General features: G+C 47.4%; 1 protein-coding gene, 3 long non-coding RNA genes and 1 pseudogene across 8 annotated transcripts; 3 read left to right on the top strand and 2 right to left on the bottom strand.

Annotated features, from left to right (window-relative positions):
• Window positions 1-10,062: 10,062 nt before the first annotated feature.
• Window positions 10,063-11,694, top strand: LOC123817677. The gene is made up of 3 exons (XR_006785475.1): window positions 10,063-10,179; window positions 10,626-10,856; window positions 11,338-11,694. It is a non-coding gene; the product is annotated as an uncharacterized LOC123817677 (long non-coding RNA).
• An 18,306-nt stretch (window positions 11,695-30,000) lies between these two features.
• LOC123817506 lies at window positions 30,001-34,173 on the bottom strand. Its single transcript, XR_006785436.1, has 3 exons — window positions 33,484-34,173; window positions 30,749-30,858; window positions 30,001-30,563 (listed from the first exon to the last, which is right to left on the bottom strand). It is a non-coding gene; the product is annotated as an uncharacterized LOC123817506 (long non-coding RNA).
• A 29,701-nt stretch (window positions 34,174-63,874) lies between these two features.
• LOC123817597 lies at window positions 63,875-67,906 on the bottom strand. Its single transcript, XR_006785458.1, has 2 exons — window positions 67,769-67,906; window positions 63,875-67,156 (listed from the first exon to the last, which is right to left on the bottom strand). It is a non-coding gene; the product is annotated as an uncharacterized LOC123817597 (long non-coding RNA).
• A 377-nt stretch (window positions 67,907-68,283) lies between these two features.
• HNF1B (HNF1 homeobox B) lies at window positions 68,284-120,111 on the top strand. 5 transcript variants are annotated; one of them, XM_045837352.1, is made up of 9 exons: window positions 68,284-68,639; window positions 73,141-73,340; window positions 78,019-78,205; window positions 79,484-79,719; window positions 98,731-98,891; window positions 103,653-103,785; window positions 107,826-108,020; window positions 110,419-110,537; window positions 119,162-120,111. In XM_045837352.1, exons 1-9 carry the CDS (start codon window positions 68,296-68,298, stop codon window positions 119,180-119,182), a joined length of 1,596 nt encoding a protein of 531 aa, XP_045693308.1. In that variant the 5' UTR covers window positions 68,284-68,295; the 3' UTR covers window positions 119,183-120,111. The 5 variants fall into 5 exon arrangements, with proteins under 5 accessions (XP_045693308.1, XP_045693307.1, XP_045693306.1 ...); XM_045837351.1 differs by having other exon boundaries at window positions 103,650-103,785; XM_045837350.1 differs by having other exon boundaries at window positions 77,941-78,205.
• Window positions 120,112-132,961: 12,850 nt separating this feature from the next.
• Window positions 132,962-142,699, top strand: LOC123816877 (annotated as a pseudogene).
• Window positions 142,700-143,081: the final 382 nt, after the last annotated feature.

Raw genomic sequence — 143,081 nt, 5'->3', positions numbered from 1 at the left:
AACAAGAACATGTAAGTAACAAAGGCCAGCGACCTGAGCACTTACGAGACCGTACCTGAGTGCGCTGTGCCACAGTGACACTCTTTTGAGTTCACAGAGCTGTTGGAATAATCATCACCGGCATCTCTCTTTCCAATGAACAACTGGAAACCTCCTTTTGCTCATTCCCATATTTCAAACAACAAAAATGAATCTACGACATATCAAAATGTATAGGTGCAGCTAAAGCAGGGATTGGAAGGAAATTTATAACATTTGATTGTTTTAGGGAAAGAAATGGGTCTCAAATCAACCATTTACACTTCTAACTGAAGAAACTAGACAAATAAAACAAACTAAAGCAGGCAGAAAGAAGAAAGTTATGGGGAGTGAAAGAAGCCACTTCCAAAAGATTCCATATTGTATGATTCCCTTTACATGACATTCTGGAAAAGGCAAAATTGTAGTAATAAAAACAAATCACTGGTTGCTATGAATCGAGGTGGGGGAAGGATTCGACACAGGGAAGCATGAGAGAGTTTGGGGGGACAATGGAACTGCTTGGAATCCTGATTGCGGCGGTGGTTGCCTAAATCGATGCATGACAGAACCCAAGGACAAGGCTATTCCCCCGAAGTCTGTTCTGAATTATTTATTCAGAATCACTCACTGGTACTCAAAAGATGGGCTCTACCTTACGTGTAACTATGGCAGTAAGAACTAGCATCTATTGGCTGCTTTCTATTTAACAAGCATGGAAAAGATTCTAGTTGCATTATCCTAATATGGTTATAACTCTTAGACAATCCTATTAAATGCAAGAATATATTTTGTAGCTATTTTTATTACTCACAAATTTCATCTCTTTTTGGTTTTCTTTGATTCTTTTGGCAAATGTTCTTTAAAAATCCAAGCAACAAGCATGTCTGGGAAACCCCAGCTGTAAAGGTAAATTATAGCAATGCAGTGTGTAGCCAGCAGGTGGAGACAGAGAACACAAAATCTTCAGACTCAGGTCTACCAAAGCTGTTTCTCAGTCTCAGAGGCTGCAGCACCTGGATGTCAGGTTGCATTCATTGTAACACTGGTTCTCAAAACTGGCTGCGCGTTGGAATTACTGGGGGAGCTTTAAAAAATACAGATTCTGAGGTTAGTGGTCAGGGGAGCAATCTGGGAATGGGGCATTTAAAATCTGCACAATGATTGTAACTGCTGCAAAGTTGGAGGCCTGGAGGACCTGTGGAAAACAGAGACGCAGGCTGTCACAGTTTTCATCCTTTCGAGAACCCGTGCATACTCAAGTGGAGAGGTATTAAACTTAAGTTAGTTAAATATGCCATCAGGACTAAGTTGGATACGGCCTCATATTAGATTCTAATGAATCAGAGTAACTCCAGGCATCAAATGTTTAAGAAGATCTTATACAAGAAAAATTTTAATGAATAAAATGCTAACCATAAGCTTAAATCTCACCCCTGGAAATAAAAAGCAGGTCAGCCGGCTACCCCTGCACTATCCTGGGGAACGCAGGAGGGTTCCCAGTGCTGGCCCAGCAGGTTTCCTCCCCGAGGAGTGGAGCGCTGAGAGCAGCCTGCACGAGGTGTCTGGGTCCGGAAGGTCGCGGTCGTGTGGGGTCATTCCTGCCGGGAGGCATTAGGAAAATGCAGCTCAGGCGCCTGGCTTCCCAGCCTTGCTGGGGTATGCTCCCCGAGTTTATTTTCACTTTCATTCCCCAAAATCTTTCAATTATTCTAATATCAGAGTCATCATAGATTAATTTCCATAAATAACATTTATTGATTTTCCATATTATAAAGGTATTGAATCTTCATTGTGGAACTTTTGGAAAAAAACGAAATGATAAATATGTGTAAGTAAAAATGAGATAATCACTGTTATTCTGGTATGTTTCATTTAAGATTTTTTCACTATCCATGTACATGTGAGTGTGAGTATACATTATACACACTCCATGTGTGTGTGCGGTGCACATGAGCGCTCTTCCATACATGACTGCGGGAAATGTGTCTACAAAACTGGGATCGTAACCTACATTTGTAGCCTGCTGTTTTACTTAATAATATACCACAAGTTCTAAATATTCTTCTAAAACACGACTTTAATGACTTGATAATAGTCATGGTATCAAAATACCATAATTTAACCAGTTCTTTATTGTTGACCATTGATTTCCATGAAACTTATTAATAGGCGTTAGAATTTTATTTAGATGTGTGATTTGAGGTAAAGATGTAACTTTTTGTCTTTTCAAGCAGTTAGCCGATTGTCTCTGCTCCACTGATTCCATAATCGAGCCACCCTTTCTCCCCAGGAGACATCCTTGACCCGTCTCCTTGACACGGCTCCTGCTACATTCTCATATTCCCACAGGACTACGTGGGCTCCCTGTCCTGTGATCCCACACTACGCTATCCTTGTGCGAGTCTTTAACGCCTGAGCTTCACAACAGAAAATTCAGTAGCCAGATGACCAACCAGACAAGACGGGTTCCTTGATGGACAGGGCTTGACTCCACCTTTTGCTTGGGGGTCTCAGAGGCAGTTAATTGTTACTGAACAGGTGGTACTGACATTGAAAACAAGCACTTTCTATGTAAGAGAAATGAATGTAAGCTATAAGAGAAAGAAAATAGTTTTTTTTCCATTTTACAAGTGTCCATAAAGTATTTTTTTATAAAGCCATAGAACTACCATCTGGCCACCTTTATTCCAAGTGGTCCTTGCTGGGATGTCTCTGAGACGGGCAAGTGGAAAGGTCCACTGAGCAGCCAGACAGGTGGGGCCGGGGCTCCCAGAAAAACCTGCTGGCTCTACCAGCTTCTGAGTTGTTAGAATGAATGTCACAGAAAAAAAAATGAGCAATCCCCAGAGGGTCTGCTCAATATAATTGGCTTTTCTGAGAAGTACTGAGGAAAGGTGCTGAGATGACTACAAGGAGCTTCTGACCCTGCCTCACAAACACAGAGACCTCTGCATCAAGCGGGGCACAGGACGCTCTGGAACTGTGCAAAAGGGAGAGCGAATCCATCTGGTCTGGGAGGGAAATCTCATCAATAATCAAAATGTTTCTTGACTATCTCCCACATACTAGGCAGTTTCACTCACATTCTCTCATTTAATTTAAAACAACAACAACAACAACAACTATATTATCCTCCTGTTCTGTTTTCCTTCCTTCCTTCCTTCCTTCCTTCCTTCCTTCCTTCCTTCCTTCCTTCCTTCCTTTCTTCCTTCCTTCCTCTCTCTTTCTCTCTCTCCCTTCCTTCCTCCTTCTCTCTCTTTTTCTTTCTCTCCCTCCCTCCCCTTCCCTCCCTCCCTCCCTCCCTTCCTTTCTTCCTTCCTTCCTTTTTTCTCTCTTCCTTTCTTTTTCCAGATTAGGAAATGAAGCTCAAAAAGACTGAGTAATATACTCACGGTTACCCTGTGGGTGACAGGGCTGGGGTTAGAACACAAATTGCTTGATGCCAAAGTCCAATGCTGGCTTCTGGAAACTTCTAGGAGGGGAGGCTTGAGCTCAGCATTGAAGACTTTGTCGGCCAGCGAGGAGGTGAAGTGGGACAGCAAACGATAGCTGGCAGAGGTAACTGCTTGGGCCAGGCTTGGGAAGGGGGCTGGGTGCAGGGATTTGAGGTCTGGAAGTGTTTCTCAGACACTGAGCCATTTTTTCGTGGGAGGGGTCCCAGAACAGAGCTCAGGGACGCTAGGACATGGCCAACAGAAAGGGAAGGGCTCTGATGATGTGGTGAGCAGTGTTTTTACATTTTATTCTGCTGGCACTGAATTGAGGGAAAAAATGAGAATGCTGACTTAGGAAAAAGGTTAAAGACCAATTTATCTCAAATGAGTCTTGATCGTCAGTGTGAGGACTGCTCTGTCCCCTGCGACCTGCATGGCACGAACACACCTCCCCGACTCAGGCACCCAGGCCCCAGGAAGAGTTACCTGACGTCAGCAAATGCATCCCCACAGGTGACGGATGCCACAGTAGAATCTGGGCACCATTTCAAGTTTCGTTTCCCTAACAGTGTCACCAGACACATTCACTATGTAGTGACAATCATCCGGCCTAAACCCACCGTCAGGAAAGCAGCTGAGTGTAATCCTGAGGTACTCCCAGTGCATTCATAAAAATCTAGAAAACAAATCTAGGTCTTCATGGAAGCCAGACCTTGAATCCTATCTGAATTTTCATAATAACTCATGAGCTGCTGATTGTGCTTATTTCTGAGGTTCTGCAACGGCGCGACTGCTGTCGTTTCCCCAGGCAAACTGCAGCGTGTGTGTGTGTGTGTGTGTGTGTGTGTGTGTGTGTGTGTGTGGGGGCAGCCCTGGCACAGGGCGTTTCTTTCGTTTAATTTTTATTTTTTTTATTTTTAGAGAGAGGGGAAGGGAGGGAGAAAGAGAGGGAGAGAAACATCAATGCATGGTTGTCTCTTGCACGCCCCCTACTGGGGACCTGGCCCGCAACCCAGGAATGTACCCTGACTGGGAATTGAAGGGCAACCCATTGGTTCGAAGGCCGGAACTCAATCCACTGAGCCACACTGGCCAGGGCTGCCCAGGGCATTTCTTAGCCCTCTTGACAGCTCAGGAGCCACCTCCTCCTGGGAGCCTTCCTTAACCTGCCTTGTGCCCTGCCTGTTGAGGTCCATATGGCACCTGGGCCTGGAATAGCTCTGTCATTGCAGGTTTGTCCCCGCATCTCACCCTGCGCACATGCACATACACATGCAACAGTGTGACCCTTCCCCAGAAGACACTAGGGAGGTTTACTCACCTTTGTATCCCCAGTACCTGGTGCAATGTCAGACACATGGCAGGAGATCAATGAACAATTACTAAGTTGAACTGAACCTTGTAAAAGCCTCTGTGTGTTAGAATTATCGGGAGCTGAAGGCTTTGTTTATTCTTGCAAATTCCTTCTCAAGTGGATCACAAACAGCATCCACCCTGCCAGCTCTTCTCTCTGCAACTGGGGAAGATAAACAGAAACACCCCCCTGACACACACCTGTCCACTGCACTCCCTCCCAAAGGAGCTGCTGCTGAGCTAAGCACCTGCAGGCCTCCCTGGCTCTGCCCACCCTGTCCACCCTGTCCTGCGATTCTGACTGACATGGACCCTCCCATCCCTCCCCAGGCTGGCTGGATGCACTGTGCGCCCACCCTGCCTCGTGGCGGGGTGGGAGGAGCCACCAGTGCCCACTGGGATGTGCCTTACAAAGGAGGCAATCGGCTCAGCGCTTCTCAGACCTGAATGTGCTCGGGATCCTCTGGGGCCCTGTTAGGACAATGCACACTCTGATCCTGTGGGGCCGGGAGGGGCGGGGATTCGGCCTCACTGGCGAGATGATGTCCTATTGTGACCTCTGGCCCATCCCACGACCAGTAAGGGGTGAGGATGCTACCACCAGTCCCGTCCCAGTTGTCCAAGATGGTGAAGCAGTGCCACTACGGCAAATGACTGCGTTTAGTCACTGTCCCTTCGCGGTAAGTCAGCTTCTATAATTTCACACGTAGGCATTCTCAACAAGCCCCTGAGTCTTCTTTTTTTTTTTTCTGTACCCCGCAAGGTACAAAGAACAGTGCCTGTGTGCATTACCCCGGACAGTGTATTGAAGTGCAAAGGAACCTGGGATAGGCACGAGGTTACGCTCCTTCCAGCCCCGGCTCCGCAGGCCCCTGGGGCTCTCTGGACTCTGTTTCCTGTCCGGTAAAGTGGGGCGACGGTGCCTGGCCTGGCGGACTGTTTCGCGGAGGGAGTGCGTCAAACCGGTTTCTCACTCTGCCTCTTCCAGACTCGGGCTGAGTGACCTAGGAAAAATGATTAGGCTTCTCTGAGCCTCCCTCATCTCTAAGTTAGAAAAGAAAAAAAATAGGGGTATAGAAATACGCGATGCCCGGCATCTACTAGACGCACAACAAACGGAGGATCCCTTCTCTCTTCGAAGGGCTGGTGCTGTGGGACCTCAGCGCCCCGTCTCTGTGAGGCCTCCCTGGGCGCCCCGATGCAACCTCGGAGCCCCCGACATTTCAGCCCCGCCTTGTCCAGGTCCCACCTTCTTCCCTGATTGATGACCACCATCTAACATTTCATTCACTCATCCAGTCTACTGTCTTCTTCCCCCACCAGAATGACTGGGCTGTGGACAGCGGGAGCAGAGGAAAGTGGGACCGAGCGCAGGCTCAAGGCCAGGGGCTCTGGGTGCACACCCGGAGCTCAGGAACGACTTAGTCAAGCGACTCGAGTCAGCGTATCTTAGCCTCGGTTTCCCCGTTTGTAAATTACCAGGATAAACATTACCTTGCACGGTTGCCGTCACCAGTGACTCTCAAGGTACGCTCTTTGGAACATCCGTCCCAGGAGCTGTGTCGGGAAGGGTTTCACTGTCAAGTGAGCTTGGCAAATGCAGAGTATCACCTCTGCGGCTTGGTGATTCTCATATAAATTAGGCTAAACAAACTGAGAAAACTGAAAAATAATTCATTTAACTCTGATTAACATCAGAGTGTTTTTTCAAGCGACAGAACCCTCTTCACGAGGAACACCCATTAGCACCGGGAGGAGGCCTTTGCGAGGATTCGGTGAGACGCTGAGCACCGCCCTCCGCGCGCGTGCGCAGTGGACACCCAGCGCGAGCTAGTGAGCGCCTTCTGCACTCCTTCCCTAAAGGCAGCAATGTTTATTCAAACCTGTCCTTGCTCGGCTTCAAAGAACAGAAAAACAAAAAAACAAAGAAACAAAAAAATTTTAGCCTATTGGGGCAAGAAATTTCCCATAGAACCATTGTTGATTCCTTTACACGAAAGGAGAATCACATCAGGTTAAATTAAAGAGGTGTGTACTTTGGAAGCTGAAATATGCCACTCGTGAGCCTAGATTTGCAGAACGCTCGCCCTGGGACTCCTGCGGGGTGACTGGTCACTGCTGCACCGGCAGGAGGTGGCGAAGGCCGGTAACTTGCCTGAAATGACGGAGTCTGAGCTCCTTCCAGTGACAACCCCACCTGCATACAGAAACCAGAGTGGGTCCCATCACGTGGGTTTCTAAATGGCATTCCAGGCACTCTGGTGGTGTCGGAGAAGCCGCCCCTGCCCGCACAGGCTGCGCTGGGGAATGCCGCTCACCTGTGCCCGCCAGACCCTGGGAACCATCTGCCCTGTGTTGCCACATCATGTAGAGAACATGCACTCTTATTTAATATTTTTATAGAAATCAACTCAGTCTTTTCAACTTAAGTACACATATTTTAAAGAAATGGAAAAAAGTAATACCACTTTTCCTCAATGGAAAGTAACCACAAAAATATTGTTTTGCAATAAAGCAAAACAATATTATCAAATTCTAGGCTGGTAAAGCTTCTGCCTCGGAGCCCTGTCCTGTCTCTGTCCAGTAAAGAGCCGGGGCCAGGGAAGGCTCTTGTTGGGGAGGAAGGGACAGGTCACTCAGGGTTAGAGGTTATCAGGGCGTTCTAGCACAGCAACAGGCCCCTTAAAGGAATCGGAAAAACCGAAAGATAATTGAAAAATTTCTCACTAGAGACTTTGTTTTTAATGATTTGCCCACGTAGCCCCAAACTGCCTACATACCACACACCTGGGCAGGCGCCATGCCGTCTTCCTAGCTCCTGTGGGTGTCCTGCAGGCTGTGGTCACTTGTGCAGCTGGTTTTAAACTCAAGGACAGATGTTTCTACTGTACGCATCTTTCTATTCTTCTTATAATTCCAAAGTCTCACTTTTTCCCCAAGGTCCACTGCTTCCAGGCAGTATCCCTAATGCCTGTATCATTTATTTACAAAGCATGTTTCAGGGCTTGTAAAACCATCAGCTTGCCAAAGCTGTGCCTGTTTTGATCTGAAATAGGACAGGCAGGTTAAAAATGGCAAAAAAAAAAAGCCATCAGTGATAGGGAAGGATGGAAGCCAGGCAAAGGCTTAGTGAATTCAAACTCACTCATTTATACAGATGAGGAAACTGAGGCCCAAGAGGAGGGAAGGACTGATGATCAGTGACAGAGTTGGGTTGGACTCCAGGTCCCCAAATCCCAGTTCAACGGCATCTCTCCACTATGCTCCATCTGAAGTTTGCTCAGAATCCAAGCCACCATTTGCTTTTTTAGTGTGTGAGGTTTGCCTACTTTGGAATCTGTTTCTAGCTGCAGAACCAGAAAGGAAAATCAGAGACCAATGAAGAAAAGGTTGTCTGACAAATGTTTCTCTTCATGTATGACCTCACTTCTCTCTCTCCTGATTGGTTGGCTCAAGAAGAATTGCAGATCGATGAGCTTCAGCAGAAGGTAGGGACCTCATATCAGCCATTCAACCAATATCTAGAGAGACTCCCCATCTGCTAGTGCACCTGGTCCAGCCACCTCACTTTATAAAAGACAGTGAGTCCCCAAGAGCAAGTGCAACCCACTAGGCACGGCCCAGCTAGTAAGCAGCAGCACTGGGACTGCTAGGTCACTGCTAGGAGGTCCAAGGCCAGTGCTCATTTAACAAAAAGGTTTTTAAAATAAAATTCACTTCCTAACTTGGGCAAGCACCAATGGGACCCTACTTAAAATCCATTTATTCCATCCATTCATTCAACAAATACTTGACTGAGTGGGATATGTCCACGCATATTGACAAGGGACGTGTGGTATGATCCCTGGCAGCACTAAGGAGCCACCTGAGGTTCGAGGCTGTGAACTGAAAGTGTGGGCCAGCAGCATGGCTGGGCGTTTTTCTCTAACCTCACACAGCTACCCAGGGTCAGGTGCTAGGTGAGTGGGAAGTCAGATCTAACTGGTTGTGGTTTTGCCAAAGGAGCATGATGAAGGGGGGGAGTTGAAGGTCTGCAAGAAAGTGATTAAGATGAATCAGAGGATTTAAAAGTGAATTTTATTTTCAAACATTTTTTAACACTTCACAAAATGAATTTTGAAACCATGCGTATTCAGGTTGAAATGATAATGTCATCTTTCTTCAGAAGCTGTCTTAAGAGCCTTTGCCTCAGCTGGTTCAACTTGTAGATGGAGGAGGTTCGACTTGATTTAAATTGTTTGAGTCAGTCCTCAACCTGAGAGCCTCAGGACTTTCCTTCCTCTGGAAGAGCCTTTTGAGACAAATCTCGGGGTCAGTCCAAAGCTCAGGAGCTGCAACTCAACTTGTAAAGCCCTTTAACAGCATTACTTGCGTAAGTAAATAGTTGGCTTCCTATTTCAGCGAAGGACGCATTTGTTCTCAGGGCTGCCCTGTGTCCTGGGCACCCACCCCGGGGCGGGAAAACAACGACTCCCCTCCTGACATCCGATTTGAAATAGCCAGGGCAGTTTGGACGCTTCAGCCACAAAGAAGCAATAGCACGCTGAAGCTGAAGCACAACCTCATTGCTTCCCCTCTCAGTTTTGTGGTCTGTCTGCCCCCTACCTCATCATAACACTCACTAAGACCCCGGCCTGCTTTCCACTCATCGTAGGTGCCCATGCGGACCATGCACACTGCCTGGATTTCACTGATGTCAGCTGTGGTAATGATTAAGTGAAAACACCCCACCCCAGTCAAATGTCTCCCTTTTCCCTGCAGATCCCCATTGTAAGTGAAAGTGCAATGTGCCTTCCAGTGTTTCTCCCAGAACTCGTGGCTACAGTGTAGGTGAGGCGAAAGGATAGGAAGGAAACCCTTCTGACATGAGTCATGCCACCGCCCTTCCAGCACCTCAGAAGTCAGTCTCCGCCCCACGTGGGTGCAGCAGTCCTTGGAAAAACCCGTAACAGATATTTCACTGCCAAATGAAGGTATACTACATATCGATCAAGATGTACACTTCAAATGTGTACTCTTTACTGTACATAAGTTATAATCTAATAGGAATATTTTTAACGAAGCAGAATTCTAGATCATGTCCTAAGTAGCATGGGGTTTTAGGGTGGGGGCTAGCGAGAATGCTGTTACTCACTTTAAGATCCCAGGATCCTGGGTTGCCTTTGATAAGCGGACATCAAAACAGTGAGGAATGATGGCTCATCCTTGTTTCCCACAGAGAACAAACAATAAAAGGTAAGGGACCCGACCCCCGATTCTCCTCCTCACATTCACAGAGCCTCCAAGAGATTTACAAGAAAAGCCCAGGAAATTCCAAGCATGAATACCTCCCCAGATAAGACAGAAGTGGAAGAAAACCAAACTTTTAAAAGTAAGCATTCTGATCTTCATGCAAACATGGAGTTAATCTCAGGACAGCTAAGCACAATTACACAGATGAATTCATTGTGTGAAATGGTCACTGAGCATAGAGAATGTTAGTGCCAGTTCAGAGTCCAGGCTCTGCTGGGGTCATACCTGAATCTGCTGAGTCGAGCACATGGAAACCTCGGTGCGCATTCAGCCTTGACCGTTGTTTTTTAATTTATTTCAGAGCTGCTCACTGGGGTGGCTTCAGAAAATGCAAATAGAATGTCTGTGGAGGTGTTTAAAGACCTGTCGGGTTTTGATGCATGTTAAATTGAAAATAAATGGAATAAACATCTGAATTTAAAATAATTGAAAATAAATTGAATAAATATCTTTGGGACTGTGTTTACATGTGTTCATGTTTTTCTTAAGATAATGGTATAATTTTTATAATCCTTTGCCCTTCAGATCAGCTTCTATTCGTACACAGATGATACAAGCATTACATGGAGCATGGTGCAACCGGGCCTCACTCCTGCCCCGTCTCCAGCCCTCCACGAGTCCTGCGTTGCTTCCATCCTTGAGTCCAGGCCTCCCCACTGTGCACTGAGGGGTGTGGGCCGTGTGGTCCAGCTCTCTAGTCCTGAGGCTGCAACTCAGGGGAGTTTGGAGACACCACTTCCCCTCATGGATTTCATTGTAAGCAAATGGAAAATATTTTTACAGTGTAAAATTCGCATGACTCTACAGTCTGTTCAGCCTACCAAACCCACAAACTTAGGGCCACAGTTGGAAAGAACCGAAGTCTTTGTTTTAAATAGCTGTTCCTGTTCCAACCAAGAGAAATATTTAAATTCATCAAGCTATCACTGGCCATGGTGACCCTGCGAAATTCAGCACTCCACAGAGAAATCGCTCTGTGTTCATAACCATAAAATATTTGCACTGAAAGAGTCCTTCGCAAACATGTAGGCCCAGAGAGGTCAAGCAACTTGCCCAAGATCACACAGGCAGCAGGAGGGAATCAGGGACCAAGGGGTAGGTCTCTCACTCCCAGAGTGCTGGTCAGGAGCTGCTGCTTGTGCCCTGAAGAGTTAGAAAAACTCACCTGTTGGATTTGTCCTTCCATGTCTACCTACACCCTCCACAGGAAATAAACATGTTGCATTTTACTTTTTAGATTTAGAAGTTGTTGAAATTCACCAGAGAAATGATGAAGCGTCTTTGTTCAGAGCTGCCCCTGCCTCTTCACCAGAGCTGAGTGACCCAGGACAAGAGAAGGAAGTGGGGTGCCCGGACCCCTCAGGAGCAGGAGCAGGAGCAGCCTCCACCAGAGACGTCTGTGTTGACTTTCGGAGTTTGAATCAGAACAGGGTCCTGGCACGTTGATGGAGCTCGGGCCTAAGGAAAACAAGTTGGTATTGAAGTAAAACTAAACAGATCTCAATATGTCCCAGTGTCCCCAGACCTTGCATCTTCGGGAAAAGCACTTCCATTTCCAGCTTTCTCCAGTGCTTGAGTTGCCACACGCATGAGGTGCCACGCTTCTGCTCAGATGCACTTGGATTCGGGGGCCATGTCTGCTACATGTCTTCTAGAGCAGGGGTCCCCGACCTCTGGCCTGCAGACCGGAACTGGGCCAGACCTGTTAGGAACTGGGCCACACAGCAGGAGGTGAGCTTGAATGTAACGTGCTTAAATCATCCCCAAACCATCCCCCCCAGCCCCCAGCCCCCAGCCCCCAGCCCCCTTCTGTGGAAAAACTGTCTTCCATGAAACCTGCCCCTAGTGCCAAAAATGTTGGGGACCGCTATTCCAGAGACAGACGGCAGGGCCTAGAGGCAAGGGACTGTCACCTGAAGCTGAGAGAAGCTAGCATGGCACGGTGGAAATGACAAGGGGCCATGAGAGCCAAGTTCCCCTGCTATCGAGCTGTATGACCTTGGGCAGGAAACTTACATTCTCATCTGTGAGATGGGGAGAATCCCATCTCCTGCTGAGGGGATTCAAGGAGAAAAGGCCTCTGTAGTTCCCCTTCTCTGCCCCTCTCCTTAGCAGGACCTGTATGGAGGAATGCTACCATTTACTAGGTGCCAGGCACCTCTTAGCTCATCGTATCACCACAGCTGAAAGTGTTTTCACACATGTCAGAAGTGGAAAGATATGGTACCTGAGGTAGGATGTCATTTTGGCATCCAATTCCCACCCACCTCCAGCCAATCGTTACCATCATTTGTGGAACCTGGACGTGGCGTGAGCTTCCCTTGTGCGTCCTGGAGCACGTTCCGCTGGAGGTGGGAGCGCTTCCATCTTCCCTTTCTCCATCCCTGTCCCCACTCTGCGCCTAAGTGTCATCCCCTGTGGTTGATGCTTATCCCCAACCCTCTTCAGCAAGAAAAGCAGCTTCCTATACATGAAAGAGGAGGGGCCACACTGGCCTTGGTGAGACACCGTGTCCCCTTCTCAGCTCCCCCCTGTACAGTCATCCGTAGTCTCCCACCGTCCTCCTGCTGGACGCTGCTGGCCACCAGCAAGGTTCTGGTACCAAAGAAGGTGCCCATGAGCATCACCGTGACTCCGCCTCTCACTCAGCGACCTCAGCCAGCCTCAGTTTCCCCACTGGTAAAAAAAGGGCCCTGGATGAGGTGCCTCTCAGGGGCCCTTCTGGCTAGTGTGTGATGGGAGTTACCGTCCATCAGAAAATGCTTCTTTTTCTGGCTCCCAAATGGAACTGGGACTCCTCCGCCCTATCTAGGCAGTTCAGACTTTCTTTAAAGAGAGCTAGTTTTACCAGGTTTTTGAGGCCCATTTCTACTCACAGGCCAAAAGTATCCCAATGTCAGCAGCTAAAAGCAACAGATCAAAAAGCATCACCTGAACCCAGTCTCTGCTTTGAACCTGATGCCAAGTCTAGGGCTTATCAGCCAGAGAGTGTGTGTGAATTACCATATGAAAGAACTCTCTTGGATCATAGTTAAAAGAATCCTCTTTTAATTTAGATAAGAAAAACACCCAGTTCTCCAGAAAATACAAATAAATTCTTCCTGAATGTCCGGACAGATTTATGCCCACAGAAGATGTAATTATCTCCTTCTAGAATAAAGGAATCTTCCAGCTATGAGGAAGAGCCAAGAAGCCAGAATGTTCTACTTGAGACTGCAGCCGGACCACCACAGAAGGTTGCCCAAGTCATTCACTGCACAGGGTGCTCGGTTTGTTGGGGGTGGAGGGGTTGGAAAGCGAGGTGGGGGGCTGGCTTAAATCCAGCTCGTGCTCCACCAGCTGAGCCACGTTCTCAGTGATGGATTCCGTGGGATCAACAGGAGGTGCACCTTTTGTAACTCAGCAAAGGTGTCCAGAAGCTGATCTAACTGCCTCCAGCAAGAGAAATAGGTCTTTCCTCTACTTACAAATACATCATCTTCCAAAGGCTCATGGCAAGAGCGGATTGCAGAAAAGCAGAAGTGAAGGCTGGGCCTTGGGGGGGAGTGACTATCTGGGTGTCTGGAGGGGTGATGCCCCCAGTGCCTCCCAGCTGGCTTCCAACAGAGCACAGATTTGAGAGGAACCCAGAAGAGACTGCTCCCCGCTCTCCCCTGTCCTTCACGACCCCTCCTTACGGCTCGGCTCAGCCTTCCCTGACCAGCCAGCCCAGGCCAGCATCCCTGCTACTGTTTCTCAGAGCAGTTTTGTTTTTTCTTTACAACTGTCCTGTTACTTTGCAAAATACGTGTGTAGGTAATGTGATTCCCTTCCACCTCCCCTACTAGACTGCACGCTGTGTGAGGGGAGATGGTGTTGGGTGTTGCTCTTGTATCCCCAGCACAGCAGCTGAGGTACAAAGTATAGACTGCATGCTGTGTGAGTGGAGGGACATGGTATGAATGAAAGGACCTGGGTCTTGAACTTGGCATCCCTTCCTGTCAGGCCTATTTGGGCACAGCGAGTGATGCGTGATCTCCAGGACCTAAGCCCTGTGCCCAGGCCCAGGGGACATAGGCTAGAAAAGACATACCCAGCCCTGGTCTGGCATCCAAAATACACTAATAACACAGCTTCTTGCCCTGGCTGGTGTGGCTCAGGTGGTCGGAGTGTCACCCTGTAACCAAAAGGTTCCTGGTTCGATTCCCAGTTGGGGTGCATACAAGAGGCAACCAATCAGTGCTTCTCTCTTGCATTGATGTTTCTCTCTCTCCCTTCCTTTCTCTCTAAAAGCAAAATGTCCTTGAGTGAGAATAAAACACACACACACCCCTTCCCAATTCACCCCAGGAGGTTTGGGCATCTAGGATTTGTATGTTTAATAAGGTTCCCTGGGTGATGCTAAACTACCTGTCAGGGTTGAGAAACCACAGATACTGTAGCAGCAAACATAAGGAGCCTTAGATGCTAAACAGAGAGAGCCCGAGGTCCAACCTGGACTTTCATGGAAGGCTTTCTAGTGGAGATGGTGCCTCTGCCAGGCCTTGGTGGTTGACAAAAGTTAGTGATGTGAAGAAAGGAAAGAACATTCTGCGTCAAATGAACGAAAACAGAGAAATGGGCCGTTGCATGGGGTGCCTCCATGGAACAGGGCAGCGGGACTGCATAAAAATGACAACCGTCAGGCTCCTAGCAGTATACGTCAAGCACAAGCCACTTGCCATTCAGCTGGGCTCCCAGAACCCCTCGGGGTAGGCAACTCACATTTCAGCAGCCCACACAGGAGTTTCTCTACACAGCACTTGTGGTGCAGGCCTCACAGTTCTATTTTTGTTTTCATTTACCCCCCTCCCCCACCACCTCTCTCATATTCTCTCTCTAACGAAAGTGTGGCCTCACCAACAGCCTTCTAGCCCAGTGCCCTGAGGGCAGGATTGCCCTCCAGGCACCCAGATGGTCTCCAGAGGAGCTTCTGTTCACACCCACCCACGGCCCAGCTTCCACTTCTGCTTTTCTGCTATCTGCTGTAGCCATGAGCCTCTGGGAGATTTGTATTTGTAAGCAGAGGAAAGACTTATTTCTCTTTGTGAGGGGCTGCCTGCTAGCATATACAGTGTCTTGCTAAATAGGCTTGACTTAAGAGTCCCAAACTGTCCTAGCTGGCAAAGTGGTGGCAGCATCCAAGGCCAATGTGCGTGGCTGTGCTCACCAACGTGCCAGGAACCGGTCATTTTATTCCACCTAGAAGCAATGTCTGGGGCAAAAAGGTCAGGCCCCCCAAGGGGCCTGCACATCATGTTTCACTTTCATCTTTACTGGGCCCAGAATGGGGTTTTGGGGGGTGCAGGCTGCGGTTGGGAGTGACACAGGGGATACGTGTGGATGGGAGGGCAAATCCTCACAGACCTGCCTTTGCTAGAGTGGGAGCAATCCACAGCTGGGTGCTGCAGGCTGCAGGAAGACCTCTCACCCCCACCCCCAGCTCCTGCCCGTCCTTCTCCATCTTTCTGCCTCCTTTGTCCCTGCTCCTGTTCTCCTCCCCTCCTGCACAGCGGGCCGTGGGTCCCCCGCTAGACTGGCAGGCTGATGCTTGCTCTTAACTGGACTTTTTAAACTGGATTTCTCTTCTGAGCCCAACTGCTGCCTGGATGCGCTTTCCCAAACCAGCAAACATGCTGCAGAGAGGGAGGGAGAGTGCTCAGTGCATTCTTTCCTCTCTTTGGACCAGGGGCCTCAGGAACCAACGTGGGTCTGAGGTTCTCAGCCTCGGCTCCGAGCTGCAGACCCAGGCCTCTTCGGAGCAGTGCCCCGTGCCACAGTTCAGTGCCACCCCACCAAAGCCTGAACTATCTTGTCTGCTGTCCAGTTATAAATTAATCTCTTGTCATCAGTGATTAACTTATTCGGGCCACAGGAGCTGCTGAACCAAAACAGCCCCTTGGGGTGAAAGAGTCTCCAGCTTCGTGCGATGTGTGGCTCTGCCTGTGACCCTCATCACTCTGGCCCCTGTGCTGTGTCAGCAAAGGAGCGGAGACTGGCCGGGACAGGGGTCCTGCTCTGGGCGCTGCTGCTCTGGAATGCTCCCCGGGCTCCTCGAGGTGGAGATCCACAAAGCAAAGGTCTAGGGTTTGTTTTCTTAGTGTGTTTGTCTGCAAGGACGGTTTTAGAAATGGGATTAGGGTGGGTGTATTCTTGGGAGACATATGTCACCTGAGTAAAACAGCCTGGGGCTGATATGGGAGAATGGGGAGCCAAACATTGGGACCTGCCGGATGTCGAGGGGACTTAGGGTCATCTCGTGGAGCATCAGCCACCACAGGGAAGAGGCCTGGGAGGTCACCAGTTCCAGCTTTCTTTGGACACCAGGGAGGCGGGACTGACTCACTCCAGGTCACACTCTAGAGCCCCTGGGAGGAGGAAGACTGAGTGTCAGGTTGTGTTCTGTGTCGGGTAAAGTCTCGCTTCCTCGCCACCAAGGAGATGGGCAACATACAACTCTCCCGGAAGAAAAGATTCAGCAAATCCTTCCATACACCGCATCTACCATTTGAAGTTCTTAAAAACAAAATTTCTCTGATTTTTCTGAAAAAAAAAATAATAATAATAATAATAATAATAATAATAATGCTGGCAGATTTGGTCTCACTTCTTAGTCCTAGGGCTCCTCATGGCAATTTTAAAGTGATGTCTTTATTTACCTCTGTGGCTATCCCCCCCAAAACCCTTAACCCCAGTCTCACCATGAGAAAAACATCAGATAACCTCTAGCTGAGGGACATTCTGCAAAGGACCTGACCAGTACTGCTCAAAACTGCCGAGGTCATCAAAAGCAAGGGGATTCTGAGAAACTGTCACAGATCAGAGGAGATGAAGGAGACTGATGATTAAATGCAACGTGTCCTGGACGGGATTCTGGAATAGGAAAAGACCATTGAGGAAAAACTAGTGAAATCTGAACAAGATGTGGAGTCTAGTTAATGGTGACACAACAGTGCTGGTTCCTGAGCTGGAAGAAATGCACCGTGCATGGCGTGCAAGGTCCAAGCAGCAGGGGAAACTGGGGGACGGGTGTACTGGACTTCTGGACTATCTTTGACACTTCTCTGTAAATTTAAAACTATTTTAAAATAAAGCATTTATTGAACAAATTTTTAAATGTTGTCTTCCAATTTCCTTGGACCGGAACCTTTATCAGATGTTTAATTACGGTGTCCATGGCATGCTAGGTGTGGAATAAAAGTGTGTGAGGGGAGGAGGAAGTCAGGGAAGACACTGAGGTATGAAATACAAAAGTGAATATAACTATCCAGCAACCAACGACTACATACACCAAACGTGGTGTACACACATGCAGTAGAATACCACCGTCCACACACAGCGATGAATCGCTGGCACATGCTACAGTGCGATGGACCTGGGGAATAATACACTAAGCGGAAGGAGTCAGACACAGAAAGCCACATACTGCATGATTCCATTTACATGAAATGTCTAGAAAAGACAAACCCACAGAACAGAAAGCAGATGAGTGGTTACCAGGGACTGGGGCAGGGGGTGGTGAGGAGCTGCCAGTGGGCACAAGGCTTCATTTCGGGGAGAGAGAAATGTTCTGCTGTTGGAGAGTGGTGATGGCTTCACAGCCTTGACTAAAACCACCGAATTGTCCACTTTACAAAGGTGCATTTTATGGTGTGAACTGCTTACTAGACTAAAAAAAATACAATAAAATGAAAATGTTAAAAAGTAAACACAACCTAATCTGTACCTTCAAGGAGCTCACCATGTGCTGGGGAAACCAGGTGAGTGTAAGCCTTTCTCCGTGTCTGTGGCCCTGGGGTCAGGAGCCCTGATGCTCTTGTTCACCGTTGATTCCCAAGCACCTGGCACAGGGCTTGGCTCATCACAGCCTCTCAAGAAGTACTTGATGAATGGAAGAATGAGTGTGCTAAGTCCAATGACAGCTATGGGGTCATGGAAGAGAGGAAAAGGTGTTCAGAAAAACCACAGGCTGTGACGTGGACAAGAGTTACTGTACCACGACACCATAAAGATTTTGAAAGCCCTGCCAAGAGACTAATCCGTGCAATCTCAAGCCCCCAGACAAAACCCTGCAAAGTCTCCTCTTTCCAGCCCACTGCCCACCCCACATGCCCTGGAACCCCTTTCTTTTGAACACCCACAAACTCAGAGCTCTGCTCCTCCTGGGAGCCCAGAGTCTAGAGCACAGGTGGCAAACACAAGGCCCACAGGCCAAATCCGGCCCTCCACCTTGTTTTATCTGATCCAGCACCTCATTTATACCCGGTGGCAGCACCGAGCTCCTTGCCCCTAGTTAAGGAGTCATTACATTTATACAGTCCTAAAATTACATTCGGCCCTTTGAAGGCAACCGTGAGGCTGATGTGGCCCCCAGTGAAGGTGAGAGTGACACCCCTGCTCTAGAGAAAGGGGAGTGTGTGCACACGCACCCCATCGCTTCTGACACAGCGTGCTGAGGGCCAGAACAGAGGCATGCAAAGGAAGTGAGGGCCTGGAAGGAGCAGCTCCCGGGCCTGGGCAGAGGCAGGTCACCAAAGGTTTCCTAGAGGAGGGGACATCATTGCAGCATGAGGGAACTCAAAGCACGAGGCGTGGACTGATTCTGAAACACAGTTTCTGGGTTTGTATACTTCCACCTATTCGTTTCACACTTTGTTTTCTTGTTCCTCCTTCCAAACTGGGGAGGGGTGATGGGGTCCACAAAGCCTTAGAAACAGGGATGCGCCACTTATGGCACTTTGCTTTATTGCACTTCACAGATGTTGCTTTTTTTTTTACAAATCGCCAGCAAGATTACCACCTGCTTAACTGTGACAGTGGTCGGGAAACAAGCCCACACTGCCTCTGGGGTGTGACTGCACAGCTTTTAATGTTGTCACTGAGGCCCCTGTAAGGCCCCCCGCCCCCCACCCACTGGTGACTCAGTTGCTCAGAGGTAAGGGAGGTGAAAAACTGAAAACTAGCTTTGGCTTCCAGAACCAGCCAGAAGGAAGTGAACTTTTTAAAAATCTGGTTTCATGGACCTCAACACACCGGTGGCTGTGACTGGAAACCGAGTGTCATTGACCTGCAAGGGCCTTGGCAGAGCTCTCCGTCACCAGCAGCAGCGTGGAGGGGAAAGAAATGTGCAGAACTAGGCACTGCAGTCTTGGCAGGAAGTCAGAGGAGGAAGAGCAGAGGATTTGGGGTCAGACCAAGTTGGGTGTGAAGAATAGCCCAGCAGCTCGCCAGCCATGTCATCTCAGGACATACTTGTACAAAATCTGGGCCTTGGTTTTCTTGTGGGGACATAGTCCTTAGCCTGCTGGATTGCTCTGAGAGTTTTAAAATATAATGCGTGTGAAGCATTCTGGTCAATGCCCAGCAAATAAGAGACTCTTAATAAGTGGCAGCTATTATTTTTCATTATTATTGTAATTACTGTTATAATGATAGTGACACCTTGTTGATTTGGAGGGTATTTGAAAATAAATTTCTGTCCCCAAATTCTCACTTTCCACTGTAACCCAAAAACCTATTCAAAGAACAAACTGAGTTCCGGGTTTTTATCCTGGCTAAATTGTGAATGGGGTTTCTATACCATTTCCTGAGGAGTATTTGTGATGAAATCACAGAACCACTGAAACTGGAGACCAGAGGTTCCTGTGCCTTTGAGCCTTGTCTAAAAAAGAAAACAAAGAAAGAGCCTACAAAAATAAAACCAAGAGCCTATGCACCTCAGTGGATATGCTGAAGATGAGAGGTTTCGTTCCTAAAATATTTCAAACTTTCAAGTGAAATCTGATTTCGTTGTCCATCTCCGATTTAGTCTTCAGCACTGCATAATGCACTACTTTAAAGTAACACCACACAGATGTATCCCATGGTTTAAACAGAAGAAGAAAAAGAAGGTGTGGGAGGGGGAGAAGGAGGAAGGACGAGCGGGGAGGGGGAAGGCACGGGCATTGGTATTTAAAAAACACCCAGGTGATTCCAGGGTGCAGCCAGAGGCCCACTGGATGGTGCAAACTCCCTCTGGCACTTAATCCTATACACACCTTTGGTAAAACAGTGAATAGGAAATACCTGCTTTCTTGTGTCTCCTTACAGGTCATCTGGGTTTAATACAATTGCACCAGCCTGACACTGTATTTGATAAATACTGCTGGGTGCCACGTGCTCCTTGTAAGACAATCACTAGGAATGCTGGGGACCACACTCATCAAGGACAAGGTTGTGCATTCGCACACACCTGTTAACAGGGGAGCCCAAGGCTGCAGCTCGGTGAGCGTTACTCTTACACACTGGATGACTCGCAAGGGATTTCAGAGATTTGCTGGGCTCTCTAAGCTATTGATCTGATCACAGACACCACATCCAAAGAAATAAGTTAAAAAAAATTTGAAGACTTTTTGAACATCAAAGCATAGTTGCTTCTCTTCAGTGTTTCCCCGCAATGCTGTTTGCACATCGCGTCTCAGGTTGTCGGTTCTCGGTTTCCTCCTTGCTCGTGTGGCCACTAGATGGCGCGCGTTACAAAACCTTGGCCCTGAAGTGGGGCTGCATCCCTCACTTGCATTGACTAGAGGGAATCAGAGGTAGGGCTGACAAATTTGGCAAATAAGAAGGGAAGACCCCCAGTTAAATTTGAGTTCCAGATAAGCAGATATTGCATGGGACACACTTGTACTAAAAAATTACCTGTTGTTTGTCTGAAATTCAAATTTAGCTGGTCATCCTGTATTTTGCCCCGGGCCCCAAAGTAGCACCATGTTTAGACAGTCTCATACGAATAGTCAGACAATGACATATTTTGGAAATGTTTGCTCGGTGAGATATCCTGAATTCCTCAGGTCAACACATGGACACACAGAAAAAAAGAAAGAGCCTGCATTGTTCAGATTTTCCTCACGACCTCCAAGGCATAACGGTCCTAGAGAGGAAGCCGAACCCTGCTCCTCAGGGAGGGAGGGGAAGAACCGGGAACGATTGAAGTGAGTCATCCTCACTCCCCTGCCGAGAGGTTCCCGTCCTGGGAACTCTGCCCATCTGCTGGGATTCATTCCACACACCTTACTGAGCAATTTCCGTGTGCCAGGTGCTGCAGATAAAAATACCACACCGTTTTGCAAGCGAGGAACTCAGACTTTGAGTTCCCAAGATAACACAGCAAGTGATGCAGCTGAGATTTTAATCTAAGTGGTCTGACTACAGAGAAGCCATTATAGAAACTTGATTAAAACATGGTCCCTACTCTCAAGATTATTATCTAGCGAGGAGAACAGATCACACATACATACATACATACATACATACATACATGCATGCATACATACAGAATGGTACTAGAGGTAAGTAACAGAGAAATCATGGGGTAAGATCATGGGGACTTAAACCAGTGATGGGCAGGAAGAGAGCACAGGGTTGCCCAGGAAGGTTTCCCCAAGATAACGAAGCCTGAAACACAAGGAAGACTCTACCAGGAAAGGAGGGGAAGCAGAGTTTCTGCGGTGAGAGAGAGCGGCAGGCGGGCTCCCGCGTGGCCCATGGATGTAAGAAGTCTGGAAGATGGTTGGAAGGGAGGTCCCATGCCCATCCAGAGTGGTGAGGGATGGGCTCGGGCACTGACAAAAGGCCTTTGCTATCACAATGAGAGTTAGATTTTATTCTGAAACTTATAGTCACTTAAAGGATTTTAAATGTGGGGGGTAATCTACAACTTGTTCAAGTTTACTTGAGCAACATCGTGGAAAATGGATTGAGGTGGCACAAGGAGAAGCCCTAAAAACACTCACAGCATCTCCTAAACCTGCTCCAGTCCGGCCCAGGTGTCCCCACGGAACATGACACCCTCAGAGTGGCTGGCGCCTGCCTTGTCTTCCCGCAGTCTCCTAGCTTCCTCTTCTTGTCCTCACCTTGTTGGAGCAGGCTGCCATGCAGAAATGCTAAGGAAAGTCACTTTACAGGTAAAATGTCTGAGTCCTTATAAGCTTGGACTGTCTTTATTCTGCCCTCACTTTCTTGGTCAAGAGAATTCTGGGTTGAAAATGTTTTCTCTGAGAGCTTTGCAGGCATCGCTCCACCGTCTGGTGATGCCCGGCTGACCGTCTTCCCTGTGACCTCAGGTTTGAAGGGGTTATGTCGTGCTCCGCACCTTCTTGAGCACGGCCCTTCAGGGCCCTGGCCTTCTCGTTGTTTCTGGAACGAGTGGAGCTTTTGTCCACCTACTCGCCTCCTCTCCCTGGAACTGTCTTGCCCAGCTCCACTCACAGCTGTTTCCTGCCCAGCTCTGAGCTCGAATGCCAGCTCTCAGAGAGGACTCCCCTTACTTACCCCTTAGCCAACTAGCACACACTAAACATGCCCCAAAATGCTGTCTGACTTCCTTTAAATAATGACTAGTTCACTCTCTGTAGGATTCTGTGGGACTATTTCAGAAAGGAGTTGGTGTGTCTCACACTCACAGTCTTACTCGTTTTCAGTTGGTCACCCCTACAGAGGGCGGGGCGGGGGGGAGTGAACCTCCAATCCCTAGCTCATCCAATATATAAAAATTTATTCAGGTGCCTTATAAGTCTAAATGTGAGAACAAAACTAATAAATATTCTAGGATAAAACAAAATGTCTTCATGACTGTGGAGGATGGCAGATTCTTTTTTTAAATTATTGTGTGTTTCCCATGACCATTTGTCCTCCTTGTCCTCCCTGCACCTCCACACTCACCGCCCTGTTGTCTGTGCCCACGAGTCCTTTTTCCTTTTTGTTCAGTCCCGCCACCCCCAACTTCTCCCCGACAGCAGATTCTTAAACAGAACACAAAAAGTATTAACCATTAAAATAAAACAGTAAACTGGACTAGATTAAAATTTACAACTTCTATTCATCAAAAGACACCATGAAAAGAGTGAAAAGGCAAGTGAGAAAAGACATTTGTAATATACAATACGCAAAGGACTCATTTTTGGAACATTTAAAGAAATTTCACATTTAATAATAAAAAAAGGAAAGCAACCCCGTAGAAATACAGGCAAAAGACTCGAACAGGCACTGCACATGAGAAGATAGCCAAGTGGCTGGCAAACATGAAAATAGCGCTCAATTTCACTATTTATCAAAGAAACACAAAGTGAAACTCAATGCAGTGCAAATACACACTCATCATCTCAGTGTGTTTATGCTGCTATAACAAAATACTGTTGACTGAGTGGCTCATAAACAACACAGTCTAAACACAGATTTGGTATCTGGTGAGGACTGAACCAGATTTGATATTCCGGTTTATAGACTGTGCTTTCTGGCGGTAACCTCACATGGTGGAAAGGCTCTCTTTGAGGCCTTTTATCAGGCCACTAAACCCATTCCTAAGGCTCTGCCCTCATAACCTAAACCCTAATCTTTTTTACGTTATAATAGGCAGTTCATTAACCTATTGCCTATTTAGCCTTGAAATTCAGACTCTGTCCTTCCTGAGGCTTTAACATTAAAAGATATTGTAAGAAAATCTCACAGTGTCAAGTGTGCAGATAACTTCTTCAGCAAGGTCTTCCAAGAAAGATACGATTAAAGTGAACATGATCAAGCCCTGGCTGGCGTAGCTCAGTGGATTGAGAGCAGGCTTCAAACCAAAGTGTTACAGGTTCGATTCCTAGTCAGGGTACATGCCTGGGTTGCAGGCCATGACCCCCAGCAACCGCACATTGATGTTTCCATCTTTCTCTCTTTCTCCCTCCCTTCCCTCTCTAAAAATAAATAAATAAAATCTTTAAAAAAAAGTGAACATGATCTATTCAAAAGTGAGCAGGAAGAAAATTCGGATTTGCTGAGAGTTGTCCTTTAGTTACAGTTGTCTAAGGGTCCAGGAGAATCTCAATAATCTTCCCTCAAGTCAAAGTTAGCAGAAGAAAGGTAGGAACACAGGAACCAGCAGGAAATAAGATTAAGGACTGGGAAAGACTCCTCCCAAGCACCCCCCACCCCTGTTATGCCTGGAACAACAAAGTCAACACTGCCCTTAGAAAGATGCAGCAGGATGCAGTCTGTGAGCAGCATGGGACAGTGGTTAGAGCTCCCTTAGGACTGTGGAGCCAGGCTGCCTGGGTTTGAATCCCTGCTCTACCACCTAAGAGCAACTTCTTTACTGTGCTCCTTGACTAGTTTTTGCAGAAGGGCAATGATAACAGGTCCCGTCTCGTAGGTTTGCTCTAAGGACTAAGCAAGTTAATACACACACAACTTTAGAACAGTGTCTGCCCCACAGTAAGCAATCACTGAACGTTACTCATAATATGTTCGTTGTTACTGTGAAGAAGGGGTAGTTTTGTGAGTCATTCGCACCTGGCCTGTTGCTTTAGGTTGTTCTCAGGTAGAGGCCAAGAGAGAAGTGTTAAACTGAGGGCTAAAGGGATGGCCAGGCAGCCGGGCCTATGGCTACGCGATAGCTCTTCCTGGGCAAGGTCTGGTTTCAGAGGTTACAACATGGCAAGATCTGACTCTTGTTACTATCCATGGTGTTGGCCAGAGGCAAATAAACCAGAATCCCATAAACTTTTTTTAAAATTGAATTTATTGGGGTAACATTGGTTAATAGCATAGCATTTAGGTACACAACTCTATAATACGGCATCTGTGTAGTTCATCGTGTGATCACCACTCAATGTCCAGTTTCCTTCCATCGCCGTGTATTTCACCCCCCTCACTCTCTTCATCTGCCCCCACCCTCCCTCCCCTCTGACAACCATGGTGCCGTTGTCTGTGCTATGAGTTTATTTGTTTATTGCTTTTTGCTTTATGTCCCACATACGAGTGAAATCATTTGTTTCTTGTCCTCCGTCTGACTTCACTTAGTATGATACTCTAAGATCCATCCATGTTGTCACAACCCATTAACTACTTAAGGGCATCATTTTCCCAAAGAAACCTCAAAGCTGGCTCACCATGCTCTACGACAGCGATTTCCAGACCCCCAAACTCACATCAGCGGGAAGAGAGCTGCTGAAATTGTGGTGCCCCCAGAAGGGCCCTCTCCTCCGGCGCACACGTCATTTGATCCATGCAGGACAACGGGCAGGAGAGATTCTCCTGAAGAGACAAGCACGAGTCACAGAGGGCAAAGGGCAAAGGGAGCCTTCCAGAGGTCAGAACGGGGGAGGACTTGTACTCGCTGCCAGGGCAGGGTGTCCGAGTGACTTCTGGTAAAACAGGACATTGGCCTGGGACTGGTGACCATTGCGAGTTGTTTCCTGTTCTTTCCTTTTCCAAAGGAGAGTTTTTACTGCAGCTCCTCTGTTGTTTCTCCATTCCTGTTTGCTGAGTGCATCAGTGTGATTAAATGTACTACTTGGCCATGATTAAAATGACTACTACACAGGACCCCAAGAGCTCCATAGCCAAGGGCTAAATATCACCCAGAGAACCAGACTGGATGCAACTGGGGCTTGTCTCTTTTGGGAAAAAGAGGTTGACTGTATTTGTGCAGAGAGTTGGTATTTTTGAAGTTATCCTCATATTTATGGAGATACAGGTGAGTGTGGGTGTTGGACAATTAAAGGGGGTGGACTGCACTGAACAGGTGTTTTTGCAACTCAGTATCCACTCACTGTCCTTCTGATAAAATAACTCCGCCACACGTGGTTTGGTTGGCATCATGGTTCTGCCCCAGATCTAGGGATGGGTCTTGATTTTCTTCAGCCAATCCCCACGTCTTATCCCCTGGAAACCTAAGCAGAGCCATCGAAATCTGGCATAAGTGCTAAGCCTGGGGAAAAAAGAGTTCCTCACACCTCCCTCTTCATCTCGCTTTGACAGAAGTTACTGGAAAGCAGGCCACCCTTCCTCTGGATGGCATCTTGTTAGGATGTGAGACTGGCGGTCACCGTGGGATCTGGGGAGGCACTGGCCCTTGGTGACACTGACTCTAGTCCTCACCTGCGTCAGTCCCACCTCAGCCCTTCGCAGTTCCCTTGGCCAAACTGTCCCCCTGGGGTTTAAGCCAGTTTGAGTTAGGTTCTCTCACAGCATAAGATGTTCTAACGGGTACCTTAGCAAGGATTGGTGCTTTCGTCTTTTAACAATGAAGCTCGTTATTTATCGAGAGCTTTGGGTTTACAAAGTATTTGCCTGCACACAGCGGGCCATCGTGCCCCCTCCCTGCAGGCCCGTGGCCTCGCTTCACCACCCTCCCCTTCCCGCAGGAGGAGCCTGGGACGAGGAGATCCCCCTTTTCCTAGACAACCAACCGGCTTGAGCCCAGAGGTGGCTCCAGGAAAAAGCCTCACGTGGCGGTAGGAGCCGCACAGAAGCTGCCACAAAACGTGGCGAGGAACACAAGGCAGACACGCACCCACCCCACGCGCTGCGGTCTTGGCCTCAGACTGGCATCCGCGGGCCTGGAGCCTGGGCAGCAAATCCTGAGCCCCACGCCGCTGCTTCTACGACGTAGGGGGCGGGGGGACGTGTCCGCTGGAGATGTCTCTGGGGCAGTCAAGCGGCAGGTCACTTTGCCTTGTGGTTTCATTGATTTTATGATGCGGGAGTCTGTGATCTTAGTTGGAAATATTTCTACTTTAAAGTGAAAAACTCGGGGGACTCAGTCGTGTCCGTAGGCCAGTCACTCCCAGGGACCTTCTTAATTTAGCGGTTCCTCCCCTGCAGCACCCCGCCCCCCCCCCCGGCCATCTGTCAGCCTTCCTTGCCCCAGGCGGGGCTGCGCAGGTGGGGGCGGGGGGAGGGATGGATTTATGAGCCTGGAGCTCCAGAGCCCACGTGGAGGAGTAAATTACAAACGACTGTACCTCCAGGACGGGGCAGCCTCCCTCGTCGTGGTGGCACTTCAAAGCGTCCAGAAACCCCCTCAGGAACAGCCAGGCTCCGCAGGGCTCTGGGCAGCCCTCTGGGGGCTCCCTCACACGTCTTTCCAAGTGTCCCCGCAGGTCACACGTCTGTCCAAGTGTCCTCCCAGGTCTGCAGGATTCCCTCCGCTCGCTCTGCGCTCCCCCATGTGGGTGGCCACGCCCCTCGGCCAGAGGAGACACTGAGGCACAGGGAGGCGGAGCTAGCAGGCTAGGGCGCGAACCGCCCTCCTGATGTCAGTCTGGAGATGCGTCTTCCCGCCTTACAAACCCGAAGGGCCCGGACTGTGCTTGTCTTCCTTTGAATGCCTATTTCCAGCACCAAGTATGGCGATATAGCTGGACCTGAATACCTTTTTGCAGAAAGGGTGGACAATTTTGCTGTCCTATTCTTGCTGCCAAATTTGATTCAAGTCCACTTTGAATTTCCAGTCCTTTAGGCCACAACAGGCAAGGAAGTTGAGATGTTCACAGATGTTGGATAGTGACTCACAGGCCCCAGAATAAAAACCCTTGAGTAAAATTGCTGGGCACTTTACAAAGCTCCTTTGCTGACATCCTGCTGTTCATCTCTGTAACCCAGGAGGCTGGCGTAACTATGCCAGTCTCAGAGATCATTAGGAAACAGACACAGAGAGGTTGGATGATTTGCCAAAGTTACACAGCTGATAAGTGAGGAAGCCGGAGCTCCAACCTGGGGCCTTTTGTTCTGAGTCTAGCATTCTTTCTGCTGCTTTGTCACTAGAGGTATATTTTTGTACCCGACTGCTGAGGGGCCCTGGAGGGACTACTGAAGACGGAGGAAGCTAAAATCCAGGATGGGAAATCCCCAACTTTGCCTGGGGCAATGGGTCGGGGAGGTGAGGGTCGTCTCCGTGTGTCTCTCATTTCCTGACCTGTGCCACGCACCGCGCCACGCACACACTTGCTTCCACGAGGGAGCTGGAGCTTCGAGCTCTCCCTCCTGCAGACCCTCCAATAGCCCTGGAGAGGGGGTGCCCTCAGTTCATCACACAGGAAAGCCTGAAATGCCCTGAGTTCACGTGTAATAGAAACCTGAGAGAGGTTTTCTAGATTTGACAACTTTTAAAGAGTGCCTAACATTGTAAATAATGACTTGTGAAGCTGAATAATAAGCTCTCAATAGTAAACTCTAAATTGTAATCGGTCATGATAAGGAAAGAGTGAATTATTGTTCTCTTCTGACTGTGGAAACTATTACACAGTCTTTGTCATGCTGATGTCCCAGTGACCCTCTTTTGACTTCTTCGCTTCTCCTAGGAAGAGGCGGACCTTCATGCGGCTGTGTGCACCGGCTGTGTGCACCGTGCTGGCCAGAGGGAAGCTTTGTGGGACTAAGACCCCCTCTACTGCCAGCTGCTCTAGAACCCAGGGTGGGTTTGCTCTCTCACCGTGTCAGCACTCAGGGATCAGCTCACCAGGGCCAGGTCCGGTGTCTCTAACATGCACCCCAGCCGTTCTGGTTCTGGGGGGTCTGATCCCTAGGACTCTCTGGACATCGAGCTCAAATGGGGAGCAGGGTGTTGTGCTGCATTTCTCAGGGGTCTCTGCATGCCTCTTTCCCCTCTCCCTGTCGCTGGGGGCAGGGAAACTGACTCTCACTCACCAGGTTTGTTTATGTCCTGAGTTACTTCACAGCCGTGGGTTTTGAGTTTCAAAGTTCTAACACCTTCTCTGCTATTGACAGAAAATCCCTTCCCTCCAGCTGGATGTGCGTGGCTGATCTTAAATGGCAGGAGGGTCAAGCAAGGAGTAACAGAAATATCAGGGGAACAAAACGGCCAGTTAACATTGCACAATATTACCTTACTTCCAGCATCGCCATCATTGATTCTACATCTCAGGCTCCATGAATAAACACTTTTCATACGTTATTAACATTCACAATACCTCTTTGACATACATCCATAATAGTAATGACATTAGTACCAACCTCACAGATGATTGGGAAGATTAAAAAGAGTTAAAATGTTTCAAATGCTCGGAAAAATTTCTGGCAAAGAGCAAGTGTCATGTAAAATGTTAGCCATTATTATTATTGTAATAATTTCTTGCAATATTTGTCTTTCCCTTTACACGTGTTACAAGGTAAGGACAATATTTTAAAAGTTTATTTCTGTAGCCCTGGCTGGTGTGGCTCAGTGGGTTGTGTGTCATCCTGCAAACTGAAAGGTCACAGGTTTGATTCCCAGTCAGGGCACATGCCTGGGTTGTGAGCCCCCGGATTGTGAGCCCCCCTACCCCACCCCGATGGAGGCAACCAATTGATGTTTCTCTTCCTCTCTCCTTCTCCCTTCCTTTCCCTCTCTCTAAAAATAAATAAAATCTTTTTTAAAAATAAAAGCTTATTCCTGTATTTTCAACACATGCCAGGGTCTGGCACATAGTAGGTATTCAGTGTATGTTGAATTTAACTGAATGAACAAACTGTTGTGTTTTGTTCTCTGTCTCTGAACAAAAAAAATCGGATTTGGAGAACAGGCTGACAGGGATGGCGGGGCAGGGGATTATAGGGGGAAAGGGTGCAGGGTTTTCAGGAACAATTATAAAGGACACATGGACAACAACAAGGGGGGTGGAAACAGGGGAGGGAGGTGGGGAGGGCTGGGGTGCTGGGGAGGGGTGAGGGGAAGGCAGAACACTGTACTTGAACAACAATAAAAACAATATTTTAAAAAATCAAAGCCCTGGCTGGTGTAGCTCAGTGGATTGAATGAGGGCTGCAAACCAAAGTGTCGCAGGTTCAATTCCCAGTCAGGATACATGCCTGGGTTGCAGGCCATCACCCCCAGCAACTGTACATTGATGTTTCTCTCTCTCTTTCTCCCTCCCTTCCCTCTCTAAAAAATAAATAAATAAAATCTTAAAAAAAAATCAGATTTGGTGCAGTGAAGTCACTTGACTTCTCCCCACCTTCTACTCTTGCCCATCTCTTGCAGAAGATTATATTCCTTTTAATGTCAGACCTGGGAGCTCATCTGGTGTAACCTCAGTTTACAGAGGAGGGTTATGAGCCCCAGGAAGAGGAAGTGAAGTACCTGTGGCCACTTGGCTACTAGCAAAGGAAGGATTTATAATCCAGTAGACTGGGCAGGGGGTGGGGGTTAATTGCTTCTGTTGAACAGCCTGTATCTAAGAACTAGAGCTTGTCGCTTCCCTGTTCTCATTACTCACTGACAACACGAATACTCACTCCTTGCTCCAGAGTGGGACCAGTGTCGCCTACAATGCTAATAGGTCAGGGTTGAAACCTCAGGCCCACCAGTTGGCAGTTGTGCGCCCGTGGATGAATTCAGCCTCACTTCCCTGTTTATAAACTGGGGACAATAACGCAGAGTCTGCAGTTTTGTGAGGATTGGATGAACGGATATGTTAATGTTTACAGCACATAACAGAAATGTTTGTTTCCTCCCCACCCCATGCTCCGACAGCAAACCAAAGAATAGAAGTCAGGACTCTTATTCTCCAGGAGATTATAATCAAAGATATAACCGTAAGCTTTCCAAGAACGAAGGAGCTTGAGCAGAGGTGAGCGACAGGCAGCATCCGTGGAGGGCAAGTTGACTGGGGGTGTGCTGCGGGAGAGGCAATCCCAGTTCTGAGGGAGAGAGAAGAGAGATGGTCAGCGTGGAGCACAGAGCTTTTCCAGTGCGCTTCTCAGAGAGACCACCCTTGTAAAGCAGCCCTCCCTCCCTCTCTACCCCCTCACCCAGCGTTGTTGATTCCCAGCAGTTACAGTGCTGACACGCTCATTTGTCTTTCTAGAGCTGTCTGTGTCCCCACCTGGAATGTCTGTTCCGTGAGAGCAGCGGCTTCATCTGTGTTGTGTTCAGTGCTCTCGCTCCTGTTCCTAGAACAATGCCTAGCACGTAATAGTTGTTCAAAAAAAATATCTGTGAACGAATAAGGAGTGACAAGTTACAAAGGTAAGAACTGAGTTCTCCTGGGAAGAAAGGAATGATCCGACTGGGAAGAGTCTATGTTTAAAATACGGAGAAATACAGCGGAAGGTACTAAGGTACGAAAAACTGAGATGTGATCATTTCCAATGGCAGACAGAGGGCTTCTGCTTGGAGCTGGCGGGCTGGCTTCCCTCTCTAGAAGGCCCACACTCCTGACCTTTGGGCCATTCTCATACCAGCTGGTGAGTCCAGGGAGACAACCTCCACCCACTCAAGACTTCAGGTGCCTTTAGGTCAGCCCTTTACATGGGGATCATCTGTCATCACAAGTAGTTCTCAACTGCATTTGACTTCTCTGAGTATTGTCAGAAAAGTGAGAGCGAAGTGTTAGAAAGACTAATACTCAGAGCCCACAAAGAACATGGTTGAATTACCAAGCATCTTGTTTATGTTGGAGGGCGAGGCAAACTCTAGGAGCCTTCACCCATAAAACTGTCTGCAGTATTGAAAACATGCTTTATAAAAACTCCCTGGTGACCAGGAATGTACCCTTCTAACGTGGGATGTGTCTGAAAACATTTTGAAAACCTGAATTACCACTGGTTGCCCAGTTTCTCTGGTGTACAGTAGGGGGCGCCATTGATACAAAATGTATCAGTTATATATTGACATCCTGATTACAGTCTCCTTCTGTTTACAGCTTTGCACAGACATTTGGCCCTGGTTCTTAACACTGGATAGGTAATGGATGTGCCAGGAGAACATGGCTTATGCAAATGGGCTGAAGGGAAACATTTTCCTGGTTGGCAGCATATTCACTGTAACTAGTTCCCTTTTTACTAAAACTTTTTCATCTTTCCCATTTCTCACCATGCAAGATGGGCTCTTCTCCTGAAGAGGTTATTTATGTTATACACCCCAAGGATCCATGTTTGGCATCCTGAGGATCCCTGTGTTAGAAGAATGTGAAAGTGTCGAAAATGGGGGAACCCAAATCCCACCCACTGGCTCGAAGAAAATCTAGATGATTCTTCTGGGTCAAGCCCAAGTCTCCCGAGAGATGAAGTTACTAGGAATGTAAGGGTAGTTGCTTAGAAAACTGCTCTCAGGGTTCCCTCGGGAACAACTCACAGTCATTTGAAAAAGAAAACCACATCCTGGAAATTCCAAAAAGCGGGTGCCTGAGAGCTTCTGGGTGCCAGATACTGCAGGGATGTTCACCCACTTGGGGGTGGGCAGTGGATTTGCATTTCTAAAAGCTCTGACCTTTTCAGAAACCTCCAACCCTTCACCCTCTCCTAAGCAACAAGCCTTCCAGACTAGCTCAGCTCCACCAGATCCTTCCTGGAGCGCCTGGGGACACCCAAGTCACCACATAGGTCAGGATAGTACCAAGATTGTTGGGGACATGAAGATACGTGGATCTTCACTGGAGTCTTGGACCTCTGAGGTCCTCGACAAGCTTGCTTCTAGATCTTCTAGCAAAGGAGGGCAGGGGATTCCCAAGCAGTTCTGGTGCTCCTCGTGGCTCAGGGACTCGAGACTGGGCAGCTGGGCTGACTCGGTATCTTAGGACCAAGCCAAGAGAGCATCCAGGAAGTCCATTTGGGTCCCTCAACACCCTCCCCCTCCCTCTACACAACTCCAGCAGCTGGAGGTGCCAGGAAGAAGCTGGGAAACAAAGGTGGCTTTCAACCCAGAGCCAGCTGAGAGGGGACGACTGTGGCAGGGTCTGCAGCCCTGAAGCAGGGAGCTGTCCTGTGACTTGGAGCTCAAAAATGTGTGAAATTTCTTTTTGCTGGGTATTTTACATCAAGCGGAACCTGTTCTCAGAGAAACATTCCATTTCACAGACCCTAATGGCTTTCCTCTGTGCTGATGCATTAATGAGACTCCGGCTCATTCTAATCAGAATGAAGCCATGCAGATAATTGCCTGAATTTTTAATTCAGGGTTATGATAGGGGAATCAAAGTCACACTGCAGTTGCTGAGGCTGCCTCTAGTTCCAGGCCATTGACTTTTGCAATTTTCTTTGATTTCCCCCCTCCGTCTCTCTCTCCCCACCCCCACTTCTCTCTGTCTCTCTGGGGCTTAGTGCAGACTGACAGTTTCGGGTTGGGGCAGAGTGGAGGAATAGGGACAGCCCTTGGGGTCTTCTGCAGTCTTTCTTCTTCCTCCTCCTCCTCTTTTTAAATCCCCACTCCCCCCCCCCATGAAAAAGTGGACGCTGCCTGCCCCTGTCACCCAGCGCTGGTTCTGGGAGAGTGCTCTGCAACTGGCCTCCCCACTCAGGGTCTCCGTGGCCATAAGCAGAGACAGGAAATTTGCCTCAGGAGAGGATCTCCCTTGGCCATTTACTTCTCATTTCATCTCAGTTGTTTGGGCCAGGGGACAAAAATGGAAAGGCCAAGGGTAAAGAAATCAGGTGACCAGAGCAGCTCCGTGTCTTCTAACCCCCTGCAAAGGTGCTTTGCTCTAGGTTAGTGCTGGGGCCTAGGCCCGGTGGGAAGCTGCAGGAATCCAGGCCTGGGGTCTTTCCTGAATTAACTTAATCTCCTGGCATAACAATCAGTGAGTGCTAGAATTTTAAAGAATTTACAGAACTCAGAACTTACAGGAGGTAGAGAGAGGTGAATTCCAACTGGTTGTATTATATGCCACCAACCAGCAAATGAACCAGAACCCAGAGGCTGGTGCGGAAGAGAGCTCTCTGACGTTGGCCAGTTCTCCCAGAGTATCCAGGACGCTGGAGTGATATAGAACTTGCTACGGTGAGAGTCAGCCTTTCTGGCTCAGCTCCAACCAGGTAAGCTGGCTTTTCCAGGAGAGGGACTGTTTCCGCCAGGGAAATTGCTCCCAGCATCCTCCAGTGCTGGCTATAGTAACACTGTAGCGAATGTTTACACTTTAAAGCCTGTAGAATCGGCAGCACGATTCTTTTCCTCCCAGACTGGAACTCCGAATCTCTGGGCACCCGCCACATGGCCTCTGAGAGCAGAATTTATTTCCACATCTCTGGTTCTAGATAGGTTCAGGATTCTTACTTTCGAGAGAGAAGATATTTGCGCCATGATTGAGCATCTTCTAGGTAACCAATGACTTTATGCCATTATTTCAATGAATTCTGACAAATGCCTCGTGGAGAAGAGATGACTGCCTCTACTTTTCAGATCAGGATAACCGGGTTCACTGGAAAGAAACAGAAATTGTGCCACCTGCACCTCACCTGCCAGCGAAGTTCTCGTCTGTGAAATCTAGAAGTCCCTTTAAAGTTGCATGCTCAGGGCTTGGTCATGCCGCGGCTAATGCAGTCTTTCCAATGGCAGGCTGTAGCTTTCAGAACCGATAAGGAGCAGTTACTTTTATTATGCTGGTGGAATTTGCCCTCCATGGGGCTTTTGTTTCCTCAATAAAATGCCACCTCATGCTTGAATAGCACCCCTCTCCTGAGAATGCCAAAGCAACCTTAAACATGCTCTGCAGTCATCCAAACAGTAAGGGATAAAGGGAGAAGACTAGAACATTCCATCTCTTTTAGATCAGCGGACCTCGTCTTGGTGCTACGATAGTTTAAGATATCACAGAGTATTTCAAGAGATGATTGTGGATCTCTGTTGAATTTCTTACACAAAATCACTCTCCTATTTCTTTTAATGAAAAAGAAAGGGAAAAAAAGCATGTGCGTCGGGAAAAACTATAGGCAGAGTTAGGGTCTCATTTGCTCAACCGGTCAGCAAATATTTAATGAGCACCTACTATGTGCCTGGCACTTGAGGATGCTGAGATAAAAGACTGAGTCCTGCCCTCCAGCAGGTCACAGGTTAGTGAGGCTGGTGGACCTACCTTGCGGGGTAAGGACTGTGGCAGAGGGAAGTGCACTCTACTGTGAACACTCACAGGGAATCCTGAAATCGAGCTGAGAAGGTGATGGGTGACTCCAACAAAATCAAGGGGCAGGGCAAGTTCCTGAGCCCAGAGTGTAGAGCCACTCAGGGACCAAAGGCCCCATTCTAAACTTTGGTTCCTTCCCGTCTCAAGAGCCATCTTTTAGCTCCCTGGTGACCCATATCCTGTGCTTTTCAGCTCCAGCCCTGTGAACTTGGAGTTAATGATTAAACTGGGCATCAGTGCCATGGCTTCCTAGGGGTGAGCTGCACTGCTCGGCCCTGGAGACTGCCAAGTGCCTGGCTTTGCTCCAGCCCAGGGACAGATCCAGCCCCCACACCCAGATGGGGCTCATTTCCCGAGTCGACTAGAGTCTCGGCCAACCCAGTTACCGAGCCTCCTGCCACGAACCTAAGGCACTGTGATGCAGTAGAAAGCGGGGTGTGAAAGGCAATGGGAGACTTGGGTACAAGTCGGTTCTGTTACTAATTAGCTGGGTGACCTTGGGACAGTCTCCTTACCTTTTCTGGGCTTCAGGTTCCTCATCCATAACAAAAGAAATTTGGACCAGAACATGCCATGTTTTCGCACAGTTCCGTGCCTTTGCCCCTTACCTTTGCCTGGTGCGCCCTTTCTGTCCCCTTTGCCTTCTCACTCACTCCTCAGGATGTAGCTGACGGGTCATCGTCTTAAGAAAGCCTTCCCTAACCAGTTAGGTGTCCCTCTTTTAGGACCCCACCCCCCACTCTCCGGTTCCCTTTATCAAGATGCTTAGCCTATTGTTAGTATAGTCCCCACCCGCCATGAGCTTCTTGAAGACAGAAGCTGTAGTTCATCCATTCTTGCAGCCCCAGTGCATAGCCCAGTGTCTGGCGTCAGGGCTCTGTTCAGGAATTTTAAGTTTCGTCCACTTAGAATCATTGTGATCACTGACACTGTAAACTTACTTCTATCATTTTGATTTGTATTCTCTCTCTCTCTCTCTCTCTCTCTCTCTCTCTGCATTTTACCAAGTTGATTCTATTTTCCTAATTTTCTTTTGTTTGGTTTGAAAGTTTTATATTTTATTTGCATTCCTAAAATTTTAAGGATTTAAAATTTTAACACAAATTTTTGTCTTAATGACTAGGAAGTTAAGCAACATCTCTAACCTTCCCCTACCACCACCACCAAAATGTGAAAACCTTAGAGCTCTTTACTTTGTCCTGCCCAAATCCCTATTGTGTCTTAGTGCTTTAGTTCTATTTTATTTTTAAACCCGCAAAGTTAATCTTTTTAAAAATTGTATAGCCAACGACTATTGAGATATAGCAGTATGCTCACAGTATATACTTTACTTTATTTTAGCTCCTATTGCTTCTTGCAATACCATTTCTTCCTTCTGGACTCAGTTCCCTTCTCCTTAAAGGGCATACTTTACTGGTCTTTTTGGTGAGAGTTTGTGACAGATAAATGCTCTGTCTTCGCCTGAAAACATCATTGTTTTGCCATCTCTCCTGAGTAATACATTAGGTGTAAGTTTCTACATAAGGGGTTATTCTTCCTTTGCACTTCGAAGATCATTTCCACTGTGTTCTGCCCCCTTGGGCTGCTGATGAGAGGTCTTGTTTCAGTTTAACAGACATGCGTGTGTAGGAAAAGGTGTTTTTATTTACCTCTAGTAGCTTTTAATGTTTTGGGGGGTTTTGTGTGTTTTGTTTTTTTTTTCTGTACTGTAAAATTTCAGCCACTTCCTAATGCTGATGTATCTAAGTGTGTAGTGGTTTTTATTTTTCTTGCATGGGACTCAGTATACCCCTTTAACCCAAGTACTCATATCTGTTTTCCATTTTGGAAAACAGGATCTCTTTACTATTGCCATTTCTACATTTTCTCCAGACTCTCTTTTAGAATCCCTATTACAAGTCTGTTGGACCTTCCCATTCCGTATTTCCTGTCTCCTGACCTCCTTCCATAATATACATCTCTTTATTTACCCATGTTTCATTTCAGGTAACTTCCTTAGGTGCATATTTCATGTCACTATTTCTCTCTTCACTGGCAGCTATGCTACATTTACCTGAAACTAAGTTTTAGGCCTCAATGGCCCCAGTTTTTGTTTTTTAAAAAATTTCACATTTTCACATTTACTTATTTTTTTTTTAGCGTCCCATTCTCGACCTATTACCTCTTTAAATATGTTAAACACACATATGGGGTGGGCAAAAGTAGTTTTACAGCTGTGGGTGATTGTGCAAAACCTACTCTTGTCCGTTCCTGTCGGAGTGTTCTGTTACCTGCCGTTTTGTGGATACTAAGTCTCCTGTTTACTGTCTCTGTGAGCTCACCCCATGGTGCTTCGTTTCCTAGTACAGTTTGTAACTTTTTCGTGTGAGCTCATCTTCAGCAGGGATTATTTTTTGTGAAGTTTCACAAATGCCTCTCATAAGGCTCTAGGCTTTTACTGGTTTCAACTGGTTCTCATACTGCCCCACCTGTATTTAAATTTTTTTTATTGTTGACAGTACTACAGATGTCCCCCATAATCCCCCTTGTTTGCCCGCCTCCACCCAGCCCCCGCCCACCTCCCCCTGGTCTTCACCACAGCCGCCTGAATGTTATAAACTCACACTCTACACAAGCATGTGGTGTGGGCTTGGGTTAAAATTTCTCATAGTCCCAGGAGGATATTAAGACTCCTTATACATTTTCTAGGCTGGCGAGTAGTTTTTCAGTTCCCATTTGTGTACAGGGGAGCCCTTAGCGTTCACTCTACTTCCTCACCTCTCCTGTCCTCAGTTTCTCTTCTGTGCCTCCTTTTGGTATTGAAATGTAGCCTCTAGCACCTAAAGCTTATCTCTGAATCCAAAACCATGTCAGCCATCAAGGCCTTAACACTTAACTTACTGCTCTAGTTTTGACCCTTCTATTTATTTCTCTTCCAAGCTCAACATTGTACTTGCTAATTTTTTTGTTCTGCTGAATCCAGACTTTCTATGAGTTTGTAGAGAGATAAAGCCAGTTGGTCTCATTAACCAGAATTCTCCACACATTTCGTTCTGATGAAGAGTGAATGACTGGATGAATGTTCCTTCAGGTCTAAAGTCTATCATTTTAATGTACTCAAAGGAGACGCTTAGCATCAGAAATAGAAGTTCAGTGGGCTGGGTTTGGAATAAAAGGGAGAAAACTGTACTTGAACAATGATTAAAATTAAAAAAAAAAGAAATAGAAGTTCAAAGACCTCGTTCATCTCTCAATATCTCTCCGCAGACACGGGGTCCAGGGACTCCAACAGACACCCGAGTGCACAGGAACTGAGGTCCCTTCCCAGGCACCATTGGTAGCAAGGCCTAGTTTTTCTGTTCAAACCGAAACAATTCTATTGACCTAACTTGTGAAAGAGTAGAATACCTAAATAAAGAGCCTTACAAATAAAAGTTTCGTGTGTTGTAGTTTATCCCCAACAGTGCTAACAGTCAAATGTGGAGGTCCCACACCCATAAGCTCTTCATGGGCATTAAAAATGCCAGAGGCTTACTAAAGGGAGACTGAAACATGGTCCTCAAAAAATTCTCATTCATGCCTGAGCAACTGAAGGGAATACTTTCTAGAATCTACCTTTCTAGAATGAAGACAGGAAAATCGTCGTCTGCGTTATAAGATTTGGTCCGTGCTGCCTTGAGACTGCCCGAGAGGAGGTTGCGTTCCCCCATCCCCAGGGTATGCTTGTCCTGCCCATGAAGGTCATCCCAGGTTGGTTCAGTCTGACCAAAGTTGTTGAGCTCTTGCTGGGGACCCTGCACAGAGCCATACCCTGAGGACACAGGGAGGAACAGGATGAAGCCCCTGACCCCGCCCCCCTACTACCAGTCTGGATGACATACAGCATGCATGGGAAATAGAATGTTTTCTGTGATTTTTTCATTTATTTTCATTTTTAATTTTATTTTCCTACTTAGAATCTTTGACATTTCTCCTAAACAATTTCCTTCCTCCTAAACAATGGCCACACCACACGTTTGTGGACCTTAGTTAGTCCACAGTAGTTTGTAGAGGGTGGGAGTGTCTCAGCCAGCCCCTCCCCATGAAACTCATTTTCCTTTGGAGCCACGCAAGAGCAGAATTTAGAACAAGCGAGCAAGAGCCTCCCCTTTCTCCGAAGGCCCAGGGCCCCTTCTCTGTATTTCTCTTGGGGCACCTGCCACTTGTCACCCTCGGCAAAAAACAGCTCTCTGATTTAGGGCTTCTCAGACTGTAATGCACCACAAGTCATGCAGGGAGCTTTTAAAATGCAGATCCTGATTGAGGAGGTCTGGGGTGGGGCCTGAGGTTCTACATTTCTAACAGGCTCCCAGATGATGTCGGAGCTGCTGGCCCTCAGACCACCCTTTGACTAGCAAGGGACCAATATGAGGCAGCTACCTTGCTATGGACATGGGCTGTGCTGGCTGGAAGTGATGTGTTGGAAAAGAGCAACCAGGTTTAAGAGAGAGACCCAGTGTGTCAAAGCTCAGAGCTCAGAAGGCACGGGGAAATGCTGCGTGATTATGGTGAAGATCTGTCTGTTTGTACATAGTACTCTAGGTGCACAGGACAAAGAAGAACCAGTTATTTCCTCGGTTAATCACAGAAAACAGGTGTTGCTGTACTTCCTTGCAGGGCAGTCACTTCTCTCTCTTGTGACTACCACCAACAATACTGTCTCCTGAGTCTTCAAGAAAAACTGTAACAAGGCAGCTTCCTTCGGACATGCTCACTCCTGAGCCCAGCAACCCCAGCCTCTCAAGTACCCCCAGTGCCCCTGCAGCCTTGGGGGCCAGAACTAGATCAGGTCATTTGATCAGATTACATTGCAGCCTCTCTGGTTCCTCCCTGCCTTTTAGAAATTGTCCTAGATAGGCTGTGACTGCCTGAATTCTTAGCATGATGTTGTGAAGAGGAGGAAATTGTGATGATAAGGGCTGGCCATCTGCCTATTCGTTTTTGTACCTGCAGCTGGTGCTGTTCTAGAGTGAGAGCCCCTTTGCTGTGCTGCTCCGACTCCAGGGACCTGTTGGTTTTTTCTTCACGAGAGGGGAAAAAAACCTCTTTCCACTAATAATCTCATCTACATTTAATTACATTGCCCTGGGCATTTTTCTTTCACTGGCCACAAATGTGGCCTATAAACAGTGTCTAGGGCTCTCCGGCTGCAGTTACTTCCTGCAAGAGAAACTGAGGTGGGGTCTCCGAGCCAGCCCAGAGCTGCCAGGGTACCCACAGTCTGCATGGCCCCCACTGGGATGCATGCCAAATTCGACAGGGAGTTCTCCAAATGCTCTTAAAAATGCACTGGAAAGAGCACAAGGATGAGGAAATTCCTTGAAGGGGCCACTCAAATGTTGGTGCCCAGAAAGATGCAAAGGGTCCAGTTCTCCAATCCTGTATACTGAATATTTCCTTTCTTAAAGATTAACAGGGGGACAGCAGCTACACTGAGCAGAGTGCCACAAAGTCCACAGGCCCCAAGTGCATGGTCAGAGGCAGAGCAGAGAAGTGTGTTAGCAGCCCTCAGCCCCGGCAGGGGTGAGGGTGCTGAGGGGTGGGGGGCCCTTTCAGAAATATGCAGGGTTTCAGAGAGGAAGCTTGACCCGAGTAGCTGCACAGATCGACCCCCCAGTTTACTAAGGAAGAAACTGAGGCCCACTGAGGGGGGAGGGATGCCCCCAGTCACCCTGAAAATACCCCCAGGGTGTTTTAAATGCATTTAAAATACAGAGATGAATTCATTTATTAAAATCTCCTTGGCAGAGCGTCATCGAAAACTTCAGAATTGATTTATGAAAACTCAAAAACTGTGAAGAAAACTCAACCATCCTTCACTTTCTCTCTGATACTGTTAAGATTCCCTGCATTTGTCTGGGGGAAGAAAAAGTACCCAAGTCGTGAAAAGCGTGTGTAGCCTGTAAGTTGGGGCGGGCAAACTGCAGCCTGCGGTTTCGTATCTCCCATGGGCTGAGGATGACTTGCACACTTCGGAATGGTTAAAAAAAAAAGAAGCAAAAAGAATATTTCGTGATGTGAGAATTACATGAGATTGAACTTCCAGTGTCCAGATATAAATTTTTGTTGGCGTGCAGCCGCCTTCATTTGTTTCCATGTTTCCTTCGGCTGCCTGAGCATCGCAATGGCCGAGTCCAGCCTCAACGCCAAAACCACTTACCATTTTGCTCTTTAGAGAAAGTGAGAGAGTTTGCAAACCCTTCTTGTAGAGAATAAAGATCTGGAATAGGATTTTGGAAATGACCCAGGCTTTGCCATTTAAAGCTAAACACTTTCAAGGGGGGCATATCACTCATGGAGGAAAATCCCTGGTGGCTGACAGAGGCCTGTGGGTGGAGAGGGTAAGAATTATCCTTGTGTGGACACAGTCAGAGCTATGGCTTCGCGAGCTCTTTTTCTCTCACTTCTGCCCCTTCCCCACATTCAGGAAGCTGTGTTACCCTTGAAGGTCCCCCGTGAGCCTCTTGGCTGGCCCCTTCCACATGTCCCTTTGATTTCTGTGTAGGTATCACAGATATACCTACAATCTGAGACTCTTCGTCTGTTACAGGGTATTAGAAATCAGAGATCAGAAAGGAGGGTACCCAATATAGAGACTTGTGCTTTAATCTAAGACCTGTTATTAACAGTGTCAGAAAATAGGAGGAAGGAAGTTTATCCTTAAAGCCTCCAGAATGTCCTTTTCTGGGATGCTGTCCCTGACTCCCTTGGGAAGACTGAGAGACAGCCACCCCTTCAGACTTTGAGCTGCGCTCAGCATGACAGTGCAACTAACATATTGCACTGTAAGTGGTTACTTGTACCTCTATCTCCAGGAAGACAGGAACCAGAAGATAGAGTATTTTATCTCTGGATCCCCTAGGACCTTGGACCACACCCGGCACAGAGCAGGTATATGAGTTTGCTAGGGTTTCTATAACAAAATATCCCAGACTGAGCACTTAAGCAACAGGAGTTTATTTTCCACAGTTCTGGAGGCTGGAAGTGCAAGATCAAGGTGGCACCAGGTTTCGTTTCTCCTGAGGCCTCCCTCTTGTCTTGTAGATGGTGGCCATCTCCGTCTCTTCACACGACCTCTCCTCTGGGTGCACATCCCCCTGGTGTCTCTTCCTCTTCTAATGAGGACACCAGTCATATTGGATTAGGGCTCCACTCTTATGACCGAATTTAATCTTAATTACTTCTGTAAAGGCCTTATCTCCAAATATAGTCATAGCATGGTTCCAGGGCTTCAACATGTGAATTTGGTTGGGGGGGGAGGGGTGGGCACAATTCAGTTTATGGCATTGGGTGTTGAATAAAATTTTTTTGGAAAGAAAGAAGGATAGATTCTGCACACTAAATTGTTTACAAAAGGCAGAGCATGATGCAAATGTAAATATTATAATATCATACTGTGGAATGAACCATCTCCCTATTTAACTCCCCCTCTCCTGAAACAGAGTCACAAGCCACTGAACACCAATTTTGTTGAGTTTCATGCACTGAACAGGAGAGAGGAGACTTTGTTATTCTGGTCTCCCCATGGGTGTCACCCTCAAAGGAACAGACATCCTCTTTAGCCCTGTGTAGTCACATTAAGTCTTTTAGGCCAGTGAAAAATATGTTTTACATCATAACCTGGTGTGTATGTTTCATAAAACAATGATATTAGTCTGAAATACACACTCGTATTTTTAGCTATATTCTTTAAAAATACATTTTTGTAGCCCTGGCTGGCGTAGCTCAGTGGATTGAGTGTGAGCTGCAAACCAAAGTGTCGCAGGTTCGATTCCCAGTCAGGGTACATGCCTGGGTTGCAGGCCATGACCCCCAGCAACCTCACATTGATGTTTCTCTCTCCCTCCCTTCCCTCTCCGAAAATAAATAAATAAAATCTTTTTAAAAATACATTTTTGTTTGTGAACCAAAATATTGGTTTTATGACCCAGTAATGGGCCAGGGTTGGACTGCTAGTTTCCTTAAAGAGACAAGCAGAGAAGAGTTCTTGCCCCTCTTTCCCCAGTTACCAACATTTCACACAACACTTCACATTGTATGGAGTTCTACAGGCATCATCTTATTTGAGCTTACAACAATCCTGAGAAATATATTTTATAAATGAAGAAATTTGGAATGAAAAATACTAATTATGCTTATGGTCATTCAGCCAGAATTTAACTGGGATCTGAACCCATGTTCTCTGACTCAAATGAAAAATTCTTGCTGAGTGGTTTCATTATTGTCAGAAGGGGAAATTGTTGCTCATTTTTGTCATTCAAATATTTATGTTACTGTTCTAATTAGCTGTTCTTATCTTGCAAGAAAGTTTTAAACTTTTGGGTATTTTGACTCCTGGTTAGATGAACACAGTTTCAAAAAGTTTGCAAAGCCTGGATAAAAGTATTTATCTGATTATAAAAAAGTAGAAATAAATTGTATAATATTTGGTAAAATATAGAAGAGTTGACCAAATGAAGTCATCCAAAATCTGCATACCCAGAGATAAAGCACCGTACATACTTTGGATAGATCCTCTGGGTGTTTTTCTCCTCCTATCCACAGCCATGCTTCCAGCACTGACTTGTCACCGAACTTGATTTCATCACTGAACATTATCCTGGAAGTCCTTTTCCAACTTACGTCCAGCTCATATTGTCTAACAGCTGCAAACGCATTCCATGATGTGAACGCACCACAATTTACTTAACTATCCCCCGCCACTGGACACTTGTTTGGTTTCCAATTCTCATCGATAAATCAAACTTAAGAAAATAAACAATGACCTAAGTACTTCTCAATGCCCAAGCGAATTTTTTATGGGCTAATTTCAACATTCGCCAAATCTCTTTCGGAAATAAGAGCTCCATGGCAACCCTCAATATTATCTAGTTCAATGTCTTTGATTTAAAGGTGTAGATTCCTTCAGAAGTTCCCATTGGGGCTGTAGAACATATAAGTGGATGAGAGACTGAGCAGAGCCATAGAAACCATGCTCTTCAACTTGAGAAATCAGATCATCCGAACACTTAGAAATGAAAAATAATTTAAGAAGACTCTTGTTTGAGGGCTGTATTCCCACCAGTCACCACTCACGTGCCCACCACAGTGGGAAGTCTCTATGGAAGGAGCATCAGAATTTGGGGAAGAGGAAGTGATTTGCCCCAAACTACACTGTAAATTACACTGTGAGGTAGCGAGAGAACCAGGCCCTGAACCTGAGCAAGCGATTCCCACTTCGGTGCTCTTTGCACCCTACCGAAGAGGCGCGGTACAAATCATAAAGTATAAATGAAAATTTGATCATGCACCTGAACTTCACTCCTCCAAATGGGGAAACATTACCTGTGCACCGAGGTTTACTGCTTGACTAAGTGGCATATAAAACCAGCAAAGCAATAGCTTCAACGTATTATAAAAATCGAGAATAGATGAGTGGAGCGACTTGCTTTTAACAGCTTAGATGAACTCTCCAAGAAAAGTTTATATGAAAACCAGAGAGGTGGCAATTAGAGGAAGAGAGTTAACTGTAAATGTGAAACTCGAGCAGAAATGTCGTTTTAGGCTTTCAGCCAGAAATAAACTTGTAAAGAGTTGCATTAAACACTCAGATAGTAACTGTCTACCTTTAGTTGGTTTCTAACTACGCCTGGCCTAAGCCTCATTACCTCCATGCTGTCCTGCAAATTCCTGGCTCCCAGCTTCAATACCCCACTAACTGCTGCACCTCGGCTCCTGAAGAACTCGCTTCTTGCTGAATTGCGTTGCTAACATTACCAGTCCCCACACCCTCCTGCTACTAGCTTTGGATCAAATACAGGCTACCTGGCCAACCACGAAGTGAATTGCTATCAGCTTTCTAGAAGGTAGATTGGCATTTATTTAAAGCCACAAAAATGTCAACAGTCTTGGGCCCAACAGCCTCACTCCTGGGACTCTTTCCCAAAGAGAAGTCCAAAGCAGAAGAAAATCTGCAAAAGCCACCCATCGTGGTGTTATTTAGAGCCATCTCCGTTGACAGCTGCCGTTTGTTGTGGCATTTCTCTGACAGGTCTTGACATGCTTCTGAGCCTCACAGCCACTCTGTCACGGATGTGGAGACTGAGGCTCCGAGCACAAGGCAGTAACCAAAGCGAGGCCACATGGCTGGTAAATGGCAGAACCAAGGCTAGAACGCAGGTTTTGTGAGGGTTCCGTTCATCCCTGGGTTTGCTCCGGCCCAGGACCCCGGAGCAGTGAGTCTCAGGAGCGAGCCTGGTGCTCTAGCTTCCACAGTGAGCACAAAGCTGGCTCAGCAAAGCAGAGAAGCCTTCCTAAAACAGCACAAAGGGAAAGAGGACTCCAACATCAGGGTACCATGTGATTGTAATTTTTATAAAAACATGTGTAAAAACTGAAAGCAGTCACAGAGAACAGTCAGGCTAGCATTGGGGGGAGGGGAATGGGTGGGTGCTTTATTCTATTTATATTACCCTAAATGTTGTTATACCACCAAGCCTAAAAAAAAACAAAAACCGATTCGGCCACTAACTTGTGCTTAATGAATGCACGTGGGTGTTTCTCTCTCTTTCTCTCTCTCTCTCTCCTACCTTTGAGTAACTTCTCTGGCCTGCCGTTTCTCTCTTGGTTTCATGATGCCAGCACCTTGCTGAAACCACAACTTCCCCTGTCGGTTGCTGCGTGCCCAGAAGGGAGTCACGGGAAGGTCTTTCTGCAGTGGAGGTGAGAGGATATTGGAATATGACATCACTATTCAAAATGGGGAGGAGAGAGGGAGAGCACCAAACAAACTCACATGCCAAGGAGAAAACCAGTGGGCTTTTATGGCTCTGTTTATGGGAAGTGCCTCACCGACCGAAAGGTCAGGAGCTGACGTGTCTCATGGCACTGGAGCATTACATAAAATTGCAAAAATAGAACCTTATTAAAGATTCATAGGTTCATGAAACACCGCTTGACTTATCGTTAGGGGTCTGGTGGCCAGGGTTTTGTCAGGCCCCGGAAAAAAGGAAGCATGCTAGCATCCTGAGCACCTAGAATGCCCTCCGCACTGCCCTGGGCCCTTCTAGTAAAAGAATGCTGAAAGCTGACATGCATTTGGTGCAGCTCCTCTTGTCCTCACTGATTTAATTCTATGGCAGATCCCACTGGTTTATCTTCTGTGTTACAGAGGAGGAGACTGAGGCTTCAAAGAGGTAAAAGAAAAAAGTACTGGCCCTGCCCAGTCTGCCTGCCACCAGCTGCTGCACCCTGCGGCCTCTCACTATACCACACTGTGCAGAGGCTCTTGGTTCATTCCCATCATTGACCCTGTGTGGCCGCAAGTCCTGCCTCCCTCATGTGGAGGATACTGCTTTCCTTCAGTTCACAGGGCACGCCGCACCAGAGCTCCTCCCCGGGCGAGCAGGTCTGAGTGAACGCTCACTGGGCTTCCAGCCTTTTCAGTAAGGGAAAGAGGCGACATGGCCTGTGGTGGAAAAGAATGTGGCCTTTGGAATGAAGTGGATCCAGGTTTGCATCCTGACGGCCGCCTTCAATAACTTGAGGGAGTCACCGAACGCCTGTGAGCCTCGATTTTCTCCCCGTGGAACGGGGGCCATGTGCAGGTGGTGAGGACTGGGGTTAGCACAGGGCCTGGCACAGAGTGGGAGTGTTTCCCTTGGTTAATGCTCTGTCCCTGCTGATGCGCGAGGAAGCTCTGATATCCTCCTCTTCAGTGGGCCTGCTGTGGGAGAAGAGTTGGTTAGCGTCCTCAACGCTAAGACGCCGATTACCTGGGATGCACCTCCAGGCTGCTCCCTCTGACTGCTTCCTTTGCCTTCACACGGATACTACCCAGCTTTGCCCGACCCATCCGCCAGTGGGGTTTCTCTTTCCTGCGATGGGCATTCTCTCCCTTTCGGCTATGCACTTCCCCAATCTCCTAAAATCTTTATCTGAATCTTCATAGTGCTACTCATTGATGTCCTTGATTCACCTCTCGCCAAACTCATCAGATGCTGTGTGCCTCACCTGTCTACACTGTTCTTTGCTTACTTATCTGCACCCAGAAAATTCCAGCACTGACCATATCTGCTTTCTCACCTTTGTTATCCCCTGTGGCCTGAGCCCTGTACCTGGCATACAGTTGGTGCTCAATAACTGTGCGATAAATGGGCGAACAAACGAACAAATAAACAAATGATTAACTAGTAGTGTGCATGGCCTGAGCAGAGAGTGCATCACCCTACAAGCATTCACCGAGGACCTACTGTGCGCGGTGGGAGGAGGGCCACAGGCAGGCCTGTTAGGCTATGGGAGGCAGGATGGATCATGCGCAGCTTCTCTGTTACGTGTTTTACATACATCCTCTCATTTAATCCTCAAAAGAATCATACACATGCACGTGGAAGCCCCATTTTACAGTAGACTGGCTTGCCTTGTTACCCAGCTGGGTGAGGAGTCAGACCCAGGTCTCCCTGACTCCAAAGCCGATGGCACCTCCTTACACTGGGAGACCCCTTCACCAAGGGGTTAAGCTCATGGGCTCTGATGTTCACAACCTGACTCGCCTGTTCCTAGCTGTGAGAATTCTGACAATTCATGGGCCTGTCCACAGTTTAGTTACCTCATCTGTAAGATCGGAGTATTTCCTACTTCAAAGGTTGATGGAGAATTAAGTGAGACAATTTCAGTAAAATACCATGAGCCAAGCATACAGCAAGTCTTTGGGAGCAGCAGTAGAATCGACAGCAACAATAGCAGTAATTATAGTAACAGTGGTGGTATTCACAGCGGTAGCGGTAGCAGTAGTGGTAACAGTGGCAGCGGCATTAGTGGTGGTAGTTGCTGCAGTGGTGATAGTAGTGGTTGTAGCAGCAGTAGAGGTAGTAGTAACAGGAGCAGTAGCAGTAGTATCAAGGTGATTTTTAACTGCAATGCATCTAGAAGCCAAGATAGTAATTTGAGGAGGTCAAATGGGCTTGTCATCTTGATGTTAAACTGAGACGCTGCCTGAATTGAGTGTAGGAGTGGGAGAAGGGTGTCATTAAAACCCAGCACCTGTGTGCCGCGTGCCCAGTTGTCCTTATGCCCTTAACAGAACAGGAGCACTGCAATTCTCAGACATAACCACAAGGTGGAGCAGTGATTCAGCACCCACCGCGTCCGAACGGCCCTGACCGCAACCAGGGAAAAAGAACTGGGTTAGGAACTGCGAGTATGCGGAGGAACCCAGGAGACTCCTAGTAAATCAAAAAGAGTTGGCTCCCCATGCTTTAGAGATGATTTTCTTCCTAGCATTTAAGACAGGCTTCAGGAGAGCAAGGTTAAACACAGGAGAGCAGGGAGAGCTCGGCAAAGTGGGGACAGAGCAACAGAGGGTGAGAGGCAACAGTGGTTCTCAGCTTGTTCCACCTGACTGGTAATGTCGGGACGAAGTTCACTCATGCCCCTAAGCCCTGCTGGGGTGGAAGTGAATGGGCCGCAGGTTATAAGCAGTTCCCCTTTCTTTCTCACTCATTTGGACCCTATTATGTGAGTTTGAGAACCACTGGCCTGGACCAGACACAGGTGAGCCTGAGGAGAGGATGAGGAGAAAGAGTTTGAATAGTATCGAAACTGTATTTAAAGAAACCACATACACGTAGAGGCCCCACTAGAGTGGGGCAGAAGGCCGAGTGTGGGCTGTAGTTATCAACACCAAGAACTGGGCTTTGGCGGTGAACCTGGGTTCAAATTCTGACTCTATACTATAGCTATGGGACCCTGGGCAAGAGGATAATATTAGTACCAAACTGCTAGGATTGTTTTGCAGGGTGAATGAGACGGTATCTGTAAAGTGCTTAGCATGTGCCTAGTGGTAAGTACAGTAACTGCTCAAAGAAAGGTAACTATTATTCCTACTCTCATTGCCATTAGGGTGGCATAATGATTAAATACACTCCCACAATCCTGTCAGTGTCGTATTGTCTTACATAGGAACAGTCTTATGTTTTCCTCCGCTGGTGTCACAGGTGGTAGAACTGACCTCCCAGTGCGATTTTAAGGCCCCCAAAGGTAACACTAGAAAGACACATATGTCTCTTGACTATTACACAAGTCCAAGTACAAATCTGGATGTAGAGTAATTGGGCGACCAATAAACTCATCCACTGGTCAATTGTGAAACTGATAACTTACAAGTTCTGCAGTGTAGCACCTAATGTGTTATTCCAACAATCATTTGTTAAACGCCTGCTCTTTGCCAAGAACATCTAGATAATCTACTTTGGGGAGATTGTCTCACATGTCCCTCCTTTCTCATTGCTAAGCTATGGCTCTGGGGGAGTCCAGGGTACCTCTTCGCCTCACTCTGACCAAACTGACCCCAATGCCGGACAGAAACACTGGCGTGGAACAGAAGGAACAGTACAAGAAACTAACTTGGTTCAGTGAATTTAGGCATTTGTTTTTCAGGTTCACCAGGCCATTTCCTCGGGGACTAGATAAAACTGATGTATGAGTTACTCCGACACTGAAGGAAAGGAAGGCAGGAAGAACTGAAAGCCCTGCTGAAATAAATTCCACGGAACCCAAAGGGGTGAAGGTCCATTTTAAATCTCTTCTCTGGCCTCCTCGGGTCTCCTTGGCCTCGGTGCACTTTCTGCCTTACTGGTCTCTGTGTCCTCATCTGGAAAACGAGAGTGTGAGGCTGGCAGGTCACTGAGGGCCCTGCACGTAGCTCCGCGGAGACTCAAGGCAGAGAGAGAACCTCTCTGGGCCAGGCACAGAGTCACGTGCCCTCTCTGCACCTCGGCTCCCCCATGGGCGGTGACCTCTCGGTGTGCGCTGGGGGACTTCTGGGGACCAGTGCTGCCTGCTCTGCTCTCACCCCTGATCCCACACTGGTGGGGGCTCGAGTAGGAAGATTTTCAGTTCTTTTTCTTTCTCTCAGTGGTGGGTCACTTTCATGATGACATACCCCATCCAGAGACGGTGCGGGCACACTCCAGGTAGATTGGGGCAAACCTGACTGTCCCCTGACACGAGGGGAGAACTGACTGGGTCGCTGTTGTCCTCGGCAACCATGACCCCTCTCCCTGTGGCGGATCCCCCCCTTCGCAAAATGAGAGTGCGTGTTTTGTTTTTAATCAGCAACATTACCCCTACTGAAATTTTGAATGGCAATGCTATCATTAAGTACCTCAAGCAGTCAGTCACTTTGATAAATGACTCTTTTTTTTTCTTTTGTTCAATTTGCAAAATGAGTAGCCTTGCCTCTCCCCGGTGCTCCTTCTGACTCGCCAGCCCAGAAACATGGGGGCTCATTGGAGCGCATTTACCCCGTTAGAGAAGAGGGAAAAAGGACATTCATATGGGCTCGCTCCTTTGCCCCAATTCACCCTCATTTTGTTGCTGGCTGAACATCTCCCTTCTGACCAGACGCATTTGAATAATTACTGTTCAGTAAGCTGAAAGGTTGACCTTCAGGGACTAGGTGACTCCTGAGATGAAAGTGTTGTACATGAAGGCAGTGTCTTACAGAGCAGTTGAGGATGATACCCAAGCAAAAATCCCTCGTTCAAGTCACGGATGTGGGGTTAGATCAGGAGCGACCATCACACCCGCAGCACACCACCCAAGCCTCTTTGGAGAGCTCCCTAAGGTGTGGGAGCTGGGCTCAGGTGGAAAGGCAGTGGTAAGTGAACCACACCTCAGAAGAATGGCCATGTGACCGAGATAAAAACGATCTGCTCTGTAGATTACAAGAAGATGAAGCCTAGCAGAACTGAAATTCAAATACCTGTTAGGGGCCAGGGAAGTTTTATACATTCGTTCATTCAAAAAAACATGTAGTGAGACCTACTAAGTGACAGGCATTGTTCTAGATGCTGGCATTATAGCAGTGAATGAACCAGAACTCCCCCCTATGAAAAAGGAATTCCTGCCTTCTTGGGGCTCACATCTAGTTTAGGAGACAAACAATAAACAGAATTCATTCAGTATGTAGCCTGTTAGGTGATGATAAATGCTTCGAAGAAGAAGAAAAAAGCAAAAGTATGGGGCCAGAGAATATCAAGCAGGGGATGAGCTATAATTCTAACAAGGGTCGGCAGGAAAAGCCTCACTGGAGAGCGGGTTGTCAGATACCTGGGTGAGGCTTCCCACAGCAGGAACACAGCAAGTGCAAAGGCCCTGAGGCCAGCACGTGTCAGGAATGACAAGGAGGACCTGTGGCTGGAGACAAGTACCTCACACAGGGCTCTTGCACTGAGTGAGGTGGGGTGCTGTTGGGGTATTTGTCAGCAGAGAAGAATGTGATCTGACTTTGACTGAACCAAATCCCCTTGCCTGCTGTGTAGAGGATAAACGGTGGGGCCAGGGCAGAAGTGCAGGGACCAGATCAGACGACAGAGGAGACGACTGGTGTGTCTGAGAGGAGGTTAACTGAGGCACCAACCAGCGGCCAGCTTCTGGGGTTATTGTGAAGTAAGAGGCAGCAGGAGTCCCAGGAGCCTTAGATACGGGTGTACGAGGGAAGGATGGGCTCTTGTTCGGGGGTATGAGCAAGCAGAAAGAGGGATTGCCACTTTACAGAATTGGGAGAGCCGCAGGAGGAGCAGATCTGAGGATGGAAATAGGGAGCTGTGTATAAACAATAGGAAAGGAGGATCCGTGTGGAGTGCTTGCCTTACCTGGGGCGGGGGCGGAGGTTTCAGAAAAGCCTTACAAAACCAAGTCAGCTGGGGCATGCCCCACAGACAGTGTCTAGAGGTGGGGAAAACCCTGACTTTTGAGTCACAGCATCTGGTTTCGAGTCCCACATTGGCTCCTCTCTAGCCTAGGGATTGTGTGCTTCAACGTACTCATCTTCAAAATCAGGAGGTGTGCACATGCTCCGTGAATGCAAAGCATCACACCCAGCAATGGAGGCAGAGTGCAAGGAGACCAGACTCTGGAAACACCCCCCGCCCCCCAAAAAAAGCTGGATTTGGAACCTCTTACTGTAAATAGGATGTTGGGCAAGTTTCTTAACCTCTTAAAATCTTTGTTTTCCTGTGCATAAAATGGAGATAACGTTGCCTGCCTTACAAGATTGTCATGAAGATTCCCGAGATAAAAAGTTTAAAGTATCTATCAGAGAGCTTGGTATGTAGTAGGTGTTTGATATACTATGGCTATTATCACATGTAGAAGGGACTGTTACTTCAGTATAGTTATTTGTATGTTGGTCTTCTGGGTGTGTGGTGACCAGTACAAAAATTCAAGGTGGCCACAAAGTCTGGAAGCATAGACAATATTATTTCATTATGCATTCTGCTGTAATAGCAATAAATGATTTACTGTGTACTTGTGGCCACCCTGTGTATACCTTAAGGTTATGAGCCTCCAAGAGACTGCTGGAAGCTGAGAAATAATGAAAGAGGCTAAACATCCATTCAAACTTTCTGGAGATGAGGGACCTTACCTTATTTTTCTTTCTATCTCCCACTGCTAGCCTGGTCCAATGACTACACCCAAGAGGTACTTAATGGACAGGTGGGATCAAAGAAAAGGATGGTATAGATCTTCTTCTTATAAGACCAAGGAAACCAGAGTCCAGAGAGGGCCAATGACTTGCTAAGGTTATCCAGCAGGGGAGTAGCAGCAGATCTAAGATAGGTGTTTGCCGTTTCTGATGGTGAGGTCCATGGCTTTCCACAGTGCCGCTCCTATTTGTGGAAGAAATACAACCCGTGTGTGTTGGAATCTGAATCCTTTCATCCGCTTAGACCTGCAAATGTCTCTTCAGTGGGCTCATCCAGCCTGGCGGAGACTCGGAGGGTCTCCTTGTAGTGACGACAGGACCGAGAGGGGGTCTTGAGTGGTCCTTTGAGCCTCTTGGATTTCTCCGGGGCCTGCCCTGTTTGTGCTGGTCTAGACATTTTCCACCAAACCTGCCGGCAAATATTTGAAAGCCTTGAGACAATGCCACACAAATAAACATATCGAAAGCCCTCCTGCGTCAACAGCCTGAAGTCCTTAGTCAGTCAGCAGTGATCAGAGAACAAAAACAAAACCAAAACTTGACTCCTCAAAAGTTTTTAGAAAGTAAACCTCAAAGACCATCTAAAAGTTGACACATTTTTGTTGTGGTTAAAGTCACAATTGTTATTGATGCCGGTCATTGAAACCTTGGCGGGAGACTGTGTGTGTGTGTTTTAACAGGTTTTCCATGACACAGAAGAAATTCTCCATGGTAGCAAATGCTGTTTTAAAAAGTAACTTTTAAACTTCAGAAAAACATATGCCTCTTTTTTTTTAATAAAGATTTATTTATTTTTAGAGAGAGGGGAAGGGAAGGAGAGAGGGAGAGAAATATCAATGTGTAGTTGCCTCTCATACGCCCCCTACTGGGGACCTGGCCCATAACCTGGGCATGTGCTCTGATAGGGAATCAAACTGGCGACCCTCTGGTTAGCAGCCTGCGCTCAATCCACTGAGCTACATCAGCCAGGGCTGCCTCTTGTTTTGTCTCAAGAGTTGCATGTTCAACATTTGAATTATCCCTTTACCTGATAGGTGTAGGGGAAAGACTTTAGAATTGGATTAAATGGGAAAAACTTTGCTCTGGAATTATGAGATGGCTCATTTAATAAGCTTCCCATCATTGGTAAAAGGAAAAAAAGTACTATTTTCTCTCACATTAGCAAATCTGGTAATAACACTAAAGAAGATTTGGATAGGGAGATGGAGAGAGAGTCCCATGAAATATCAGCAATAATAGCAGTTAAAATTTAGACCAAAGGAGCCACAGTGGGTAAGCACAGGTTAGAAATCTCAGGACAGCCACTGAGCCTGACTGCCTGCCCATCACCATCCATCACCCCGATCATCAAAGAGTCTTCACATAATCACCCTTACTTCTGCCCTACCTTCCAACCTTGTAAACCGAGAGAATCCTAGTTCCTAAAACAGCCTACTTTTTTTAGCTCAGCTAATCACAGGTTAATCAGATCAACTATCCACTGGTAATCAGTAAACAAGCCCTCTGACCAAAGCAGGGAACCAAATCATTTTAATGTATCATTATTATTATTACAAAAATAGCAACTAACATTTATTGCAGGCTCACTCTTTGACATCACTGTACATTATTTAATTTGACCTTCACTAAAACTTTGAATTTACACGATATTATCTCCATTTTTACCCATGTAGAACCCAAGTCCTACCTAGTATCACCATTCTAGTTTAAATACATGAAGGCTCTTTAGAAATAATTGATAGAATTTCAGGATTATAAAAGCCATAAAAGATGATATGATCTGAATGTAGTATCTTGTATGTTCATTTTTATTAATACTTGATTGGCAGTAATTCATATGTCATAAAGAGAATCATACTATAAAAATGTTTGAAATTTGTTTTCCACTTAATACATTGATACACCTTGAAATAAATAAATAATGGTTAAAAAGTTCAACAGTAGTTGAGATGAAGAGAACTTGCTTTCTCATCTTGCTTTAATTTTTTTACAATGATTACTTATCACCAAGAACAACAAAAAGAAAGTTATTTCCATTCTTAAAACATTAAAGAAGATTCCAGCACTGCATAGGCCCGCGTAGCCCGGATATGAGTCCCTTCACACAGGCAGCAGTGATCACTCACACCTGCACTGAGCTTTACGGTTGGCAAAGCCCTTTTGCATACCACTTGGGTGTAATCCTCACAGTAATCCTAAATAATGTGTAATATGATGTCCACTGTCAGGGCGGGGAAGCTGCAAAGAATTTATAGTGTGCGTGACTCAAGGTTATACGTATCTATTAGGTGAAACTGGAACTCTGGTCTCTCGTCTCCAAGTGCTGCGTACACTCCACTACCCCAGCATCTTCCTGTAACTACTTATCCATGTGCCCTGGGGCCTAATGTTTTCTGGGTTCTGCTCTGCCACCTCTTCCTTACAAGTTTCTGTTAGAAGTTTTCACTCTTGGGACTTGTTATTTGGAAAAGGATATCTGTATTGTAACAGTTGTTCTTGATAGCTGAAAAGATAAAGATAATGCCTTCTTAATGTCTAGTTCTTAGCTAGACCCTCTGTGGAATGATGGCACGAGCATTACAAGTCTGAATACAGCACCTCCTACAAGGTTCTCCCTCCCCTGCCCCTTGCTGCAGACTTCCTTGAGCCCTTACAGCTTGCAGACCTAGGTCCTGGGAGAAGCTTCCAGAGAAGAACCACAGTCAGCCTGTATGTTTCCTGTGTGCCAAGCATCCACCACTCTTCTTTATATGAAGTCCCAGCAATAACAGTGCACCCATTTCCAGGGGAGGAAACTGAGCTTTAGAGAAGTTAAGTCACTAGCTTATGGTCACAGTCATTGAGGGTTGGGATGGAAATTCATCCCCAGCAATCAGTCCTCACTGCCCATGCACTTAAATGTTCCTCTCAGCTGCCAAGGAGTAGAAAATGATTAAGAAGGAATCAGGGGTCAGGGGTCCTGATTTGGTTTTTAAAAGAATACACACACACACACACACACACACACACACACACACACACACACTCCTGTGTGTGCATACATGAAGGAAACAGACAAACAGACGAACAATTTGTTGGAGAAAGAGAGGGAGCTGAGGGCTGGGAATCAGGTAGTATACAGGTGAAAAGAGAGACTGTTTTTACTTCATGCTTCATATAACTGAATTTTTTATGTCTATTAAGTTTTTTCAATTGTGGTAAAACAAATAAAACATTTAGCATCTGAACCATTTTTCATACCGTTCAATGGTACTAAGCACAGTCACACTGTGGTGTAGCCACCACCATCTTCTTCAGAACTTTTTCATCTCGCAAAACCGAAACTCTGCGTCTATTAAACAATAACTCCCACTTCCCCACTTCCTCTCCCCCCGGCCACCCTCATTCTCATACTTTCTGTCTCTGTGAAGTTGACTGTTCTCAGTAACCCATATGAATGGAATCATACAGTATTTGTCTTTGGATGACTGGCTTATTTCACTCACTGAGCATAATGTCCTCAAGTTTCGCCCATGTTACAACATGTGTCAGAATCTCCTTCCTTTTTTAAGGCTGAATAATATTCCACTGTCTGCATACAGCATAATCTTGCTTGCATTCATCCACTGATGGACACTTGGGTTGCTTCCACTTTTTGGCTGCTGTGGATGAGGCCGCCATGGACACAGGTGCACAGATGTCACTGTGAGACCCTGCTTTCAATTCTTCTGGGTGTGTACCCAGAACTGGAACTGATGGATCATTTGGTGATGTTTTTTAGTTTTATAATTTAAAAATAAAAGTCTCTTTTAAGTGAATGCTCAAATAGATTAGAAAAGTACTTCATAACGTGACACGGAAGACAATAGTGAAAACAAGGGGCTTAAGTGGCAGTGTGAGTGTCACAGGCTCCAGGAGCACTTGTCGGGCAGTGTGGTTTCTGGGGGCAGGGGCAGGCTTTGTGGGCTCACACTGCCCCCACCCTGTGCCCCACGCCATGCCTGTCTTCTCGTAGGTATTCAGCATACAGGAATTAAAGGAATGGCTTCACCAGAGCATCTCGGCAAGTGACAGACCTTCCCAACGGTAACAAAAGGGCTGCACGGAAGCAGTAGCCCAGTGACAGTGGAGCACAGGACTTTGCCACCTGCTTCCCGCATGACCTGGGACACCTGACTTCTAAAGCTTCAGTGTCCTCAGTTACGTGAGGCACTACCCACCTTCTATCATCAAATGATTGTGAAAATTCACCGTTCATTTATTCATTCATTCCACAAATATTGCACACCTCCTGGCCCAGGGCTAGGGCAAATTTGAAATGAGAACATTTCACTTGACAAACAGTCCTTGAATTTTCACCTTGTGTCATTTTGTGTAGTGTTTTTGTATTCACTGAGCACCTTGTCTCCTTCCTTTATTTTTAAAGCAAGTCTCTAAAAAGAAAAAAAGTGTTCCAGGTTCTCCGAGAGCTTCAGACATGACTTTCTTCTCTTGGCTGTATAAACCTGAAGCTTGTCTCCCATGTCCTACAGGAGAACACTCCTAGGTCAGAAACTTCTGGGAAACTGTGCATTCCTCGGCTCTCTGAAGAACTTGTCGGCTTTTCTAATCCACAACGGTCATCTCCAGCTGCAAGGGAAAGTTAATGAGGTGTGTGGGACAGTGATGGGAAAATGTCAGCCTTTACTTCACTCCTGACACCACTGCTAAGTGGGGGCCACAAAGGGGAACTCGCCATAGGGAAGAGACATGGACCAGAAAACAATATCCATTTCATTAGCCACTGATTCTGAGTGTGTGCAAAGAGGCCAAGGTCCAGCCTACAGACTGTGACAGACATTCTTACAACACGGTGAGGTCCGGGCAAAGGGGGATGGAGAGAATCCTCGTTGCCTCTAACCAGGGGCATCTTGGCAACATTTTCCTTCTATTCTTTTTTTTCTCCTTCCCTCCTTCTCTTTCTTTTTCCTCCTTCCTTCCTTCTCTCTCTCCTTTCTTTTTCTTTCTTTCTCTTCCTTCCTTCCTTCCTTTCTTCTTTCTCCTCACTTCTTTCCCTCCTTTTATTTTTTTCCTTTGAAAATGTTATTAATCTTATCCTTTTTTCATCATCCCCTTTTTCTTTTCTTCCTTTTTTCCTTTCTCTCATTCTATACCTTCAATCAACTTCCTCTTTATTCTAAATTTTCAAAAATTCCTGAGAAGCAGATATCTAGTGACCTCTAGTCAGGTTTTCACTTATCATAAAACAAAATGTCACAGTACTTTTATGCATTCAAACAGGGGTCCCAGGGTGTAGTGTACAAGGCAACACATTATGGGTATAGGCTGAAAACATTAACTCTTATTTTTATATTTATATTAACTTCACGGCCATTTGTGTTGTGTTTGCTTTATAACAAGCATAAAATATTAGAACTGTAGCATATATAGTAAGTTAATCAATTAATACAAATAATAGAATTGAGTTGCCCAAACTTTTTTTTAACTGAGAGGAGCAATCGGGAAAAACATTTACCAATTTCTGCTTTAAAGAAAAGCCCCTTAAACACTGAATAACACATTATTAAACTCATTGCTATTTACAGTCAGTGCCTTTGACTGCACTCCCAGGGGATCTCGGGGTGTACTGTAGGCCCTAATCAGTGAGGAGGGCTCAGGCTTGACACCCCAAGAAGAGCTGCCCTACAGAGAAGTCTAATTTTTGGCTGTCTCTCACTCATTTGAAAAGTCTTTCCCGGAAAGACCCCTTACTCACAACGGGGTCTCCCACACTCCCTTTCTGTCCCCGCTGCCCTTGGTTTTTCCCCATAGCACGGGTCACCTGACACACCATGCACCTGCTCATTCCTCGGTTTTGTTGTTGCCTCTGCCCCCTCACTGCAGCGAAAGCTCTGCGAGGACAGGGCCTTCTGTTTTTACCCCGGCTCTGTCCTCAGTACGCAGAACAGCGCCTGACACAGAAAGGTGCTTGATGAGCAAAAAAGTACGGCTAAGTGACACCAAACATGCCTTAAGGGGAGTTCGTTAGAAATGGGGTCATGGGATCATTTCTCCTCTTTTTTATCCTTAATCTCCTGGAGGCTAATTGCACAGCAACTGTGGTGCTTAATTACGCAAGTTCAAACACTCTCTGGCTCCCTGGCCACACTGAACTCCTTCAGGGTAAAAATTGTCTTTAAATTCCCAGCATTTCACATTTAGTAAATGCTTAAATAGATGTTTGTTGAATGAATATGTGTGTATTCTGTGACTTGGACACCCAGAGAGGTAAATCAGCATGAAGCTGAAGTGAGGAAGCAGATGCTTACAGAGTGCCTGCTGCAGGCTGTGCGCTGTTCTAAACACCGCTGATAACACGGAAGGTTTGGAAAGTTTACTCCTGTGCCTCAGGTATTCACAGTCCACTTCGAGAAGATAAAACATGGAGTCACGTAGTTTCTTAGAATAGGTAAGAATGACATCATGTGCCCAACACGTAGTACAAAATAACAGGTTAGTGTTTGATAAGGTAAGTTGTTAGCTCTGTAGGTCAGGCCCCTCAAGGAATGTTGAGGACCTACTATGTGCCTTAGGTCCTGGAGACACAGAGGTTAATAAAAATGCAAACTTGCCTCTGAGGAGCTTCCAGAGTAGATAGGTGGGAAGTCATTTAGACAACATGAACAAAGAGCTAGACGAGAAATAAGCACAGAGGACGCCAGAAGCAAAAAGAAGGAGCAAAGAACCCATGGTTTTTCAGGGTTGGCAGTGTTGACACTTTGGACCAGATCTGCCTTTGTTTTGAAGCCTGTCCTGTGTATTGTAGGCTGTTTAGCAGCATCTCTGCCCTTAGCCTACTGGATGCTGCAGCAACCCCTTAGCCACGACAGTAAAAAGACTCCCTAGACATTAAGACCAACTATGTAAGTGTGGAGCCCACTGTAAGATGAAAATGTGAGACCCCTTGTTCAAAAAGCAGGGGGAAAGTATCATTAAAGAAACTAAAACACAGCTCTGGCTGGTGTAGCACAGAGAATTGAGTGATGGCCTGAGAACCAAAGGGTTGCTGGTCTGATTCCCAGTCAGGTCACATGCCTGGGCCTCGGGCCAGGTCCCCAGGTGGGGGCGTGTGAGAAGCAACCGATGGATGTTTCTCTCCCTCTCTTTCACCCTCCTTTCTCCTCTCTCTGAAAATAAATAAATAAAATCTTTAAAAAAAAAGAAACTAAAATATAAAGATTTCATTTTCTCAGTGGTCTATTCTCTTCCTCTTCCCACCCCCTACCCCACCCACCTTGCTCTCGTTCTTACTCTCACTCTCCCTGTTTTCTATTTGCTGCTTAATGTCATATTCCCTGGGAAATGGGGGTGCTAGCAGGACAAACCCTCCTAGGTGACTGAGGACCCCACTCTGTGACTTGGTGTGCACAGGTGCACTGAGCCCAGAAGCTGCCAGTTTCCTCCTCTGACCAGCCATTGGACCTGTGCGTTGTGCCCCAGCCGAGGGCATGGAAGTCAAGCCAGGCACCTACCCTTCCCACAGCTGCTGCTCTAACCCATAGCAGATAGGCCACCCCCAAAGGCATTGCAAAGATGATGGGTGAAAAGCTCCTATAGAGGCTTGTCTGATGCTCCATGGCACTGCCACCTGGGGTCCGATGGCCAAAGCCATGCCCCGCGCTGAGACACAACAGAGCAAAACACCTGACCCCAGTCTCCCGGTGCCGACAGCCAGGCCCTGTGAGGGCACAGAGGGCAGCAATGGTTGTCAGGTGGCAGTGCGGGGAGAGGCCTGTCAGGGCCAGGGGCACCGAGTTGTGAGGGCTCTGGAGCCAAAACTGCATCCCAGAAAGTCAGGGAGGGGGTGAGCTGAGGCTCCAAGCCCCTGCGCTGTGCCCCTTTGTCCCATCAGGCTTCACTTACAAAAGAGAAATTCAAAGGCAAATTTATCAAGCATTTCAGGATTGACTAAGAGCATTAAACCCCAAGAACGCCCATGAAGCTAGCCCTGCCACGTGTGGCCAAATCTCCCCTAGGGGCCAAAATTACTCTCAGTTGAGAACCACTGAACCCAACCTGGGGTTAGGTGGGGACTTCCTGAAGGAGTGAACCCTCGGCTGATCCCGGAGGGTTACAGGGATGGGGGTGGGGTGGAGATTATTAGAAGGGATAGAAATAATCAAGAAGCTTCCTGCAGCTCATGAAATGTTAAAGCAAGTTTGGGGGGAAGTTGTGGAATTTGGTTTGACCTTTAAGCTTTGCTCAGCTGATCTTCCTGCCTGAAATGCTCTCTGGCGTTTTGTTGTCAAAATCCTACTTATACTTCAAGGGCTCTGAGCCCCCACAGAACTTTGCTGTTGCTCGTATTATTATTAACATTTATTTCTATTCATTATTGTGCCAGTTGTTTACATATATTATCTTTCCTTCCAATTTTTACTCTATTTTCCTTTTTAGAGCTGAAGACACTGAGGTTTAGAGCAGCAACTTGCCCAAGGTCATACCTAGGAAGTGGCAGAGGCAGATTTCAAAACTACCGGAGCCTGACTCCAAGCCACACGCAGATCAAGTGCCTCTGGGCCAGTACAGAAAATGTTTGGAGTCAGACAGAGCTGCTTTTGAATCTCAACTCTGTATGAGCCACAACAGACTTTCTGCACCGCAAGCTCTCTGAGCATCAGTTGAGAAAACCAGAAGTAGAAATAATGATCCTGTCTCACAGGACTGTTACAAAGAGTAAATGAGATGCTCTGTGGAGCAACTCAGCGCAGTGCTTACTATAAAGCCTGTGCCACTCGACCTAGCAATAGAAACATATCTGTTTCTCCCTCTATATAACCAACTCCTTTAGAGCAGAAATTGAAACTTGTTCATCCCAGCAGTGCTGGATACCTCCTGCAGTGCCCAGCACATAGTGGGTGCTCAGTGAATGTTTGCTGTGCTGACTCAGCACCCTGATTGCTCTCCACCCCCAGGCCTGGAAGCAGGGTCTTAGTCTAGCTACCACAGCATTAAAGGATACTATCCCTTAGCATGAAGCCCAGAGGTCACCTTCATGCCTAAGGTGCATGTCGTGGACAGCATTTCTGAGCAGATGCAGGCAGGTAAAGCAGGGGCAGGGTCCACCCTGGTCCTGCTCTGCAACCCAGAACTAGGGTGGGAGGAGAGGAGACTTATTACACAGGGTAACACCAAGTGGGTAGCAGTACCTGACTCAGATTGGACTAGTGCCTTTGTTGACACCCTTTCAGCTTTTCCATCACAGACTCATGGCATCGGGAGCAGAGACGGGGGTCCCTTATTGTGTCTTATTCCTAGGTCTTGCATGTGCTCCTGGGCTACACACACCTCGTGCTAATCTTGTCATTACACAAACACAGCACTGTAGAGAAAACAGTGGAGTCCAAATTCACATGACTTGGGTAAATAGATGGTGACCCACCTTCAGGGGGTCATTTTTCTTCTCTGAGCCTCAGTTTCTTCATCCATGAAATGTGAGTACTAATGCCTGCCTTGTCTTCTTTGCAGGACTATTTTGAGGATCAAACAGAAGGAGAAAGATCTTTGCACACCATAAAACTCTGAGCAAACATCGCAGGTCTTTATGCGGCAGGTATCTCCGTAGACAGGAAAGACTTTGGTCTCCCTCTCACGCACATGCAACCCCAAGACTGCTCTGTGCTGAGACTGTTCAGGCCATTTCTAGGAGCTCCCCCTCTGTTTAAGTGAGTAGAAGGCTTGGAAGATGGGAAAGAGCCAGAAGGGAGACACTTAGGATTACACAATCTGTGGTTCAGGTCCAAGGTTCCATTTCTTAACTGTTTGTGGGCCCCTGGGCCAACCCTTATCTCCTTGGAGCCTCCATTTCCCCGCCACTAAAGAGGGGATGATACTGTCTACCTCACAGGTTTGTGAGGAGAAAAAGGGAGGCGGTATAGCAAGGGCATCTCATTAACACTTCTTTGAATATTAACCTGAAAACAGGTTTCAAGAAATTTTAGTAAAAGACATTGCTTTTCTTTCTTCTAAACACCACAGCCTTGCTTATATCCTTTATTCAATAAACATTTATGGTCCACCTGCTATGTGCAGGGCCCACTGCCAGCCTCACTGTTATGGGAGTAGGAGAAGGAAGAGGACTAGCTTATTGCTCTGGAGAGAAGGCCCTCTTTGCTGGGTGTAGTATTTATTAGTTTAATATCCTACTAGTTCACTAGTTTTTAATTTAATCTGTTACAAACGACTGGGAACACCCTATTTCTAAAAATGGCCCAGCAGAAGGATGTAGATTATTGAATCAAGATGAGGGAAATTTCCTCTGCCCTGAAGAGTTTCCCTGGCAAAGATCTGATGGGGAAATGAAAGCGGAGAGCTGGAAGGGATTTCCAGAAAGGAAGCTGAACGATGGGGTTGATGGGATTTGAGAAATTCCGATATCCATTTGTTACCGCCTCACCGCTCTCTGCAAAAGGCTTCCCACACGGTAGACACTTGGTGGTGTTTGTTGGTGGACTTGCTCCAGAAGCTGTGCGTTTAGAAGGGAGGGCAGGTGGACGGAGGCAGGAGCCCCCGAGCTGCGTGCTGGGTTTGAGAAAGCACTTGTGTCACCAAATCCTTCTTGTGCCGGCCCCCCAGGGGTGTTTTTCTGTGTTATCTAATTTAATTCTTCCAATAACCCTATGGGGTATGAATTCCATCATTATCACCATTTACATATGGCAATCATATAAAGACTCCAAGAAATTAAGTGACTTGCCCAAAGCCACCCCCTGCTCCACACACATACCCCTCCCAGAAAGCAGGGAGTCTATTTGACTCCAAAGCTAGGATTTTCCTAGTGCACTATGCTATATCTCTTCAGAAAGTCCTTTCTCCTCCCTGAATCTGCTTCCTCATCCCAATGATGAAGGAAGGGGCAAAGTGAGATGCCCCTCGGGTCCCTTTCAGATTTGTTTCTATCTACATAGGTGCTGTATATTGCCAACAGTTGACAAGCTGGGGAGCCTCTAGGCCAAATCCAATCAACCAATTGTTTTTATAGAGTTTTATTGAAATACACCCACGGGCTTTCATTTTTGTATTGCCTATAACAGCAGAGTTATGTACTTGTGAAAAAGACTGTATGGCACATAAAGCCTAGACTATGTTGCCATTTGGCACTTTGTAGAAAAAGTTTGCCCGCCCCTGGAATATACGGGCCTGTAGGCTTTCATAGTGATAAGCTGTGCATGCAGAATGAAAAAGAATCCGGGGGGTCACACATCAGCAATAACAGTTGGGAGGGAGGAAGAACGTGGCTTCCATCCACTCTTTATATTTTACACTTTGGAATTATTCAGTTTACTCTCTACTAAGTTACAACTTACAACAACATGTACAAATCCTAAATGTGTTGCCTGATGAGGTACCCACCATCCCAGTCAAGATGTAGGACTTCCCCAGCACATCAAAAAGCCCTCTCAGGACCCATCCCTATGACTATCCAGAGGGAAGGTTGATTTTAACTTCTATCGTGTGGGTTAATTTTTTCCTGCTTGTTAATTTCATGTAAATGAAATCGCACAGTATATACCTTTCTGTGTCTGGGAAAGATATTTGACAACTTCATTGCTGCCAACTTGGAAAATTGAGAAGTACAACTAAGGAAACAAAAATCAACCAGAAATAATCCATTAGGCATTTATTCAACAAGAATTTTATTGAGCAACTGCTATGTTTCAGGCTTCTCTCTAGGCATTGCAGAGGAAGACATGAAATGGTTCCCGCTTGTGGAGCTTACTGTTTGTGGTGTATTTTTTTTTAATGTGAAAAGTCCCATGTGCAGAGCTACACAGAGGTCTAGCCCGAGCTTCTTGGACCATTGGCCCAAAGGCCTAGAAATGCACATGCTGGCAGTTTAGGACTATTGAGGAATTTTGAGTCATAGAAAATTTAGGGAAGTGAAATTTATTAGGATGATCACTTAGTAAGTTATGTCATGTCTAATCACTGGGGTGTACACCCGAAACTAATATGATAATGTGTGTCAATTGTAATTTTAAAAAATAAAAAGATAAGTTTTAAAGAAAAAGCCAGGGAACTTAAATACTCATCCAGAACAACAGGCCATTTTTCAAATGCAGGATTAGAGACCCAGAGGAAGTGCTCACAGAAACCTTTGGGAAGGTGGAGTCATGCCCCCTCACCCCCCACCCCCCACCACATTATATCCAGAGCTAGAACTTTAGGCTACTAATGCTATCATCTAGAATGATCTCCAGGCTGGCACTGCTCTCTAACAATAAGGCCCCCAATCTCCTTCAGACCAGGATAGGGCAGCATTTACATTTAACTCTAGAGATGATTTCATTTTGAGGCCTTCTAGAGCCTGTCCGGAATCAATGAGCAAGTCTCGGCGCCTGGAGTAGCCGTGGATGGAGGTGACAGGCTCTCCCTGCTGTAAGCAAAGCAGGGTTATCATGGAAAGTAGGAGAAAGACTGTGGGCACAAGAGCAAAAAAAAGAATGTCACTTATCCTGCAAAGTTGCAAGAGAGTCTCCGGGAACCACATTTGCCAGTCTGTGAAAATTCCAAGGTGGTGCTTGGATAGCCTTCATCGAGTGATAAGCCAGCTGATTTTAAATTATCTCACATCAGGGACTGCATCTCCCATAAAAAAATCTTGGGATTTGAACTGCAGATTCATTGTTTGAGTAGGAGAAACTAATATGGTCTCTTTAAATTCAGTGACTCAAAAAAAAAAAAGGCTGGGCATCAAAGAGCCCAAATCTATCAGCTGCCTCACTTCCTGTTGTGTTTTCACGATGTGCTATGTGTGTCTTCTTACTAAACTTTTGAGCCTGTCACACTCCAGGAGCCTGCAGCTACTAACTCATTTAACCTTCACAGAAATACAGATGAATGTTACCATTTCCCAGCTAAGGAAACTGAGGGTGAGAAAGACTGTGTAAAATGCCCACTTCGCTGCAGAGCGGTTAGGCAGATCTGAGGCCCAAGCTTAGGTCTGTTTGATTCCACATCTACCCTCTCTTCTCTGCTCTGAACCTTCATAGACTCCCCCCTTTCAACTTCCCATCGGCCATAGCAGTGAAAGCTGGAGATCTCTCTCATCCTAAAGCCCTGTTCAGGCAATCCTGAGCCCCAGTCTCAGCCTTTCTATTCACTTGCTCCAAGCCACCCCCTTAAAATGTTTTATTTTCCCATCTTTAAAATAGGCCTGCTATATCATCACCACCTTATCTTATATGCAGCATAAACAGAGAGTATTTTCACTGTGCTCTTGTCTCCTCTGCTTGAGGTAAGTTTAACCAAAGGGCTTTATGAGTCAGTTCATTTAGTTAGCATTTCTGACTCACACCCTGAAGCACTGTCTGCTGGGGTTCTTACACTTTTCTTTTTAAATTTCCATGTGAAGGTGCAGGTATTGGGTCTGTTCACAGATCTACAGTGGCGGTTACCTGGTGAGCACTCGGATTGCACTAGGAGGAGTATACAAGGTAGATCCAGGTGGGGGGGTTACAGGAAGTTGCTGGATATAAACAGATCACCTGCAAGACTACCTGGATATTCATAGGAAGTTTCCCTAAACTTTGTTAAACTTCCTGTATGTTCACATAATTTGCTTGGGATGGGGGGAGACGGGTTAGCTGCCACCTGAATGTTGAGAGAAGGAAGCCTGAGAGTCAGACTGGGCAACAGCAGATGGAACTACAATCAAAGCTCTGTTGTTAAAAAGGAAGTGGCTTTCTAATGGGTTTTCCCAGCTAAACACAGAAGCTGATCGTCATTACACTTGACTTCTTCTATCATGACAGCAAGTGAGAGACAGAAAAAGAGATTGCTCTCCGGGACATTGCATCTCAACACTTCATTTTCCTGGTTGAGGGGAGACGGGTAGGCGGAGAGTGTTTTCCCGGGGGGCTGATTTGTGAGGGGCAGGGGCCTGCCATATGTCACAACAAACTAGAAGACAATAAGGTGAAATGAGGAAACCTCATCTCCATGAACTTATTACCCTTTTCTTAGGGAGAGACTGGATAGTGCAAACGTTCCCCAGGACTCCATGCACACAACCACCTTCCTTCCTTTCGGCTCCTAGCACCTGAGGACCAGGCATTTGTAGCAGGTTCTGTGTTGAGAGGCTGCCTCCCTCCTTAGCAGCCCGACTGCATGGGGCACACAAGGAGGACCAGCCCTTGTACACCTAGATCTGACTCTGAATCAGGCAGATTGAGAGCTGTTGACCCTTCCTCCTCCTCTCTTCCTGGGAAGTTGGGAACTAATCCCAACTTCCTCCCACTTATCTGTTAAAGGTGGGAAAGGTAGGAGAATTTGCTTAGAAGCACCTTTGCAAATTCCCTGTGGTTTCTGAATTTTTGTCCCCAGTCTCCCAGACCCTCCAACCCCAGCGCTGGATCTGCCTGATTTTGAGAATCCTAAACCTCCAGGGGGTTAGATTTTACCACTGGAAATTCGCTTCCTACCTCCCCAGACTGCAAAGTGTGAACGCTATTATTAAACTAAAGGGTTTCACAGATGGTCTCATTCAATGCATACAATCCCCCTTCTCCTGCACTATAGGTATCAATATTTTACAGGTGAAACTGAGGCTTAGGGGGGGGAGGGGTGTCCTCGGCTGCAGGAGCTATATGGCTTTGTGACCCGTGGATAAAAATTAAAAAAAAAAAAAAAAAAGGCCCGTTTCCCTCTTTCTCCTGCAGGTCAGGATGGGGTGCCCTCGGGCCCCTTTCCTGCCCTCTCCACGCCTCAGGGAGACGCAGGTTGAAGCTCCAATAGCGCCGCAAGGCTCCCAGCCTCCTTCCTGGCCCCTGCCGGGGTGGAAAAACGCTCCTTTCCCTCAGCGGCTTCGTGGGTGCCGCCTCCCGCCGCTGCCGCTGGGACCTCGCGTCTGCCGAGTGCGGTCCCAGGCTCCGGGGGCCGCTTGGGTCCTGGGGCTGCGAATAAACCAAAAGTCAGTGGGTCGGGGGTGGGACACGCCGCTGCGGATGTTCCTCCAGGTGCACACAGGCCAAGCCTCGCTTTCACTGCTAGAAAGGAGGTCCCGAAATCGTAGTTTTGCCGGGAAAGCGGAGGCGCTTCGGTATTTCGGGTTTGAACTGGAGAGCATGGCCCAGGAGTCCAGCTACCCCGCGGCTCGGCTCGGCTCGGCTCGCTGCCGGGGCGGCCCAGGCGCCGGCGGAGCTCCCCTTCGGCTCCTCACCCCCGGGCCAGGAATCAGCCTGCGCCTCCTTCTCGCTCGCCTGCGCCCGGACGCGACATTTCTGCCAATCCAAACCGCCAGAGCGGGCTGGCAGGGCTGGGGGTCTGCAGAGTGGTAACAGCCCGAGTGGAACTAAACGGGGTCTCTGCAGCCCGCACTCGCCCCGCCTAACGCCCCCTCTTCCGCCAGGTTTCGGCGTCCCTTCCCAGGCGGTCGGCAGTGCGCTCCCCGGGCTCCCCCAGCCCGCCACCCGCGTGGGCCCGGACGCCGCCTCGCAGGGCCCCTGCTCTCCGCTCCTCCTCCGTCGCCGTGTTCCAAGAACACCCCAAGGTCCTCCAGCTCTCACCTGAGCCCCGAAGCGCCGTTTCACCTTCTCTCCAGACCGGAGCCGGACCTGCGGCCGGTGGAAAAGCCCCGGGGCTTCCACACTAGGCTGTAAGCTACTTGCTCAGTAAGTCCAAAGGTCAGCTGAAGTTTGGCTGATGCACAGAAGCACTACAAGAAGGCCTGCAGCCCCTGGCGTGAGCACAATGGGCCCTGGCAAGCCCCGCTCCGGCCCGGGTCTCCCGCTCGCCACGTCTGTCCCTCAGACTCTCCCTCTCTCGATTTTCCCCCCTCCCCGCGATCATTTGCATCTTGCCGAAAGCCAGGCCCTCCCCGCTGATTTGCATATCTTATATGGCCTAATGGTGCCGATCATGGCCAGTTAGAAGTTTTCTGACTTCTCGGAGGAGACTCCGGGACCCCAGGGAGTAACAGGTGTCTGGAGGCTGAAGGGTGGGGGGCTTCCTGGACTTGGGGTCCGCTTGTGAAACTCCCCACCACCCTCTTCTCTCGCACCCACACGCCCTCTTCTTTTTCCGTCCTTGGAAAATGGTGTCCAAGCTCACGTCGCTCCAGCAAGAACTTCTGAGCGCCCTGCTGAGCTCCGGGGTCACCAAGGAGGTGTTGGTCCAGGCCTTGGAAGAGTTGCTGCCATCCCCGAGTTTCGGGGTGAAGCTGGAGACGCTGCCCTTGTCCCCCGGGAGCGGGGTCGAAGCCGACACCAAACCGGTCTTCCATACTCTCACGAACGGCCACGCCAAGGGCCGCTTGTCCGGGGACGAGGGCTCGGAAGACGGGGACGACTATGACACACCTCCCATCCTCAAGGAGCTGCAAGCGCTCAACACCGAGGAGGCGGTGGAGCAGCGGGCAGAGGTGGACCGGATGCTCAGGTAGGTGCCGACCGAGGTGGGGAGCGTGCGCCGGACCCCTCGAGCCCCGGGCCTTGTGCCTGAGCGACACTGCGCCCGACCACTCTCGCCGCGCCTGTTTCCCACTGTAGACGTCCCCCGCGGGGGCGCCCCCCTTCTTTTCCCGACACCTGGACCTCTCCCAATCCCTCAACCGGGCGGCCCGGGGCCCTGAGGCTTCATCTCCCCCTGCCCGGGATGGCGTCCGGGGCCGAGGGGCCCTCCCGGCAGAGCTGGAGCTTGGCCTGGGAGAACCCGATCTGTGCAGCTCTTTGCCTGGAGGTTTGCCCACGCGGCTGCAGTTGCGAGTGGGTGCAGTGAAACAGCGGAGGGTTTCTGCTGCTCGGGTTGCCCAAGTCCCAGGTCAGGCATTTCTCCCGTCCGGGAAAACGCGGGCGGTCCTACGGCCAGCCGTCCTGCTGTGCGTTGCAGAGGGATAGGCGACACCTGGGCCGGGATCTGGGGCTCGAGTTCTCAGGTGGGCACTCGCATCTGCAGCGCCCGTGCAAGGCCCCAGAATTATCCGGAATCTCCCAAACAGGTTCAGATTTGCAAAGGAAAATGTTTGCTTGTAGTAGGGTCAGGGTGGACCCGCAAGGGGCAAAAGAAACCACATCCCTAAGCAAGCGAGGGGCAACTGCGGCTCAAACCCCAGTTTGCAGCGATCGGTCGCAACCTGGGAAAGGAGGGTGTTTCCGGATTTGGCTGCTGAGACCCCGGCGTACCCGGGGAATTTGGACCGCTGGCCGGCGGTCCAGCTCCCGGTTCAGGATCGTTTGCTGGGCCTACGAGACCGTCTTAGGGCTTTGACAGCTGGTTACTAATTATTAAAGAAGCCGAAGGTTCCCTTATACTGCACGCTGCTCCCGACCACTTTGCTTTAGGACCGAGCCCCTCGCGTGGCCTCGGATACTTCAGTGCCGCGGCTTCGAGGCAGGGCCAGGACCAAAGTCACGTCCCTAACTCGGGCAGCCTCAGTTGCACGCTCGCAGCAGCGATTTGGAATGGTATATGACCTTGCATTTGAATTTGAGATCTGGGGACCCGGCGGCTTACTCTGTAGCAAAGACAATCAGGGGGGACTTCTAAATTTTTCTCCCAAAAGTACTTGGCTACAATTCGTGGGTCTGAGGTTCTCTCCTCGTTGTTCCCCAGCGTCGTGGCGGTCTTTGCCGCGCCGGGGTTCGGGTGCAGGAAGGTGAGCGGGATCGGAAGGAGCAGAAGGGGCTGCTGGGGCGCCGGGTGGCCCGCGGGTTGGCCGGGGCCTGGTGGACTCACCGAGCTCCCGCCACCTGCCACTGGGGACCCCGGGGCCGAGGCCTATCCACCTGGCCCCAGGCGCCCACTCTCTAGCTGGGCTTTTGGAAGATCTGGGAAACCCGGGCGACCGCCCTCCGCACCCAGCCCCGCGCCGGGCTGGACGCAGCACCGATGTAACACAAACTGCAGCACGTGGATTAGGGTGTTATTAATTTATTCCTATAAATCATCAACAGAAAGATACACAAAGAATCGTGATTAGGTTGAAAAGAAAGGCGGGTTATTCATTGGCGAAGTTGTAAACGCGGCTTGGAGGGGAAAGGAAATCAAAACGCAGACGCGGAGTCGGACGCCGCTCCAGGCGCACACGCAGGTGTTTCGGGGCGCTGTGGCCCAGCCCCCGGCTCCCTGCCCGGGCGGCTGACACTTGCGGGCCCCGCGGGTGGACAGCCGGTCCCGATCTCAGAGCTCAGCCTTCCGCCCTCCGAGAAGCCCCAGCTCCCGCCGCGCAGAAAGGAAAGGGGGCCCAAGACCCTCGCCGGGGTGGAGACACAGGACAGGCCCCAAGGTTTCTCTCCCCTTCCCAACCTGGTGCCGCCTTCCCTCCCCCACCCTCGGGAGCGATTGGACTTTATTAAAGTAATTTTTCAAGAAATTGCTAACGGTTCCCCGGTCGCTGCGCAGTCGGCTCGGGAGCGCCAGGCACAAGCACTCCAGTTTTGCCCACCCAGTTCCCCCAAGGCACAAAGAAAGGAACTGGGAAAGTCACTGTTTGGAGCGCCCGAACGCACCTCCTAGAGGAGAAAGGAAGGTCGAGGGCTGCGTGCTGCCGGCCCCCGGCTCCAGGTCAAGCTGGCCTCGCTCGCCGGCCTCCAGGCTGGCGCGCCGGCGGTTCGGGGCGTCGACTCGTGGCTAAGAAGCCAGAGTCGAGGCTGTGCGCGGGTTCGGGGCGCTTCTGCCCGCGGGCTGCGCAGGGATCGGCGGAAAAGGAGAGCGCCGGGCGGACGGGCCTGCCGCGCCCAGGTCGGGCGTCTGACACCTGTGCTCGGAGCACAATGGCCGTGCGCGCTGCTCCTGGCCCGAGTGCTCCGCGGGGTTGGGAAGACTCAACACGAGGTGGATTTTCAAACCTCAAAAAGTAACCAGTGCTCCGGGCTCTTCCTGGTGAATACGCGTAAATTCTGGGGCAGAGAGCCGTAAAGGTGTAACTACGCCATCTTATCCGCAAGTCTAGCCCTTGAATGCGGACTTCAACTTTTGCTAAAGTTAATGAAGTTTTCCTGCCCCCCCTTTTTTAAACCTTCCCAGTTGTTGAGCTAATTTGCTTTTTGCACAGAACCTTAGCTCTTAGAACATTCCACTATGTCGCTAGTTTTCTTAGAACACAGGTTAAAAAAAATAAGCAAAACAAAAATAGCCAAAGATTCTGTTAAAGCAGTATTAACTTTTAAAATGCAAGTACTTTTTCTAACTTTAGACTTTCCTGTCTGTTGAAAGTGTTTTTCTCCCCTAAAAATATCTGTGGAAATATTCGCCAGAAATAAGTTTTTAAATGATGTCCGATGTTTACATGCGTATGTCCAAAATGTGACATTATTTTTCTCTTACTAGGTGGCTTCTCCATATTTGAAACTACCACGTTTTCTCTCTCTCCCTGTTTTGTTGGTCTCGTTACTTCATTTTCTTTTATTACTTGGTAGTGCCTTTTTAAACTCTTGAGAAGTTCGTTAACTTTTAATTAATTAATCTTAAAGGCTTGCATTTCTCAAAATGTTTCTTTCACAAATTTAATATCAAAGAACTGCCGAAATGATCAGCTATTCAAATGCTTACAACATACCTGTTTAATTATAGGTATTAATTAATTACAGGGTTTTAATTCATTAAGCAAAATTTTTTCTATTTGACATATTATAGGCACCATTTAGAAAGAAATTGGTTATTTAATTTGCAACACTACATCTGTTTTGACCTCTGTTTTCTACTGTTTTTTATTGTTTTATCTGGAACTAATTTTTCCCTTCATTTTTTTTCACATTCTCTTGGGCTATTATATATATCAATGTACAGTAAAGAGATGTTGCATTTTTTAAGTTAAATATGTAGCTGCATTAAACAAATAGTATATGTGGATGTATTGCTTCTTAAACACTTTTTTCTATACTGTACATTATTTAATTTTTTATCTTAAACGATACCTCTCAGTTTCGAGTCACCTATTCAACAAGCAAGAAAAGATATCAACAAATTAGAAAACATTTAAAATAAATAAAATTCAAAGGCATCAACACATTGTTCTAAAGGAGTTTTTCATACCTGTGTTTATGAGAAATGAAAAATTCTCATTCTCAGCAAGTTCCTATCTCCAGCTTAAAATTTAGAATAAAACTTGCCTTCCAGATACTCTTACCTTATCAAGGCAGAAATGTAACAGGAAAACAAGGCATTGGGGATCATTAATATCCATTTAGAAATTGAAAGTATTTGTCCCCATTAGGTTTTATTTTGGAGGCGTGGCTGTAGTGAATTTTTTTTTTTTTTTTTTTTTTTTTTACTTTACCTGCTTGCCTCAATAGAATGATTTTTCATTCCCAGGGAAGAATGTTATTGCACTTCTCAAAATTTTTCTAAAATTCTGAAAACCATTTAACATTTGGCTGAGAATCCTCCTTGCATCTCAGGAGGTGGATGTATTTGTTTTACTCCTATTTAATAAGATAAGAAACTGAGACACCATTCAGAAGGAAAATGATGTGAGTGAGGTCAACGTAAATCTAGAAACTGATGCTACCTCTCATCCGTGTAGGATCACCCGGCACAGCCCCAAGCCAATGCTATCTCCACTCTCCAACAGGACTCCTGCCTTCTAAGTCTCTCTCATTTTAGGAAGATGAAGGAAAGCAATATCAAATAAAACAGAATCTTTCCTTTCCACTTCGTGCTGACAGTGCTTTCCCAATCCCAAAGCCAGGAAGTCATCTTCATCTTTCTCCTTCTAATCTCAGAAGAAAGGGTGGCATGTAGTATATAGAAGCTTTCATATAGTACCACCTAGGTTCTGTTTTGGCCTCACATCTCCCCCAAGGATTCAGTTTAGACAGGTGAAGAAATAGGTGAAGATTAGAGACTTGCACAGAGTTTAGGTAAGACCCGTAGAAAGAGAATACTCCTCCCCAGACATCTTCCACCGGCACCCTAACTAACCACTTGTTTATCTGTGTAGGGAGGACCCTTGGAGAGCTGCCAAAATGATCAAGGGCTACATGCAGCAACACAACATCCCCCAGAGGGAGGTGGTCGATGTCACGGGTCTGAACCAGTCACACCTCTCACAGCATCTCAACAAGGGCACTCCCATGAAGACCCAGAAGCGTGCTGCCCTGTACACCTGGTACGTCCGAAAGCAACGGGAGATCCTCCGACGTAAGTGTTTTAATCCCGCCTCTGCCTCAACCTGGGGTGACCTTTGCCCTGACTCTGACCCCTGTGGGATACCTCAGTTTTCCCTTCATCAAGAAAGCCTACATAGCACTTGGTAAATATAAGGAAGCTGGCAGGTGGATTTGGTCTTTCAGTTGGTGTATGATGGATTAGCTTATATCATTTTCTTTTTCCATGGTCCCTTCCTACCCAGCCAGGTGTTTTGACAAGTCCTCCAGTATGTGAAATTTACCTTGAATTTTTTGGTTCCTGCTTTGAACATCTTTCTCTTTGAAACTAAGCAGGTAACAGGGGACTATCATCCTCAAAGTAAGCAGAGCAGCTCCCCTTGACTCGTTAAGAGCTCCCAAAGAAGGCATTTCATACTGATCAATAATATTGATCACTATTACTGTTATTTTTCTCCCCTCTGGAAAAAAATATTTTTTAAAAATAGAGAACATTTGTATATATACATATATTCACAAGCTGACCCTGTTATTTGGGGGGAGGGTAGTGGTGACTGAGTTCTACAACAATTTAAGGTATTTACGCACATTTACCAAAATTGGTAGAGTTTGGGGACCTCAGCTGGTGACTGTTTCTAATGAAGGAGCTGCCTTTGGCCAAGGCAGGACACAGTAAAAGTGTCTGCCCTCGGAGCTCTAACCAATCAGTCCTGGCCATTCTCGTTCTTGTCCCTGAATTTCCTTTCTGTCCAAAGATTTCTTTCACTCAAGAATACTGAGAGACTTTTGTTTTGAAGTCTAGGGAAGTTTGAACTTCATTTGATTGAACAGAGTGTAAATGACATCCTTTTTTTAATTGTAGGAAAGTACACTTTTAGCATTATACTTGAATTATTTCGATCCCACCCTTTTCCCAGGAAAATATTGTGGGTTACTCTGTCTTTGTCAAAATAATAGTCACCATCACTTTCTGGGTTGGGTTTTCTCCCCTGTCACTGGGTAGCCAGTTTTTAAAATCAGTCTTATTTTCTGTCACACACTGCTTCAAAGTGGTTATTTCAGCATTTATTGTCTCAGTGTGTGGGGACTGGAAAGGCCTTCAAGGTGAAAGGAAGGGTTTTTAGGCATTCATCTCGTATCCTGGTCATTTGCTCTTTTGTTAGAAGCATCAAATGGATAGATTAGTAGCAGCAAAGTGAGAGAGCTCTTCGCTGTTTGGGAAGGGTCTGTGGGTGGATCCACTGTCTGCGTTGAGTAGGCCTGTAGGAATTTGGGTCTCTGACATGAAACAACACTCTGTAATTCCTGAAAAGTCCATCATCAGGATCCAAGCCCCACGTGTCATCTTTTGTTTGAGCGACCTCTCTGTGTTCAGTGGGAGTTTCCCTCAGAAAGGAGGGGGAGGCAGGAAAGGCCAACTTGGAAGCTTCTAAAAAGACAAGTAGTCCCAGAAAATTTCTCAAGATATTTGAGAAAGGACGTTTCACAAAAATTTATGATAGCTTCTGCAAGGGATTTTTTAAAAAATTATTGTTGTTCAAAGTCAAATGAGACATAAAGCTTAAGAACTTAAGAAACATTTGTTCATTCTGTAACTATTATATGGGCTCCTGTTAGGTGCCCAGCACTGTGCTGGGCTATGGGATACACAGGTCCTTTTCTCCAGAGACTTACAACCTAAGGAAGGGACGAAATGTTTGAATAAATAATGACAACTGCTTTCTAAAGGCCATTATAAAAGTATGTACAAGGGACAGCAGAGGAATTGCTAAACTGCCTGGAGACATCATGGAGGGCTTCCTAGAGGAGGTGACATTTGAACCAAAGTCTGATGGATGAATATACCATACAATCATGGGATAAAAAGTGAGATAGGAATTGAGATAAATAAAAGAGGGAAACAGTGAATGGGGCAGGAGGAGGGAGAAAGAAGGGGGAGAATTTTAAAAAGGTATTACTTGATAACAAATTTTCTTGAAGGAATATTCACGAGCCCTTCTACACACATAGAACCTCCTTGTCCAAACCAGCTTCTGAGCCTATAAAGAGGCTGCTACTGAACCCAACTTCTCCAAGTTAATTTTTTTCAGCAGTGAACATTTTCTTTCTCTTCTTACCCACCTGCTTCTGCTGCCCAATTAATCCAGACAGAAGTGAAAGAGAGTTGGTGGTGGCTGGAGGACATGGGAGAATCTAGTTCTTCAAAAATTGAGAGAGGCCAGGGCCAAGGTCCTGAGGTGGGTGGGGCCTAGATGTTTCTGAGCACCTACAGGCAAGTCACCCTGGCTGGTCCCAGCAGGCTCTGGGTTCATCATGCAGGCTGCTGCGGCCGGCAGATAGGCAGCCTCCACACAGTGGGTGGTTACCTTCACACAAGTCACATTTAAGGTTTTGTAGGTGTATTGTTTGTGATTTGTTTTTTAGTGACAAGTGGCTAAACAAAGGCTGCTGGCTAGGAGCCTTGGGGTCTGTAGGCTGAGTTCGCATCCTGGCTTCTTGCCCCATGTCTGTCCGTGTGACTTTGAGCAGGTCACTTAACCAGCCTGAACCTCAGTTTCTCCATCTGGAAAATGGAGATAACAATACTTGTTGAAGGGAGAGGATGTGAGAATTAGATAAAGAGACACATTTAAATAACTTTGCTCATATCTCACCATAGAAAGGGTTCAATAAATGTTAACTTGTATTACATCCGTTCACATCAAGTGAAGAACATCAGATTGATCCTGGGTCCTTGGACTTATCCATACTGGCTTTGCCTATTATTTATGGTGATTCCAGAGGGCCACAGGGAGACATGGAGACAGACCGCCACTAAGTAGGGGACTTCTGTCTGCCCCTCTCACTGAGTGTCCCTGAAGTAGCTGTACTTAGGTTGCTGCTGTGAAGACCAAATGCTGTAGGAGGTATGAAAGCCCTTTGGAAAGTATAACTTCCATAGGAATTTGGGTCACCAGCATCATCCTGACTAGAGATAGACGTTCTAAAGATATTTAGGGCCCCTTAGGTTTTCACCCAGTCCCATTGCACAGCTGGGGAAGCTGGGGGACCAGGGAGTTTGCTTGGCTGGGGCTAGTTACCCCATTGAGCTAGTGACCTCCTACCAGTGAATCTGGCAGAAACCTCCTAAGGTATCTAAAAGGATTGTTGGGAACCAGTGAAAACAGAGCCTTAAGTAGCCTGAGAATCATCCAAAATGGGTGGGACCCAAATAAAAGGCCCCAGTAGCACGTTCAGTTAGTCAACCAGGGAGACTGCTTGACTTGGCTGGTCAGCAACTGGTCAAACAGAGCCCGAGATCACCTGCGGCTGGGGCCCTATGCCCAGGAGCATTCGGAGCCCACTGCTCCTTGTGATGGACCGAAATGGAAATTAACCCCTAGACTGGCAGTAAGTCTCCCATTGCTGGAGGCGTGTAGAATGGAGGACTGTGAGGTAGGGTGTTGTTGAGGGGATTCAAGAATTAAGTAGTGGCCTGACTTTGAACCTTGAAGATTTTGGATCCAGTTGTTTCTGAGACCTGTGGGAGTGACCTCAGGAATCAAAACTGAAAAGCATCAAGGTCCAGAACAGAGGGAGCAGGAGTTAGGAAATGAATCTGCTCCGCATCCTCGCTGAGCAGGGGGTTTGGCCTCTGTGCCTGTTCATCTGTACAATGGAACCAATCTCCCCAGTGAACCCTGCGTCACAGATGGAAGGAGGAAAACAACAAAGCTCTCTTCTTCCATAAGTAAACACCGAAACCCACTCAGACCTGACAGGCTAGGGCATCACCACAGAGAGAGATTCAACCACAGTGTGTTGGGAATCATGATATGCTTGGATCCTGGGGACTGGACAGGCAGGAAGCACCTTCCATCTGCATTTTATTTTTTCTCCAACTCATTATATGTTACTCTTAGAAGAGCCCCGTGTTGGCTGTCTTCTGCATTTGCCATCTTTCAAATGTGTGGGTGTAGGACCTTTCCCTCATAAATGGACCCCTGGATGGACAGACACACACACACACACACACATACACACACACACACACCATTGCCTTTGAAATTGTCTCATATTTAAAGAACTACTTCTCTTTCCAATGCAAAGCTCCAGGTGGATTTATTTCAAAGTTGTGGTCAAAGCTTTGGGTTTGGGGTTTTTCTGAGAGCATAACATAATAATATAGATACCTAGGCTATATGAGGAGAGAGAAGGGGTGGGGAGAGCTATTTTCAGTCTCTGAATATTTTGTCGAACTGCAAACTGTACCTTTGAGTGGTCTCCCCCTAGACCCAAGATTTGGGTTAAGTTTCCCTCTTGACATCAAAATACAAGGCTTCAGGGTACAGAGTGTTGCTTCGTGTCAGAAGCCAGTGAGCCAAAGGAAAAAAAAAGTAATAATAAATCGCTCCTAAAACAATGCTTGGCCACCTCTGAGCTCCTTCAAAGAAAGGAAAGGGGTGGCTTTGGTGGCATGAACTGAAGTGGGCAGTGAGGGGCCTGTCGTGAGCCTCCCCCCGTACCCTCTCGTACAATAACAGCAGGTCACAGGTGTAGGGGAGAGGAATAAAAATGTTTTTGTTCGTCTGTCTGTCTGTCTGCCAAGTGAAGGCTATAGACCCTATCAAATCTACTCCTTTCTCTTTTTTCAGAATTCAACCAGACAGTCCAGAGTTCTGGAAATATGACAGACAAAAGCAGTCAGGATCAGCTGCTGTTTCTCTTTCCAGAGTTCAGTCAACAGAGCCAGGGGCCTGGGCAGTCCGATGATGCCTGCTCTGAGCCCCCCAACAAGAAGATGCGTCGCAACCGGTTCAAATGGGGGCCCGCATCCCAGCAAATCTTGTACCAGGCCTACGACCGGCAAAAGAACCCCAGCAAGGAAGAGAGGGAGGCCTTAGTGGAGGAGTGCAACAGGTAATGCCACCAGAAGCACCCCCCAAGCAGGCGGGTGAGCACCTGGACCCGAGATCCATCCCCTCAGCCCTGGGGCACCGAGACACTCGTTACCCAGAGAGGTGTGGCTCAGTTAGGATTTCCCAAAGTATGTTCCATGGAACTATAAAACTTCACATCATTAATACACAAATGTGAGGAACATCACATGCATACTTCTTCTTAGGAAGTCATAAAGGCTCTGAGAAGTTCTGCAGTTAAGCAACCCACTTAGCTTTGTTGAACTGGTTTGTTAACCATGGAATCTTTTTTCCCTGGGAACTACCCCTGTTAACTATTATTCCAGAAGATACTCTGTAGAGTGTTGGTCTAAAATATGATGCCAGTGAAATGGGAGTCACGTGTTTGACCTTCACATAGACCAGGGAGAAACTATCCCTTAGCCACAGACTGGCTGTGTCCTCAGCCAATTACACATGCATGCATTGGTCCACAAGGAAGCTCAGCAGGAGAGCTAGATTGGTTGGATCAATTCAGTCCACTCCACCCATACATGTAATTGTAAAGAAAACTATTAGAAATCCTTGAGATCTCTTTTTGCTTCATTCCTGCCCCATCCTTCCTGACTCTAACAGTGACTTTCTTAAAATTCTGCTCTTGGGTCCTCAGGCTGTGTTCTGTCCCCAACAGCAGCCAGTGGTGTCTAAAAACCTCTCTCATCCCTGGCATTGGGGGTTCATTAGCAAAGATAAAACTGGAGACCAGCCATCTCTGCATGCCCTCTTTTATATCTCACCCAGCCAGCCCCACTGTAGGTGGGGCTCCTACAGTGCAAATAAGGGATCTGGCTTCCCTGGCACCCTTTCAGGGTATCCAAACTCCAAAATACAGGAATTCCTTAAGAGCACTGTGAAGGGACTCAGCCAGCCAGCCAAGGACTTTGGCTGTTGCAGGGCGGGGAGAATGGCAACGCAAGGAGGATCAGGAAGCCCGGTCTGGACCTTCTCCCTGCATTGCTGGTCCCCGGCTTGCTCTCTTCTCCCTGGAGCCACATCAGAGCTAAGCCCTGGCTTCCAGGCAACAGAGCTTGCTTGGTACCTGTGCTCAGCCCCATTCCAGCCTTCTCATCAGAGAGCTACACGGGCGACTTTTTCTTTGGACAGGCTTTTTCACATGCTCCCACTTTCTCCTTGGTCTCTTCACACTCCCAAAACCACTGTGATTACTTGTTTGGGGCCAAGGACAGCCAGCTGCCCCCTGGCCACCGCCACTCACCGTCCCCCCTTTACTCATTCTCAGGGCAGAATGTTTGCAGCGAGGCGTCTCCCCCTCCAAAGCCCACGGCCTGGGCTCCAACCTGGTCACTGAGGTCCGTGTCTACAACTGGTTTGCCAACCGCAGGAAAGAGGAGGCCTTCCGGCAGAAGCTGGCCATGGACGCCTACAGCTCCAACCAGACGCACAGCCTGAACCCCCTGCTCTCCCACGGCTCCCCGCACCACCAGCCCAGCGCCTCTCCTCCCAACAAGCTGTCAGGTAAGCGGGTCCTGGACCCTACTCCTTGACCACCCAACCAGCCTGCTTCTCTCAAGGGTCTCAGCTGGCTCAAGATTTTTCAGAGGAGGAAATGCTTTGGGATGACCCAAGGCCTGGTGCCTCCTGTTACCAGAACATTCTCATGAAAAGAGTGTGTGGCCGTGGTCAGGTTCCCTCTGAGTCCTTGCTCATCCTGCAGGGTCTGGTCCCCTTCTTCTCCCTCTGCGGGTCAGTGCCGCCATCCGATTGGACCAAGAAGATGACCTTGTTGGTATGCCAGGTCCAAACTACAAGCAGAGAGGTTGCCTGGCCATATCTCATGTCAGGGCTCTGTCCAGCTCCAGCAGGAGGAGCCCAGAGACCTCTGGGGCAGGGCCACTCTATGGGTGGCCTCTGCTTGTTGGCTTCTGTGCTTTGCCAGAGTTAGGGTGGAGTCAGTCACTTGAAATCTTTGCAGTGGTGAATTGGCCAAAACCGACTGAGTACCGTGTGTTACTGTGTGTTTCTGTGTGCCAGGCCCCGGGCCCGGATTAGGACGCCTATGCTGTGGGGTGTGGGCTTGTCAGGATGGAATCCCACATCTTCATTGTGGAAAAGCACCCCTATATGCTGACCTTAGTGTCATGCATGTGCGGGGTGAGTCCTTCTCGCCCTGGGGTCCAGTTCTTCCAGGAAAGCAGGCTTTGTAGAATGGGTGTGCTTCCTAGGGCCCGTTTGGTGGCATATAGACAAAGTGTGTCGTGGTCTGCTCTGGGATCGGGCTTGTGAAAGGAGAGCCAAGCACTGTGTCTAACCTCAGGGTGGTTCTGAAACCTGTTCCTCCTGTCGCCTGCTGGTTGCCCTTCTGCTGGGAGAGGCTGAGGTCTGGAGCTGACCTAAGTGCTGTGTGGGGTGGGAGGCGCAGGCTCAGAGCCACCAGCTGGGTGGTATCCAGGCATTCGTTCCACACTGTACCCTCACATAGCACGACCTCTTCAAGGGTCTCTGGAAGCCTGAAACTGTCCAGCATGAAGCTCGGGTCAGGGCTTGGAGCTTTTCTGGACCCAGCTTCCACTGAAGCCATGGGCTCAGCCATGTGGGGAAAAGTTGGGGTTACTCTTGAGAGGCAATGAAGCCCCCAGACCAACACTGGCCTCATTGCAGAGTAACTTAGCCCCTTTGTGGAAATTCTGAGGAGAGTTCAGAGGACAGTGGCAAAGGGCTGGTGGCCAGCACCGAGCAGCACTGGAGCACTTGCTGCCCGCAGTGATCCCTGGCGCTGGATCTGGGAGCTGCGGGGGGCGTGGCTGGGGCAAGGGGCATTATTGAGAAGACAATGGCTATTGTGCTGGGACTTGTGATCTCCACACCAAAGTCAGGGAGCCTGCAAGCCAAACAAAGGCCCAGCAGCTTTCTGACAAGCTGGGGTTGTGGTGAGGTCACCACGGAGGAGTCGTTAGCTTAGGCATTCACGTATTGACAGGAGGACCGGAGAGCTGGGTTGGAGGGACAGCCGCAAGCCCCGGAGACTCGGCAGGACCCAGAGACCCCTCTGATGGTCTGAGAAGGCACATCCTACTGGAAGTAGATCTCTGGGCTCCCCAGAAGTCTTGGCCTTTTTAAAAATCATGGGACGTTAGAACTGTTGGGGATTTTGAAGGACACTGAGGCCTGCCGGATCCCACGTCGTACCCACTAAGTCCCAATACCACGCTGGTGATGAGTAGGACACGCGTCCCTGCCCTTGTGAGCTTATTGGGCCAGCGTGGAGTCCCCAGAACAAGCTGGGAATTGAGGTCATCTTTGGGGGCTTCATGCATCTTTCTAGGGACAGACTGCTCTATATAGAGCTGTAGGTGTGGGACACTGCTTTGTTTTGTTTTGTTTTGTTTTGTTCACCATTGGCTGCCTTTCTGTCTGCCCCAATTTTCACTCAGTCCTGGTCCACACCCAGGGACTGGATTCTCTGGGCTTAGTTTTGAATCCTGGTTCTAACCAACCAAGTAAATTCCCATGACTATAGTCTAGCCAATTCATGTAACTTCTCTGAGTCTGACTTTCTTGTCTGTGAAATGGAGCAATGGTACCTACCTCCTCAGGTCCATGTGAGGGTTTGATGAGAAAACGTGTAAACACCACTTTTCCCAGTAAACCCTAACTGTTGTCATTATCATTATTCTTATTACTGAGGGCTATACAAGTGGCAGTGGACAAAATGACAGGCAGCAGAAAGCTATTGCCTTTTAAATTTCACACACCAGGGCCTTAATCCTACGAAGCAGTGAGATGTGTCCTGGCCCTGGGCATGGCGGTGTAGGCAGCCCGTAGGCTGGTGCCTGGGATGCAGGATGTGAGGGTCAATTATGGGGGTTCCCCCCTCGGGCTGCCAGGGCCGATGGCACATGAACTATGACGGGGCTGCTGGGGAAAGCGCCTGAGACTAGGTGGCCAGCAGCCTGCAGCCCCGTGCTCAGGGAAGGCTTTGCTCTGCAGGGCCGCCTGGTGCACTTCTCATCACGGTTTCCCTGACAAAGGTAGGGTCTCTTGGTCTGTAACCAGGCCCACGGTGTACCTGGATGCAGAATACAAAAAGGGCTCTGTGACAGTAGAAGAGAAACCAACACTCAGAGTCAGAAGAGAAACGAACACTCAGAGTCGACAGTAGCAACTTCTAGGGCTGAGCCAGGGAGATAAGGCCCCAGTCCCCTCGCCCCGAACTCCCTTCCCTCCTTCCCCTCCAGACACCAGCATCTGAGCCAGGAGGACTGGAGGCACCTAAGAGACAGATCTTTCTCTTAAACCCTGTTCCTGGAGAGGAAAGCGTCCCTTCGCTAACTGAGCCCCTTCCCTCCCAGCCACGCTGAGCGCGCTGTGGCCCACTTGCCCACGATGACCACAGTGTGACCCTGGTCCTGGAATGTCCCGCACAATAGGAGTGGCAGGAGGAGCACTTTGCCTCTGTCAGCGGCTGATTGGTTACAAGGTGCCCTACAAACACACTGTCAGCAGAATCAGCTGTTTTCAGCGTTGCCCCTCCCGGCTTTACAATCACACATCAGCATGCAGCCCGGGGTTGTCATGGCTTTGTGTCCCTTATGCATGCTTAATTGACAATTAAGTTGGGGCTTTGAACCAGCCTGGCTGCCGCTGATGGGCCTTCATCTTTCCAGGGAGTGTCACAGGGGCACCCTTTGTTTGCTCTTCTTGGGGGCCTGCAGTTACTGTAGCAGGCTGTAGGCAGCCATTTATCTTCAGCCTGGAAAGCCTTTATCTGCACCCCCCCCATCCCAACACTTGCCAGCAGGAGCTGTCCCTGGTTATAGGCCCCATGACAGCCCATTCTGAGGCCATTGAGCAGGCCCGGAGTGATGGCCCCTACCTCCATTCTGGAGCGGAATCAAGAGAAAGGCCCCCAAAAGGTCAGAGAGCAGGGCGGTGGCAAGGAAAAGGACTGGTTGGAGACTGGTGCTCGTATTGATCGGCTCCAGGAGGAGGAGGAAGTTGGCATGGGACAGAAATTGGGCTAGCCTTGGCCCACGCCGTGGGACCTGGCTGCATGATCTGTGGTGGCCTTGTTCACTGCACCCTTTGCTCCAACCTGCAGCAAACTCACCTGGCCACCTCTGGCAAATCACCCAGCCACCTTGCAACAGCAAGGGAGGGGCAGAAGGTCTTCATCAGCCTTCATTCACCCCACACATAAGCTCCTCATTCTTGTATCACCTTAACAAATGGAGATCAGGGCTCGTTCTCCCAGAAAGCAAGGGAGGCACCAAGGTGAGCAGAAGCCCTTCCAGGGTAACTTCCAGCTACCCTGAACCGTGTGCCTCTTTACCTAAGAGGAGTTGTTCATTCTTGTCACGGCTTGCTCCTCCCTCCCTCTGAGCTCTAGTCCTCACTCCCAGCCCAGGGGACTTGATTGCCCTGGTGGTCAGCTCAGAGTTTGAAACCCAGAGCACCCTGCCTCCCCCCTCATCCCCTTTCACATCTCCCGAGTCACCCGCAGGAATCGAACCCTGGGTCTCAGACAAACCAAACTCTGGGCTAGGATATCTGTGTGGTTGTATTGTTTTCCTTGATGCTGAAATCCACAGGACCCAAGGAAATCTCAAAAGTGGCAATAGTTGTAACGCAGGGGAGTCATCATAACAGCTAGTGTTGGTGGAGCACTTTCTGGGGACCAGGCCCTGGGCCGAGCACCTACATGCATCATCTTTAATCCCAACAACAATCCTGACAGATAGAAACTGTCTGTATCCTTATCCCCATTTTATAATCAAGGAAGGTAAGATGTTTAGAATCTAAGTAACTTGTCCAAGCTCATAGAGTTTGTAAGTGGCAGAGACAGGTTTTGAGCTGCTGTACACTGTCCATCTCTCTTTGCTCTATACAGATGGTAAGAATTTTGCAGGCATGAAAATCAACACACACACACACACACACACACACACGCACGCACGCATGCAATCCCCACGCAGTGCTTCTTCTCCCCCATTTTTACCGCTCTCCTCTGAATGACAAGGAGGCTTGGGAGAGCATGGCCAAGGAGGTGCGGGAAGAGTGGGGGTCTCTCAGTCTGGTTATTTTACTGCTTCCCCCTCTCCAGCTGTTGCCCCTGACCGAGGTGGATTCCATGCCCTGCCTAGGGAAGAAATCAAAGCCCCCATCTGAGGAGCTCTTTCACGACCCCATCCCCATCTGGGTGGGGATTTGAACTGCCCTTGCAGTCAGCACTGTCTGGGGCACTAAATGTCTTAACAACTTAATGAGGCTTCTTAGATGGTGTAGGCACCTCAGCTCACCTCTGGAGCTCCACCCCCTCCCTGTGCAGCAGACAAGGGGAGAGGGTTTATGAGGGCGGTTGTAAAAATATTCATCTTGGGCATCAAATGTTACCACAGTAAATGAGCCCCATCGTCCCTAAGTAGCAGATTATTTCAGTTTAAAAGAGAAACAAATCCTGCCTGGAAACGCCTGCTATTTGAGGAAACCCTTTTGTACTGACTCGGAATTCAGTGGTGGCCATGGCCCCAGCGTTCTCCTTCATAGGGACTTTTATCTGACTGCCATTTGATCTGTTGAATTTGAAGGTCGCTTTATCTTGCGGTATCACCCCCATGGGCTGCCACTAGATTGGGGAAGACAATCAGGATATTAATGAGATTAAGAAGCCCGGCCTTCTGAGCATTGTACTGGCAACCTTACCGTGATAGGGGACCAACCCTGCCCTGCATACAAAGAAACTGGCTGCTGGGCCTGCGAGGTTCCCCGCCTCTGCCCAAGGGGGACAGGAGACACTGGAGTCTTATCACTGGAAGCAGCCTGTTGGCCCTGCCTGATCCCCCTGGAGGACCCTTAGTCGATTCCAGGACGCCTCGTGGCCTCCAGTGAGCGCTGAGGAGGAAAGAAGCTGCCTGCAGGCACAGCGCCCTGGCCTGCAGGTCGTGAGAGAAGTGCCCTTGGACTCTGTTGGTTGAAGGTCTGGTGGGAACTGGCAGGAACTTGGAGGGCATTGAACACTGACGGTGCAGAGAGAGGCAGAAATTCGTGCAGGGGTCTTTGAAGCTAACTGCTTGATGGGAAGGCGCAAGATCTGGCCTTATGTCTCTGCCTGCTTTTCAGGAAGAAGTACAAGCACAAATGGGAAAGGGGAAATGTATATATAAATGAATGAAATAGAGCTCTGGGATAAAATCAAATGAAGCATTCAGTTGTGGTTATCATTCCAGCTGTCCACAAAAATGCTAGCATAAGGGTTTACAAAGTGTTTCTGATGGTAAATATTTTAGATGTTTCAGGCCACACTGTCTCTGCTCGGCTCTGCATTTATAAAACAGCACAGGTAGCCAGGGACTATGTGCAAATGATGCACACGACTGTGTACCAAGAAAACTTTATTTATGGGGACCAGAATGTGAACTTTTTATAATTTTCACATATCACAAAATATTCCTCTTTTGATTTTTTTCCCCCAGCCATTCTGAGCTCATGGGTCATAAAAGAACAGGCTGCTTTGGCCTGTGGACCCCAGTTTGCGGACCCACACTCCAGGACAATGGTTCCTGAACCTCACTGCCCTTTACAATCTGCTGGGAGCTTCTAAAAATCCCAGTGCACAGGCCATGCCATGGATGCCCGACCTCCAATAGCCCTGACGTTTAACAGACACCAATGATACTCTCCGGGAAATCCTTTTATAAACCCAGTGGGCATAGCAACAAAATCATGGGCAATAGAAGCAGGTCTGAATTCCAACCTCCACTTGCCCACTTACTAGCTGTGTGAACCTGGGCGAGTCTCTGGGATCTCTGAGCCTCGGTTCCATGGGTAAAGTTGGCAGCGGGGGGGTCACCCACTCATGCAGGTGCTGGAAGGGTTCAATGAGAACATATGTGAAGCACCCGGAGGTAGCAGAGTCTCGTCAATGGCAGCTCTTACAGTTCCTGGCAGACTTGCTTGCTTGTACTTTGTTTTTGTTTTTAGTTTCTCCCTCTTTTCCTCTTGAAGGTTTCCATTAATCCTGATTTTTAGAGAATTTGAGTATTTTTAAAAATTTTTTAAAAGATTTTATTTATTTATTTTTTAGAGAGGGAAGGGAGGGAGATAGAGAGAGAGAGAAACATCAATGTGCGGTTGCTGGAGGTCATGGCCTGCAACCCAGGCATGTGCCCTGACTGGGAATTGAACCTGCGACACTTTGGTTCACAGCCTGCACTCAATCCACTGAGCTACACCAGCCAGGGTAGAATTTGAGTATTTTGAGCTAGATCCTCACCCTGGTGTTTGCAGCAGATTCAGGCTGGCTTCATCCTTCCAAGAAGGGCTGCTCTGTGACATCCCTTTTGCAGTGTCAAGGGAAGTTCGTACAAATACTCTAAACAGTGAGAGACAGGTGGGAAGTGCCATGGGCTATGGTTGGGGCAGGGGCAGGGGGTGTGGTGGGCTCCTGAACATGTAGCAGGAGGTCAGGTTCATAAGATGACCCTGAAATGTTCTATACCTAATAGGGCATTTTTCTCCTTTAATTAAAGGAGGTGTGAGTACCCTGCTGGTTAGTAATTAGCCCTGGTAACTTGCAAATTAGGGGTGGGGTGAGGTGGAGTACTTTCCTGGGGAGGCCAAATCTGAAAAACATAATGGTCTTTGTTCTTAGGAGGGAATCTTCCCCAAACTTTAGGCAAAGAGCAGTAAGAAGGGGAGGGTGGACCCAATCCCTGCAGTGAGCACGGGTGGCCTCAGAGGCTCCTGAGGACTGATTTTCTGGAAGCCGCCTGCCTCAGCGTGTGAACATGCGTCTGTGTAAGAGGCCTTTCCGTTGCCTCTGCTCTGGCTTAGGCAGCGCCCACAAAAGCACACCTGTGTGAGTTCAGCCACTCAGCAGTGCAACAATGGGGATCATCTCTCTAATGCTCTCAGAAGGTCAAGAGCCAAGTTTCTCAGGACAAGTACTGGGCAGGTCCTTCTCAAGTTGGAGGAGCACCGTGCAGACAATCTTTAGTAATTAATGACTTTCCCAAAGGGTGTCTGCATCCCCCAAGGCAAGGTGGCAGCAGGCAGTTCCCTGCCAGGACCACACTCTGACTCAGGGTATGTCTGGGTGGCAAGGTGTAGCACCCAAAACAGGCTTGGGCTTGAATTGTGTTTGTCACTATCTGGTGGTGTTATCTCCAATAAGTGGCTCAGCCTTTAGAGCCTCAGTTCCTTTATCTGTGACTTCGGGATCATGACACCTATCTCCTTAGGACTGCTGTAAGTAAGGCTTAAATATGATAAAACATGCCCAGTGCCAAGCACAGTACCTGGTGAGCAAGATGTTATTGGATTGACTCAGGACCCCTCAGGACCGTGAGAGGAGGGCAAGCTTTGGGTCTCCCTGGGTTCTCAACCAGGGGGTGGCTTGCATTTTCTCCCTGGAAGTGGTCCCCTTTTTATGAACCCTGCTTGTCATCAGAGACACCAGAAACAATGAAACCCAAATATTAGCAGGATCTATGGTTCTCAAATCTCCTTCCCAGGCCACATAAAAGGCATCCGGGGTGCTCATTAAAAATACCCATGGCTTCCCCACTCACACCTTTTTGAATCAGAGTTTGGAGTAGAGAGTCAGGCATGTGAAGTTTCAAGAGATCTAGATGTTCAGTCAGGGCTGGGTGTCACTAGACTAGATGGAGAAAGGGGGTTTTTAAGGGGCTGACAATCATCCAGATAGCCTCTTAGTGCTCTGGGCAGCTGGGATGAGGGACCCTGGACTAGGATGCAAGAGCTGTGAGCCACCAAGAAGCAGGGGGTGACCTTGAGAAAATCACTTAGCTTCTCAGGGATTCTGACATATGCAGGTATTGGACCTTTCTGCTTGGGCAGGTTGCTGTTTGGAGACTGTGTGGAGCATTGAGTCTGGGCGCCCAGCACTCTGCTGCCTGAGTGAACAGAGGGAGGTCTGCTGTTGCAATTTTTATTGTTCAGCTCCTCATCTGTCTCCCTCCAGCTCTCTCTTGCTCCTTCCCCGTTTCAGGAATTGTGTGCTGTGAGAGGCCTTCCACCTTTATTAGGGACCATTAGAACTTTACAGCACCAGCACATTGGGTGAGGCCAGTCACAATAAACAGATTTACAATGGGTATAAACCAGACACCTATAACTGCTGGATGTTAACACTTTCAGGGCCTTTGAGTGGCAGCTCGCCTGCCTTGCCTTCTGGCCCTGCCCACTGTGGGGTGCCTCTTCCAGTCAGACGGGTTGGCAGTGGAGTCCAGTGAGCTCTTGCTTGACGAGGGTGGAAAAGGTCTGCACAGCATCCCCTATTTATGTCACATCAGTTTGTATGTTGGGCATAAACTTGGTGCTTAATTTGTCTCAAGATGTTTTGTGAATGGAGCCTTCTCCTCCTCTTTCTTGAGAATCCTACTGCAAGGTGAAGCATAGGGTTTACATCCCTATCCGTCAAAGAAAAAGAAACAAACCAAGTAAGTCTTCATCTCACTGTGAAGAAAGTAGTCCCTAAAGTCTCTGAAAAGCCAGCTCACTACGTGTGTATTCCAAGGGGTCGAGTTGTGGGCTGTACCAGCACGGGAGTCTGAGTTGGCTTTCTCCACCGCGGTGTCTCCAGCCCCCAGCCCTGCACCTGCAGTGTGGTGGGCATTCCACATGTTTGAGGAGTGGAGGTATATGTTATAAAGGGCTTCTGTCCAGAAGCTTAACACTGAAATCCCATTTTACAACCTGTTATTCAGTTTTAGAGTTAAACTCAGCATGGAATTCGTTCTATTTTACGTAACATATGTATATATTATTATTATTTGAAGCATATTTTCCCTTTCTAGGAGCAATGCCATCAGCTCTACTTCCCTTAATACTGCTTAACCAAAGTATACTGTTCTCAAAAAGAGAAAAACAAAACCCTCAATATTAAATGCTACCAGGAAGTTTTTGAAGAATATGCTATTATTCTTTCTCCCTAATATTCTAAATACTAGTTTAGTTTTCTACTAGTTTAGTTAGTCTGCTGGTCTAGTGTAATTCTTTTCATTAGTTTTATGTTCCTTGGATAATCTCTTGGGCAAGCAAAGAGCTGGAACAATTCTTCCTGTGTATCTATTGAGCGATCTGAGGTTTAGAAAAGGGACTGATTTTTTGCAAACCAGAGTCGTTTAGACAGAAAGAAAACTGCCCAGCCCAAGGCAGCCACCAGGTCTCCGGAGGTGCTCCCTGAGCCCTTCACCAGTGCTCCCATTCAGTGGGAGTCAGTACATCATCCACCTTCTGCAGTCTCCATGCCCAACACCTGGGCCCAGCGTCCCCGAGCTGGTGATCGGTGCCTGTCTGTCATGCTGGTGGTGATGATGGTGATGACGATGCTGATGGCACGGCCCTCGCCGACGGTGATGAAGAGGCTGGGGTCTGGCCAGGCAAACCCTTCCTGACAAAGCAGCTCTGACACTTGCCAGGTCTCAAAGGGTCTTCTCCCTCACTGTCACTTCCCAGTAGGGTCCCGTTTGTGAATAGGTCGCAGTGGAAAACCTCTCTTTTCTAAGGCACTTTTATTAGCCCTTCAGTTACAATACAGATGTCTGTTTATAGGACCTAACTTTTGTGTGGACACCCGGCGGCTCAGTCTGCTGACGGCTTTACAGCCTTCCCCCGTTGCCCAGACCCACAAGAAGAATTGTCATTCTCCTCGTCAGCCAAGACTTGGGGCCTTTGTCACAGACACATTGTCCCTGCTCGCAAAGGCAGGGCTTCGTCTGTCCCGGCAGTCTTTAGGCCTAGCGATGTCCACTGTTAACCCTTCCTAGTTTTACTCTAGGTTCCTTGGGAGAAAAAAAGCATTTTAGTCACTCTCGTTTCCTCAGTAATTGATCCTTTTTACCCCCAAATCAACTCAATGAGCCTAAAACTGGATTCTAACATGGTGAGTCTAGATTTGGGGTCCCCACCTGCAGCCCCAAACCTTAAGAACAGGTAACCCTCTGCTAATGGAAGCACCCATTCCCATGCCCCTCACAGCCTCCTGGGCAATGGGAGCTCTGCTTAGGTCTCAAGAAGTGGAGAACAGGTGGAGGTGGGGGCCCTCGCAGGCATCCCATCGGCCCTTTTTAAAAAAAAAAAAGTTTTTAATCCTCACCCAAGGACATGTTTATTGACTTTAGGGGGCGGGGAGAGAGAGAGAGACACTGATGTGAGAGAGAAACGTCAATCAGTTGCCTCCTATACGCATCCTGATGGGGATCAAACCCACAACCTAGGTATGTGCCCTGCCTGGGAGTTGAACCTGTAGCCTTTGGGTGTATGGGATGCCACTCCAACCAACTGAATCGCCCACCCAGGGCACCACCAGCCATTTTTTTGCACAGATAAAGTGCTGTCTGAGATCTCGGGTGTAAACAGAAAGTCCTGCTGCTTCACACTTACTCCTCGGCACACCCACCTGGCATCTACTGACGTGAAATTGCCCAAATGCGTGCATACTGTTTGTTGATTGTAATTACATTTTTAATCTCTTTGTCCCCTTCTGTCCTCCTCCCCTCTCTTCCTCCTTAAAAATGCACGCCTCTCCCTCACTTCAGAAAAATCGGGAGACTGAGAGGATAAATGTATACCACCACCAGTTCTCCACTGCTCAACCAAATGGGCTGAAGGTGAAGCCCTCAGTCAGAGCTGAAGTGTAGGTCATTCACCCATCAGTTACTCACTGGACAAAGACTTACGGGAGCCTGTCATGAGCCAGGCTCTGCACAGGTGCTGAGGAGACAGTGAAGAGGGCAGACAGGCCCTGCCCTCGTCGGGCTTCTATCCCAATGAGAGATCCACAGCCAAGAAACAAGTGAACAAAGTCATTTCAAAGTCTCGGTGGGTTATGATGGAAGTCTCAGCATATGTGGAGTCAGTTTGGGGCCTATGCGGCAGAGGGAGAAGCATCAGCTTTGAAATACCACTGATTTGCTGGGAGACCCTGAGCAAGAGGCAGTGAAAATCACCTCCTCTGCTTCGAATCTCAGCTCTCCACTCTGTCGAAGGGGCATGCGCGACACCAGGAGAAGCAGACTGTGTGTGAGACACTCGCATATGCGAGGGCTTCTCATATTCTTGAATGCCAGCCTGGTTTCTCTCCCCTGCAGCCTCGATCTCTAGGCTGAAATGCTCATTGCAAACACTCTGACGTTTGCCTGCAGAAACCACTGTCTTGTAAGAACCAGGCGTGGTGGCTGGTGGACCTGGTGGTTGGTGGACCTGGTGGGGAGGACAGGCGGCATCGGTGTCCCTCCTAACACCCGACATGTGCGATTTTAAATTCTCAAGTGCGCCGTGTACATTAGCTTCTGTTCTCAGCCAAGATGCTTTAATGAAAGATTTTTTCTTTCCTTGGTTACATTTGCTTTGGTTTTTATAAGAAAACCAGTTTGTGGGCTTCCCTTAAGGATCACTCAACTCCTACTCCTTGAGTTCAAGAATGTTTACCATCCCCGCAATCCTGTCTGTGTTTCTCCTCTTATGAACTGGGCTCCCAACTAAGCCACCCCAGGGAGAGGGGGATCTGGAATGGAAGCCAGCCCCGTGTTTAAATTGCTTTCATCTTGCACCAGCCTTTTCCTCCCTGGCTTTTGGAGTTTTCACCTCCTAAACTCTTTGCAAACGTTCATCTTTATCCTGGCAGAGGCGGTCATATTAGTAAGGACTGGCAATAGTCCTGTGTTACTGATGAGGAAACTGAGGCAGCAATGCTAACTCATTTGAGAGCCTTCATTTCCGGAGTTCCCAAATTTGAGCTGGGGAATGGTTCACATCCTTTTAACCCAAATGTGTGTCTCAGAAGTTCACCCAACTGAATCATTTGTGTCTCTGCTTCTCTCCTAAAAAAAAAAAAAAAGAATTTCTCTTTGAGAGAAGAGGGAGTAGATTTCTAAGGACACAGTACTGGGCCCATCAAGACTGGCCTGATTCCTCCGGGTCCTCCCCCCAGCCCTTTTAAAAAAGACAGTTCTGTCTACCCATAATTGATGGACATGGTGGTTTCCTTTTGGGAGAGCTCTCTCCTTTGCATGATCCCTCCTGCTTGAGTTTAAATTCCCAGTTTCTAGACCCAACAGGGTTGGGCTGCACTCTGCGTGAGGTTAGGAACACAGGGGAAGAATGCGTGTGACAGAGCCCCGGCCCGTTGAGTAATGTTTACTCTGTTGGTGGCTGGGACGTTCGCTCCTGCTGGCAGAGGTCCACCAGCCAGAGGAACATTCCTGCATTATCAGGGATGGGAGATTGGCTTTGAAATGTCAAGGGTGAAAGGCATCCCACCAGATTCTGGGTGCAGCTCACCCCAGTGCAAGGGACCCCAGGCGTCAGTGCCAAAGACCACGTGGGGGCAAGCTGAGCCCGTCATTGCCCAGGAGGCTCCGCCCCCCTCTTGCTGTCTCACTGAAAGAGCAGTTCCGACCATGCTTTCTGGACTGACTTTACTCCGCTGTTTGCCTAACGTTTTTCTCTCCCAGGAAATCCCAGTGCTTTTCTAGCCTCATTTTATTCATTCACTATGGCTGCTGAGGACGGGAGATCTGTATGCCCATTTTGTAGACAAAAATGCCAAGGCCCCAAAGCTGACAGGCCCACAATCATCAAAGTCAAGGCAGAGAGGCAGAGACTATTAGTTTAAAGTGTCTCGACACGGGTGCCTTGTTGATGTCTGGAATCACGGAATTGGGGTCTCAGCTGTTTTTTGAAGTTCTTAGGGAGCTTGATTAGATACCCAGGGCTCTAGGGGCTGGGGCTCTAAGCCCCTGAAGCCCAGGTCTTGGTTAATTACACACGGAGCAGCTCCTCACTGGGGTCCTCCTGTGGCGCAGTTGGCCCATGTCTTTGAACACAGGTATGGTCAGCTCTGTAGAACCTGACATATGCATCAGAAACACCACTCTGCTTTACAAAGTCACACCATAAAACCCATAGGGCTTATGGGAAGAAATGGGATTAAGGGCACAATATTCAAAAACTCCATCAGTGACACCTTTTCAAAAGGTAAGAATCTAATAAAAACATTAGCAGAGTTTTACACCTGTTAAGTGATTAAGAAATACATAAATGCTGTAAAATGATAAATGTGGCACTTGGCTTTGAAAAAGTCCTAAAGCTTGCCTGTGGATGAGGGTTGCAACTTGTAAGCTATTGGGAAGTGGTGGACAGAGGGTGGTCAGAAATCAGAAAGGAAGTTGTAGCTCCAGATGTGGACAAATGCGGCTTATAGAACAGGCGGCGAGCCGGCGGTAGACAGTAGACGCTCGGTGGTATCTGTGCGCACGCCTGCGCACCCAGGGTGTTTGGTGTATTCCTCTGTGGCTCCGTTCAGCTGGTGCAGGTTTATGAGTTCTTCTTTTTGTTGTTGTTGTTCAATTACAATTGTCCTGCCTTTTTCCACATTGCTCACCCCTACCCCGTCCTCCCAACTCTCACAGTCAACCCCCCACATTGTCCATGCCAATGAGCCCTCTATTTGTGTTCCTTTGCTTGCCCCTTCGCCTTCTTTTCCCCTTTGTTCCCCTTTCTTCTTCTGGTCACTGTCAGTTTGTTCTTTATTTCCATGTCTCTGGTTCTGTTTTGCTCATTTGTTTGTTTTGTTGATTAGGTTCCACTTATAGGTGAGAGCATATGGTATTTGTCTTTCATTGCCTGGCTTATTTCACTTAGCAAATTCTTCAAATGCAAAATTCATGTTGCATTCAAATTATTCCCTAATATATCAGTAGACTTGAAAGAAATCCACACTTTTTTCAGTACAAACATTACCGCAGAACTGACTGTATTTTCTCCTTCTGCCAGAAGGATGCTTCCTTGTTGTGTGGCATGGACACTCAAAACACGTGAGAGCTCATTTCTTCATTCAATAAATATTCATAATGTCAGGTCTTCTGCTAGACTCTGGGGATGCTACAATTAGTAAAAACCCAACTCTTTCTTGAAGAAGGAGAGAGAGGTAAAGATATCATCAGAGCATTGTGGTGCAGAGTAACCTGCTCCAGCTGTCAGGATCTCTACTGCATGTAAAAGACAAAGGACAGAGCAGATAACTACCAGGATGATTCAAGGAAAGCTTGACAGAGGAGGTGACACTTAGCCCTCTTAAAGGATGTGACCTGGAGAAGAAGGGAACAGCTTTCCAGGCAGAAGGAACAGCATGAGCAATGGCACAGAGGCAGGAAAATGGCAGGTACTCTGACATGGTATATGGGATGTGGTGAGAGATGCTGCAAATAAGACAGACTGCAATCACAAAGGCCTAATTCTGCCTGTCTTAGGTGTTCGGGGTTTTCCAGAAGGTAGTGAGGAGCCGTCACAGGTTTCCAAACAGGGCAGTGACGTGATGCAGTTTTCTTTTAGAGGGAAATCCTAAGCTGCAGCTGTGTGAACAGTGCCCTGCAGATGGGTGCTGGTGTGGGAAAGCAGGATCTGGAGATGCTGCCTTCTTAGAACCATTAGCTTCTTTTCCTTTCTGACACTTCTGAGCAATCACATTGGATAGAAACCAAATGATGAGTCTCTCTCCCACACACTGTTAGGAATTCAGGATGGCATCATCACCCACGATGCTGAGGACTAGGAACACATGAAAGTGCATCACCTCACTGGGGCCACCAGGATATCTCCAGATTCCAGCTGAGCTGACTTTCACTGCTGGACACACTTGCTGTGGCCCATAGGGCCAGTGATGGGGACGTGGCCAATCGGTGACTTGGGCCAGGAAGTGAGTGGAAGGTATATGGCCACCTTCTGGCATTGCCATTTCTCCTATGGGACCTCTGTAGCTATTAACCTGGCATCTCTGGCCAGTTAATATTACACCAGAGCCCTCCTTGAATATTTTCAGAGCTTACAATGGTCAAGGACGAGGGAAGATGTCATTTCACTTCTTAACATAGGCTCCTTAGCACACTACCTGGCATGTGGTAGGTGCCCAATAAGGTTTTGTGAACTCAGCCTTCTAAAAATGTCTTTCAGACAAAGACAGTTCCAAAGTAGGAGGAACTGATGTGTCTTGAGCAACCATTAAGTGCCAAGCATGGTCTGGGTACTTTGATACCCATTAGTCATCAGTCTCCTTCCCAGAAAGCTAAGGGGTGGATATTGTTAACAGTGAAGAAACCAAAGATCAATGAAAAGAAGAATTTTCTTAACAAGGAGGACAGTGGGGAAGATTGCGGGCTATGGAGCCAGGGAGGTTAAGTAACTTCCCCAAAGTCACACAGCTATTACGTGGGAGAATCGAGATTTAAAACCAGGTCGCCTGGCTCCAGAGACTGCCCTACTTTCATTCTCATCTCAAGCCCTCTCCTGAGTTTGTGAAATACACAAGGACCTGGCCTCTCCTTCCTTTAATAAGAGCACCAGCAGATACCTTGTGATACACCCTCCACCTCCACACCCCCCTTTAAGGCACTTGGCTGATTACAGTCACCCTCTCAGGGTCCAGAGTGATTACCAAATTCCTGGTGAGAAAAGCAGCGGTGGGAAAGGTTACAGGTGAGTGTGGAGCTGATGAGCGGCCTCATGCCTGGTTCCCACCACACTCTGCGGTGATGCTAGCCCCCCCACTGCTAGCGGGCAGTGTCCTGGCTTAGGGGTGAGGGAGCTAGAGTTCACCCAATACATGGATGGCAGGATGGAGATCAAAACAGGGATCCCTAATTCCCAGGCGGACACCGTCCCTGAGCCAGAGGTCTTCGAAGGACTGTACCAAGGTCTGGGCCCGTCTGTGTTTCAACAGGGGAGGTCCACCCTTTTATTTCTCACAGAACGACGTTCTGCTAGAGGAGAAACAGAGGTTGGAAAAGCAGAGCAACCTTGGGCTACGCTGCCTGGATTCTAACAAATGGTTCTTGACTCTTTCCTGCCAGACTCCCCTGTAAAGAAGGCTTTTGTCTCCTGTGCATATTTTTGGTTAATTATTTTTAAATAAATAATTATGGAGCCTGTGGTAGGGGAGAAGCCTCCCACTGACCCATACTTGATCATCCGAGGGCTGGCCCTCTGCTTTCAGCCAAACTAAATAGGCTAAAACCAGAGTCTGTTTGACTTGAGACCGAATCGATGGTGGGGACAGGCTGGGGCGGGGGTGAGAACACACCCCACTCCCCGCGTTATCACCACTCTCTCAGGAGCAGAGCATCCTGGGGAGGTAAATAGCTAGTCGAGGTGTCAGAGAAAGCAGGAGCGAAGCAGGGTGAAATCCAGGGCTCCCAAAAAGAGGCAGCAAGAAGGCCTGGCCAGGCCTCCCTCCCAAATTGCTTCCAGGGCAAACCATCAGTAGTCCACCAGGTTTGGACACTTTGGCAACTCTTCTCCATGGAAAGATAATTCCTTTCAGTACTTAGAAGTTGCCTTAAGTTGTCCAGAGTTCTAGAGTCTGAGAGCATGTATCTTAGGGTGTATTCCTATACCTCCAGCATCTCCCCTCATTGTTGCCAGTTAATTAGCATAGTGCTAGGAGCTCTATAAATGTTACCTCTAATATAAAAAATAAAGAAGCATTCTCTCCATTTTATGAGAAGAAACTCAGGCACAGAGAGAAAAATGTCCCGAGATTGCATGCCTGTTAAAGGCAAAGTCAAGGTTCAAACCTGAGTTTGTCTAGCTCCATAGCCCGCAGTCTTCCCCACTGTCCTCCTTGTTAAGAAAATTCTTCTTTCCACTGATCTGAAATATGCCTCCTTCTTTCCCATTGAACCTAGCTCTGCTTTCGGAGCTCACGACTTTCAGGTCTTTCTTCTTCCATATAACAACACTGTGAGCTAATGTGAATGGAGAAAAAGGACCGAATTTAAACCAATAGGATGGAGCAGAAGGTGATAAACAGGAAAGCAGGGAACTGTAGATCAGCGCAGAGGAAGGCAGGCAGGACTGGCCAGGGGCAGTGGTTTGGAGACGTGGAAGCCTGTCTTCCTTTTAACTGCACAGCTCCTATGTTCTCCAAAAGGTAATGTCCCAGACCAATAGCCGCTGAGTTGTAGTGTTGCCCCACTACCAACCCCACCCCCACTAACAGCCCCTTGAATCAAAGGATGGGGAAAACAACCAATAGAAGAAGCCTGCCTGTAGGATAAGCATTAAGCCCCTTCATAGTCAAACAAGTTGCTCTGGAAGATTAGAGCTCTGCTTTAGCACTTATTTGTCCTCTCCCCAGCCCTCCTAAACTCTAGGTCCTACCAGCCTCGAATAATGCTCTTCGGAGGGTCCAAGGAAAACTGGCTGGGTTCTCCTCCTGGCAAGCTTCCTCTTGGTGAACTGAGGGCTGTGGGTTACTGCCGCTTGCCTGGGGGAACTTTGTAGCCTCCTTGGGAAGGAGGCAGGGCAGGGGGAAAGCAGACCAGCAGAATCAATCTGCTTTATAAAGTGACGGTTCATCTTGGGAAACTGGGCAAAAGGAGAAGTACGGCCAAACGGCTGGCCCACCTCCCCAAATGATTTCATGCCTAGGACATTTGGTCTCCCTCCCTTGCAGAACAAGGTCCCGCAGTCCTTTCTTGTCAAATCCAAATCGGAAAACAAAAACATTCTCTTTCTAAGCTTGAGCTTAGGGGGAGACGTCCACCTGCGCCAACTTTGTCTTCGGCTGTTTCGTGGGCACATCGAGCAGGACTTTGACTCAGCAAACTTACCCAGGTTCTTTGCCCAACCCCTTCCTTCGGTTGCCTGGTCTCTACCCAGCATCTTCCCTTTCCTGAGCACAGACCTTCGTTCTGGTTCCTGAGCTAGAGGGCTGGTCAGAGCAGTGAGGCTGTGAACGTGCTCGGTTCTCCCCTCCCTTGCAGACCAAACTGCAGGGCTTCACTAAGCATCTGCATCCACCTGTGTGTGCTGCCTGCCCACCTCCCTGCAGACGCCTCTTCCCCTGTGCCCTAGAAGTCAGCCAAATGGGACCCCTTCCAAGGAATGCGAGTCCCGGAGCCAAAGACTCCCCTCTGCAGCCCCATCCCTGTCCTCTGCCCATGTCCCCCAGGCCTTTTGGGCTCAGCCAACAGGGTCATGCACAGAGACTGATGCATTTTGCTACAGCTCTTACAAGGGTCACTGGGCAAGTGCCTCTTTGTAAAATGGGTCAGCCCATACGTTGCAGCCACACATAGCCAAGAGACACTGTGGAAACATTTCTAGAAGGCATTTGAAAGAATAAAAGAAGTACTCCAGCCAGGAAAGGAAGACACTAAATCCTAAAAGCACGGTGCTGACGCAGCACCAAGCAGAATCCATTCATTCATTCATTCATTTGACACGTATTTATTGAGTGGCCACGAGGTGCCAAGGCAGGAGGGATCTAGCAATGAACAAAACAGGACAGACAGAAACGGCCTGCCCTCATGGAGCGCACATTCCAGAACTCAGCAGCGGCCTTTCCCCTAGAAAAAGATAGCCGATATTTCCTGTGGGTAGTCGGGGGAGGCGAAGGCAACTTTGTTTTCTTGTCATCCACCCTGGAAAACAGGGGGAGGGGCGGAGTCAGTGTTCCGGAGCCCCGGTGGCACTAACGTTTGCTGGCGGGTCTGCCTTGTTTTGCAGGAGTGCGCTACAACCAGCAGGGAAACAGTGAGGTCACTTCCTCCTCAACAATCAGTCACCACGGCAACAGCGCCATGGTGACCAGCCAGTCTGTTTTACAGCAAGTCTCTCCAGCCAGCTTGGACCCAGGCCACAATCTCCTCTCACCTGATGGTAAAATGGTGAGTACACCTGGGCCATTGTAGCCCTGGAGCTGATAAGATAAGAGGCAAAACAAACACGACTTCTCACAAGGCCTGCCTCAAACAATGAACCATTGTAGCCCTACCAGGGAAGATGGGGGCTGCCCAGAGTTGGAATGGAAGGCTAGAGTGGGTGACCCAGCCTTTGGCGGGTGGAAGAGGTGTTCGGTTTGAACCCAGCCAATAAATCTGACAGAGCTCTGCTCTCATTTTATTGATTGAATGCCTCGTAAAGGAGCTAGCCGGGTGGGACAGTGTTTGTTTTGGGGCTGCCAATGACATTTGTGTTGATAAAATGTTCATTCACCACCACCCCCAACCAAGGCCTCCAAAGCGAGTTCTTTTTAACCCAGAGAGGGCCTCACTTTGAAACAAGCCCCGTTTTTCTCTTCACCACCCCCTGGTGCTGGCAAGGAGAGTAATTAAGTGAGGAGTTAGTGGATGGCAGGTGGGGAGAAACATCTGGAGCTGGAATTTCGAAGCACATCGGGTGGCATGCTAGTGAAGATCACAGCGCAGCATGGCAGGTGGGGTGGGGCAGTGCTTACGCAGCAAGTGAGAAGCACCGACTTTGAAGTTGCAATGACCCAGGTTCAAATCCCAGTTCCAGCACTTAATAGCAGTGTAGCCTTGGGCAGGTTCCTGAGCTCCTCCAGGTCTCTTTCTCTCGTCTATAAAATGGAGATAATAACCATAGGGTTATTGAGGAGACAAGGGTGATAACATGGGAAGTACTCTGCACAGTGTTTGGTAAGGTAAACATACAATAAGTGACATTGTTGTTGTTATGGTAATGCCAGTGTTACACTCTTTAAGTGAAGATTTCTATATCCATAACCACGGTCTACACCCAGATGTAAGTTGAGCACACTTGGTGAGGAATAAACTTTCTGAATTTGAACTTTCAAGGTTCTAGTCCCCTAGCAACACAAGTGCAGGGGGGAGCAGCCTATGAGAGAACACAAGCATGACGAGAGCAGTAAGGGGGGTGGGATGGAAACCTTTAGTCTTTGGTTCGGCTCTGTGTTTCGGCTGCGGGGAGGAGCCGCAGGTTCCTGGCTTCTGTGCTCCATGTAGAGCTGCACGCATTCCCTCAAGGTGTCTGACCCAGAGGCAGGTGGGGGCAGTGTGGGGGTAAGGGACAGGGAGCAGATGCCATTTTAGACCTTGACGTGGGTGCTGTATAGGCAACACAGGAATGGTGAGTCACAGGTGATTGAGTCCCCAGCTCCCTGGAGGAAAAACAAAGTGTAGTTTCCGAGCAGAGAGCTGGCCTCGTCGACTGTAGTTCCAGGGGACTCACCATCTCCCTGCTAGGGATCTCTGCAAAATAAATGACAGGGTGTCCCTGTGGGAGGCATTTTGCAGCCTCCTTGCCCTCCCCTCTTCCCTTAAGCTTTTTCATGATGAACGGTTTGTCTCAGCTACCTTGGGAGAGGCACAGACAAGTCTTTATGAGTTCTAAAGAATCACATTGAGACCCAAACAAGTGGGGATAAGGAATACCCAGGCTTTCCTGGAGAAGGCACCTTGTGGAGGAGGTCTTGACTTCTCAGTGCATGGAACCTTCCAAGTCGCCACTCCTGTTGCTTGAAGGCCCTTGGGGTTTCCCTCTGAGTACCCCCCTCTCGCTCTCCTGAGAGGCAAACTGCCTCACCGCGGGCTGCTCCAAGGGCAGCCTGCGGACACACTTTCTTCTTTTTCCTGTTCTGCTTGGCAGTGCCCTCGTGGGACTGCATCCAACGTAAATGTGTTTGGAGTTTGTAAAGTGCTTTCACTGACTGTCCAACACATTTATGTTATCCTGGGATTGATGATTGACTGAGACAGCACACCTCGACATGAGCAAACACCTGGAAGTTTGTTTACAGGGACCAGCTTTTCACTAGTCTCCAGCACCTTGGCTCATATATTATGTCACTGTTACTGGAAGCCCAAATCCAAGAGTCTGTTTTCTGTTAATATCGAACACATCTTGGTCCTCCGATGCAGAGGGGAATATGGTTAAAAATAATGCAAGCAAGGTGTGTATTAGACAGTGTGTCTAAGCCTTGGGCTCTGTTATTTATCACCAGTAGGATGGGCGTTGCTTAACTCGAATTTCCTCATCTGTAAAATGAGGGGTTGTGGTTGTGAGGACTGCTTGCAGCTCTTCTGTTCTTCGAGTAAACGCTGCACAAGGGGTGACAGTTCCTGTGTGCTGGTGTTCAGCAGGACATGCAAAGAGCTGGCCAGGTTTAGGGTTGTTGTCAGGCTTTTTTAAGCACGTACTGGATATTTTCACAGCATCAAAGAAACAGGACCTAATGGTGTAAAGCTCAGGCTTCGGAGACAGGTAGCTGCTTTGTACACCAACTCTACCACCTGGACCCATTTCCTAACTTCTCTAACTCCAGTTTTCTTGTGTGCCAAGTAGGTAGAATAATAGGTTGTTGGCGGGTAAAGCACTTAGCACAGTGAAAGGACTGCAAATGGCAGCATTCAGCTGACTCAGGCTCAGAGAATTACCATGTCAGGATCAGGACTGAGATCCTTGGCAGCTCCCTGGCTCCCGCCAGTCCCAGAGGCAAACAGGAAATAATGGTTGCTCCTGAGAGTGGGCAGGAACTCTACCAAGATTACCCAAACATGGTAAATGGGTGGGATATAAACTCTAGCAAAACTGGGTCTGGACCCTGGCTTCCTCACTGACTGGTCAGATGACATGCAGCCCGCCTTTCAACTCTTCTGAAGGTCACTTTCTTAATCCGTAACATAGGGGCAGTCCTCGTAATGACTTTCCCTGGGGGCGTCATTATCTATTGAGGACAGTCGGTGAAAGCACTTTACAAACTGCAGAAACATTTACGTTGCCTTTATCATTGGGCATCCACGCTTCTCTTTCACCATTAAAATCCAGCACTGAAATGGCAGAGATTACGGTCACTTCTTTGACTTTTCCTGAAGGACTGCATCACCTAAGGGGAGTCTGAATGCATGTTACTGCCTTTTTTTTTTTTTAATGACTCTGACATTTTGAAAAACAAGTCCAGCAAACAGGCTGGTTCTCTCTTGTTTGATGTGGCTGGAATTCTTTCTTGGTCACCTGACCCCTAACTCACTTCTTGATGCTTATATTAAAAACACAAACAAACCTGTTTGGTTTTTTTTTTCTTTTTTTTTCCAAATTAACCTTGGAAGCTATGAGGCTGATCAGAAGGGCAGGGTGGGAGGGAGATAGTGTCTCACCGGGGTGTTGGTGTGCGACCTGTAATCTGGGCAGCCCTGGGTAACGACAGGTACAGGAGGAGGGACTGGACTCCCCAGACCTCTGCGATATGTATGTGTCCTGGCCTGGAAGCACTCTCAGGGTCCCCGATGGCACCAAGAATGTCTGGGTTAGTTCAGAATGAGGGGGATGTCCTATCTTAGTAACAATTTTAAAAGTTATTTAAACACCATAAATAGTAAACAGCTTTGTCATGAAAAAAATGTATGTGTGTGCATGTAAAACTGATAGTTCCTTATAATTAATGGAGAAACACTGGAAGCATTTCTGGTAACATCAGCATCAAAGCAAACACAAGCTATGACAGCTGTCATTACTTAATACTATTTAGAAAGTCCCACCCAATGCAACGTAACATGTGCACATATTAGCACTGGCATGGAAGAGACCCTATCAGCATTATATGCTAGTGATGCCTTTATACACTTGGAAAAATGAAGAAAATCAAAATAGAAAAGACACTATTCGGAATAAGTAAAAGTATTCAATCATCAATAAAAAGACTCAGAGTTGCCATGTATGTAGTAAACACACAAAAGTCAGTAGCTTTTTCTTATTAATCTGTCATTAATATAATGGTAAAATAGAATGGGGATACCTGGCCCCAAAGCTTTACTAGCTTTATCATTACAATATCACCTCCTTAATAAGGAAGGAAGGAAGGAAAGAAGGGAATTCTAAGGTATAGTGGAAATTTGGAAAAATAGAGAAGCTCAATAATGGCTGATCTCTGCCAACCCTTAGTAATAATTATAGGAGTTGGGGAAAGTCTTCTATGAAAGAACTTGAGTTCTGGAGTCAGACAGACCTAGGTTTAAATACCAGATGTACCATTTACTACTTGTTGAATCTTAGGCAATATACACATCTACTCTGAGCCTCAGTTTTTTTCATCAGTGAAATGAGAGTGGCAGAAGTATCTACCTCATGGGACTACTGTGAGGTTTGTGACTTAATGTATGAGCAGTGCTTGGTAGAGCCTTTAGTCAGTGAGAGCTTCCCCGCTCTCACTGGGGAGTCCCAGGACATTTCTTCAGTTACTATTTTTAGCAATCACTTGTCAAACACCAACAATATAGAAGGCATAGAGCAGAACAGAGGATACTTCCAAAGTGAGCAAGTGACAATCATGTGATACCCAAGGGCAGAAGACTCTCTAAGACAGGCTAGTAACTCAAAGATAGTCAACAAATGGAAGCACCATTGAGTGGGGGGACTATTTTACCTAGTGTTCTATCTTCAGCACCTAGAACAGTTCCTGTCCACAAGTAGGTGCTTAATAATTGTTATTGAGTGAATAAGTAAGTAAATGAATGAATGGATGGATGAATGAATGAATGGATGGATGAAGGAATGAATGAATCCACCCATTAACTAGTTGTGCCAAGGAACTGCTAAGTGATGTCATTTTGGACACGGCTCTCTGCAGGTCCAGTTTCACTCATGCTGCTCTTGTTTTTTCTCTCCAGCAGATCTCGGTCTCGGGAGGTGGTTTACCCCCCGTCAGCACCTTGACAAATATCCACAGTCTGTCCCACCATAACCCACAGCAATCTCAAAACCTCATCATGACGCCCCTCTCTGGAGTCATGGCCATTGCACAAAGTAAGTTCTGTTCTTAGTCAGAAAACCCGGGGGGGCACAGAGCAGCAGCACGGGAAGTGAGTCATCCTGATAAGGAAGGACTAACTAAAGAAGACTCGCTTCAAACTCGCCCACCACTAGTAGATTTGACTCACCTTGTTTAGTTTCTTATATCTCTCTTCCATGATATTTGGATTGTTTAGCCCAAAACAAGAAAAAGTTATGCAATGGAGTTGAATCTTGGTTGTAGTTTACCAGCTGTGCATCCTGGTTCCAATCATCCAACCTTCATGAGTTATGAAGAGTTGAGTTTTCCTCATCTGGGAAATGGGTCGCTGATCAGTGACAGTGTGCGTAGACGTCTTATAAATCTGTAAAGCATGAGTATGTGTAACACTGTGGCTTCTGCTTTTATCTAATGTTCATTCCTATCACTAAATGTATGGTAGATTCTGCGGCAATCCCCACCCTTTTTGGCACCAGGGACTGGTTTTGTGGAAAACAGTTTTTCCATGAACAGGGTGGGGGCTTGCTGGAGAAAGGAGGTTGTGTTCAGGCAGTATTGCGAGCAAAGCTTTGCTCGCTTGCCTGCTGCCAGCCTCTTGCTGTTGCTGCCTGGTTCCTGATAGGCCACAGACCAGTATGGGTCCATGGCCTGGGGGTTGGGGGCCCCTGCTCCAGGAGGCTGTGCTGATGTTTCTTTGCATTGGTGAAGATGGTGTGAGTCCTGGGGCTTCCTTCTAAATGGGGAGTTTTGTGTGATCAGATGAGACCTGTGGCCAGTGGTAAAAATGCAGCGAGAGGGAACTGAAGGGAACGGTCATAATATCTGTGGGTCTTTAAGGAGAAATAGGTCGTTGAGCCTGTTAAGACAGGGAGATGGGTCAAGTCCTTCAAGCTCCAGGAGTCTTATATGACACAGCCGGGCTGTACCCCACCCCAGGTGGACTATTTCAGGGCACGGGAAAGCTGACGCAGGCTGTGTCTGCGGACGCCCCTCTCAGAATTCTAACCTTGATGAGCATCCAGTGTATTCCCAGCCTCATCCTGACGGCCCGGGCTGAGCTGTCACTGTGACTCTGGGAAGAATTCCTGAGAGGTCTCGGGTACATTGCTCATCTTTGTTTCAACCTGGGGCTGTCCCCTTGTCCTCTTGGGCTCCTTTGTGTCAGGTGCCCATGATGACCACCTCTCTGTTTTAGTCTTGCCATTTCCTCTCCTTCCCTCCTGTCTCCCTAATTTTTAAAAAATTTTTTAAAGATTCTATTTATTTATTTTTAGGGAGAGGGGAAGGGAAGGAGAAAGAGAGGGAGAGAAATATCAATGTGTGGTTGCCTCTTGCACGTCCCCTCTGGGGACCTGGCCCGAAGCCCAGGTATGTGCCCTGATTGGGAATCAAACTGGCAATCCTTTGGTCTCAGCCTGCGCTCAACCCACTAAGCCCCAGCCAGAGCTCCCTAAAGAAGCTTTGTCCAGGGGAGCAAGTTGGGTCACTTGTGAAGAGAATGACTTATACGCCCTGCCCAGAGGAGACACACAGATTTACTGAATGAGTATGTGGGGCTCTCGCCCTCTCCTTAGCTGCTGGAAGTTGTGCACCCCATTTATTTTTGCGGAGGGCAATGGGAATGGAGAAAGCCCTTAGGGGACCCACAGAATAATAAATTACCTTAAATTTACTGCCTTTTCACTGGGTCCTCTCCAGAAATGTGGTAACCGTACTAACAGCATTGAGAATGAAATAGGCAACCTGAAACCTGTTTGCTTGCTATCTAGAAGATTTGATTAAAAGACCCATGGATAAGATATCCCACCTCTTTATTTCTACAGCCAAAGTGGTGCACACACCATCCTACTTACCCTCTTTCTTCCCAGCTCAAGCTTTGGCCAACACACAGTTATGTCCTTTCTTTGGCACTACCTGAACTAAAATCTTCCCTGAGGCTATTCTGTATTTTTCATTTTCGTTCCTTCTCATTTTCTTCACTCATGCTCCTCTGCCTTCTCACAATAATCCTAATCTCCTGCTACCACGCCAGAGCGTACACTGAACTGTGTGTGTGTGAGCTTGCAGTGGGAGGGAGATGAAGGAAGGTGAGGATCACCGGAAAACTCAGTGGTCCTGCCTGTGGAGTGTCAGGGTGAAGAATTAACGGCAGGCGCCCTCTTTTAGCCAATTCATGTCCTGTTGATATGTGGGCCACTGAGGCCAGGGAGAATGTGATGACAAATTACTTGGTAGTGCCAATTCCTCGTTCTCCACTCACCTACTGGCCTAGACAATATGCTTCTTAAGCAGGAACCAGGGCCCAGAAAACAGATGAGAAGGCCAAGAGTAACACTCCACAGGAGCTAGAATTACCTCAGCAGCTCTCAGTCCTGGAATTAAGGCACATCAGGGTCACAGGCTGTGTTGAAAATACGATTCCTGGGCCTCACCTCTAAAGGTTCTAACTCATTAAGTCTTGGGTGGGGCCTAGGAATGTATAGCTCTGAAAGAGCTCGCCTAGATGATTCTAAAGCACTGGCAGGCTTCAGAACTGTCCCCTCAAATGTCATCCCCTCTAAACAGGATAATTTGCTTTTCTTGGCAGAGATTTCCTAACAGGCAGTAACAGTGGACTTGGGGGAAACAGCAAATCTGTGGAGCTTCCTAGGAGACTGAAACCCTCAAGGGAAGGTGGGAGAGGGAAACAGTAACTTATCAGGGTATCAGGTGGGCCACTGGCTTGGGGAGGAGCTGAGCCCCTGCCGGGAACTGGAGATAGTGCTATTCTGAGGGCGATCCTAGGACCCCGCCCCCTGCCCCACCCAGGAGAGCCAGGAAGGGGCTTATTCCCCTCACCTTTTAGGCTCCTGATAACAATATCAGCTCAAGCTCTGAGGACGCGATTGTTGAGCTCTTTGTGCTATCTCCAGAGAGGACTTCCCACAGACCCTGCTTGTGAAACCTCCCCGTTCCAGGACAGGCTCTCTGGGTGTCCCTTCCACATTTGCTTAAAAGAAGCCTTTTTCTGGATTTCCCTCTTCATTTCATTCTCTCCTCCCTACCTTCACCCCCACTTCCCAGAAAGCAAAGCCAGAGGAACACTGGCAACTCCAGGAAAGAGGTTGGGGTATTTCCCTCCCTCCACTGCCCGATCCTCTTGTCCCCACTCCCACCTGCCTCAGCTGGCTTCCCCAGAGTCCCACCCCGGGAACAGATGGAAGGCGGGGACCAGGGACCCAATCTTCGCAGCGCTGGCCCCAGTTCTAGAAAGGCCTCAGCACACAGATAGTACAGAACCACAGAGGTCCCCGTGGCCCCCGATCAGAAAGATGGCAAGATCCACCGCCAACCTCTAACTTACTATCTCCTCCTCCCAGCACCTGCTCCTTTGGATGCCACAAGCCCTGGTGTTCCCAGCTGAGATATGCCCCCTTCGCAGCCTGGCTGAGCTCCAGGGTTCTCCCCCTCTTTGCTACAGTCAGGAGAATGAGCACCCAGCCTCCCTTGGGGTGTTTGCTCAAACTGCCAAATGAGTGTCTTCAGGCTTCATACTCCCAGGACTGTGGGGGTTGTTCTGTTCTGTTTTTAATCAAAATATGGGTCTCTGCACACTCCTGCCCTCTGCTGGACAGATGGATCTGGGCAATAATCTGTTCCTTAGAGCCACTGCCTTTAACTCTGCCCTGAGGGCCCCACCAGGGCAAGCCTCTCTCGGAGGCAGGCACGGATGGAATGAGCAAGTAGGTCAGCTTTCCCAGGGGCCTGGCAACCTCAGGGGAGCGAAGTTCAGGAGGTCATATGACTTTGGGAGACTCTGGCCTCAGTCAGATCTGTTTAAAGCCCATTGCCATCCACAACTCACTGTGGAATTTGAGCAAGTCACTTAATCTCAAGCCTCAGTTTCATTGTCTGCAAAAATGGGCCCATAAAATCACTTGCCATGCAATCTCTCATGTAGCCGGCTGAGCCCAGTGCCTGAGACATAGCAGGAGCTCCGCCGATGGCCATTGCCATCCACTCACCTCTCCTCATGGCTGAAGCCATCGCTGATCTTTCCCTCTTGCCCCCACAGGCCTCAACACCTCCCAAGCACAGAGCGTCCCCGTCATCAACAGTGTGGCCGGCAGCCTGGCAGCCCTGCAGCCGGTGCAGTTCTCCCAGCAGCTGCACAGCCCGCACCAGCAGCCCCTCATGCAGCAGAGCCCTGGCAGCCACATGGCCCAGCAGCCCTTCATGGCCGCCGTGACTCAGCTGCAGAACTCTCACAGTAAGGACACGGGCGTGCCGGGAGGAGCGCAGAGGGCCCTCAGCAGCCAACCTCTGCCCTCACGGGGTCTGTGCTTTCTCTGAAGTTGATCGATTTGGTCCCTTCTTCCTACCTGTGCTCAACCAAGACAATTGTTCAAGCATAACTCTTGGATGGTGCTACACCTTTTCTGTTCCTCTCCTATCCTCAAGATCCCGGGGGAAGGTTTGAACAGGACAATTGAGGCCTCCCTGTAAGGGCAGCTGGAGGGAGCAAGCAGGGGTAGTGTGTATGCGGGACACGTGCCGCAGATTCCCACTCTGGCACCCGTGGACTGTGTCAACAGTCAACCACAGCACCTTTCCCAACAAGCCTCAATTTAGCCTTTTTAGTCCAAAATTCTGAGAAGCTATCACCCAGTGATTATAGGCGGCATATAATTCTCATCTTATTTACTTCCCCTGGAGTTGAAGAACTTTCTAGAGACCTCATGCCTTCCAGTTTACATCCTCCATGCATCATGAATCATGAATATAGGTGGAAAATACCAGCTGTATGCCCTCCTGGGCAAGGAATATTCGTGTTTCTGCTCCCCACCCCCAGGCTATCTCCCATTTCCAGTGTCTACACCTACCCTAAGTCTACATCTCAACCACTTACTTTCCACCCAGCTCCAGACCCTGTAGCTCTCCCCACCCCCACCCTGAGCCCCTGGGCCCGAGTCCTCTGGCCAGATTAGGGTGTAGCCCCTGGCCTACCACTCTGGGGAGAAATCGTGGAAAGGATGGCTTCCCCGAGTCAAGCATGACCCCACAGGAACATCAGAGAAGTCTCTGGAATAGAGTGGTAGCCATGGAGTCAGACAGACCTAGAGTTAAATCCTGGCTCTGAGACTTACCGGCTATGCAGCCATTGGTATGTTTCTTAGCCACTCTGAGCCTCAGTTTCTTCATCTATGAAATGGATATAATATGCATGTGGAGAGGTTCTGGAGATAAAAATAGTTGTGAACTGTGTTTGGTAAGCATCAAGAGTTATAGAAGCCCGAGTGACCATTTATTAGGGGACCCCTTAACAGGAGGAGGCAGCCATGAGGAAAAGGGTTTCAGTCTCTCCCCTGGCTGCCTCAGGCAGAGCTGCAGAGCTGGGGCAGGCAATCAGGTTCCGCTGCCTTCTGTCCTCAGGGCTCTGTCCGCCCCGCTCCAGGCCTGTGGAGCTTGTTTCTAAGCACCATCTCGCATTCCAATCACATTTTCGTGGCTTCTAAAACATCTGCCACAGCCTGTCACAGAGTCTGGGAGATCATATACCCTAGTTCCCTTCTTCTCAGGAAGCTCCCCACATGCCCCTACCCCCTCACCTGGGCTGGCTTTTTCAGTGGCTCTCTGGGTGGGTGGGACAGTCAGAGAGTGATCACCAGCGATCTATGAACTGTGGAGGCCCAGCTGGCCTGGCTGGCTATGGAGAGATAGCCTGGCAGGAAATTACCAGCCTCCCTCCACAGGAATGGCAGGCTGAGGCAGCGGCAGTGACCTTCACCCCTGTTCCCTACTTGGAGGACTCCTTGGTAGAACAGGCTGGTCCCTCCCCTAAGGCCAAGCATCCACATGCTTTCATTAGTCAGTCATGTGGCCTAGAATTTACATAAATCTTATGGATAACTAGTGTGAGTCAAAAGGTTCCAGACTTGGTGGGCAAGTCCTAAGAAAAACTAGAAAAGGAGTCACATGTTCCTGGAAGTTTTATTTGATTCCAGTCTCCTTTTGTCTCTCCTTCATATTTCTGGGGTGTCAGAAGGCTGTGCTGTCAGAAGGCACTTTAGCACCAACTGGAAAGCCCAGAATTATATCGATTAATGATACCTATGTCTAATTACAGTTATTAATTAATCTATAATTGCTAGCATGAGCCCTGGTGCTTGAGTCCTGGCTGAAATGGTGAGCATGTGCCCGTCAGCTCCTTCGTGTTTGCCAGCTACTTAGAATTTTCTTGACTTAAAATCTCAGAGGTCCCACATATGCCTTTGGATCAGTTGGTGGTCCCCAGGCATTTAACACTTTATTGACAGGCAGGAGAACAGAAGTGCTGTCCACCACTACATACTAGGCACTGTGCAAGGCTATTTACTTATTTGGTACAAAGTGCTTTAAACATGATCTCTTCTAACCCCATAGCAGATATCATTCCCCTTCTTCTGGCAGGAAACTGAAGCTAAGTAACTTGGTTAAGGAGCCAGGATTTCAATACATGGCCATTCTTATTACCACATCACACTGCCTTCCCACACATCACCATCGCCAGTACCACCCTGACCCTTTTATCTGCCCAGGGACACGGGAGCTGCGGTGTGGGGTGGAGTGGGAAGTGCATACGCCTGTGTGATCTGCGCCTTGATTTTGTCTTCACTCTGTCTCTCCAGTGTACACACACAAACAGGAGCCCCCCCAGTACTCCCATAGCTCCCGGTTCCCATCTGCGATGGTGGTCACAGATACCAGCAGCATCAGTACACTCACCAACATGTCTTCCAGTAAACAGGTAATGCTGTCAGGAAAGGGCGGGGGTGGGTGTGGGTGGGTAATGGCTAAGGCTAGCGATGTGTAGAGAGTGTGGCATGTTTGGACTCACCACAAGTCTGGGCCTTCTGAGGCTCCCTGTTACTTGAAGGGAATCTCTGAGGTCATAGGCAAGGAAGATGGGCTACAGGCTAAAGGGGCTTATTGTCCCCCTGGTACCCCCAACAAGAGCACCAAATGAGGACTGAAATGTGATTAGTCACTGGAACCTGGATTACACAGTGGATTGCCAGTGGCCTGTGGGAAAGGTGTTTCCAAAGAGAACTCAGGAAGTCAGACCCTCTGGATTTGCACGCTTTGTAAGAGGGATCCCTGCAGATTTCCTCAAGTGAGTCGATGGAGAAAGTGAGTAGTCAGTCAGGAATCCAGAGGCTGACTTCCCCAGTCCAGGACCCATTCTGGACCTAGAATGCTGTAAGCTCTAAAGAATGACCCAATCCCACCACCCCATGGGGACGCCCCAGTGCACAGCTGCCCTGTCCAGGGCCCACATCCACTTCGTGTTTTATCAGAAAAACTTAGAATCGACTTCCTGGTGTACTGAAAGTGGGGAATCCAGAGGCTCAGTCACCGTTTCAGGCGATGACTAATGCCCCTGTCCACACAGAGGCGATGGGGTGGTAAAGGCAGCCAACAGCAAGGCTTGTTGCTGAACTTGGACAGCCGGACGGCCACAGGGCACTGAGAGTTGGAAAGCAGGACAAGGTTTCTGACACAGATGACGATTCCAGAATAATACAATAGGCCTTTTAGTGGCTGGGCTCTCTGCCTTGTGGGAACTGTTTAGCCTTTATTGATTACTAGATAAGTAGATGACAAACCTTGAACTTCATGTCAGATGCTCTCAGCAGGGTTTGGTCTTGTTGATGGTCTTTTTCCCATCTGAGCTCTGTGAATCACACCTCATCCACTGCCATGTGCTTCCAGCAGGTTCTTTCATGGCCTCAGGGTTCTCTGCTCTTCCCTTTGTCCCCACCTCCACCTGGGTCCGCAGTGTTGTGAAGCAGGAGGGTTCTTCTATACCTGGTTGTACCACTTGCTTGGTGACCTTGACTTTCCTGAGCCTTTGTTTTTTCATCTTTAAAACAAGAGTTGTAACACCTTGTTGTGGGGGTTTGAGGAGGTCACCCAGATTGAGTACCTGGCGGGGGCACACGCGCATGCGCACACATATGGCCTACGCAGCTGGGCTCTGGAGTTGGGGGCGAGGGAGAGGTGTGTGGGACCTGCCTTGCTACTCTTCTCTCACCCAATGGAAGATGAAAGAGCACCCCCCTCCCACTGCCTTGCCCTTCGACTCTGTGATTTCCCACTCTTTGTAGTGAGCAGGGAAAACATTTATCTGTGCTCACAAATCTCAATCAGGGGGGCAGCCAGGGGCAGCCATGCGCAGCAGGCCTGCTTGGGAATACCTTCCCCTTTGAAAGGTTTATCAATCCATCTGCCGCTTGGTCAGCCCTAGACAGGACTGTGATTAATTATTTCTGTCTTTCCCAAGTTGACTTTGATGCTTGCTTGTTGAAACAAGTCTCTGAATTCAGGAAATGGTCTCTTAATCAAAATACTTCAAGATGCTCTCTGAGACACTGTACCAAGCTCCACGTGATTTCTCCCCTCCACAGGGGAGGGGACAGAGGGGCCAGCCGGCCTTGAAGCTGCATGCACGTCCCCCTAGAACTACTGTGACATTGTCTCCAAGTCCCCAGACATTTCAGGAGTCTGGTGACAGACTCACTTCCAGGATGATGATTACATTTAGTGAGGATAAAGCTATTAATGTGGCATTTTGCAGTTTGTACTTCTCATAGACATCATTCCATCATTTTCTCTTTACTGAAACCTCCTAAGAAGTGCAAAGAAATGAACTAAGGCATAGAAATGGGGAGTGCTGTGCCCAAGGGCACACGTGATCAATTCCAGAGCTGGACCTCCAGACTCTGGTCTTCGACAAAATCCTGGACTCTTTCCACTTAAACAACCCTTGCCTTCCAATACCCATCTTTAAAATACCCGTGGTAATTGCCACTCTTGTGGTCTTTAACAATCAGAAACAAAAGTAAAAACTAGGCCCACATATTGTATTTCAATCAGGAGAAGAGAGAATGAGAAGGGCAGAATGAAGTAGGAGGAATGTAGAGGAGCCCAAGGCACAGAAAATTTGTACAAACTCTGTTCCAAAGACAAAGAGTCAAAAGTGAGTTCCGAAAGAGACCTGATGGCAAATCTGCATCCTTTTTTAGCTTTGTTTGTTTTAAAATATGATTTTCTAAAAGGACTTTCAAGACTATTGCTAGGGATCAGGGGCACATAGAATGAGGAGAGGAGGATCCTTGGTCGAATGTATTGGGAGAATGATTGACCCAAACAGTTAAACACCACAAGGCAGGGCTTCCAGAATCTCTTGGGTGCTGATGGGCACATAGACAGGGCCATTAGTGCGCACCTTGCTCTTCAGTGATCGAGTCAAAGTGACACAGCTGGGGCAATGCTCCTTCCGAGCCACCCTAGAGTGCTAGGAAAAGCCAGTGGATCTGAGCTGATCTCAGCTACTTCACCCCTTGCTACATGACCATGAGCAGTAGGCCTATTGCTGGAAGAGTTTCTTCATCTTCTTCATCTCTCAGGGGAAAATCCCACTCCTATCTCACAGAATATTCAAAGTGCCTGAGAGAGTGGCTGGTACATAATCCAGTTTTCAAAGCAGTAACCCCCTCTCTTCTCCTTTTTGTGATTCTTTAGGAGACACTTTCCATGCACTCTTTCAATATTTAATTCATTGCTTGGTCTACATGTGGTGAAAGTTGGTTCTGACGATAACATTTCTCAGGAGTAGGACTGTCTCTCAAGCACATCCCACATCTTGGGCTTGAGCTCCAGATCCCTGCCTCCTGTTCTGCTGACACGCAGATATCTTCTAACCCACCTCTCAGGCAAAATGCAAATAGTTCAGGAGCCTCTCCTGTGCTTAGCTAAATGCTTGGGCTATAGTAGATGTTTAATAAATATGAATGAATGAATTCAGAACGAGCATTTCTGAGTGCCTCCCATTTGCCAAGCAGCATTTCCTGTGCTTTTCTATCTTACCTTTCCTGGCTAACCCTCCCACCCATCCTGCAAGGTAGATATTTTTATACCTGATTTACAAATCGAAAAACTGAGGTTTAAAGTGGGGGGCGGGATCTGGTCAAGTTCACACAGATGATAAATCTGGAGCTGGACTTCCAGATGCTGGTCTTCTTCTCACTCCAAATCCATTCAACAACACTCACCTTCTACTATATATTTCTAAGCATCCATAAAAATGACCTAAGGTTATGCAGGTATATAAGGCTAAAGCCAGCATTTGCACTTGGATCTGTCTGATCCCATGATTTCCACTTGTCAGGACAGACATGCCCCAGGGCCTTGTGGAGTGTGTTTCAGGAACTTGAGCTAGGACTTTCTCATTGGAGATCCTGCAGCTTCTGCCAGCTGTCCTTTCCAGAGCTTAGCTGCTCCCCAGCCAACCCCCCCCCCCAACCTTTGTGTGATGGCAAGTTACTCTCTGAATGGGTTTGTGCCTGAGCTCCTTCAAAACAATGCCCTGCCAGTTTGGAAACAAGACCACAGCAAGCAGCGACCTTGGTTAGAACAAGTGTGGGCAAGCTGTGAGCCAACTCCTGTTTCCACAACTTCTCTACCCACACCGCTCCACTTCCCAGTTTATAGAGAGGTCAGAAGAGGGTTCTCAGAGCAAGCAGTAGTCAGGGGTGCTGATCAAGAGGAGGTGGAAAGCCTCTTCATAAACCCCTGGCAGCTCTTCCCCAGCCACCCAGCCTTCTCCACTGGTGGCGAGGCACTATGGTCTGTTGAAGGGTACCGACTTGGGAGCTGGGCAGACCTAGGCTCAAGATTCTTTCACTCCCTTCCTATGTGACGTCAGGGAGAAGTCTTAGCCTCTCTGAGTGTCAGTTTCCTTACCTTTAACATAAAGATAATGATCCCTCTTTCATGGGGTCTTTGAAAGAACTAAATGCAATCCGTCTTGTAAAACACTTAACTCAGTGCTTGACATGAATCAGCCAGTCCCTGGCAGCTGGGCCAAACTGGCTTCCCCTGCTGGGCAACCCTGGGAGTCTCTCAAGCTTAGAAAAGAGGATTCTAAATGGCGAAGAGCATTTATTCCTCCGTTGCCGTACTCGGAAGGTAGCAAGAAGTGATCTTCCTTGTAGTTGAGAGCACAAGCTTCTCTGCTGTGAGGCCCTGGTTGGGCAAGTTACTTAGGGTCTCTGTAGACATCAGTTTCTTCACCTGTAAAATTGGAATTATATTCACTTATTTTGCTATAATTAATCAAACTTAAGTTAGTAATAATAGAAGTGAGTTATTTACACTCACTGGCTCACTTCCTTACTCCCAATTCCTTCTTGGGAGGACTCCAGACTGGCTTCTGTCCTAACATTCCACTGAAGCCTGTCGTGTCCATTTCACTGATGCCGCCACCTTCCCAAAGCCAGTGGTCACTTTTCCTCTTTATTTATTTATTTTTAAATTACAGTTGATGTTCAATGTTATTTTGCATTAGTTTCAGGTGTACAGTATGGTGGTTGGACATTTACTTAATTTACAAAGCGATCCCCTGGTAAATCCGGTACCCACCTGGCCCCATACACAGTTATTACAATACTGTTGCCTGTGTTCCCCGTGCTGTGCTCTACGTCCCCATGACTATTCTCTAACTACCGATTTGTACTTCTTAGTCCCTCCACCTTTTTCATCCAGCCCCCAACCCCCTCCCCTCTGACAACAGCCATCAGTTTGTTCTTTGTACCTGTGTGTTTGCCTCTGTTTTGTTTGTTCATTTACTTTGTTCTCTGTCACTTCACATGTAAATGAAATTAAGTGGTATTTGTCTTTCTCTGGCTTATTTCACTTAGCATAAAACCATGTTGTCACAAATGGTAAGATTTTGTCCTTTTTATGGCTGAGTAATATTCCAGTGTGTGTGTGTGTGTGTGTGTGTGTGTGTGTGCACCATATCTTCCTTATCCATGGCCACTTTTCTTTTTTTTTAAAAGATTTTATTTATTTATTTTCAGAGAGGGAAAGGAGAGAGATAGATAGATAGAGAGAGAGAGAGAGAGACATCAATGTGCAGTTGCTGGGGGTCATGGCCTGCAACCTAGGCATGTACCCTGACTGGGAATTGAACCTGCGACACTTTGGTTCGCAGCCCGCGCTCAATCCACTGAGCTATGCCAGCCAGGGCTCATGGCCACTTTTCAATCTCTGTGTCTATCTCTGACACAGCTAATCACTCCTTTCTTTTTTCACTTCAGTTTTGGAACATTACCCATTTCTGGCTCTCCTCCCACGGCACTCCACATTTCCTTGGCAGACAAACTCATCTACCCTGTATTTACTTGTTGGAGGGTCACTCTCTTCTTAGTTCACTCCTGGGTGACCTCACAAATTCCATGGATCCAGTGTCACACTGGTGGATTCTGCAGTTCCGTCTCCAGTGAAGAGCTCTCCTCTGAATGCCCATTCACACACCCCGAGCTACTTTGGCCTGCACACGTGCATGCCTAATCTATCCGACAAGCCTGTGAGACTGAACCTGCCTAATGTAAGAAAGAACTCATCCTTTTGCTGCTATTTCTCCCTACTCCAATTGTTTCTTCCTTGGGCTTCTCCATTTCCAAAAATGGTACCAATTGTTCAGGTGAGATACCTGAGGGTCTCATTGATTCTTCTCTCCGTACCCCACATTCAGTCCATCAATAAGTTCTGCTGGGGATCCTCCAAAATGCATCCCAGATCTACTTCTCACCGCCCCATCAGTTCAGTGCCCCCCCCCCCCCCGTTTCCCACTGACCTCCTGCAGTGGCTCCTGACCTTTCACTCCCACTTTCGCTCTTGCCCCACTCTCATGGGCATGGTCTGTTTACCACACGGCAGCCAGAATTCTCTCTTTAAAAGGGAAATCAGTCATGGTAGTCCCCAGTCAAAACTTGCCAATGGCTTCTCATTGCAACCAAACTGAGGTGGGGACTTCCGAGGCCCTCTGTGCTCAGGCCACGACCAGCCCTGCTGTTCTCACCTCCTTCCCCTCCTCCCTCTTTCTCCTGGCTTCAGCTGAACTGGATCCCGATGTGATCCTGCAGCAGAGCTCTGCATTTCTGGTACTTTCGGCCAGGAATACTCCTTAAGGTGCACCTTTCCGTGCTTGCTCCCTCATTTCATTCAGCTCAAATATCTCCCTCCCTAAATTACTACTCTCTTTTCCCTCAAGTCACCCTAGCCTCTCACCATGCTTATTTGTCTACACAGTATTCATTCCCACCTAAGGTTTTATACATATATATGTATAATTGCTTGTTTGTTGTTCAAAGCCCTCCCTGAAATGGGGAGAGGATGTCAACAGGGTCTTGTTCACGGCTGTATCCCCAGTGCCTGGAAAAGTGCTAAGCATGTAGAAGGCACCCAAATGTGCTACATGAATGAATGATAATTACCTGTCTCAAAGGGCTGATGTAAGAACTCAGTGCAATGATGTGGGTAGAGCCCTTACTTAGCATGGTGCCCGGCACACAGTAGGACCTCAATAAATGTTAGCTATCACCTTATGTAACAAATCCTTTCAGAATGAGGACATTCTTAACAATCTCCACAGACACCACGCCTCTCAGGTGGGGGGCTCTGTAGTCACTCAGAGACCCTGTGGGCAAGGCGCCCCGTGGGGCTGCGGGTGCTGGGCCTCCGTTCTAAGGGACCACAGGGTCCCTCTTATCAGATGTTTGTGTTTAGGCTCTGAAGGGGGCAAATAACTTGAGTTCCTCTGACAGCATTTAGGGCCCTGCCACCATTTTATTATGTGAGCAAACATTTGATAGCTGGGGAGCCCGTCCCTAATGACAGGTCGTAGAATCTCGCTGGCGTCTCCTTATCTGCCCTCTTGTTTGCTCTTCTATTGAGGCCTGCAAGGTCACAAGCCATTTTCTCTCTCCTCCACCTGAAATCTGAAAATTGGAAAAAAGGCTGATAGTGGGAAGTAAAGAGACGTGAGAGTGGGGGTGGGTGGAGGGAGGAAGAGGAGGCAAAGGGTATCAGAGGACCCTGATCAGGGCCTCGAGAATTTAAAGGGGACAGAAACCTACCTGGTCATATGAATGTACCGCTCCCTCCCACTGTGAAGGGCACTCATGGCCGGGGGCTTCCTGTACAGCGGCCTCAGTGAGAACAGTCGTGCCAGGGACTGGTCTGAGTATTTCGTGTGTGGGGGCCCGTCTAATCCCTCAACAACCCCCGTTTTATAGGCAAAGAAACTGAGCCACAGAGAAAGTAACTAGGAGCTCAAAGCTAGTAGAAGGCTCCTAACCTCAGAGCATCTTAGGAAGAACACGTGCTGGGAAGGCACCCAGAACAGGTTCCAGGCTGGCTCCACACCCTCATAATCCTGAAATCTTGGACAATCCACAGCCTCCCCTTAAGCCCCGTTTTCCTAATCTGTAAAATAAACTCCATGGAAACCTCACCTAGGGTTACGGTTGGAAGGAGTGGCTGATGAAGTGACGATGGGATGGCAGGCCTGCACTAACAGTGGTCGGTGCGTGTGTGTGTATGTGTGTGTGTTCGAGGGGGCATCTTGAGAGAATAAGCCACTAAACCAAAAGCTTCCCCTGAGTTGCCACCAACAGTGAAAAGGAAGGAGGAGGCAGAAGGAAACAAAAAAAGGGCTCCTGGGAAGGAAACGAAGAGGAGTGATGTCCCATGACAGCTGAGATGAATGAAGCCCAGGGCTCTGGAAGGGAGTCTGTCTGCCCCTGAAGGGGGTGTGGCTCCTCTCAGAGGCTTTCTCATCTGTGCTGGGGTCTCGCCCCTCCTCCCCAGCCCACCAGAAAAGTCTGGCATCAGACACCTTCAGCCTTTGGATTTCTTTCCCGGCCCTCCAAGTTCCTTGTCCCAATAGTAACAAACCTTAGAAAGCACTTTGCAGTTTCCCATGTTCCTTCCCCGATACGTCGTTGGAGGAAGTGCTGGTTTTCTCCTGTGCATTATGGCCTTGGTGCTCCAAGTAGATCAGCAACATCAGCGCATCCTGGGAGCTTATTAGAAATGCAGATGCTCAGGCCCCCCCAGGCCCACTGACTCAGAATCTCCATTTTAACAGGATCTCTGGTACTCGTAGGTCCATTAAAGTTTGGGAACCAGTGGTCTTGGAAACTCTGCCCTTAGAGGTCTCACTTCCACGAGAGGCAAGAGCTGCCCATCCCGCTGCTGTTGCAACCACACTGAGCACTTTATAAACACCACTCTCACAGAAAGAGGAGCCCAAGTTCAGGATAAAGGTCAGCGAGTAAATGACTATGCCAAGGTCTGCGGCAATTCTTGTCTCTCTTCTGACGTGGCTGGGAAAGCTGGCTGGCAGGTTTTGCTAAAGGAAGGAGCAGCACCGTAGACCTGAGCAGGCGCTTGAACCCCAGCCCTCCGCTCCCAGCTTTGTGCTGGCCGACTTGGGTCCCAGCTCCCCTAGAGAAGCCACACCAATGGCCCGTGTCCCTGCCAACCACCCCCAGCTGAGCTCTCTCTCCTTTCTCTCTGCAGTGTCCTCTCCAAGCCTGGTGATGCCCACACATCACTCGCTTTGTGCGCAGCAGCAAGGGTCTTATTTTCCACACCGTCGCTCTCCGGGCAGCTGTCACGGAGAAGCCCAGTGACCTGACAAGCACCTGCAAGAGGTCCCTGCTTACCTGACGTCCTGCTGGTACCTTGGACAATCTGTTCTCAGGAGACGCAGCCTGAAGCCCAGCTTCCCTTCTATGCAGTATTGTCACGATGCCTCTCCCAGGATGTCAAATGCTCCCATCTGTCCCGGAGGTGGGAGACGAGAAACCGCGGGAGAGGAAGAGAGAAAGCCGTAGAGTCTACGTTGTGCTTCTTCGTCGAACAAACTGATGTGAAAACTTGAATCTGTTACGCAGCCGAGGAGAGGAGAACACGTGCTGTCGAACTGAGCCAAACACACTGTAAATACCAGCTCCCCTCCCCCACCCCTCCCAACTGATCTTCAGATTTCTTTTAAAGAAGTAAATTTGTCCAATGGTGTAAACTATAAACTACTGTAATTAAGTGCAATTTCCCCTCCTCTTCCCTGCCCCTCTGTCATGTATATAGTACAAAAGTGTCTATTAGTTTTCTTTGTAAAGGTCAGAGTTGAATTTCCAAAGTGATTTGTCCCTTTTCCCTTCCCCTGTGGAGAAACATCCTAAGTCGGAAGTGACATCCTTGCCCCCTCCCTCAGACCTGGACACACACAGGGACACTATGTTTTGGACTGACTGCCAGCGAACTCCAATCTCCTGATGTTAAGTCACACCTCTGGATCCCTGGAGGGGACGAACATAGTGTCAGGGGAATGTCCTAGCTTCTTGTGGGTCTGGGGGGTTCAGCCGATGCACCCCCAAGAAACCCCAAGGCAGGGAAACTGGCTGTTTGATAGCAGAAGAAAAAGTTGTCCTTTCAGATAGCCTCCCATTAAAACTATTTTATCACTGCCCAGAGTCTTGTATTTCTGTCTCTGACATTTCCACTGCCACCATTCTGCCAAGGACCCTGCGCCCCTGCCTCCTTGGAATTTTCCACTTACTCTACTGGGCTCCCTGGGGCATATCCCCATGTCTCTGTGTGGGCTTTACTGCTGAGGTATGGAAAGCTGGTTCTCCCAGCCAGACTCCACAAGTCCATCAGAGGGGATCTGGCCAGAGCAGGAGTGAACACCTTTCTCTTTTCTGCAACTCACAGGAGTCAAGTGATAGAGCCAATTCTTGGTGACTGTGATCATAGGAACAGATAAAAAGCAGGAAGGATAGAAATCCTGTGGGTCACTCTTTCAACCTTCTGTAGGGCTGTCAGTCATAGGAGAGTGGGCTCCTGTGGGTGTCGCCTACTGCTTGTGTTTCCCCTCTAGTGGGGATGCTAATGGATACAAATAGTCCAAAAAGGGGACAGCTAAAGTCCTGGGCATTCTGCCAGCAGGGACTATGCCATAATAAATAATTGTGTTGACTCAGGAAGAAGGAAAATGGACCTGTCCTCTTGGCTGTCTCCTCTGTCATACAGCACAGACTACCAGCATTTCTCACTTCTAACAGTTACGTGCTTCAAGACAGAGCATTTCCCAGTCAACGTGTAGGCAAGGGAATTGTGCTGACCAGGCCTCAAGCAATGGGTTTTTCAAAACCTCAGTGTAGTGGAAGGTGCAATTCTCATGAGTCAGGCAAACTTACTGAGTACCTACTATGTGCTCGGGGCAAGGGTGGATGAATATGGAAATGCTTTCCTCCTTTGGCGTCTGCCTCCTCTGGACAATGTGCTTTGGGCTGAAGTAGCCAAGAGCAAACTCATGGTTGGGCTGAGATGGCTGAGGCTAAAGCTGAGCACCACGTGTTGAGACAGGTCAAAATCCCTGTCACTAATTGAGATGGTCTGTGAATTCCAGAAAGAGGAAGGGGATATAGGGATCCCATTTCTGGACTCAAGTTGTTTCCGAAACAGCAAGTATCTACATTTGATAGATTTAAGATCTTGCACTGCAGTGAGAACTCTGAGAATTCAGAAAGTCTTATTCATCCAAAAGTTTACGTAGGAGGAGGTGGAGGTGGTGGAGAGGGAGAGTGAGTGGGCTAGGGAAGTCTTTAGCTTTTCCTAACCAAATCCTAGTGAACAAAACATGTAAAAGGTGACCCCATAAATGGAAAGCACCCGAGAAGGTTAGCACCTCCCTTCTAGAGCAAACTGGGACCCATTGGTGCAGCCACTATGAAAAACAGCATGGAGGTTCCTCAAAAAATTCAAAATAAAACTACCTTATGACCCACCAATTCCATTTCTGGGTATTTATCTGAAGAACTCCAAAACACAGATTCAAAAGGATATATGCATCTCTCTATTCATTGCAGCATTATTTACAATAGTCAATATATGGAAGCAAGCTGTGTCCATCTATAGACGATTGGATAAAGAAGATGTGGTACTTACATACAATGGAATATTATTTGGCCACGAAAAGAATGAAATTTTACCATTTGTGACAACATGGATGAATCTAGAGAGTGTTATCCTAAGTGAAATAAGTCAGAAAAGGACAAGTACCACATGGTTTCACTTGTGTGTGGATGGAATCTAAAGAACAAACTCAAACAAAACAGAAACAGACTCATAGAAACAATGGTTGCCAAATAGAAGGTTGGTTGGGGTTCTGGGTGAAAAAGGTGAAGGGATTAGGAAGTACAAATAAGTGATACAAAACAGTCACAAAGATGTATAGTACAGCATGGAGAACATAGCCAATAATACTGTAATAACTATGTATGGGGCCTGGTGGGTACTGGACTTAACAGGGGAGTCATATTGTAAGTTATATGTCTAACCACTGTGCTGTACACCTGAAACTAATGTAATATTGAATATCAACTGTAATTGGAAGAAAAATAAATAAAACAGGGGCCTCCCTCCACTGGCTCTAAAAGGGGCAAGGAGGCCCACTGTGACTGGGTCCAGGTGGGAATTACCCACTCTGAAGACTTCATTCGCAACTAACGCCCCGCCCCCCAATACCTTCCTCTAGCACCTATGGACCAACATTTCCAGGGTCTGTCTTCATACCCTGAGTCCAAGTTAACAGACAGATGGTTCCATTTATACCACGACCGGTTCTCTCTAGGGTGAGCTCTAGGGAAGGTTGATCTCATTTTAACATCCATGGATAAGAAATAAAACTAGGAATGAAAACCTGCCATAAAGTGGATTAAACTTGTCTATGCCAAACAGTGGATTATTCTCCCACAAGGCAGAGATAACCGGAGTATTAGCTGCTGAATTCAGGTGGATAAAAACACAATGCAGACAGCCAGGGAATGTGAGCTCTTGACCTCCAGTTGGGGCAGGTCTTTGATACTCATTTTGGAGCCAGAATGACTTGATTAGAATCTCTGCACCCACCTCCTAAGCCTGTACTCATTGTCCTCCTGCATAAAATTGGGTGATAATATAGCACCTACTGTATAAGGTTGTTTGAGGAGTGAGTTAATACATGTTAAGTGCTTAGCAGTCTGCCTTGTGTGTTATTGAGTGCTGGTGTTCATAGTCTTCATACCAGAAGGTCTTCTCATGTAGTCTTCTAGATCTGGTTGATATTTCCATGTAACCACATCACAAATTTCATGCTTGGTAAAGAAAACTGCCAATAATTGGTTAAATGATTTTGTTCATTTCTGTGGGTGTAGCAAATCCAGGAGTGAACCAAAAATGAGTCAGGAAAAGGAAGTCTGAGGACAGAGTAAAGCTTTGTCCCCTTAGAGAAAGAAGAAGGTAGAATGTGGTGATTTTGCAATGAGCACGGGGGCCACAGAGAGCCAAGGGGCTGGGGCTAGAGGGGGCTGTGTGCTCCTAAAGGCGGGTGGAAGGGGGTCATGGAGGAGGAGTGCAGGAAGCAAGGAAAGGAGTGGGTCAGGGGGACAGAGGCAAGAGTGAACTTCTTCACAAGGGAAATCAGGGCAAATGTGTCACCTTTGAATGAGGAATTGATTCAAACAAACACCATTGAAATCTGCTCTGGAAAATAAGAGATCGTCAATAATCAACCCCACAATGGCATACGTCATGTCCATGTCTTAACACTTCCAACATGTCCCAATTACGTTAAACAGGCTGAATATTCATCTATTATCTATCTATCTATCTCTCTCTCTATCTATCATCTATCTCTCCCAACCTCTTCTCTGTCTTTCTACCTCTCTCTCTCTCTCTCAGGTCATTCTGGCTAGGCAAATACTAGATTGTCAGCCAAGATTTATACCATGACTGTATATTTGATAAATGAATCTTTGGAATGTGCAGAACTCCACACGCACCTGATGACCACTCTTTCCTGGGTGCGGGTAAAGTGCTATGTGCAGGAACATCGAGGAAACACTAGGGGAGAAAGAGCAGAGCAGACATGAGAGGGACAACATGAAAAGCAGGAACCACCAAAGCAGGTTTCCTACATATGTGTGTTCATGCTAACAGATCACGCAATATCAATAAATACAAGATATTTCTTCACCATTTCCACATATTTAATTTTCTTTTACCAGATATGTACTATTATGTTCCCAAAAGGTAGATTTCTTTCCTGTGTTCTATTGTCCAGACATGTTTAATAAGCCAATTATATTAAATTACTCCCAATTAATTATGAAAAGGATAAAAAAGATAAAGCTAATTTTTTATTTTATTTTGCAAGTATATTTTATTGACTATGCTATTACAGTTATCCCATTTTTCTCCCCTTCATTCCCCTCTGCCCTGTACCCCCACCAGCATTTTCCCCCACCTTAGTTCATGTCCATGGGTCGTACAGTAAAATGACAACAAACTCACCATTATCAACAACTGAAGCTTAAGAAAAAAGCTAATTTTTTAAAAGACAAAAATAATTCCACACTATGGAAAGCAGGCCTGATTTCCTGAGTTATTATAAGACCTTCTGTATGTCTTTTTAAAATTATATTGATTGTGCTATTATAGTTGTCCTGATTTTTCCCCCTTTGTCCCCCTCCACCCAGCACCCCCACTCCCTCAGGCAATTCCCCCACCATTGTTCATGTCCAAGAGTCATACGTATAAGTGCTTTGGCTACTCTGAAGAATTTATACTGTACTTTACATCCCCATGGCTGTTCTGTAACTACCTGTTTGTACTTCTTAATCCCCTCACCTCTTTACCCATTTCCCCACACTCCTCTTTCATCTGGCAACCATCAAAATGCTCTACGTATCCATGATTCTGTCTCTGTTCTTCTTGTTTACTTAGTTTGTTATTTCCATATTCAATTGTTGATAGATATGTGTTTTTTGCCATTTTACCGTTCATAGTTTTCTTTAAAGATTTTATTTTTTAGAGAGAGCAGGGAAAGGAGGGAGAAAGAGAGGGAGAGAAACATCAATGTGTGGTTGCCTCTCGCACACCCACAACTGGGGGACCTGGCCCATAACCCAGGCCTGTGCCCTGACTGGGAATTGAACTGGTGACTCTTTGGTTCACAGGCTGACACTCAATCCACTGAGCCACCCCAGCCATGGATATTGTTCATAGTTTTGATCTTTTTCTTAAATAAGTCCCTTTAACATTTCATATAGTAATGGCTTGGTGATGATGAACTCCTTTAGTTTTTTTCTTGTCTGGGAAGCTCTTTATCTGCCCTTCAATCCTAAATGAAAGCTTTGCTGAGTAGAGCAATCTTGGCTATAGGTGCCTGCTTTTCATGACTTAAAATATTTCTTGCCAATCCCTTCCAGTCTGCAAAGTTTCTGTTGAGAAATCAGCTGACAGTCTTGCAGGAACTCCCCTGGAGGGGAACTAACTTCTTTTCTCTTGATTCATTTAAGATTCTCTTTTTATCTTTAACATTTGGCAGTTTAATTACGATGTGTCTTGGAGTGTGCCTCTTTGCATCCATCTTGTTTGGGACTCTCTGTGCTTCCTGAACATGCATGTCTATTTCCTTCACCAAAGGAAAGTTTGGGGAAGTTTTCTTTCATTATTTTTTCAAATAGGCTTCCAATAACTTGATCTTTCTCTTTGTCTTCTGGCACCCCTGTGACACGAATGTTGGAACTCTTGAAGTTGTCCCAGAGGCTGCTTATACTATCCTCATTTTTTAAAATTCTTTTTTCTTCTTATTGTTCTGTTGGGTTGTTTTTTGCTTTTTATGTTCCATATCACTAATTTGATTCTCAGCTTCACCCACTCTACTGTTGTTTCCCTATAAATTGTTCTTTATTTTAAGTGTATTAAAATAAAGTGTATCCTTCATTTCCAACTGGATATTTCTTATGCTGCTAAGGTCTTCACTAAGTTCCTCATGCATCCTTATAACCAGTGTTTTGAACTCTGCATCTGATTGCTTATCTCCATTTTGTGTAGCTCTTTTTCTGGAGTTTTGATCTGTTCTTTCATTTGGGCCATGTTTCTTTGTCTCCTCATTTTGGCAGTCTCCCCGTGTTTGTTTCTATGTATTATGTAGAGTTGCTTTGACTCTGTATCTTGGTAGTGTGGCCTGATATAGCAGGTGTCCTGTAGCGTCCAGTGGCACAGTCTCCCGTGTCACCCAGGTTGGGTACTCGAGGTGTACCCTCCATGTTGACTGAGTACACTGTCTTCTTGTAGTTGAGCCTTGGCTGCTGTTGGCAGATCAATGGGAGGGATTTACTCAGGCCAGTCAGCTGCAATGACTGTGAGGGAGAAAGGCAATAAATTGTGTATGTGTGTGCATGTGTGTGGAAAGAGGCTGCTGGTGGTGGGGTTAATCATTTGAAAGTGGGTAGCCAAGGAAGGCTCCTGAGAAAAAGACATCCAAGATCCCTGAGGTTGCTAAGGGAATGAGTCATGTGGACACTTGGGAGGAGAGCATCCTAGGCAGAAGGAATGGCCAGTACAGAGGCCCCATGGCAGGAACAGAAAAGCAGGGAGACTAGAGTAGCTAGAGCAGAGGGAGAGAGAGAGTGGTAGGTCAGGAAGGCATTCAGGATGCTGGGGCATGATGACGAATGACATAGGGCCTTGTCACCATTTGTAAGGAGTGCTGTCAGCTGGGTTTTATTCTGAGGGTTTGGGGGCACCAGGATTTCCTGGTGGTTTAGATGTGGAATGTAAGAAAGAGAAGCATCAAAAATAATTCCAAGGTTTCCAGCCTGAACAAAGTAGGAAGCAGAATTGATGTTATAGAAAATGAAAGAGTATTGCCTGAACATAATTGAGATTCTATCTCAGTTATTTTTTAGAGTGGTACTTTAGGGAAGCATCTTGGTAGTATGTGATGCTGTGAGTTCTGCTATTATCATATCTCTGACCTCCAGGTGGCAAGAAGAGGACATTTAATCACTCCTCCAACAACTGTTTAGTGAGTGTTTATTTATGCTACATGCTCTTCTAGCATGGGGAGAAACGCAGTTTTTTAATGTCACTTTGTCTGTGGAGCTTACGTTCAACAGGGAAGGAACCAACAATAACTAAACAAATACACACTGTGCCAAATGTTGATAGGCACTAGAAAGCAATACAAAACAGAGAAAGGGCACAAGGGCAGGAGGAGGTAGATTCATTTTTGGTAGGGGGATCTCTACACCCTTGCTTTCCAAAGCTGTATTTCTTTAAAGCATCCAGACTAAAAAGATACAAGAGTGTATACTTCTGAATCACCTGCACTCGTGGTTGAACACCTATTCCCCAAGCTGCCTCCTTTTCTAGGAGAGTATATTCATTTCCTGTGGCCACTGTAACAAATTTGTAAACTGTAAGTCCAAAATCAGTATCACTGGGCCAAAACCAAGGTGTTGGCAGGCTGTCTCCCTAGAGGTTATAGAGGAGGATCTATTCCTTGCTTCCTCCAGCTTCTGCTGGTGGCCACTTCACTCCTGTCCCTGGCTCCAGGGTCACATTGCTTCCCCTTCTCTAACAAATCTGCCTCTTCCTCCTCCTCATAAGGACACATGTGATTACAGTTAGGGCCCACCTGAATTATCTAGGATGATCTTCCTTAATCACATCTACAAAGACTCTTTCCTTTTAAGGTGACATTTACAGCTTCCAAGGATTAGGGTCATCACATATGGAGACTAATATGGAGCCTAATACGGACACTTTACCACACATGATAAAAACAGAACTTAAGGTGATCATTTCTTTTATACCACCTTTCCAATTACAATTCATTATGACATTTGTAAAGTAGATTGTCTCACCTTGTATAAGAAACATGGGTGGTCACGAGAAAGATGATTGTTTCTTAATCTTTATGAAATCTACTTTCACCTGCAGCCACCCTTTGGAGAAGCTTGACTCAGTACGTGAAAAACTTAAACATGTTGCTCATATTTGTATCATGGAGACAAAACAACAGGCTGCTGCTGTCATCAGGGTTAACCATTCATCCACCCCTTTGTTCATCTAGTAAATATTTACTGCTACTGTATAGAATTGTGGGTAAGAGCCCCGGCTGAGGGGGTCAGGCAAATCCGGGTTCAAATCCTGGCTCTACCTCTTATTAGCTGTGTGATCTTGGGAAAGCTACTTAACATTCTGAATCTGTTTCCTTATGTGCTTCCTAAATGAGAAACAGGGTACATAAAGCCCTTTGCCTGCTACATAAGAAAATGCTCAATAAGTGTTAGTGATTAGCACCCAGTCCTTCTGGGACTACAACATGGAAGAACATGATGGCCCACCCCCACGGTCACCGAATGTCTCCCCCCAGCTAGATGTAAGTTCTGGGAGAGCAGGGACTTGATGTTGCATTTACTGTTTGTCTCCAGCACCTAGTACCTGGCACATATTAGGCACTCGGTTAATATTCTTTTTTGAATGAATGTGTGTATGTATGTCATGGAGTTTACTAGTTTCATCTCTGGAAATGCACACCTAACACCACCACCACTCTCTGGGGCCTCCCAAGCTTCAAAAGAAGGAAGAAGTCATTGTTTATTATGTATTTCCCCTTTATGAATATGGATAAGGAGAAAGGGAAGAGAGAAAAATGGAGATCCTACATAATGCTTTATGGCTAGTGTAGTACAAGGATTAGATAGACCAGCTCAGAACCCATTCTGGCTTCTGAGTTGCCACTCAATAAAGAATAGCAACAACTACAAAAAAACCCACTTCCATATACTTGTGGGTTTGATCTCTATACCTCATCTGCAAATATTCCCACCACCCACAGAAAGATGACCAGATTGCAAACTTCTCAAGAACAAGAAACCCTAGGTTATGCTTCTCTTTGCCAGCCTGACCCATGTCTTCATTCCTTTGACTGTACTTTTTCTGCATTTTCAAACTGCAAAGCATCTAAGACACATAATAGATGCCCATTTACTCATTCATTCAAGAAACCTGTTTTGTGCACAGACTTTGAGGCCCACATTGTACGGGTGCTGGGGATTTAGATGCCCTGCAGGAGGTCCCAGACCTGGCTGGGGAGATAGATAAATTAATAAGTGATTGCACTGCAGCCATGAGCAGCCTGGGTCAGTTGGCCGAGTGTCATCCCACAAGTTGTCCCTCGAGGTGAAAGATCGCCAGTTCGGTGCCCAGTTAGGCCACATGCCTGGGTTGAGGGCCTAGTCCCCAGTCTCACAGGCTCATGTGAGAGGCAACTGATCGATGTTTCTCTCACACATCGATGTTTCTCTCTTTCTCACTCCCTTCCCCTCTCTCTAAAAAAAATATATAAAAATCTTTTAAAAAATAAGTGATTGCAGTGCAGTGTGTAGGTGTCAGAAGGTAGAGTGGTAGGACAATAGAGGAAATTCTATTTGGGTAGAAATCAGCAGTTTTCTTGGAAGCCATTTGAACTCCATCATGAAGAATGAATGGCAGTTTGACAAGCAGATGAGGAGACATTTTAGGCTGAAGGGCCACAAAATGCAAAGTGAGGGTCCAAATCAGTGCACTCCTGGTAGTGTTTCGGCCCACGTCTTGCTGTCTTCTGCATGCCCAAGACCTTGCCTGACCTTCCTTCACCCTGGCTCTGTAAATCGTGATCTGACACAGTGAAATATGTTCTCCAGGCTACAGGGTCCTCAGGTCAAGGTAACGGGTCACTAGCCAGCCAGCCAGCCAGTGCCTCCAAGGAGTGGACCAGGGCCTGAGAAGCAAGTACGTGGCCCCCACACCTCAGATGAGCAAGAGTAAGGCGTGGAGTGAGGCATGTGATGTTTACGTTCACAAACTGCAAAGCCACTAGTTTGCAAAGTGTCATTACATCCGTCTGCAGGTGGAAGGTAATTTTCCTGTTACTCAAGGACTCTTGATTGGGCTCTGATTGGGCTTTGGAGCATTGTTTTACGACCCAGAGCCAGGCAGCACTGGATAGGAGATGTGGTTTGCTGGGCAGAAGTTTACAGGGCAGGAAATTGCTTCACTGGGCACAACCATTCATAAGAAACACCTCTGGGAAAAGGAGAGCAGGCTCCTGGCAGGTCTGGCCTTGGCCACTTGTTTATATCAGCAACAACCCGTGTTCCTGGTTACACAATGTGGCAACGTCACTTTGAATGGGGATCTTTGCTCCTTGGAGGAATAAACACATTCCTCACTTGCAATGGAATCAGCAGACCTCACAGACTTGTCAGTGACCCTCCTGGAGGCCTTAATGTCATAGGAAGGTGACTGTAAACATAGTTAGCTGTATAATTTATTCCAAATTGGGCTGAATTTTCCTTTATTTTGCAGTATAGCCACAGATGAAGGTACTCCAAAGGTGCAGGGTAGAAAAGGGTGACACTCCTTTGTCAGGCAGTTGCCAAAGCCGTGCTAAGTTTCTTAGGAGCAATCCAGTCAGTGGTTTAGGGGTCACTGGTCAGTCTTTGAAGAGGAGGGGGCAGGGCTGTGGGTTGTTTGGATGCATTCCAAAGCCCACGTTTCCATTGTCCCACCAGCTCTTAGCTGAGTTCTAGAGTCCAGACTTCCTAACACGAGAGCCATCAGATCTGCACACATCATGAGGAGGGAAGACAAAGGGCGGTGGCCAGAGTCTCCAGAACCGTGGGGGTCTGTCTGGCGAGTGACTGGAGGCCTCCAGCCTGGCACCGTTCAGCAGAATCAAGTCACACCCCCGGCCCTACTCTTCCCCACCTCCTCTGTAAACCCCACCTCAGTCCCTTCCTGCCCAGGTGAGCTTCAGTGGGCTGCTTCACCTAAGGTCTTAGGTTCTGTATCTGTGAAGTGAGAAAGAATCATGCTGATTAATGTCACAGCTTGAATGTGGGAATTCATTGAAACCCTAAATCTCCTCATTCTCGAGTGTGTTTGCACATTTAAGGTTTGATGCATCGTCTCTGGGGGCAGTTGGGCAGGTAAGGGGAACTTGGAGAGGACTCTAATTTTATGGTTGTTGGGTTTGGTTTTTTTTTCCCACCTTTCTGTGAGTTGTTGCAGGCAATTCACCATGGCCCCCAAACTTAGTTCAGGACCTACTAACTCTGTAGTTAGGCTTTTGGGCAGAAGATAAAAGGGCAGGAGCAGTAAGTGGCAAAAGGCCCTGGGCTTGCCCCATCTAAGCTTGTGTTATTGGCTTCCCTGGAGACCATTTGCAAGGACAAAACTTAGCCAAGGACACTTTAGACAACTAGTTCAGTCAGCACCCACTCTATTCGTTGCTTTCAACTGCCCTCAGGATTTCAGGCTCATTGCAGCCGCTTTCCAGGCCCCTTCCCTGTGAAGGAGACGGCGAAGTGCCTAGAGCCACTGCCCCCGGGGGTTTGGGAAATAGTGTTACTGGCCATCTGATATCCAAATCTTGCTGGAGGGGCCAGGATCAGCCCAGACGTGCAGCGATGGTCCCTGGGCTCAGACTAGAAAAGGGTGTGGCCAGGGCAGCCTAGGACAGACCCAACAGAGTGTTTTGGGATTAAGGATGTTTTCCATGCAAATGTGTTAGAAGCCTCCTTTGAGGTGGTACCCCCGAGCGTGGTACATGTATTGGGTCTGATGTCCTAAAAGGCATGCTTCTCAAAGCCATAGGACAGTGAACCAGGACTATAAGAAGCCACAGGAGAAATTTTACTCCTGGAGCATCAATTTTATTTAGAGACAAGTAATTCTAACTGTCTTTTTATATGAAAGCAAATCAATAGATCATGGTAGAAAATACAAAATTTACAAGCATTTTTAAGATAAAATATGGGGTTTCAAAGAAATTTCCTGTTTGCAGTGATCTAAAATCCTAGGCCCCTTGACAACTCTGAATGGTACTTCAGTAGAAAAGTCTCAGAAGTGCTCACTTAAAAGAGCCATGCAGAAAAAGGTCACCATTGACAGTGCCCCCATTGGCCATGCATGCTGCTAGACCTTGTCCGTGCAGTGAAGGCCCTCTTGATGAGACCATGGCATTGGTCTCATCTAGAAAGCAGCAGCCCCTCCATCATGTGGGCTGACCCTGGGACCCCAAGAGATCAACTTGCTGTCCTTCTCCCAGGTACTCTGAGATGTAAGTGCCCCATCCTAGAGAAAGACCTGTGGCCCTGTTATAATTTTCTCTATTCCTGATGGTCAGCGCAATACTCAGCACAGATGAGGCACTCAGTGAAGGTGTGTTGGGATGAACTGAGCTTGAGACAGATTCCCCCCATTTCTTTTTAAAGATTTTATTTATTTTTAGACAGAGGAGAAAGGATGGAAAAAGACAAATATCAATGTGTGGTTGCCTCTCAAGCACCCCCTACTGGGAGCCTAGCCTGCAACCCAGGCATGTGCCCTGACTGGGAATCGAACCAGCGACCCTTTAGTTTGCAGGCTGGTACTCAATCTACCGAGCCACACCAGGCAGGAAATGCCTCTATCTCTCTTGAGGGCAGTAGCAGCTCTGGACTCAAATCCACAGGCAACCCAACCAAACAGCATGGACACTGCTAACAAGTGCAGTTCCACTTGGGAAGCAGTGGTGGCAATTTTTACTTGACCCCCAAGGCTGTTTCCAAGGCCAAAGGGTTGGGAAATTCTTTCCAAGTAGAGACTATATATATATATATATATATATATATATATATATATATATATATTTACTTTTATTCATACTTTGGAGACCAGGCCACTGAGCCACATAGGGCAAGTTAACAGCTCTACTCTGGAACACCCAGAGATGAGCAGTGAATGACTGTCTGGCTCTGGGCATATATGCAGTAAGTTTACTCTGACCAGTGCTTCCTCTGATGTCCTGACAAATGCAGCTTCTCTGGTCTCCCTGACGCCAATGTAAGCCCCTGAGAGTAGGAGCGATGTCTAATTAATTCACCTTTGTACCTCCTACCACTTAGCAGAATCATTGCACAGAGGACACCCCTAAAAATACTTTCCAGGGATGAGTATGCCAGCATTCACATAAGTCGTTTGCTAAATATTTATGTTCTGTGCAGTCTGCTAGGCAGAGGGGTTCAATGAAGAATAAGAAACAAACTCTTCCCTCAAGGGGCTCGTGCTTAGTAGGGAAGGTTAGTATGGAACGTACCCATTGCATGACAGAGGAAAGCTCAGAGGCGGCACCAGGGCCCTCCCAGACAATGCAGGTGATGCCTGCCTGATAGCCAGGGGACTCAGTAGATAAAGTAAGGCCTTCTAAAGCCATTGAGGTGAGCTCAGCCTCCCACAGCTGAAGTCATGGGGGACCAACAGGAGGATCAGCTTCAATGGGGTGGGGGTGGTTTTACAATCACAGGAATGTCCAGAGCGGGTGGGCGGAAGGGTGACCTCCCTATCACCCTGTAGGAAAGTGAGGCCAGGCTAGCACCTGTTGAGACAGGTAACTCCATTTGCCCATTGTCCCATGTTTGCAGAGGAGGAGCAGTGAACTCCAAGGAATAAGAGGGGATGGGTCACAACCAGGTGAGTCTCCTTTTGGTGGCACCACAAGCATTAGCACTGAGATAGAGCGGCTGTCCTGGAAGGATTTATAACTCCCTATTTCAAGGTCTTATCGTAACTAGGCTCTTTCTCAATCGCAACATGTCAGGGATAGGGGGGTGGGCAGGTCGGGACGGACTAGAGAACAGTGCTGGAGGGGGTGAAACCTAATAGAAATGCATACACTTGGTTGTAGCAGATAAGGAGTTTAGGAATGAGGGGGCGTGAAGAGAGGCATGTGGAGCTGTTCACGGCTAATATTGTATGGGACATTGAACCGGTTAATTATAATGCTTTATTTCCTACCTAATTCCCTATGGCCAGGCCCGAAAGGTCACGAACATGCTTTGGAATGCAGTGACATCCTGAGGCAAGCCCAGAGAGCTAGCCCAGTGGGAAGCATTGTCTTACCCAGGCTTCTGTTCTCTAGAAGTTTCTCCCTGACCCTCAGTGTTCCCCACCCAGTACATTTTACTGCTTGGGGGAAGGGAGCAGTATCTCTGGTCTACCTGTAGCTTCCGACTCAGACACACAGCAGAGCTGTCCCTGGAGAAAGGCAAACTGCTTTGCTGCTGGGTGGGAGGGGAGGGCAGGTGGGTGCAGGAGGCAGGGGGCAGGGGAGCCAGGGGGCAGCTGGTGGAGCATGAGGAGGGAAGGAGGAACTCTGCAAGTGGGAACCTCAGGCCCACGGCTGCTAAAGGCACCAGTGCCACCTTTGGATGCCTCTCCCCGCCTTCCAGTCTTCCCTTGACATCTATTCTTACCTGATGTCACCTGATAAAAACAGGTGCCCAAGGGAAATAGCACACCTGAAGTTTGCCCTGGACCACACCCCAGGAGGCCACCTTGAAGGGAGGGCACTAGGTGTTTCCTTCCACTGCATCCCTGTCCCAGGCTTTTCTGGACTCAGCCTGGTCTGCACTCTGCTCCTAGGTGGGACTGCGGGCTCAGCCAGAGTTGAAAGATGTCCCTCAAAAGCCCCCACAGCCTGCCTCCCTCCTCCCGCTTCTCTGGAGACATCAAACACCCCAGGACCGGGCTGATTGGCCCAGTTAACAAACACAGCCAGGCTTGGGGGAGGCTTGCAGGCCTCTCCCCAGCCTCCCAACTCCAGCCTGAGCAAATCCCCCTGGGACTTCAAAGCCAGCTGCTTGTTTGCTTGGCCACAGAGCAGCAACAATGCTTTCCCTTTGACCTAAGAAAGCATCCCTGACAGAGGACTGCTGGCCAGGGACCCAAACAGAGCACAGGACTCTGCCTAGGGCCTGTGAGGTAGGCATTTCTGCCAGCCTTCCTCGCCAGCCCAAGACCAGGCCATGTGCTGGGCAGACCTGATGGAACTATGTCCCCAGGCCCCTGGGTGCATCTCTGGAAAGAATGCCCCACCAGGACTCAGTTCAAGGGGGACAGGCTCCCCCTAACCCCGCAGGCTGTAAGTGGCCCATATCCTTGCTGCTCCCCTGGAGGCATCCTTGCTTCTAGGGACTGCTTGCTCATCACAGAATGTGGCAGTGTGGTGTGTGTACTTGCCATGCCAGATGTATGTGTGTGTGGCCGTACACGCATGTGTGCACATCCCAGTGATCCCAGATTCTGTAGGAACTATGCCCTTGACTTATATTCTGAAAACACATTTTTATGTTTGATCTGGTGTATAAATGCTGTACAAGAAGCAGTAAATGAAATCAGCCAGTCCGAGCACAAGATGAAGAAACCTGTCTTAAGACTTACCCTTTGGCTAACTTCCCAAATCAATGATGACTTACTCCTACTTTCAGACGCCCTCACTTTGAGGCTTGAAAATCGATTCCAGGTTATAGCACCCAGCACCCATTTTGGCCTTTAACAAGATTTTTTGGTAATATCTATGAAGATGATGCTTATTCCCTGGTGAGTGGCCCTTGCACAACCTCTGTCCCGTGCAGAAGAGGACATGGAGTGCATCCAGCACAGCTCTTTCTGGAGGTAGAGCCCCCGCCACAGACGCAGTGTAGGGCGGGGGAGGTGTGTGGGCCCAAAGTCAGCCAGAGCCGTGTTCGCCTTCCAGTTCTGCCTCTTACTCCCTACGTCAACCTGAGGACATTATTTAACATTCGGATCCTACATTTCTTCATCTGTAAAGGAACTAAAACCTACTGGAAGATTCTGCCCTAAGAAAGTAACATTCTTGGTGATTCTAATAAGAGGAATCATCCTGGCCAGGTGGCTGAGTTGGTTAGAGTGTCATTTCATATACCGCGCCCCCCCCCCAAAAAAAAAAAAAGATTGTGGTTTGATTCACAGTCAGGGCACATACCTAGATTGCCAGCTCCATCCCCAGTCAGGGCATATACAGGAGGCAAAACGATCGATGTTTCTTTCTCACATCAACGTTTCTCTTTCTCTCCCTCCTTCCCTCTCTCTTTAAAATCAGTAATCATATCCTCAGGTGAGAATTTTCTTTTAAAAATTGCAAAAAAAAAGACAAAGAGAAAAAAGCATAGGACAGAAAATAAAATAAGAGTACCAATCCAGGAGGTCCAATATCTAAATTTAGAAGTTTCAGAAAGAGAGAGCAGAGGAAACTGAAGAGAGGAAATTCTCAGATAAATAATCCAAGAGAAACTTCTCAAAATAAGATAACTTCCAGGGGGAAAGGGCCCACCAAGCATCCAGCATATTACATAAAGACAGATCCATCCATCTTATACGTTATTAAACATGAAAAAACACAGAATGGGTTCAAACCAACTTCAGCAAAGTGGTTACTTCTGAAGTACAAGAAAGGAACAGGAGTAGGGAGAAATACAAGGTGGGTTTCAACTAAACCTGTAATTGTTTTTTTAAAAAACAGAATATGGCAAAATGTTAACTTTTATTAAATATGGGTAGTGGTACATGAATACCTGTATTATTCTCTGAGCTGTTCTATGTTTTATAATTAAAATGTAAATGCAGTGGGGCTCAGAAAAATATATGAGGATAATCATAATACCCCAAAACTGAAAAAAAAATCAAATATCCATCAGGGGAAAATGGATAAGTTATAGTACATTCATACACTGGAGTAGTATTCAGTAAAAAGGAATGAACTTTTGACACATAAACAATGTGGATGAATTCCAAAAAACATGTTTAACAGAAGGAGCCTGATACAAAATTGTGTGAAATCTAAAACAAATCTAGGGTAACAGAGCCAGACTTGCCTAGATTGAGGGACTGAATGAAAAAGAGCAAGAGGGAACTTTCTGGGGTGATAAACTTCTGTGTCTTGTTTTCAGTGGATACTACATGGGTGTATCCAATTACCAAAACTCGTTGAACTGAGCGCTTAAGATGTGTCATTTGGTCGTTTGTAAATTAAACTTCAATAATAAATGAATGAATGAATGGATGAAGTGGGAAGAATAGGTGATGGAAGGAAGCTTCAAAATTAAATTTGGGGTAAAAGTGTATAGTATCCACTCTGTGACCCGATGGGGTTCATAAGTAAAGCCCTGTTGTGGGAAAGGAGAGCCAGTGTTCATAAATAATTATGTTTCTTTTGAATTTTCATCTTTTTATCTGCTCCGGAGTCCACATAAAACAGCACCAGAGTGATGAGCTGTTTCAGAACTCTGGGAAGAGCAAGACAAATGGGTTCTATTCAGCTACACAAACATTAAAAAGAAAATTCACAGAACTCAGACCTCATCTTGGCCAACCTCCATCTGATCCATGAATCTCCTTTACAACAAGTAAGCCAGTCTTACGCTCGAATCTCTGCAGTAACAAAGAGCTCCCTCCTTCCCAGAAATAATACCAAACAACAACGACGACTAACTTTCCGAGTGTTAATGATGCGCCCGGCACTGGTGAAGCCCTTGGCTCATTCCAAATGCGGACAGCCACGTCTGTGGAAAGTTCACACAGAGTTCCACCATTTCCCTTCTATCTTCACAGTCCTCTTACCTGAGGGGGAGTGAGAGTTTTTATCTTGGAATGGGTTGCCCACAGAGATTATAGGGGAGGACAGAGTTGACATTCATCCTTACATGTTTATCATCATGAACACAGTCTACACTGGGCTCTAAAGGTATAGCAACAGTAATAGCAGTAGTTAAAATTTGTTGAAGCATATGCTCAATTTCCATGCACTTACCTCATTTCATCCACGTAATAACCCTGTTTTTCTACAGATAAGCAGAGAAAGATTCACTTTGAAAGATTTACCATCTTAAGGCCTAGAGCTGGTAGCCCACATTCTCGCCCAGCTGTCTGACCCAGAGGCTGAGCTGTTACCCACAGCAGTCTGCACATGTTTTTAAAGCTAGTATGTTTCTGGGAAGAATGTAATGGAAACATCTCTGAATTGCAGGTGAGAAGACCTAAACTCTGCTCCCTTGTCTGCTACTTTCTCTGTGGGTTTGAGCAAATTGTTTTCTTCATTGCATTTAGTATGAGACAAGAGAGGTAGATTCGATGATGCCCAAAGCCTAGGCCTAACTCTGATAATCTACATGTTCCAAACTATAGACATCTACATGTCTATAATCTTTTCTCATCTAGAATGTGCCTCACGTAACATTTTCTAGGCCATCCAATTAACATACAGAGATGGTGATGATGATGATGGGAATGATGATGAAATGCATGAATGAATGAATGAATGAATGAAATGGAATCTTTAGCATTTTCCTTTGCAGAAGGTTGCCCCTGGTCAGCTGTTTCAGGAGAAGGAGAGAGTACTCGTCTCACTTCTCAGTTTCAGTTGCCTTCCACCACTGGCTTCCAATCTCAGGGATTAAATAAATAAAGGCAGCTTCAACCCCAGAGCTTTCTCTCAAGGCCCAGCTGTAGGCTGGAAGCAGAAAGTGAATATGCACAGAGTGGCCAATTAGTTTACTGAGTGCCCTGATGACCTCTGACCCCTGCTGGGCCACCCCATCCATTAGCTGTCCTCTTCCCCCTCCACCCTCCTCTCTCTCAGTTTGCATCGTTGTCCCACCATTCTCTTTCAGCAAAGAAACATGCTCAGGCATTCAGCCAGCCGCTTCCACTTTCTGTTCTTTTGTCTGCTCCCTCTGTTGCCCTTGTTGCTAACCTGGTCACCACTCCTTGACCCCACGGCTGGTCTCTTCCCTCCTGGGGATGGGGAGGGTCAGTATTCCAAGGCATGTCTTGCTGGGAGAAGAAGACAAGCTCTTACCTTTCCCTTTCACTTGCATTTCACTCCACAAACTTGAGTGTTAGTCCTAATCCTCACTGCAAAGAAGTCTGTAATGCTTTCTCTGGGATGACGACTTCTTTCAAAGGCACGTGTTTTGAAAAGTCCGTGTGGGTCAAGGCAGGAGCATGTTCCTTTGACATTTTGGCTGTTTCTCTCTGAAATTGGTGGGGGGAGTATATTTTGATTGAGAGGGGAAAGGCTAGTTCAAGATTATGGGTGTGCAAGTACATATTTGTGAAAAACTATAAAGCCATCATCAAAAGACAAACATAAACTAATACTAACAGACTTGAGAAAAGCCTTCCAACTATTGATTGCCTCTGCTAATTCTTTAGAATTTTAGCTCAGAGAGCAAGGGAACGGGTGGTGAATTTATTAGAAAAGGGCAAGTGCTCGGAGTCAGACCCCTGCATTTCAATCGAGGTCCTGCCTCTCGTCGACTGAGCAACTGTGGGCAGTTAGAGTGGCTTCCAGCGTTCTGGGTGCATTCCAGGAGCCAAGTGCTTTACACACTGCACCTCATTTAATGCTCATGATAAGCAGTGAGGTAGATGTTATCATTAATTATCATCTCCATATTACAAATAAGAAATGGAGGTTAAGAGAAATTAAATTATTTGTTCAGGGATATATAAATAATGAATGGCAGGAAAGGAACATGTATGAGGTATGCATAACTCCAGAGTTCTTAACTGCAGTACCGTACTTCATCCAAGTTATAATGTACCTAAGCTAATCTTTAGACATTTTACAGGTGAGCTTCAGTTTCCTGCCCTGTAAAATACTCATCTGTAAAGTGCCTAAGAGGAGTGATTAACTAGTCCTGCATGTTAACTATATTCCAGGCATTTTTCTAAATGCTGACATAGCTTATCTCATTTAAGCCTCACAAGTTTCTAATAAATTGGAACTATTTTTTTTCAATCCAGAAAAAGTTTTATTTATTTTTTAATATATTTTATTGATTATGCTATTACATTTGTCCCATTTCCCCCTTCCCTCTCCTCCACCCTGTACCCCCTCTCCCACCCATGTTCCCCCTCTTTAGTTCACGTCCATGTGCCATTCTTATGAGTTCTTTAGCTTCTACCTTTCCCGTACTATTCTTGCTCTCCCCCTATCTATTTTCAACCTACATTCTATGCTACTTATTCTCTATACCTTTTCCCCCCCTCCCCTCCTCCCACCTGCCTGCTGCTAGCCCTCCATTTCTATGGTTCTGTTCCTGTTCTAGTTGTTTACTTAGTTTCTTTTGGTTTTGCTTTAGGTGTGGTTGTTAATAATTGTGAGTTTGCTGTCATTTTACTATACATGTCTTTTCTTTATCTTCTTTTCTTAGATAAGTCCCTTTAGCATTTCATAAAATAAGGGCTTGGTGATGATGAACTCCTTTAATTTGACCTTATCTGAAAAGCACTTTATCTTCCCTTCCATTCTAAATGAGAGCTTTTTCTGGATAGAGCAATCTGGGATGTAGGTCCTTGTCTTTCATGACTTGGAATATTTCTTTCCAGCCCCTTCTTGCCTGTAAGGTCTCTTTGGAGAAATCAGCTGACAGTCTGATGGGAACTCCTTTCTAGGTTACTGTCCCCTTATCTCTTGCTGCTTCTAGGATTCTCTCCTCCGTTTTTACCTTGGCTAATGTAATTATGATGTGCCTTGGTGTGTTTCTTCTTGGGTCCAACTTCTTTGGGGCTCTCTGAGCTTCTTGGATTTCTTAGAAGACTGTTCCCTTTGCCAGATTGGGGAAGTTCTCCTTTATTATTTGTTCAAATAACTTTTCCACTTGTTGCTCCTCCCCTTCTGGTACCCCTATAATTCGAATGTTGGAACGTTTAAAGGTGTCCTGGATGCTCTTAAGCTTTTCCTCGATTTTTTGAATTCTTATTTCATCATGCTTTCCTGCTTGGTTGATTCTATCTTCCTTCTGGTCCATTGTATTGTTTTGAGACTCAGATTCCTTCCTTTCTCTATTGGCTCTCCTCCGCGTATCTTCCTGCATCTCTTTTATGGTAACCTGCATCCTTTCATCTAAATTGCGCCCAAAAGTCAACCAATTCCGTGAGCTTTCTGATCACCAGCATTTTGAACTGTGCATCTGATAGATTGGCTATTTCTTGGTCACTCAAAAGGATGAGTCCTGGGGGACTGATCTGCTCTGTTGTACACATGTCTTATGTCTTTCCCTGTCTCTCCTTTTTTTTTTTTTTTCAGTCTGGTCGCTCTTGTTACGGTGGGGGGCGGAGCCTTAGGTGTTCACCGGGGCTGGGCGCCCCAGTCACTAGATTGTGACATTATATGTAGGGGTGGGGGCGAATCAATGGCCGCAGTTCAGTTCTCCTGGGCCCAGACCCTTCTCTGGGATCCTGGGCTGCGAGCTCTGCCCTGGTCCACAATCGCTGCCCCACTGGGTCTGGCAGCTGCAGCTTGCGCACTCAGGGATCACCGCTGCATTCTTGTGCCCCGGATGGCTGTCGCGCCGATTCCATGCCAAACTTTCCCCAACCTCTGCGCGCCGCCGACCCGCGCCAGCCCCGCGCCCGCTCGGCTCGTTGTCCCCTACCAGTCTGGATGAACGGGTCTACTTCAACTTCTTGGCTGTCCAACTTCCATTCAGATAAATCCTCTATCAGTTCTGTGTGTTATGCTGACCCTACTTTATTGTTGTTCTAATCTTGGTTGTGCAAGGAGGTACGGTGCGTCCACCATCTTGCCGTAAGTCCAATTGGAAGTATTTTTATCCCCACTTTACAGAGGAGAAAACTGAGGCTTACAGAGGTTAAGAAACTGACTCAGGTCACACACAGCTAGTAAGTAGTGAGGCTGGATTCTAATCTGAGCCTGTTTGACTCTACAGCTCATGCTTTTTTAATTTCCATTCTATTGCCTCAAAAAGGCGTACTGAGGAAGTTATGGTATGCACATACACACGTGCACACACACACAGTATATACACAAAGACTGCTTCAGGAAGGAGGGAACCAATGCCAACCCAGAATAACAGAGATAGCTTCCCAAGAATGTAGAGGAGAATCACTTGATGGAAAGTTACTTTAATTCCAGAAAGGTTCAGAAATACATCTGTTTCATAAAATGAGGGACATCCTAATCGCATATTAGTGTTTATGTGGGAGAAGTGGCAGAGTCCTTGTCATAAACATGTCTAATCAATAGTGAGGCAGGTCATTTAACTCTCTAAGCTGCACCATGGTTGTCAGCAAGAACAAGTGACTTATGAAGGCAGCAAAAAGGGAGCCAAGAAGAACATGGTTGGCCCATTTTTTAAGAAAGATTGTTGTGATGTGAAAGCACCAGCTACATTCAATATAAGAAATATTGGAAATACGCTAGTCACGAGAACTCAAGGAACCAAATCACATCAGATGGTCTCAGGGTCGTGTTTTTGAAGCGAACTAGCTGATGTGCACAATGATGAAGTTGCATTCAGAAAATTCAAGCTAATTACTGAGGATGTGCAGGGCAAAAGCTGCCCCACTAATTCCCATGGTGTGGATCTTACCCAGGACAAAATGTGCTCCATGGTCAACAAATGGCAGACTGTGATTGAAGCTCATGTTGATATCAAGACTACTGATGGGTATTTGCTTCATCTGTTAGGTGTTGATTTTACAAAAAAAAAATAACAATCAGATTTGAAAAGACCTTTTATGCTTAGCATCAACAGGTCCACCAAGTCCAGAAAAGATTATGGAAAACAGGACCCGAGAAATGCAGACAAATGATTTGAAAAAAGTGGTCAATAAATTGCTTCTAAACAGTGTTGGAAAAGACATAGAAAAAGCTTGACAATCTATTTATTCACTCCATGATCTCTTTGTGAGAAAATTTAGAATACTGAATAAGCTCAAGTTTGAATTGGGAAAACTCATGGAGCTTAATAGTGAAGGTAGCAGTTTTGAAAAGCTACTAGGAGTGAGACAGATGCTGAAGTTGAACAAGCTGATGGATATAATCCCCAGTCCAAGAATCTGCTTAAATTTGGACTTTTTAAAAAGATTTTATTTATTTATTTTTAGAGAGGGAAGGGAAGGAGAAAGAGAGAGAGAAACAACAATGTGCGGTTGCTGGAGGTCATGGCCTGCAACCCAGGCATGTACCCTGACTGGGAATCGAACCTACAACACTTTGGTTTGAAGCCCATGCTCAATCCACTGAGCTATGCCAGCCAGGGCTGAATTTGGACTTTTAATGGTGACAAATAAAAATCCTATTTGTGGAAAAAATAGTAAGGCAGGTACTGTATCTGACTCATCTTGGTCTACTTGCCCCCTTCCTTTCCCTTCTTTCCCTAATAGCATCTACAGGAGTGTCTTACACATAATCGGCACTCATTTGGTAGCTTTTTCCTAAATGAGTAAGTGAATGATACCTCAGGAAGGATTTGGTTGGGAATAAATGGCTTTCCCAGTTCGGGGGCTGCTATAGCCTTGCAGCTGAAAGACCCTGTTCCCTCTCCTCTTCCTCCCTGCAGCTCCTCTGACAAGCCCACAGGCTGAGTGATAGGGAGCCCACTGTACCAGAGATGATTTATGGTTCTTTGTTATACAAACACTTTCTCATTCCTCCCCATCCTCTTTCTGCCAATTCATCATGACACTTAAATGAAACTTTAGATAGTGCACTATGACTCACAGTCTTGAAGACAATTGCTCAGGACACTTGAACAACAATAGAGCTAGTATTCAGCTCTATCAAAAGACTACCTCTCCATTGGGATTATCTTAGATTTTCTGCTTTTCTCAAAGGCCCAAAGAAAGAATGCCTTTATTTCTACCTTTAAAAAATCCTAAGTACCAGCCTGAGCAGTGAAAAGAAAGAGGAAGACGTGCATATAACTGACTATGGAAGGTGATGCTCTGTAATCTCTCTCTTCAAAAT

The sequence above is a fragment of the Phyllostomus hastatus genome, unplaced genomic scaffold (genome assembly GCF_019186645.2).
Source record: "Phyllostomus hastatus isolate PE091 unplaced genomic scaffold, TTU_PhHast_1.1 phas_contig_210, whole genome shotgun sequence".
Lineage (NCBI taxonomy): Eukaryota > Metazoa > Chordata > Mammalia > Chiroptera > Phyllostomidae > Phyllostomus > Phyllostomus hastatus.
This window is presented reverse-complemented; position numbering and strand designations above follow the sequence as displayed.

Excerpts from the sequence above, each read along its gene's own strand:
- HNF1B (XM_045837349.1), top strand. The coding sequence starts at position 68,296 with ATGGTGTCCAAGCTCACGTCGCTCCAGCAAGAACTTCTGAGCGCCCTG. Across the intron at positions 103,786-107,825 it reads AGTCATGGCCATTGCACAAA|GCCTCAACACCTCCCAAGCA; the intron begins GTAAGTTCTGTT and ends TTGCCCCCACAG. Across the intron at positions 108,021-110,418 it reads TCAGCTGCAGAACTCTCACA|TGTACACACACAAACAGGAG; the intron begins GTAAGGACACGG and ends CTGTCTCTCCAG.